Genomic DNA, 143,097 nt, shown 5'->3' with positions numbered 1-143,097 from the left:
ACAATGCATGGTGCTGCTCTGTGTTTACACACGTGAGACGACCCTTGTTATGTGCACCCACGTCATAATATAATATATTCCGTCCGTTTCAATTTATGTGAACTTATTTAAGTGAGCACGAATTTTTTTTTAAAAAAAAAACTTTTGAACTTGTGGTGTAAAATAAGACATATATATTTTGTGTGACTATAAATCATTGCATAAAGATAAATTGTTTCCAAATAAGGAAAAAAGTCATTCTTTTTGGCACGGACTAAAAAGAAAATAGATTCACATAAATTGAAACGGAGGGAGTAATACTTTCTCCGTTTCAATTTATATGAATTTATTTTCTTTTTGGTCAGTTACAAAAAGAATGACTCATTTCTAAATTTGATAATAATTTAAACTAAACTTCTAATTTAACCATTAATGAAAATTTTTTATAACCACACAAATACTCTGAAATCTTTTTTGACTTGTTTAGGACCATAAATTCCAAAAATATTTATTTTTTTGTTAAACTTTGTTTCTATTCAAACAATTTCACGTAAATTGAAACCGAATAATTATAAGTTACCCAAAAGACGAGTAATCTTGCTGGCACGCAACTTCCAGCCCTTGTCATACACTTGTCACATCAACCTCCCCACTCTCCCCCCTCCCCCCCCCCCCCCCCGCGAAAAAATAACTACGAATATATTCCCCCACGTCCCAATCTCCTCGTATAACACTAAGGAATTCCAAGCAAGGGAACCACGTTTCTCAAAATTTTAAGCATTTCCCGTGTCAAAATATCAGAAGTTTTGAATACCCTTTTAGGAAATCAAAATATCTAGATTCCCTTTTAGCTATTCTACCCTAATGATAGACTAGAATATTTTAATACTAGTACTTGTACAAGTATAAAAACCTTCTTAAGTGGTGGGATTTGGGATCTGGTGGAAGGAGTTATGTTTTAAAGATAGAAAAATCAAGCAAGAAACCATCAATTGACTACAGTAGTTGAAAAAACTACTAGAACGAATAAATAATTAAAAAAACAATAGTTAAGTCAGACATTAATGGGTGGAGTTTGAGCTGTGCAAGGGCTGTCAAGACTTTTGGCATCATTCTCTGGCTTAGATTAAGGAATGGAAGAAAACTAATGCTACATTCTAAGCATGCTGATAGAAGCAAACACTAATTAACAAGTAATATTTCTACTCTGTTCCTATCAAAAGCATTTTTTAGTTACAATGGTTGACTTAACTCTCTGCAAATCACAACAAACAAAATCTGCAGGCCCCATTTTATTTTGGTTTTGTACACCAACGTGGCCACAAAATATTGGTCCATTCCATCATTTCTCTCAGCCACTCAAGATAACATATTTGATTACAAAGGGTCCAAAAGAATCTATATCTGAAAACATTATCCTTTTGTCACTATGTGACCTAATACTGCCTTCCAAGTGTTATAATAATAAATTAATAATGACGAATAACGTGTCTAGCTGAGAAGAAAGGGTAAGTGTTGATGTTCCCGTATTAAAATCTTGATGGCTTATAATCTAGACACACCAAAAAAGACTTCCAAATGAGATTAGAAAAGATGAAAAAATTCAAAGCAGACAGCTCGGTGCACTAAGTTCCCGCTATGCGCGGGGTCCGGAAAAGGGCAGAACCACAAAGCTCTATTGTCTATAGAGCTTACCCTGCATTTCTACAAAAGACTGTTTCCACGGCTCTAACCCGTGACTTCCTGGTAATATGACAACAACTTTACTAGTTACACCAAAGCTCCCCTTCGAATGAATCCAAAATAATTAGCATGAAATCAGAATTGCCTCAAAATATTTGCATATTGGATAACTTCTAGAAAGAAGGAACAGGGTAGTAAAAGTTTGAGAAGAATTAGATGAAAGCAACTGCATATTGTCACTAGGATGTTAACAAAACCATGCAGAACCAAGAAAGGGAGAAAAAGAAGGGGAAGATAGATACAATGGATTAGAACAATAACTGAACAAACCAAACCACTAAGGGGAAACATTAGGCAAAAGCTCCACCAGTATTGTTCGACGATCAAATTATCGTCCGTCTGCTGACGTAAATGAATCAGCGAATCCAGATGGCCGAGTGGGTATGCTTGTTTGTGTATTGTCACTGCTGGCTAGGTATGAAGAAGAGCCATCAATGCCACTCATTCCCTCGAGAGCCTGCCACTTCTTAACTGCTTGGGGTAGGGACATGTCATAATCGATTCCATATATTTCATCCTCGTCAACTTCTGCTGGTTTCCAGAGCTCAGCTAGAGATGAAAGTACGTTGACAGCATGACCCATGTCTGGTCTCTGATGGGGTTCCCTAGCGCAGCAGTGACCAGCCAACTCAGCAACAGTGCTGACACTGGCCAGAGTTTCTTCATCAAGATCGACTGTGGGGTCAATGGCCTTTCGGAATGTCTCCTTATTAATATGCATTCTGCGGAACCATGGGACAAGATGCATGCTTTCCTCAGGCTGTGATTCATCCAGAGCTTTTCTTCCAGTAATTAGCTCCATCAGAATTACACCAAAGCTAAACACATCAATCTTCGTAGTTACTCTGCCCGTAACTGCCCAATTAAACAAATTAATCAGTGTTAACTATTTCTTTCATACTAATGATGAAATTCAAGATGATATCGTCGACCCTAACTTGTTAGGGATTAAGGCGTTGTAGGGAGAATAAAATGTAAACAAGAAATCAAATGAAAGAACCCTATGCTCTTGCTCAAAAAGACATTAAGAGAGGTTTAGCCTATTCCACAATGTCTCAATTGGGTTACATGATGTGCCTAAAGGATATGAACTACAGCAACACAACTTTATTATCGAGGAAGAAAGTTTACAATCAGAGAAAGGCGAGTGCTTTTCCCCAATACGAAGAAGTCATCATCCAACACTATTTTGTAAACAGATCACAACAATCAATGGGTATTATGATCTCTTTGTCCAAGAGTGATTGCAAATAGATCAAAACCGACTTATGAAATTCAGAGCGATGTTACCAGGAAATTCCTACATTTTATCAAGGAAATAGATGGTGTCAAGCAAAAAAAAGCAAAAAATAATTTCTCAAAAGCATTTCAATTATAAATTGATTGAGACATATCACTTATTTTTATGTTCTCAGGACTCCACTCCATCATTGGAAGATATATGTTAAAGTGTAAGTTCATCTGCTGCTATCCTATAACAGGAACTTCTCAAATTTCAGTTTTTCTGGTTTTAATTCCACTGTCCTCTAGCCTATTAATTTCATATTATTTGACCTTCTATACACTTGCATACTTTGATTTATGTAAGCAATTCATAGATGCATAATAAAATGAAAGTTAACAAGTTACAAGATGAAGTTTACCTGCATACTCTGGTGCAAGATAGCCAAAAGTTCCGGCTAACCTTGTAACCACTGATGCTTTTCCATCAGGAGCAAGGCGAACAAGTCCAAAATCTGCTACTTTTGCCCTCATATCATCTCCCAAAAGAATGTTTGATGGCTTGAGATCTCTATGAATGAAGCTCTGTTGAGCTAAACCGTGAAGATACTCAACACCTCTGGCAACATCTAATGCAATGGTTAGCCTCCTTGTCCATTCGAGGGGCTTTAACCCTTCCTCCTTCCAGTAGAAAAGATACCTGCTGAGTGTCCCTTGTGGCATATACTCATATACAAGTAGCCTCTCATTTCCATCCAAGCAATATCCTAGCAGTGTAACCAAATGCCTATGGCGAACCTTAGTAAGTACTGCAATCTCGGATTTGAACTCATCCAAACCCTTCTCACTCATAACTCCAGATTCCATCCTCTTAACAGCCATTTTAGTTCCATCATGCAACTCCCCTTTGTAAACTGTTCCAAATCCACCTCTCCCCAATATATTCATTTCGCTGAAGTTGTTAGTTACATCCCTCAAAACTTGAATGGAAATCACCATGTTACCAGCCTCAACAATGTGTAAGTCCCCAGGTGCACTGCTGCTTCCACAACTGTCCCCTCCATTGACACTTGAACCAGCAATTGTGATCTTAACAGCATCGTGGTCAGATCCTGAATGATGAGGATGAATAACCACTGTGTGTGGACTCTGAACTCTACCTGACCGCTTGTGTTTAGTCCTGTAAAGGCAAAAGACAAACAGCCCAGCAAGCACAACGGCAGCACAAACACCACCTATCACTGAGCCCACAACAACCCCAGTTGAAGACTTTTTACCACCATTTCCATGAGTTTGTCCACCTCCGCCCCCATCAGATGAACCAGGAGTGCTCCTCGAAGGTGTTCCAGGTGCAGGTGGAGGCGGATTATCTTTCCCAATATTGACATTGCCTTGAGTTTTCAAAAGAACATTGCTCTTAAATGGTGGGATTTTTCCATAAAGCTGATTATTAGAAACATCCAATTCCCTCAGGTTAGGCAACAACGCGAGCTCATTTGGAATAGTTCCTATAAGATTATTGTTTGCTAGGATCAACTTCTGTAATGATGTGATGGAGGAGTAGTTGGGAGAGATTGTCCCGGTAAGTCCCATCTTCTGAAAATTCAGCACTGTAATGTTGCCACCATCACAAGTTATGCCCATCCAAGGGGAACACGGATCATTCCCCTTCCAATTCTCAGCAAACTCCCCCGGGTACCCCACATCTTTAGCCACAGCCAACAGTGTATTAACCCGCGAGTCACAAGGAACACCCGGCTGTGACAAACAAAAACTATTCGTATCAGCCAACATATCCACTTGCACTGAAGATGGAAATTTTGGTGTAGGCCCTTGCAGAAAGTTGTTTGTCAATATAACCACTTTTAACGAAGGCAGATTAACCAAAGAGTTTGGCACTGGACCAGTGAGGCTATTATCTCTCACACTACAGTTTTGCAACTGACTAAGGCCCGAAAAATCAGGCAAAGGGCCTGAAAACGCATTGCCTTGCAGCCAGAGTTCGGTTAATTGAGTCATGTTTTGTATCACATCGATCGAGCCATTCAACCTACCCTTTAGACCATTTAACCACAATGACTGTATCTGAGAGCCCGAAAAGCTTGAGGGCAGAGGACCCTCCAAACTATTAAACGACAAATGCAAGTTTGTTAAGCTAGCAAATGCATCAAAAAAATCTGGGATTGTACCAGTAATATTAGCAGAAACGGCAGAAAAAGTCTGAATAGACGTTGCACTTTTCAGACTTTTCGGTATTGACCATGGTGAAAACTGATTTTTATCCAAGTAAACACTTTGCAAAGAAGTCAACCCGTCGAAAAAATCGGTAGGAATTGAAGTGAACCCATTGTTGTTTAGAAGAAGGCTCTGTAACGAATCCAACCCGGAAAAACTCGGGAGTGACCCAGTGAGTCCATTGTTTTGAACTTCAAAGACTAGCAATTCAGTAAGGTTATTCAAGTTTGGTGGGAGAGAACCTTTCAAACCTTGATTTCCGATTTGGATCCTAGTCACACGACCGTCCTTTGTACACTGAACTTTCTCCCACTTACACGGGTCCGGGTCGTTCCAACCGAGTGAACTCGGCGGGTTGATTCGCTTCTTCAATTCTTGCATCACTGCAGCATCGTTTGTAGCACTACCCTCCTGAGAGTATACAGATGATACGACGTACAACAACAGCACTAACAAACGCAGAGAACCACCCATTTGTAGTTTCTTCAATTTCATTGTGTTAAGAACAAAGAAATACACACAGTAGAAAAAGTTCAAGGAAAGAATGGCTCAGAAAACTGGAAATTCCCGTTCTTTTTCCTTAAAAGGTTTAGGGTTTTCTTAAAGTTGGGGATATAGGAGAATTTTGGAGAGTGTAAAAAGGAAAATGCGGGCTTTTAGAAAAAGGAAAGAGAGGTAGCAGATTGAACGGCGGAGACGGAGGGGAACAAAGAGAGGAAAAAGGTTTGGTATTTGGAATTTTTGTTTGCTGAGCTGTGAGGACATATTTTTGCATGTTGAACCCTGTACATTCAATCATTTTGCATTTTACCCCGTGCCGTTATTTCCTATTTTTTAATACTCCATATGTTCTATTTTATATAATTATTTTCACTTTTTTAGAATCAAACTATGTAATCTTTGATTAATATTTTATATTTTTTTATTATATTGACATGAGAAGAAATGTAACTTATAGTACTTTTCGTATAATTTTTGAATATTTAAATTTAACTTTAAAATATTGAATTAATTTAATTCAATTTAGGTTTAAAGATTAGTCAAATTGACTTTGGAAAAGCCAAAAGGTTCCATTTCATGTCACATCTTTTCTTTTAGGTTCTAGTTTTACCCTTAATTACATAAAGTTATAGCCGAAAAAATATTATGACATGTTTAATTTAACAAATTAAAAATATTTATCTCTCTCTTTTTTATATTCTGTATCAAGTCAACTATATTCATATATATTGAAATGGATGAAATATGTTTTCTTCTAAAATCAATATGAAATTAATGCTTTTACCTAAATGTCAATGTAATATTGAGATTAACAAGAAAACACCCATTTTATTATAATTTTTAGATTTTTATTTCAATTGGGGTTTGAGGTAAATGTAGTCTATCACCAAAAACAAAAGGTAAAATATGGGTTACAAATTGCATAGTAGGACATATATTAGGGTGCAAAAGAAAAGGGAGTCGAGGATGAGAATGATGGGAGTAAGGCTTTCCATAATAGGAGAAGTTTGTTTTGGATGAAAAGAGAGAGTAAAAGGAACGAATACAACTGGCGCATGCGAGTGGGGTCCACATAATGGGGTTTTAATATGGACATGCTGGATTAAACCTAAGATTACACATTTCAAGGGAATTTTTACGTGTTACTCAGTGTAACAAATTACGTGATTAGTACTTGTATTTATGTTATCTTGATTTCAAAATGATGACATACAACAACAACCATAAGTGAAATTCCACTAGCGGGTCTGGGGAGAATAGTGTGTACGCAAACCTTACCCCTACCCGAGGAAGTAGAGAGGTTGTTTCCGAAAGAAGACGAAAAGAGACAATATCATTATCATCAATAGAAACTATAGGAAAAATAACATCATGAAAATGAGAAAGTAGATGCAAAACAAACGCGATAGACAGTACATATACCTGGCACTATGGTAAACAAAGGAGTAGTAAGACACAACAATGCCACTAACTGACATTGACAAAAACCCTTACCAAACTAGCCTCACAAAGGTACTAAGACTCAAATACCTCATAACCTACAACCCTAATACTCGACCTCCACAACTTCCTATCAAGAGTCATGTCCTCGGAAATCTGAAGCCTCGTCATGTCTTGCCTCGTCACCTCTCCCCAATACTTTGTAATTCGTCCTCTACCTCTTCTCGTGCCCTCCAAAGCCAGCCGCTCACACCTCTTTACCGGAGCATCTGGGCTTCTCCTTTGTACGTGTCTGAACCATCCGAGCCTCACTTCCCGCATCTTGTCATCAATGGGAGCCATGCCCACATTCTCCCGAATATCTGCATTCCTAATCTTATCTATCCTAGTGTGTCCGCACATCCACCTCAACATCCTCATTTCTGCTACTTTCATCTTCTGGATATGTGAGTTTTTAACAGACTAACACTCAACCCCATACATCATGGTCGGTCTAACCATCGCTTTGTAAAACTTACCTTTGAGTATCGATAGCACTCTCTTATTACACAAGACTCCAGATGCTAACCTCCACTTCATCCACTCCACCCCAATACGGTGTGTGACATCCTCGTCAATCTCCCCTCTCCCCTGGATAACCGACCCAAGGTACTTGAAATTGCCACTACTTGGTATGACCTGTGATTCAAGCCTCACTTCCACACCCACTTTCCTCGGCTTAGTGCTGAACTTACACTCCAGGTATTCCGTCTTCGTCCTACTCAGCTTGAAACCCTTAGACTCAAGGGCATGTCTCTAGACCTCCAACCTCTCGTTAACAATGGTTCGCGACTCATCAATCATAAATATGTCATCGGCGAATAACATACACCATGGCATCTCCCCTTGAATATGGTGTGTTAACGCGTCTATCTCCAAGGCAAATAAGAACGGGCTGAGCGCAGAACCTTGGTGTGACCCCATAACAACTAGAAACTGCTCAGAGTCGCCTCCTACCGTCCTAACCCGAGTCTTAGCCCCATCATATATGTCCTTAATTTCCCAAATGTAGGCAGCCAACACACTTTTTGCCTCTAAGCATCTCTAGAGAACTTCTCTAGGAACCTTGTCGTACGCTTTCTCTAAATTAATAAACACCATGTGCAGATTCTTCTTCCTCTCCTTGTGCCGTTTCACCAACTTCCTAATAAGGTGTATAGCTTCCGTAGTAGAACGACCAGGCATGAACCCGAACTGATTGTCGGATATAGACACTGTCCTCCTCACCCTCGCTTCAACCACCCTCTCCCAAACTTTCATGGTATGACTTAGTAATTTGGTACCCCTATAATTGTTACAACTATGGATATCACCTTTGTTCTTATAAAACGGAATCACCGTACTCCACCTCCACTCTTCCGGCATCCTCTTCGTCTTAAAAATAACATTAAACAACCATGTCAGCCACTCCTAGCTTGCTCTGCCCACACACTTCCAAAATTTAATTGGAATTTCGTCTGGCCCGGTCGCTCTGCCCCTACTCATCTTACGCATAACTCCCACGACCTCCTCAACCTCGATGTGCCTGCAGTCCCTAAAGTCACGGTGACTCTCGGAATGCTCTAGTTCACTTAGCACAATATCACAATCCCCTTTTTCATTCAAAAGTTCATGAAAGTAAGTTTGCCATCTCCTCTTAATCTGAGCATCTTCCATCAATACTCTACCATCGCCGTCCTTGATCTTACTTGGTCCAAATTCCGAGCCTTTCTCTCTCTCGTCTTCGTCAGCCAAAATAACTTCTTCTCTCCGCCTTTTTACCCCAGTTCCTCGTACATACGTCCATAGGCTGCATCTTTAGCCTCCGTGATCGCAAGCTTGGCTTCCTTACTAACTACCTTATATCACTCCATGCACGCTCTCTTCTTCTCCTCACTTGTGCTCCCTACTAATTTTAGGTATGCTGCCTTCTTCGCTTCCATTTTACCTTGGACCACTTCATTCCACCACCAGTCTCATTTGTGCCTGCTAGAGACGCCCGTCGAGATCCTTAACACCTCTCTCGCAACCTCCCTTATACAGTCTGTTGTCGTTGAGCACATAATGCTCGCGTCACCACTGTTCCTCCAGGCTCCCATAGCCGACAACCGCCCCTCCAACTCCTGGGCTTTATCCTTAGTCAAGGCACCCCACTTGATTCTTAGTCGTCCTCGGTCGAACCTTTTCCTTTTCTTTAACATAATACCAACATCCATCACCAAGAGCCTATATTGCGTCGTGAGTATCTCACCCGGAATAACCTTACAATCCTTGCACAGTCCTCTGTCACACCTCATGAGGAGGAGATAGTTAATCTGAGTCGTCGCCACAGCGTTTTGGAAAGTAACCAAATGTTCCTCCTTCTTCGGAAAGCTAGAGTTCGCAATCACCAACCCAAAAGCCTCAGCGAAGTCCAACAACGAAGTACCTCCTCCGTTCCTCTCCCCAAAACCGAAGCCTCCATGGACCTCGCTATAGCCGCCTGCGGACGACCCAATATGACCATTGAAATCCCCTCCTATAAATAGCCTCTCAGTAGGCGGGACTTGACGCACAATCTCATCTAACCCCTCCCAGAATCGCCGTTTAACCTCCTCATCCAGACCCGCATGTGGGGCGTAGGCGCTAACGATGTTTAGGGCGCACTCGCCAACCACCAACTTAATAGTCATCAATCTATCATTACTCGTCTAACCTCAACCACCGACTCTCTAAGTTCCCCATCCACTAAGATACCCACTCTATTTTTACCCTTCCGGACTTTAGAGTACCAAAGCTTATACCCGACCGCATCCCTCGCCCTAGACCCTACCCACCTAGTCTACTAGACACACGCTATATTGAACCTCCTCTTCCGGAGGATCTTTGCCAACTCTATAGACTTACCCGTCAATGTACCTACGTTCCATGACCCAATTCTCAATCTATAGGCACCCTTGTTCCCCTTACATCCCTTGCCTGCCTTCCCACCCCCTAACCCCTGCCCCCCCCTATGCTCCCGCTCCCGCTCCCGCTCCCGCTCCCACCCCCCCCGCTCCCCCCGAGGACATGATCTCACTCGGCCATCCCAGACCACAACCACTATACCTACGACAGACTAAAGGAAATCACTAACATACACTAGGCACATACCAGAGTAGAGGAAGATATATTGTAATTACAGGCAGGCTAATATGGTGATTAAACTAATACGAACTAAGATGGCAGCAATTTAACCAACACAACAAAGGGAAACAGGACAACGGGAGGTACCAACTCCCGCAATTAGAACCTGGGAATTGTCTTGGTATACACGGCGGAATTGCGGCCACCTTGCACGTTCACGTCCAACTCTCGTGTCGCCCCTTGCTGTCAATCGCCCGGGCTGTTCTTCACTGTTTGCACACGCACGTCTCGCTCACCGCCAACCGCCAAAAGCCACTGACCCTAACCTGAAATACACACAAAACACCACGAAGCCAAACAAAGGGGGAGGGGCTGTCACCGCTGCCACCGGTGAAGTCCCAGTCGTAGCAAAAAAAGCGAAAAGAAAAGGGAACGAAGAGAAAGATGGAACGAAGAGGAAAAAAGCAGAGAGGGGGGGGGGGGGGGGGGGAATTACCCGCAACTAAGAATTAAAAATGAAGAAGAAAAGCAAGAGGGAAAAGGGCTGATGTTGCTGCCCGGCGAAACAGCAGTCGACGGGAGTGTTGTTGCTCTAGTAAGTATGGGAGTGGGGAAGAGGGAAAGAAGAAAGAGGAGAGAGAGAGGAAGGGGAGGCGTGAGAGATTTTTGGGGGGGTGGGTGGGTTTCGACTCTAACTGCAGCATTTTCGCAGTTTTCCAACACATCCTGTAAGCGCCCTGGGGGCTAAAGAGCAGAACGTAAAAACAATTGCTAAACGAAAAAAAAAATTCTGACTAAAATAGCTATCCCATATATTAAAACCAAAATTGTTATCCCACATTTTAAGGGGAGAATACAACAAAATACAAACCCAAGATGATACTCAGTTCTTCTTATCATCAAATAAAATTAAGCTACAGAAGAACTATTGGTTTAGGATTGGAACCACCTTTTAAGCTGTTTAGAGCCCTGCTGCTTACTATCAGTTTGATTAGAACTGTTGTTTGTGAATTTGGATCTGTATTGCTCAATCAGCATATCCAACTTGTCCACAGCATCCCGTCCCACCGGGTCTTTATTCTTTTTATCCTTTTTCTTGACCTGTAAACTCATATTTTGTTTCTGTTGGTTAGTTTTATCTTCCAACTTCCTCCTTTTTGTTCTCACTGCAACATCTTCTTTATGTCCAACCTTGAGAGTAGCATTATCTGAATGTTCATTTCCAAATCTGCCAAGCTTTTTTCCTTCTTGATTATGTTTTGGCTTTTGTTTTGTGCCTCCTAGCTTTTTACCTTCCCTCTTGTTGTTGTTCTTCTTCTCATCTCTTTCTTCTTTGTTGGTTCCTCTGGCACCTCTATTTTTCAGTTCATCTCCATCTTTACTCCCTGAAACTGATGATGCATTGCCTTCCTCTGCAGTGGCACCTCTGACACGCTTGCTTTTCACTACATCTCTATTCCCAGCAACTGATAATGTGTCCCCACTGGACTTGCGTTTTCTTGACTGTTTATCTCGGGGATTCAGTTCAGTTTTATTGGCTTTCTGCTGCAGATCTTCTCTGTTCTTGTTAAAACCTTGCTGCTGAAGTTTCTGATTACGAAGCTTCATTGTTTGCACATTATCAAGAGCAAACTCCACTATTGGACGATGCTCAGGACCAAAAGTCTCTGGAAATATATAATTACTCAGATAACCCATAAACCTAGAATCCTAAAATTCACCAGAAAGACGTAAGGTTGCAATATCTAGCACACTAAAGGCACATTACCAGGATTGTTGTTGAGAACTCTTAAAGCCACAAGTGCATGTTGATGCTCTGAGAACTCAAGAAAAGCTACTCCGCGAGAATGATTCTTTGCTACTACTTGTCCTTTTTTCACATCCTTCAAAAACTTTATCTGCAACATAGAAAAAGATAATGAGTTGCAAGAACAAATATGGCCAAACTGTAAAGACTAAATTTCAAAACATAGCTCACCTGCCGGATCACAGGCTTTTGCTTAGTAGCACGAGAGGTAACTGCATCAATGCAAAGTGTCTTCAGCTGTTTTTCAGTCATCGACTTGGGAAGATTGTATACAATCAGTCGTGTCCTTGACACATGGAAATTTGGGGATTTCAGCTTGATCATCTTCTTTTCTTGCAGCCTGAGTGAGGAACTACATTAGCATCGCAAGCTAGGAACATATAAAACATTTAAGAACTGCAATAGAACAGCTCCACAACTTTCAAAAGCATTCTGCATTTACTGATTTAAGAAAAGCATAAAATGTTGCACAGGTCATCAAAAGAGTAAAAGGTGAAGTAATTATCTATTCATCCAATTTATTTGCTAATCAATTCAGTTCCAACCTAAAGTGAAAGGAAAGGAATAAATAGTCCAAGGAAAATCACACTGGCATACCAAAATATAAAAAAAGAGGAGAGCGTTTGTTAACCGTTGAATGCAGAAAATCTACTAGAATTAGTGTAAAGGGAGTTGCCACCAACCTGAAATGTGGCCTGTAGAGGCAAACTAAATCCTCAAACTAGCAAAATCACAAGGACTCACCTCTCGTGACTGCGAGACATTACCTATGAAACCAGTTGCACTCTAAACAACAGAATGTTATTCATCAGAAGAAAATTAGCCTCATCACGGGGACATTTCCGTTTGACAAAATGTGTGTGACGCCAACCCACTGTAATTTCACCCTTTTGCATAGTTCAAACTCTTGAAAGATACTCAGCATACACCACAGAGTTTTTCATGATCTAGTGCCTTATTCGTCATTCTGAACTGCAATTCCTAAAACCTTGGCTAATTTTGTCAAGTTTACCCTCTCTATTTTTCAAGTAAAAGAAAAAGTCTAGCTTAGAGTAGGCAATTCAGGAGGAAGATCAAGTCCAACAGAGATGGGCCAAACTTTCCTGCTTCTATCAAGGAAAGTTGGTTAAATAATGGAAAAAGGAACTGTAGCTCTTCCACTGTTCTTACGTGGGACTTCTATCAAACACAATTAGCAGATTTCCATCACAAACTTATATCCAGCTTGTTACCTTTTATTGTCTTAACAGGGAGCTCTAATTTTATAAAATATTAAACATTATTATTATTACACAAGTCACTCCTACCATATATTTCCTTTATGCTCTGGACGTATAGACTTCTCTTAAGGGATCACTCTTGCTCTATGAATCATTGTCCTATATCATGTTAAAGAAGCTTTTATTAAAAAGGAGTCATAAGAATAGGGGCAATTCCGAGTTTCCAAAAAATTATTACTCAGCTGATATGAGGTTAATTGTTAGGATATGCACAACCAAAAGCATGTTAACCTTTCAAGATCCACCATTTTGAATTTAAGAAAAAACTTGGTAAGACTTACCCCTTGCGCTTTGACATATCACTCACTGAAACACCTTCAGCAGCTGGGGTCCCCTCCACAATAAGACCCTCCTGTTAAAGAAAAACAGATTACATCCACATTAATTTTAAAAAATCTCTTGGAAGAAGTTAAATGCCGAGACGGCATTAGCAATAGAAGCCAACCTTTGCCAGGTAAAGGTTGCGGTGATCACTATCCTCCTTTTTGGCCTTCTCCAACTCCTTATCATGAGCAGCTTTCTTGTCCAAAGCCTTCAAAATCTTTAATTGCCGACCCTTCAGAAAGATACCTAAACCATCCACAACATTGGCAGCGGAAACAGCAGCTTCAGCAGCCTCTGCTGTTTTAAATTTGAGAAAACCAGTACCCCTTGGTCGCCTGCAACATGTAGAATAAGTTTACTAGGAGCTGTTAGACAACAAAGTGTGAACACACCGTAGAGCTCATACTTGGTGACTCGGTCAAGAACCGGAGCAAAGTACTCCACTTCACCAAAAGCAGAAAACCGTTGTTTGACTTCTTTATTATCAACGTCAAAAGGAAGGTTGCTAATGAAAACTGTTCCCTGCAGATCATCTGCTCCCTCACTCTGCCCAGCATTAATCTCTTTGTTCTTGTCTAAATTGTCGTGTGGTGTTTTATTTGCCGTAGATGCACATGCACCCAGTGGTTCATCTGGTGGGAGAATAGTTTCAACATCCTTTCCCTGCTTGGGAAGGCCCGAAATATCATTTGTAGAAGTAGTTGGCCCTATTGAAGTTGGAGAAATGAAATTCTGAAGAACTTTTTTCGCAATGTTTGCCTCTTCGTCAAAATTAACTTCAGTCTGGTTATTTTCTTCTTCTAAAAGGTGAGAGTCATCTCCGTCCTCTTCAGCTTGCTGAGATTTTCCATCAATTTCAACGTCTTCATCCGTATCACTACTACTATCATCTTTTGTGTCCTGTCCTGCAGAGAAAATAGTGTAGATTGAATTGTTATGTTCCCACTCATGAAGCAATGCCTTTAAGAGCATAAACAAAGTAACTGATATAGCACTATAACATCAGCACCAAAATGAAAAATAAAGGAAGAACTAGCTGTGGAACAGTTTAGATGGAGGAGTTTGAGGAAAAAAGGGGATAAAAAGCTCTAAAAGCATGATCAGACAACAACGATAAGCTCTTGTGAGAAACCCCCGAAAATACCTAAACTATTGTTAACAGGTCTCTACAAGTAACCACACATCACGCATTAGGTACCTAGACACCGAAGGATACTTGCATTATTTCAACCTCACTTCTAAAAGAACTTAGTTCTCTTCATATATACATAGGAGAAATGTTGGACACTGGGACTTCAAGAAACCAAGCAAAGCAAGACTTGCACACATGGATCGTTTATTAAACAAAATTGAACCCGATTCAAAACATGAAGATCTTGATGAGGCATACGAAACGAAATTAGCATTCCAAACACATTTTGAGTAACAGAGTCAAAGCAACTAAGATATGTTACGAAGTGATCATCCATCTTAGTAGAAGGAGTAGAAGTATCTCAATTATAGAGCAAAGAATGCAACAACCTATTAAGGCACAATTAGCATTTAGTTTCAGCTTATACTAGATAGATCTGAGTCCATTGCAGTTCAATGCAAATTTTCCTTTTCCCCTTATCTTCTGCAAGCCTCTGATCCACATGCCCCTTGAACAGACCTTGATTCTGAGCAAGGAGAATAGATTGAAAAATCTATGGCCTGAGGGATTTTCCAAAAGCCAAAAGGCAGCACATACACATCATTCCCGTTATGTTTCTGTCTCGTGTCTGCTCACTATAATATACTTATCAAATTGGTGATTTTTTAAGCACACTCATTAAAAATAAGAAAATAGATCTGGCCAAAGAATTTTGAAAAACCAACACGAGCCGCTGAATCATTATTCCTGACTTAATCCAAAGGTGTATTAAATCAGAGAAACCTCTTATATGTTTGGTCACAAAAAAAAAAACTCGTATACAAGAAGTATGCCAAAAGGTAGATGCCACGCTAGCCTAAAGACCAAAATTTGCTCGATATGATTGGATTAAGAAAATCATGACATATCTAGCAAAATATAACAAATACTCTCAGACAAAAAGAGAGACACTTACCATCTTGTACAGTTGCTGAAGATTGACCACCAGCTGCATAAACCTTTTTTGATACGGCCCAATCAACTGCAATAGTTCGCTTACTCAATGTTTTCCCATTAAATGTCTTAATAACCTACAAAGAGATATTGAAAACAAAATTAGGAGTTCAACTAGATAAGAATCCAAGGGATAACCAAATGAAAGTTCAAAGTGGTGCAAGCTCCTCAAGTACATCATTGAAAACATAAATTAGAAGCACTAGCATTTTGTGATGCTTATCACTCATATATTCCTTATAAAAGAGAAACTCCAATCATATCTATCGAGATATGCAAACTGCGGCAAAAAGTATGATTCTTCACTTTAACAAGGGAAGTGTTCAGTAAGCCTTAAAGACTGTAGTGGTTATGTTTGACATCTTATACTAATTTGTGTCGTAAAAGATTATCTGATCATAAAAAAGCACCCTATGAATAAAAAGTAAACACGGAGAGACATTTTGTCGTTACTTATTCTTTCCAAGATTAGGTAGGGAGCAGATGAGCATCAGAAAAGGCAATTAGCTATGCTATTACCATGAAACAAAGCCCCGGGCCCCTTATTTAGACCACCACCAGGTGCTTTAAGAAACCCTTTTTAAAAAAAATAATAATAATCACATCAAGAGAATATAGCAAGTTTAAGATAGTAACAAAGAAAATGTTAATCGACTCATTTTTTTCTACAGCTGAATCGAATTAAAAAAAACAGAAGTTGGTATCTAGACCACACCACCAGGTGCTTTAAGAAACCCTTTTTTTTTTAAATAATAATCACATCAAGAGAATATAGCATGTTTAAGATAGTAACAAAGAAAATGTTAATCGACTCATTTTTTTCTACAGCTGAATCGAATTAAAAAAACAGAAGTTGGTATTGAACTGTAAAAGAGAATGACAACAAAATGGATTGCCAAATGTAGATCCATATAGCTATAATTGCCAGGTGGAATCTGAGCAGACAACAAGCAAACAAAAAATCTGTCTCGATGCAATTTGAAAACTTCCAAAGGGGCATAAACATCCTTTTGTGCTTCATTTCTTCGAGGTTGAGGGGAATTTCAGAAAGCGGATAAAAACAAATTCATCAATTCTTTCACCACATGTGCATCTTCACAGTTCACTTCCTCAGACTATAATAGCTTCTTAATTTCACGATAGAAGAAAGGAATCAACTAATTAACACCCTTATTATTAAAGTTACTTGATATGAATATGAAGTTCATACATTCTCTGCATCCTGCTTCGACGTAAATTTGACAAACGCAAATCCTTTTGATAACCTGCAAAATGCTAACTAATGGTTACTAGTGGCAATTAACAATAACAAACTTTAGATTGTAAAGGGAAGTCCCTTACCCTGTCTCAGAATTCTTAGGAATAACCACATCCCACACGAAGCCAACTTTTGAAAACAGATCTTTTATCTCATTCACTTTGGCCTATGTTTTATTGCCAAGCTCAAAGGTCAGAGCTCTGTGAGCACAAATGAATATAAAGGAAAATGGTACACTAAAAGTGGATTAGCTTATAGAACAGACATAATAAAATACAGAACAGAAGAGTAGACCTTAAAAGGAAGATTCCTCACTATAAGTTTCCACCTTTGCGTCTTTGAGCCCTGGTCAGAAATGTATTAGTTAGAAAGTGCAAGTCCATCAGCTGATATAACTCTTCTTACAAAGTTGGGCAGCAAACTGTGTCCAGTAAAAATGGAACAAGACCTCTTCCAAACAAGAATGTTGCGCTAGCAATTTATACAAGTTACAGATATGGGAGAGATAAAAGGTAAAATGAGGTGGTCCCCATAGGCATGACCTATTGGTTGAGGAACAGGAGTGACAACATGGAAACGCCAGGTTCGAATTGCAGTTACACAACTTCTTGTGAGCCCATTTGCTCTAGCCTTGGTGGATAGGATTATCTCGGCAACCTGTGTTTGTGGACCGGACAAGATGTGCAGTGGCGGTATGTGCAAATTAACTCAGATACCACCAATATCAAAAAGAGGCAGGGTCTAATTGGGAGTAATAATATGAGAAACCATGAGGAAGGCCCACCGGGAACTGATTGACATGGTAAGTAAAGATAGTCACTCGTATTTCCTTTTTCTTCATTCTGACTTTCAGATGCTTAGTATTTTCTCCGGTCAACAAACTACAGCAATACTGAAGCAGAAAAGTAAAAAGCTAATACCTAGCTAAAGAACTATAACTATTTAGCAGGAAAGAGATCTAAAACACAGCTGAGAAGGTAGAGAACAAGTTTCTGCACCATCAGCCACAGCCGTTTGAAAGTATTAAGACCATCATGAAGTTTATTGTGCAATCCACAATGAAATTTTCATTTGGAAGCCGCTAGCTCATGGTGGCTAACATCACCAATTTTTCAGGTTAAGGAGCAGCCCCCAGAATTGTAAAACCAACTGAAAAGAGAGGGTGGTAATAAAGAAGCCAGTGAATTGTTGCTAGAAATAATAATAGCTTCGAGACAGAAGCTGTAGGAAATATTTCTTCAAAATCAAAGTGCACATTCCAAAAAACAATTTTTAGTTTATTCTAATAAAGCCAATGATCGAGGACTTCTTCCTAAGCATTACATTCCCTTGGTAAGACAGTCTCTTTTTGCACACTATGAGGAGGATCTATGATTTTAATTCCTGAATGTCTGCTACTAGGGGTGTGTTCACTTCATCCCTCAGGCATTTCTACAATGGACTTGAATATTAATACTGACTGAAGCATTTCATGTACCACCATTATTTTAATCATCGACAATTACCATTATAGTCTTCATTGAAAGAAATCATGATCAAGGTGAAACAATAAGTAAAAACAATTTTGGACATGTCCTACTATTTCAAACTTGCTTAAATCTTCCCCTAAGGAAGCCAGCTCACATGACAAAAGCTAATAAAACAGCAGCAGCCAATTATCTGAACAAAATTACAACAACCTCACCTCTCCACCAAGTTGGCGTGCCCAAAGTGTTGCTCCATTTACTTCTTTTTGGTGTAATGATGCAACACAAACTTGAGCTGATTTGACACTAGTGAAAAGTACAGATGAAGCATCCATCTTACAACCATCCTGTGCTAGCCCTAGAATATCAATAGATTTGTAAAATATATTAGTTGCTAAGTCAAATAACATGTATCTTATAACTTTTATTGGAATTTATGATCCAACTTGTTTCTTCTTAGGAAGTTATAGTAAAAGTAACCACTTCAAATCCAAAATCCTCAACAGCTTATTGCGGATTTAATCCATTGAGAATCACAAATCAAATTAAGCAGTTCTAACTCAAAAAGATGTAGACTTGTAGGTAAGCATATTTGCTAAAGAGACCTTAATCACAAAAACTGCAACTGAGTGCTGAACATAGACATATTGAGAACAAAGCAGTGAGCTATTCTTAACTGCTTCAACCTTAAGCACAAACATTGGTAATCCAAGTTAACAACCTGTTTACATGAACACCGACTTGTATAAGGAAAGAGATTACATGAAAAAATTTGGAGACCATGCATGATCAATTAAACACAGGAATCCAAAAGAGAGGTTGATCAAGCTTTATGTACTCAATACAGCATGAAAATATACGAGGAATTTGAACTCAAAAATTAGAGGAATTCGACCTTATAGAGATACTACGCCAGCTGCAAAGAGTGTAAGACATTTGCACTTGATTCAGCAACTGACCATAGAAGTAAGGATTGTCTATTTAATAGAGATGTAACTATATCATAGCTATTAAGACCTTAACTCGTTCCTCCCCTTTCTTAATGCCCTTCTTAACATAGATAAGAATTTTTTGATGGCTCAGTACTCGTTCTTCCCCTTTCTTAATGCCCTTCTTAACATAGATAAGAATTTTTTGATGGCTTACACACAAAAGAGTTTATACTAGAGTACTCTCCCTTTTTCCATGATTTATAGTACTGACTGTAGATGTTTTCCTTCTTTATGTAAAGGACCAGATACACATATATACAAGCAAGTATACTGTGTTTTAAGAAAAGAGTAATCTTAAAGAAAGTCATTACAGGATTAAATCTGGTTCATGAAAAAGATCTGATAGCCTGCGGCAGCTGAAATAGCACCCAAAACAAATGCAAAGGGAAGCACATGTAAATGGTTTTACCATGACTTTCAATCTCTTCTTTTGGAAGAGGGTAAGTAACAGAACATATGGTGCCACACTTCTGCACAAGCTGGTGAACCTCCTTTGCCATATCCGCATTTACAATACCTCCTATTATAACTGTCCTGGCGACCCTGTTTAACATGAAGGAAGACATAAGAAGTAAATACAAAAGGAGGAGTTACATCAGTCAACTAAGGGAAAGGAAAGACTACACAATCACTATTCAACGTTCAAATGCATAACTTCAAACTGCCAAAGAGTGATGCAGTATGCCTGTTTCTCTTTTGATAAGTAATATTTAGTTGATACGGGAAAAACTCCCCTTCTACAAGTGGTACAAAAGGCAGAGAACCTAGACAAGAATGTGGTTCTCTACAAAAGACACTCAACCATCTATGCAAACGGGAACTCCATGGGTGCATTAAGAAATCAAAAGACTATCACTGAGCTATACAAAATCATTCTTCACCACCTAAAAAGTGTGATATGCCTGAGGTTTTAATTAACAAATTTAAGCGCAATGGAAAAATTGCTCCTGAAAGCCAAAAATCACTTCTAAAAAAACTCTACATGAATCTGAAAGACTGAAACTACAAACTTTAGCTCTCAGAAAACTGTGTGAGGACGCATAAAATTTTATATTTGGTAAACGGGGGAGATTAAAAAGTTCACAGGTGATAATTAGTTTTAAACAAAGGTCAAAATACCTCAGCACCTAAGTAGTGCCTAGGCAGACACCAGCATCATGTCTAACACAAAGACGCAAGACTCAAAAGTTAGGCGAGCAAGACAAGATATTACAGCACTAATCCACCAAGAATGAAAAAGAATCTAGAATAACTCAGCATACTTAAAAGTAAAAATTAAATGAAAACCACGGGAAGTGGAAATGATTAATGAATAACAACGGATGACCTGGTCCAATGTGATAGCATAACAATTATCAATTTATCATCCTTCAGCATTTTACAGAAGATTAATCCACTGGTCCCTAGAGTTTTAGTACTTCATATTTGGTCCTTAAATAACACTAACAATACAACATAAACTCTAGAATACAAGATATCCTTTTTTAAATTAGCCGATACCAAAATTATTATCGACAAAAAGTGACAATTTCCAAAATGATATTTATAACTTAGTTTAAACAGAATATTTTCATAATCAAGAGAAATAGCGAAATTTAACAAATGAAAGTGCAACAGTACCAAATACACAACAAAGTACCTCTGTTTTCCTGAATAATTTCCTTCATCAGCAACACCATCGCAAAGCAATGCAGCCTTTCTTTTTCTAGTGGGTTTTCCTAGGTTTTCTGCCAACATTAAGTTACAGCGTCAGGGGCTGTTCTAAAGTAAAATCTGAAGGCTGAAGTTGATTGAATTTTGTTTTATCTAATAATCTAAGTCACTAATAATTTTAAAATACAAAAATCACTAACTCATATGATACTTATCATTGTACGTAAAAGTAAATCCCGTTCAATGAATAAATATGAAGCTAATGCAAAACCTTATCTTTTAAATGTCTAATGTATTGTTTATTCTATATTATGTGTATCTAACATAAGTATTCACTCAAGATATCTTAAAACATTTATTGAAGTATATCTCTGTAAATGTCAAAAAAATTGTATTAACTGAATATCTAGAATATGGTGGCTCTTAAATTTGAATTTACATTTTATTGAGACGTGTTACATGGCATGCCATGACTCATGAACGGCCATACAACAACAGCCCAGTATAATCTCACTAGTGGGGTCTTGGGAGAGTAGTTTATACGCAAACCTTACCCCTACCCTGGGGTAGAGAGGCTGTTTCCGATAGACCCTCGGCTCCCTCCATCCAAGAACTCCCCACCTTGCTCTTGGGGTGACTCGAACTCACACCCTCTCGGTTGGAAGGGGAGGGTGTTTACCACTAAAACAACCCACTCTTGCCACTCATGAACGGCCATATTCAACTTAATTAAAATCCAAGTTGGTGGCCAAAATTATGTAAAAGCCGTGACATTTAATGTATTAAGTGATCCTTTGGTTCTGTCATCAAACACGTTTAAAATATAATAACTTGAGGCATTCAATTTGAAGTGCTAAATTGGGTTCTCATACAGCACTTAGATACTAAAAGCTACATTTATATTGAAAATAACACTGGTATGCTATAGCAAAGAACCTGTTCCCTGCGAGTTTGAAGCTTGTTTCTTCTCAACTATTTCAGTAGAAGGACAATCCCTGCCATCTTCTTTATGAGCAGTGCTTTCTGAATAATAAATATAATTGATTAAAAAAAGTCAGAAAATCAACAGATTGAGTATTTTCTGTTAGTGCAATTTTCCATATTAAAGGGGTCGTTTGGTTTAGAAACGGGTTATGCAGGGATTAATAATGTAGGGACTGTAGTTAAGAGATTAGTAATGTATGAATTATAATGAAGGGATTATTTATGATTGGATGCTTGGTTTGTTGATTAAAAATACTATATAGTGTATATCTTAAAAAATATTGTTATTCTTTTAACAAAATAAAATATTGGTTACTACATAAGGGTTATTTTTGTCATTTAATAGTTATAATCCATGTGTTGCTAATCCCCGAATTCTTTCTACATTTTGTCCTACGTAAAGTAATACATATATTCTCGTATAACTTATGTGGGTACTAGTAATGTGGAAAAGAAAAATTGGGACCAAGCATTGCTAAAATAATGCTGAATTTTATAGAAAAGAAAAGTGAAGCCAAACATTATATTAATGATGTTAAATTTTATGGGGAGATTTTATTTTCTCCACTACTCCTAACCAAACATCACCTTTTGAAAGAAAAAGCTAAAGAATTTTTAAATCTCCGTTACATTTCCTTTTATTGAGACGTGTTAGAGGACATGCCATGACTCTGAATAGTCAGTTTCAAATTAGTGAAAAGCCAAGTTGGTTTCAGAAAATATTTAAAGCATGTGGCACTTAATGTATTAAGCGCTCTTTTGGTTCTGTCATCAATCACATTTATATGTAGTAACTTAAGTGCTGAATTGGGTTCTCAGACAGCAATTAGTAACTAAAAAGCTACATTAATATTGAAAGTATCTCTAGTGTTATAGCTACGAACCTGTTCCCTGAGAGCTTGAAGCTTGTTCGTGCTTGACTATTTCAGTAGAAGGAACGTCCTTGGCATCTTTTGCATCAGCGGTGCTTTCTGAATAATACAATTGATACAAAAGTAAGATAAGCAACAGGTTGAGTACTTTATGTTAGTGCAATTCCTTATTGAATCTGGCAAAATATGAAACTAAAGAAGCACAAACCTTGATCCCCCTTTGATCGACGTTGTTCACGTGGTGCACGTTGCATAGCTTGTTTAACTCCAATTTTCCTTCCTCCAACCACTGTGCCATTTTTTAGCTCGATGGAACGGTTAGCGTCATCAACAGATGCACTACGACAACACATAAAGGAAGAATAAGTTGCACAATATACGAACCACATACACAAGATTGGAAACACACCACTGAATATTTATTCTCTTAAGTAACTTATCAACTACGAAGCATTGCTTCAATCCATGATTTATTTATAGTGTCAGATCATGTAAAATCTACACCTTGCATTCAAAAGTAATACTTAGCATTTTCCAACATTGGCAGCATGTTAGACTGAAAATAATGTTTGGAAAAGGTTCATTTAGATTAAGGTAAGAAAAACAAGAATTCGTACGAAATTCATTGAATATGTACAACTTGTTAATTTAGAACCCAATAACTTAAAAGGATTACAATTCTGAACCCATAAGGTTCAAATCCTGGCTCCGCCTCTGGACATACCAACATTTAAAAACAAAAGGCAGTAATAAATGCATTAACTTACAATTGCACAAAGCCGAAGCCTCGGTGCTCACTTGAACCTATGCACATAAAAATGGAGACTTGATTAGTTTTTCAACAGACTGAATCCTAATAAAGGAATAAGTGTTCCGTCATTTACCTAATTCTCTTTCACTCATAGCAAAAACTAAAAATACGACGCAATTAAAAAACATAACCATTACTTGCATCTAACTAGTTTTTTTCTTTTTCAACGTATTTGAATTTGTAAATTTTTCAAGTGAAATTACCTTTATTTGTAACCATAAAGCACCGCCTAATTGGTCCAACTTCACTGAACGTCTCTTCCAACTGTAAATAATTAGTAGCTCAGTATGTTTATTTTCCTTTTTTTTGACGAATTGCAGCAGCAAAGAGCTGAATTTTATTTCTATTAGGGAAGAAAGGAGAAATTACCTGGGCATTAGTGAAAGAATAAGGTAAATTGTTAGCGAATATGGTAGCAGGTGAATGTTGGCTATCGCCATTAGACATCGTCTTCTTATTCTTTCCCATTTTTTCCGATTGCGAAGAACTGAACACGAAACGATAGCTTTTGGAGTTGATGTGCTGAGGAGATCTTTAGGGGTTTATGGCTACAGGGTTTTTCAATTTCGGGTTAGGACACAATCTTTTGGTGTGGGCTCAACAAGGAATTGGTCCAGGAAAATTAAAGAAAAATTGTGAGTTGAGTTCGGCCCAGGCCTGTGTCAAGAAAAGTGGGCCGACAATAAAAGAAGAAGAATTAACTCAAATAGCCGTCCACCCAACCACTTAAATTTGCATTGTATAGCCTCTCAAAATAATAGCTGATTTTATTTTTTTGTATATATATACATTATGTATGTTATATACAAAAATTCTACAAATCTTATATACTTTTTCGTCTATCGAATGTAAATAATTTCTGACACGAGCTAAAAGTGATAATACCCCTTAAAAATAGCCTGTGGATGTATAATATATACATAATTTTTGTTTTATGTATGTATAATCATTGTATAATTATGTATATGACTAAAAAAGTAAACAATGAATATGGTCGGCTATTTGTGTATAGACGAGGAAGCAGAAACAATACCAATGAGAATGAAAACAATACTACTAAGAAAGAAAGAAATAGTATTTGTTTACGTTGAAACTTTTTTTATGTATTATACACCTTATTTTACTGGAAATAATCTTCTTCTGGATAATTTTTATGGATTTTAAATCATTCTTTATGATGGATCGCATAAAAGATGTCAAACAATATGATCTTATAGAAAATGTAGGTTTCTCGAATACTCATAATGTCATTTGTCAATGATTTGATTTTCTCAAAGAGTCCAGTTTTAGTGTTTTTCTTCTTTTTTTCAAGCTACGAATACCTAAGGGAGTAGCGGCAATTTGAATTTTCATTGAAATGTTCTTTTAGCACGATTTACAATCGAAATCCTATTTTTTGTATGTGAATGAAAATTTGAGTTAACGAACAAAATATTTTTTTCCCAAAAAGGTAAAAAAAAAATGCAGTATAAATTCAAATATAATTGCAAACATAAAAAGAAAAAAGATAAGGAAATTTTGCAAAGACAAGATAAGCTAGCTGGACCCAACGTATATGTCAAACGCCCACAACCATTGCGGCTGTAAGGGAGGGGCATAAGGTTTATCCACGTCACTGCTTACATAAGTGGCGGATGAAGCTTACTAGGTATTTTATAAGTTCAACAAAACTCAATATTTATACTCCAAAACATAATTATGTAACAAATAATCACATAGTTTTAATCAATAGTATATTTTGAATTCATAATTATAAAAGTCCATTAAATTTAACATTAATAACTTAAAAGTTAAACTTATCAAGTTAATTTTTAGATCAATCCGTCTTTAGCTTACACCACCGAATAGAAAGTAACTAATTCTCCTCAACAAAGTGAATCATATATTTTAAATTGGTGTTAGTTGTTACCTAATATATATTTTGTGAAACTAATTAAATTAAAAATTAAAACTTATACAAATATATATAGACTTTTACAAAAATCCCAATTAAAGCTATACACATTAATATATAGATCGTGGACATAGAGAATTTACTAGCTAGGGTTTTTGTTATTGTTGTTGTTGACATAGGGCACAAAAAATTCGTGTTTGATAGTTACACTAAACAATGAATGCAAGATTACATAATATTTGTATCACTTAACCGTGAATAAGTATTTTACTGACTGAAGAGTTGTCTTAATACAAACATGGATTTGCCTATATGTCTCCCCATTAGGGGTATTTATCGGACGGATCTGACGGATAATTATGCTTAACGGTTCGGCTTATCGGTTATCGGATTATTAATGTAGTAATTCACTAGCCATCCATTAAGATAATGGGCAGATTGATATCAGATTAACGATTATCGGGCGATTTATCGGCTAAACCAAATAGAAATTTTTTGGTATAGTATTGAAATGAATTCTTTTTTATGGGTGGTTTTGTTGACTGACTTCCTGTATGCATCCTAACAGGCCTGATGAGCTGGATAGAACTGAAAATTATGGTGGAAAAGTTATAAATTGGAATGGACATCGAGTCTTAGGAGTTCTTGCTACTTCAAGATCCATAGGAAAGTGTAAATATAAAAAAATTTAACGAGTTAATGGTTTATCCGATAAGAAAATTGAGTAATTCGCCCCTAAACCGTTAATTATAAAATCTCAATCCGTTCACCATCCATTACCCTGATAATCCGATACGAATAAGCTAATAAGTCATCGGTTCGGTTAAAAGTTTTGGCTCATGAAATTGCAACCTGCTCCACCCCCACCCCAAACTCCATTAGTCTTACTTTAATGCAATCGAGGGGTCCCATTATCGTCACCAAGAAGTTTGAGAATCGAAATATAAATGCACCCTAGTAGGTAATCAAAAACGCTCCTTCCATTTGATTGTGGCCACGTGTTTAATCATTTTGGTTAAGTTAGGAATATTAATGTTAAGGTGGCCTATGTTTTAAGATTTACTATTGTATAAATCCCGTTTTAGTTGAAAATCCGACAATCATTTCAATAATTTAACAGAAATATACAAGACAAAGTCATGCATAGTGGTTTTATTCAATATTTTTTCTTGGATTTATGATAAGCTAAAAATGCCGGCTTTTAGGCATATCCTTAAGGTGCATGAATTGATATAATGGTGTTTGGTATCAACACTCAACTAACTTTACTTAATTCATTAAATTACTTGGCAATACACATTTGTTTTTCGTACTTCGTCATAGTGTGGGTGACCGTGAATTAAACTTTGGGTTTAATCTATTGTTTCACAATGTTAGAAAGTTAACTTTGGTATAATGGTGTATGATTTTCATTTTTATGCCTACTTCGTACTTTCCTCATTAAAAATATCAAGTTGCACTTATATTAAACGAGTTGATTACCGTAGTAGCTAAACATTAGAGCCGTAACAAGTAGAATAGGGAATTTTTTACCTTCGTCAAATTTTAAGAGTTGGTCGAATACACGTTATTGCATGATCTTTCCAAAAGTACAACAGTAACGAAAGTACAATTTTTGAATAAAAAGGTAGGGCTAATAAATAGCATAACAACTAGCAATATGCCTTAACGTGTATATCTGATGTGGTTAATCCAGTTAACTAATTTTAGTTAAGCCGCCATACTTAATATTCGAGAATATAGTAAATTTCTTAAAATTAATTTAGTTAAATTAAAGTCACATGGAGAATAGAGTAAATTTTATATTTGATAGTCTTTATCTACTTTATGGGTGGAATAAATACAGAACATTAAATCCGATCCTCAACTTTGCCTAACCAACCGGGTTTTAGGGGAAATGTAACGGGTCAGTATATATAACGAGGCTCAACTATATAACTAGGTGAAATTAAGATGATATCTGTTTACCCGAAAAATGGATAGAGTTGAATATATACGTAGTTTTAAGGATACGTGGTATAACTTGGTACAAATCGAAAAAATAAGTAGAAATATATCGAATATTGACTGCAGGAAGGAATGAATACAAACCCAATTTGAGTAGAGATTGATTGATAAATGAACAAGATGAATCAATATCCAAAACTCCCAAAAGGATAATATTTGCTATGTGTGTGTAAATCTCAATAATCATTGAATGTCATGGTGTATGAATGTCTCAATCCCAAAAAATGATGCCCTTTCACAAATGATAGTCACTCTTAATATAGTGGAGAAATTCTACTTTGGATATAATTAAAAGTACATAGTGGGATCCCATGATAGATTAGTTAATTAACTTTCCCTTGATTTCCGCCGAGATTCTCTTCCCTAGTGCGGCTACAATGACTCTTTGTCTCTTGGCTCGATCTCGATCTCGGTTGGTCTTGGTATTGGTCGGTCTCTGGGTCTCGAGCTCGATATTGACTATAGCTCGATCGGTCTCTCAGACTCGAGCTCGATATTAATCGGTCTCTGGGTCTCGATCTCGATATTGACTCGAGCTCGGTATTGATCGGTCCCTGGATCTTGAGCTCGATAGCCCAACTTCACATCGCAGCTCGATATTGACTGATTATATAAAGTGCAAACTAGGTTTTGACCGTATCCAGATAGTCCCCTCGTTTCTCGGAAAGAAGGTGGCGAGAAACTATATGATTTCCAACCTCTAACTAAACACATACTGACGTTTGCGTCGAGCCCGATTGTGACGTATGTGACAAATGTCACGTTGGTCCAGTTACCAAGGCATTAAATGCGCGTTAGTCGATGGTCGGCCACTGCCAATTTTGAACCGTCACTATAAAATCTATAAATAGCCTCCTTCTTCATCATTTCAAACTTTTACCTTCAAATCTCTTTTCATTCTAATCTTCACAGTTCTTCGTCTTCCCAAAGCTCTCTATTTTCAGGTTTTGGAATTTCTTTGTTTGCTCTTCTAAAACACCAAATAATTCACTCTTCCTTCTTCTTTGTTCATAAAAATTTAAATGGCAAAAATATCTAAATCTGTTCTACAGAAAAAGGATGCTTCCTCATCTCGACCGGCCGACGAGAAAACAGTGGCGGAGCCACGCCTTGAAGAACTTGTTCCCGGGGGGTGCGTTATTGATTCCGATTTTAAGGTCGAGAAACCCTCATTGGTTGTTGGTCGATGCGAGCCGGTATCGAGATATATATGCTCGATACCAAAAGGTCTTCTTGACCTGGTAAAAAAAGACTCCAAATGGGAAAATAAAGAGGTTGTGATACCGGCACCGGAGGAGTCAAACACTACCCACATGGAAGGGTACCTGAGTGTTTACACTTATCCTTTCACGTTGGGTCTCCTTAATTCAGTTATCGTCGATTTTTGCAAGAAGTATCAGGTGACCCTCGGTCAAATTCACCTTTTTTTCTGGAGGATTGTGATACTGCTTCGTTTCATTGTGAGCAAAATCGATGGGCTTCCCTTCACCCTCGACCACCTCGTAAGATTATATAGCCCTCGTCTTTACCGAGGTGGGCTAATAAAGCTTCAACGTCGGGCCACCAAGGCGTTCACCTCGAGCGTAGATGAAGACAAAGATCGGAGTTGGATGAGCTGGTTCGTTCGAGTGAAGACCTCAGACCTAATCCCGGCTGAGAGTATGCCATTTCCCGAGAAATGGAATATGAACCGTAAGTGTGATTCCGTTTTTAGTTTTTGTTTTTCTTACTTCTTCATCTTTGCTTATCAGTATTTTTCTTGACGCAACCGTTGCTTGAATGCTGAGTGCGGTTCTCCATCTCGAGAACTGGGTCAGGAGCCTAGTTTTGATGTCAACATACGCAGAGCGCGCATGCGCGCGATTTGTCAAAGGGACGGTGGGAGGCTCGTACTCATGGTAAACCTTCCTCTTGGCTAACCGATTTGCTTACCGTTCAAGCATTTTTTCAGGCATAAGTATTACTTACTTTTCTTTCTTTGTAGATCTCAAAAAAGATGCGGTTATGAGACCCCTATCAGGTGATGAAGAAGCTTTACCGCCTATCTCAAAACCGGAGAAGGAGATTAAGATAAAAAGGGTCTCGGACTCTGAGGGTCAAAAACCCAAGAAGAGAGCGGCTCGTAAACACAAGGTGAGCACAATCTCTTTTGACTATGGAATCGGTCTTGAGTCTAAGGGATCAATAAGAAGAAAGTGAATCCAGACTGGTGGCCCGTACATGGGCTACCACTGATACCCAAAATACTTCAGTATCGGTGGGAATTGATACCGCTCCGTCCAGGCTCGATGAGGTTGAGGAGGAGGCTTTGACCCAAGTTCCCGAGCCGAGGGGGACCGAGGATGTTTTACCTCGGGGTAAAGAGACCGTCAAAGAGGCGGTGGATGTCGGTGCACAAACCGAGCTTGAGGCTCCCCAAGACGGAGGCGGCACTCAAAAAGACCTACTCGGGACGATAGAGATCGGGGATTCCCCCACTTTCCCTTCTTTTTCCCAATCAATGATACGTGACGCTCAAGCCGTGGAGACTTGTCACAGGGAAGGAGCCCATGGAGGGGAGGATCCTTTCCGTGGTTATTTTATCGGGGTAGAGGATGTCACCGGTCCGAGTGACATGGAGGTTCCGAAGAAGAGCTCGAGTGAGGTGGGAGCGCCTTGCCTTTTTAATGAAGCCCTACAGGCCCTGAATCGGGTAAGTTCATATTTTCTTTGTCAATTTTCATACTTGTGTTTTTTCTTTCCTTGTATAATTCTTTTTTTCTATTCTTGCAGGCTTCTGCGCTTTATCATGGAGCGTTCCTCCGATCCTGAGGGGAGCCGCGCCGGTATGAAGCCGAAATCCAAAGTCTAATCGAGGAGAGAAATGCTTTCAAGTTTCTCAGTGAGCAGAGAGAAGGAGAAGCAAAAGGACTTCGGGCTGAGCTAGAAGCGGCTCGGAAAGAACAAGCCGATTTGTCCGAGTAGGTAAAAAGAATTTTTGAAGTTAATGACACTGCCTCGGTCGTGATGGCTAACAGTTCGGTTCCACAGGTGCAGCAAAATTTTGACATGATCAGGAAACTTCGTGTTGAAGTGGACGCAATGAGGGCGAATGCCGAAGAGTGGAAAAAGAACATGGATCGCCTTGCCTCAGAAAAGGAGGCCGCCCGAGCTCAACTGGTGTCGGCTGAGACCCAACTCCGAAGTTTGAAGGAGAAAACCTTGGTGCAGGCCAAGAAAATTGAGGAGCTCGGTTGGGCTCAACAATTTATGATCAGGAGAGACTGGCCACAAAACTTGCAGCGGCCAAATCGGAAGTCGAGATAGCCACTGCTAATGCTAATGCAATAGTGGTCGTCAACCGGTCTGATGCTGAAACTGCTCAGGTCCGAGCAAAGGAAGTTGTCGAAGTAGCTCAGGCTCGAGCAAACTGGGTTGCCAAGCACGCTAAATGTCAGTCTCAGAGGGAGACTCTAGAGGAGATCCACGTTGGTGGCTTCGATCTTACGGCCGAGATCGAGAAAGCTAAGGAGCTTGAAGTTGAAACTAGAATGTTGGCTTTTCCCGATGATGATGATACTGGGAGTACGAGCGGATCTGAAAGTGAAGGGGGCCTCGAGGGCGAAGATGCTGCTCCTGAAGAGGACTAAGTCCTTTAGTATTTTCTGTGTTTTCTATAAGACCATTTTGGTCTTTTGTAGAGAAATTTAATCGGGCCATGCTGCCTTTGTAAATGATTATTGGCATGTATAAAAACTTTCTTCCTTTCTGCCTTATAGAATTGTGAAGTTGTATTCTAAGGTCGGGGTTCAAATAACTTGATCAAAATCGAACTAGTATAGCCCTTAGGCCTTTTGATCGAGTGAGTGCTTGCTCAAACTCGAAGTAAAGTAACTCTTATTTTTTTAGTTGAGCGAGGACGATCTCTTGAACTCAAATCAGAAAACAGCCCTTTGGATTTATGGTCGAGCGAGTGTTTGCTCGAACTCGAAGTAAAAAATAGTCCTTAAGCTTTATGGTCGGGCGAGTGTTTGCTCGAACTCGAAGCAAAGTAGCCCTTAGGCTTTGTGGTCGGGTGAGGATGGTTTCTCGAACTCGTATTAAGATAGCCCTTAGGCTTTCGAGTGAGAATAATTTCTCGAACCCGAATTAAGGTAGCCCTTAGGCTTTGTAGTCGAGTGAGAATGATTTCTCGAACTCGAATTAAGGTAGCCCTTAGGCTTTATGGTCGAGTGAGTGTTTTCTCGAACTCGAAGTAAAAAAATAGCTATTAGGCTTTATGGTTGAGTGAGTGTTTGCTCGAACTCGAAGCAAAGTAATCCTTAGGCTTTATGGTCGAGTGAGGATGGTTTTTCGAACTCGTATTAAGCTAATCCTTAGGCTTTTGAGTGAGAATGATTTCTCAAACCCGAATTAAGGTAGCCATTAGGCTCTGTAGTCAGGTGAGTGTTTGCTCGAACTCGAAGCAAAGTAGCCCTTAGGCTTTGTGGTCGAGTGAGGATGGTTTCTCAAACTCATATTAATATAGCCCTTAGGCTTTCGAGTGAGAATGATTTCTCGAACCCGAATTAAGGTAGCCCTTAGGCTTTGTAGTCGAGTGAGAATGATTTCTCGAACTCGAATTCAATCTCGTTGATATTTCGGATGACAGTCCCCGATTTATGGGGTAATCATTCGAACTCCGGTCATGGTCGGCCCTTAAGCTTGTTTACATAATAGACCGAGAACACGAAGTAGAAGAATCTTTCTGAGATATGAGATATCGGTAAAGAAGAAAATTCTCTTTATAAGTCATTATACATGTGTTCATGTTTTGTGCCAGTGCTCGAGCAAACTACGTTGGGATGGTTCGTTTTACCATTTGGCCCTTACAAATTTTTTCTATCGAGACCCTGTTGCCATGAAGTAATTCCCTTGCATCGAACTTGATATATTCGAGGGCGATGCCCCCCAGTATTCGAGGGTGTTTGCAATGAGGCCTCGGGTATTGTTGAATTGTTCTAAGTTAGCACGATCAATGGTTGCCTCATTCAAAACCTCCCCGAAAAAACCTATTTGGGACAAAACCGGTCTAAGGAAAAAAGAGTGCGACGCGTGCTTTCAGACCTAAAGGCTTCGAGTTAAAGAATACATCCCTGTTTTTGGTCGAACACATACAAGGGTTAATTTTGAAATGCAAACAAACATGGGATGGTCGTACCTTAGCAGTAGTATCGTTTTAGGTGTGATACGTTCTAATTACTCGGTAGTTGTTTGCCGTTTATCACACCGAGCTTGTAGGATCTTTTTTCGATGATTTTGAGAACCTGATACGGTCCTTCCTAGTTCTGACCCAGTTTTCCTTCATTCGGATTTCTGTTTGTTGAGTATGACTTTTCTTAGCACTAAGTCCCCGATTTTAAAATGTTGAAGATTGGTTCTTCGATTGTAGTACCTTTCGATCCGTTGTTTTGGGCGGCCAATTGGACGAGAGCGGCTTCTCGTCTTTCGTCCAACAATTTTAGGCTCGTATTCATGGTCTCGTTATTCTACTCATTTGTTGCATATCGAAACCTGATGCTAGGTTCTCCGACCTCAATCGGGATCAGAGCTTCGACGCCATAAACCAAAGAGAATGGCGTTACTCTGGTACTGGATTTCGATGTTGTGCGGTATGCCCATAGGACCTCGGATAGTATTTCTCTCCATTTTCCTTTAGCGTCGGTCAATATCTTCTTAAGATTTTGGATGATGGTTTTGTTGGTCGATTCGGCTTGTCCGTTCCCGCTGGGATGATAAGGTGTTGATAGGATCCTTTTGATCTTGTGATCCTCAAGAAATTTAGTTACTTTGCTGCCAATGAATTGTTTTCCATTATCACATACAATCTAAGATGGCATCCCGAATCGAGATTTGATGTGGTCCCAAATGTAGTTTATCACTTCTTTTTCTTTGACTTTCTCGAAAGCCCGTGCTTCAACCCATTTAGAAAAATAATCAATCATAAATAAAATAAATTGAGCTTTACCTGGGGGTGATAGGAGGGGGCCGACGATGTCCATTCCCCATTTCATGAAAGGCCATGGAGATAGGACCGAGTGGAGTAGCTCCCTGGGTTGATGAATCATGGGCACATGTCTTTGGCATTTGTCGCACTTTCAAACAAACTCCCTTATATCCTTTCCCATATCGGTCCAATAATACTCTGCTCTGATTACTTTATGGACCAGCGAATCGGCACCAGAATGGTTTCCACAAGTGCCCTCGTGAATTTCCCGTAGGATGTAATCGGTATCTCCTGGCCCCAAACATATGGCCAATGGTCCATCGAGCGTCCTTCTAAACAGCATTCCGTCTTCGGACAGGATGAACCGTACTGTCTTTATGCGCAAAGCTCTCGATTCCTTTGGATTTGATGGAAGCTTCCCGTTCTTGAAGTACTCTATATATTTGTTTCTCCAATCCCATGTTAGACTTGTAGAGTTTATCTCGGCGTGACCTTCTTCAATCACCAATCTCATGAGTTGTACGACAGTCCCCGAGTTGAGTTCGTCATCTTCGACTGATGAACCTAAGTTTGCAAGAGCGTCGGCTTCGTTGTTCTGTTCTCGGGGTACATGTTACAAAGTCCATTCCTTAAATCGATGTAGAGTCACATGTAGTTTATCCAAGTACCTCTGTATTCGATCTTCTCGGACTTCGAAAGTCCCGTTAACTTGGTTTACCATGAGGTGGGAATCATACTTAGCCTCTACGACTTCCGCTCCCAAGCTCATAGCTAGTTCGAGACTTGCGATGGCCTCATACTCAGCCTCATTTTTAGTCAATTTTGTAGTATTGATAGACTGTCTAACTACATTACATGTGGGTGATTTTAGTACGATGCCTAGTCCAGACCCCTTTGCGTTCGAGGCACCATCCGTAAAGAGGGTCCAGACTCCCGAGGAGGTACCCGATTTTATCAGTTGTTCTTTTTTAATCTCGGGTACGAAGACCGGTGTAAAGTCAGCCACGAAGTCCGCCAAGATTTGAGATTTAATAGTGGTTCAGGGTCGATACTCAATATCGTATCCGCCAATTTCTATGGCCCATTTGGCCAATCGACCCGAAAGCTCGGGTTTGTGCAAAATACTTTGAGAAGGATAAGTTGTAACAACATGTATAGGATGACACTGGAAATATGGTTTTAGTTTCCTAGAGGCGCTTATTAAAGCAAGCGCTAATTTTTCTATGTGTGAATACCTAGTTTCGGCCTCGCCTAAGGTCCGACCGACATAATAAATAGGGAATTGCGTACCTCATTCTTCTCGAACCAGGACTCCACTTACCGCTACCTCCGAGACAGCTAAGTACAAGTAAAGTTATTCGTCCACTTTCGGGGTATGAAGTAGCGGCGAGCTCGATAAATACCGCTTCAGTTCCTCCAAAGCCTGCTGACATTCCGAAGTCCATGCAAAGTTGCTTTTCTTCTTAAGTAGTGAGAAAAATCGACGGCTCCTAATTGAGGATCTCGAAATGAATCGTTCTTGGGCGGCTATCCGTCCCGTTAGCCTCTGCATGACCTTTACATTATTAACTACCGTGACATCCTCGATAGCTTTGATTTTATCGGGGTTGATCTCGATTCCTCGATTGGACACCATGAAATCAAGAAACTTGCCTGAGCCAACCCCGAATGCACATTTTTCGGGGTTGAGCTTCATATTGTACTCCCTCAGTATATCGAAAGTTTCTTGCAAATGCTTTAAATGGTCTTCTGCTCGCAGGGACTTAACTAACATGTCATAAATATAAACTTCCATTGATTTTCCTATTTGTTTTTCGAACATTCGATTTACTAGGCGTTGATAAGTTGCAAAAGCATCTTTAGACCAAATGGCATTACGTTATAACAGTAGGTACTGTACTTAGTGATAAACGAGGTATTTTCTTGATCTTCTGGGTTCATCTGTATCTAGTTGTACCCGTAGTAGGCATCGAGAAAACTGAGAATCTCGTGGCTGGTCGTGGCATCGATCATACGATCGATATTAGGCCAAGGAAAAGAATCCTTAGGGCATGCTTTATTCAGGCCTTTATAATCTATACACATTCTAAGTTTGTTTCCCTTCTTAGGGACTATCACCACATTTGTTATCCATTCGGGGTATTTTACTTCTCGAATGGACCCTATTTTAAGAAGTTTGGTTACCTCGTCCTTGATGAAAGCATGTTTGACCTTGGACTGGCCCCTTTTTTTTTGCTTTACTAGATGGAATTTCGGATCAAAGCTTAGTTTATGAGTAGTTATTTCCGATGGGATCCTTATCATATCAAGATGGGACCAAGCGAAACAGTTCATGTTAGCTATAAGAAATTGAATAACCTTTTTCCTGAGCTCGGGATCTAACCCCGTGCCCCGGTATACCTTTCGTTCGGGCAGATATTCGATTAGCGTGACTTGCTCCAGTTCTTCGACCATTGATTTGGTAGCGTCAGAATCATCGGGGACCACGAAGGATCGAGGGATCCTATACTCATCATCTTCGTCAGTCTTCTGATTTTCTAGTTGGGTCGAGGCTGACGCTTGTGATTGCTATTTGGTATCCCATTTCTCCTTCGAATCTGATCCCTTTGTCGATGATAGTGAAGATATCAAAACTACTTCATCAATGATGAACATTTCCTTTGTTGTCTCAATGATGAACATTTCCTTTGATGTCGGTTGCTCCCCATAGACCGTTTTGATTCCCTCCGATGTTGGGAATTTCAGAACCTGGTGAAGGGTCGAGGGTACTGCCCTCATATTGTGGATCCATGGCCTCCCGAGCAGGGCGTTATATCTCATATCGCCCTCAATCACGTGGAACTTCATTTCTTGGATGGTCCCAGCCACGTTTACCGGCAAAATTATCTAGCCCTTAGTGGTTTCACACGCCATATTGAATCTGTTTAGTACTAGAGTTGCGGTCACGACCTGGTCCTGTAGACCGAGTTGCTCTATGACCATTGATCGAATGATGTTGGCCGAACTACCTGGATCAATTAACACACGCTTAACTTGAGTTTTATTCATAAGTACAGATATTACCAGTGCATTGTTATGGGGTTGATCGATTCCTTATGTGTCTTCGTCACTAAAAGACAAGGTTCCTTTAGGTGTGTAATCCCGAGTCCGATATCGCTTCTCTCTTACAATCCATATCTTAGTGCGTTTAAGCATCGGCCCCTGGGGGACATCGATCCCTCTGATGATCATGTGGATGATGTGTTGTGGCTCTTCTTGTTAGTTTTGTCTATTGAAATCTCTATTTTTGAAATGGTTTTTGGCTCGGTCACTTAAAAATTCTCGAAGGTGCCCTTTATTGAATAACCGGGCTACCTTCTCTCTCAACTACCTGTAGTCTTCAGTTCTATGGCCATGGGTTCCATGATACTTGAACATTTGATTGGGATTTCTCTGGGATGGATCGGACTACAGAGGTCGAGGCCACTTAGTATCTTTGATGCGTCCCATAGCCGACACAATAGCGGATGCATCGATGTTGAAGTTATATTCTGATAACCGTAGTGCTTCCTTAGGTCTGGTATGCTTGTCTAACCCGTTCTTGTTCATCAACCCTCGAGGCCCTTGGCCTCGATCACTTCTTCTTTCACCTTGCACGGGGTTGCGTCTTGGTTCGCTACCTCTACGATCTCCACTATACGGTCGGTATCAGTCCTTGTTCGACCTTGGTTCTCGGTCGATGTTCTTTTTAGTAATGGACCCAGAACCCAACTGGTCTTCTTCGACTCTAATCTTTGATTGATATCGATTGTGTACATCGGCTCACGTAACAACCGAGTATTCAATCAAGTTCTGCTTCAACCGTCGTGAAGCCATCGAGCTTCGTTCGTTCAGTCCTTGAATGAAAGCTTGAACAACCCAATAGTCCGTGACCGATGGTAGATCCATTCGTTCCATTTGGAAACGAGATACGAACTCTCTTAGCATCTCGTTATCTTTTTGCCTTACCTTGAAAAGGTCCGACTTCCTGGTCTCGACCTTTATGGCTCCGACATGTGCTTTTACGAAAGAATCTGCAAGCATAGCAAAAGAATCGATAGAGTTAGGCGGTAAATTATGATACCATATCATTGCTCTTTTTGACAGGGTTTCACCGAATTTTTTTAATAATACAGATTCGATCTCGTCGTCTTCTAGATCGTTCCCTTTAATGGCACATGTGTAAGAGGTGACATATTCATTGGGGTCGGTCGTTCCATTATATTTAGGAATTTCGGGCATGCAAAACTTTTTGGTGATCGGTTTTGGAGCTGTGCTTAGAGGGAAGGGATTTTGTATGAATTTTTTGGAATCCAAGCCCTTCAATATTGGTGGTACCCCGGGGATCTGATCAACCATGGAGTTATAAGTTTTTATTTTTTTTGTCGTTTGCTTCAATCCTCCTTTCTCCTGACTCTATTCGTTTTGTCAGTTCCTCGAGCATCTTAACAATTTCGGGATTAGTCCCTGATTCTTCTTTATTTGACCTTACTACATCTGCCCCTGTTCGGTGGGTGACTTCTCGGGGTGGACTGAGCTCGGGCCTGCTTGGTGCATGGGTTTGGCTCTGCAACTAAGCTATCGCTACCTGTTGAGCTTGCAATATTTCGAAAATCATATGCAAGATGATCCCGTTTTCTTCAACATTTTGGGTATTTTGAGCTGCAGATTGAGTTTCACTATGAATGTTATTTTCGGGGTCGGAACGTTGGTTTGCCTCGATGGCCACATGTGAATTAACGTCTATTGGCTCTTCGACCCGAGTTCCAACGGGGTCGACGAGTGGTCTTTCATCCTTGGGCGTCAGGTTATTATTCTCATCTTGAAGGCCAGCTTCGTTGTCGATAAGTAGGGCCATTAATTGAGAGTTCGTCGTTTTCAACCTGAAATCAAAGACACTTCCAAGAGCAAGTGTAAAATGGTGTACTTTACAGAGATTCATACCAAATAACCACTATTATACTTAGCCCCACGGTGGGCACCAAACTATTTACCCGAAAAATAGATAGAGTTAAATTTATACGTAGTTCTAAAGATACGTGGTATAACTTGGTACAAATCAGAAAAATAAGTAGAAATATATCGAATATTGACTGCAAAAAGGAATAAATACAAACCTAATTTGAGTAGAGAATGATTGATAAACGAACAAGATGAATCAATATCCAAAGCCCAAAAAGGATAATATTTGCTACGTGTGTAAATCTCAATAATCTCTGAATGTCGTGGTGTATGAATGTCTCAATCCCAAAAAATGATGCCCTTTCACAAATGATAGCCACTCTTAATATAGTGGAGGAGTTCTACTTTGAATATAATTAAAAATACATGGTGGGGATCCCATGATAGATTAGTTAATTAACTTTCCCTTGATTTCCGCTGAGATTCTCTTCCTTAGTGCGGCTACAACGACTCTTTGTCTCTTGGCTCGATCTCAATCTCGGTTGGTCTCGGTATTGGTCAGTCTCTGGGTCTTGAGCTCGATATTGATTATAGCTCGATCGGTCTCTGGGATTCGAGCTCGATATTAATCGGTCTCTGGGTCTCGATCTCGATATTGACTCGAGCTCGGTATTGATCGGTCCCTGGATCTTGAGCTCGATAGCCCAACTTCACATTACAGCTCGATATTGACTAATTATACGAAGGACAAACTCGGTTTTGACCGTATACAATATCATCTAATTGAGTAAACACGTTGAATATTTTGGTTTTATATCTTATTTTTTGAAAAAAAGAGGTGAGAGTAAAATTACTAGCACGACTCGTTGATTATAAATAAACTTGAAAAGCAAAAACATAATGTATATACCTTGACGCGGAAAAAAAGATGATCAACGTTGGAAGCTATAGTTATCAACTTATCATGGTAGAAACCACGCGTGCATGCTGTAAACATGAAAAATAAAATTAAAAAATTCCCCTATTTCTTAGAAAAAGAAAACATAAGGTTTAGCTTAGGTATTCGTTGACCAATGAAAGATATATCATTGTTTATGTAATTATGTCCTTATTTACCAAAAAAGAGTACTTACAAAAAAAAAAAAACAAAGGGAGAGAGAGAAGACTATGACTTAAAAGACCTATTTGTCAGTTGAGTTTAGGAACACGTTATTTTAGATTAGTTATTATATAATTACCATGTTAGGAAAAAGGAGCTTATAAGGATATTACTTTACTTCTGCCCTTCGGCAAAAGTAAAGTGTAGAAAGAGCACTTGACTAAAATTTACAAACTGAAACAAATATGAAAAAGGAAAATAAACGCTACTACTTTATTTTTACTTGCGAAAACGATTAGTATACAAGGGACAGCAACACTTTCAACTTTGCATGAAATTCAAACGCCACTTTGACTTATATATTGTGTTAATATTAGAAAATATATTCAAGTAATAATTGAATATTTAATAAGACAAGATAAAAATTTAGAAATAAAATATTATCAACGCTAAAAGTTGTGATGGAGTATTAAGTATCCTCAGTTGTTAATAAAAAATATGGGATTCGAGCATGAGAATGGGGTGACGCTTTCCAATGTGAATTAAAATTAGTTGAGTTTAAAGTGGTACCAAACACCGAGTTGAAAACTAAAAAATTAAAATAAAATATTGTCAAATATTTTGAAAAGAAATAGTACGACCCTAGAAAAGAGAAGGCCGGGGTTTTTGGTCCCCAGAGTGGTTGGGAGGGAAGAGAGAGATTTTTTAAAAGAAAACAAATATCTTTGAAACGTCATGTATGGTGGATATTGCTGCAAAAAAAGTCGTCTATACAAGCTTAAGATGAGAGGAATATACAGAAGCTGAGGAGTAAGAAAACAGAAAACTTAGAAAAAAGAAAGATATTAGAGAGGTTTTAGTTCTACGTACCAACTGGTAGTTAGAGATTGCAGTACTCCTTAACCAAACATTAAAAGAAAAACACCAAAAACTAAATAATCAAGAACGATCTAACAAGTAACAGTAACAACAAGTCAAAAACAACAGAATAAAAACCCCATTAAGGAAGAGATAGAGATTGAAAGTGAAAGATTACGATTTTTCATAGGAAAGTCTCTTTTTGAGTTCTGCATATAGAAAGGAAATGAAAAAAAAAACAATTTTTGGAGCTTTCATGTAGATATAGAGAGAGAAAGCGTGTAGGAAAGGAACAGAAAGAAAAGTAAAGAGAGAGAAATTAAAGGGATGTGTATACGTGTGATATTTTGTATGGTTCTGTGCAGCTCTCACGTGTGAATAGATAAATTGATGGATAGAGAATATATGATAAGTAAGAAGAGTACTACAGGACTGATGATTTGATTTCTTGTACTACTACTTTGTACATTAAGGATTAAAAAAAATTCATTTTTTTGGGGGTCTTTGGAGTTTCTTATTTCGTGGTCATTTTGACTTGTATTATGCCTGAAAACCAGAAAGAGAGAGTGAAAGGAGATGGTATTTGAGTATAGGGATCAGTGTTTTTGCTTTCAAGAAGGAATTGTTTGGTCGATCGAAGCTTTTCTGTTCCCCAGAGAAGACACAAATATTGCAGGTTTTCAGGTAAAAGATTATTCTAGTTACTGTTTTCTCTGTTTTGACTTTGTTCCCAACTCTAAAACAAATGGATTCTTGTCAGTGGCCAATATCTGTTGTATAGAAGAAAAGAATTACATGTTGTAAATAGTAATTTCCAATTTGCTGCTTTCATGTGACTGTTATTGGGAAATGGTTACTGCCGAATTTCATCATATATACTCTAGTGAACAAATTAGCTGTTACATAGTTTTTTTTAATGGATTGTGTGGAGAGCAAAGACCATGTAGTTCATCTTGTTTGGTATGCAATTTTTGTTTTTGTCTGCTCAGGAGTTATAAGCATTGGTAAAGATGGGTGCTTCAATATTTTATTAGTCATTATTATTTTTGATTTTGAATTTGGGTTGATTTTTTAGACTGAGATGAGCTTAAATTGAGCGACATGGACAGTGAAGATTCATATAGCCGACCCCAACTTGCTTGGAATTGAGGCATAATAGTAGTTGTTTGATTCATCACTTCAGTTTTCTTGATGAGATCATGTTAAGTGAGACATACATATATAAATATGTCCAGCAGTTGCAACAGCTTTTGAAGTTTGACATTCGTCGCGTTTTTTATCGTGCTTTAATATTATCTTCCCCGAGTTTGAAATTGGTGAATTGCCTAAAATTCTGATAAGGGCTCAACTGAGGTGTTAATTGTAATTAATTTCATGTTTCTACACAGTTTAGTACCATAGTGTGATCAGTATAGAAGTGCATTCTCTTCCGTTTTCGTGTCATTGATATCTTAAATTTCCCTTTGCAGGAGACTGTACTTGGATAATCAATTAACCTTTATGAATTTGAAACACAAAAGTTATTCATCACAGAACTAAAAAAAGAGAAGAAGAAATAGTGAGAAATCCAAGGATGGCAACTTATTTTCCTAGTCCAAACAGTCAAAGAGAAGCTGAGACATTTCAATATTTTAGGCAATCTTTGCCTGGTTCTTATTCAGAAGCTTCAAATGCTCCAGAGAACATGATGGTGTTCATGAACTATTCTTCTTCTGGGACATATTCAGATATGTTGACCGGTACTTCCCAACAGCAAAACAGCTGCGTCGATATCCCACCAGTTGGAGACTCCGATTCCAACAACACATCACAACAGGAAATATTATCTAATCTTGGAGGATCGCGGATGGGAATTCATGATTTTTCTGCATGGAGAGATAGCAGAAATGAGATGCTATACCTCAGTCTTGGCTCCAATATATCATCTGGAATTGGAATTTCACATGTCCAATCTCAGAATCCTAACCAAGGTTTTACGTCATTCTTGAATCCTGCTTCATCTATTCCAGGTGAAGTTAGTGGTGGCAATGTGTCCTTCGGAGATGGTGATAATTCCCAACCAAAACAACAAAGAAATTCAGATTATTTACCTCCAGATTATGCTGGAAGCAACTCAGATGCTATGAAAGGAGGGTATAATTCTCCATATGGTACGTCGAGTATTGGAAGAAAAGTTCCCAACTCAAAGTATTTGAAAGCAGCTCAGTATTTGCTTGATGAGGTTGTTAATGTCAGAAAGGCTATCAAGGAGCATAATTCTAAGAAAGAGTTCACAAAGGAGTCTAGAGAGTCTGATGGCGACTCGAAAAATAAATCATCAGATCCTCCTGCAAATGGGAGTTCAAATCCTCAAGATTCGAAAAACCACCAAAGTGAACTTTCACAAACCGAGAAGCAAGAAGTGCAGAACAAACTGACCAAGCTTCTGTCGATGCTGGATGAGGTATGATCTTTGGAAAATCGTGTTTTGTACATCAATTTTTGGTGGTTTTCAAGGTTTTTTGTGGCATGTATTTGCTCATTAGTTTAGGATTTCAATACTCTGCATCCCAAATTTTTTATTTCAATTGATAATTGCATAAAAGGAGTCAAAGTAGTGGCTACAGTGTGTTAAGGACTTCTTTGACGGTTCACATTCATCTTTCGATTGGCTAACTTGTCTCCGAGGACCTTTAATTCTGATGAAATGTGCTTCTTTTGATGCATTACTATGTGACCGAGGAAATTATGATGAATAAAGCAGCTTGTTTGACGGAACTTTGACTTCCAGACAGCATTTAGAAAGCTGTTGTTAAATGTATTTGCATGAAATGAAATAGCTTACTTTAAATAATCACTTCATAGGGATAATAATAGAGAGTTAACTGTTATAATAGTATTATTACTGTCTTCTGGATTTCATGGTGTTTCTATTTATCCTATGATTGTTTTTGTGATACTAATATTGTCTCTTTTTTGCCCTTTTATCCTTTTTTGAGCCAAGGGTCTTTCGGAAACAGCCTCTCTACTCCTTCGGGGTAGGGGTAAGGTTTGCGTACACACTACCCTCCCCAGACCCCATTAGTGGGATTTTACTGGGTGGTTGTTGTTGTTGTTGTTGTTGTTGTTGTTGTTGTTGTTGTCTTTCCAATGAATGGCTTCTCTAAGAAGGCAAACTTAAAATATAATGCATGACTAACTGCAGTATGATACAAGATAATATAGTCTTGGGAAGAAATTTGCACTAACTGTTATGATAGTATCATTACTGTCATTATTTGTGTTCAGTTAATGAAGGGCATTTATAGTACATTGGCATCCTTCTTTTTGATTCATCCACTACAGCCAGAGTTTCTAGTAATTAAGTTTATGAATGCTACTGATGGTAATATGAGTTCACAACAAGGATTTGTAGCAGGTATTTTTCCTGAATGTAAATTCTTCCTATATAAAAAAAAGTGGAACTATGGATATGTTTCTAGATTTGTAAATTAGGAGCGAATAACGTTCCTCAAAGACTATGGATTCTAGAACAAAACCATTTTATCTCTTTGCCATCTGTGATTTGAATAAAAAGTGGAAGTTGAGTAATGGTTTGTTGTCACAGATTGATAGAAGGTACAGACAATATTATCATCAGATGCAAATAGTGGTCTCATCATTTGATGTGGTAGCTGGAGATGGAGCAGCTAAGCCATACACAGCTCTTGCTCTCCAGACAATTTCCCGTCACTTCCGTTGCTTGCGTGATGCAATCTGCGATCAGATTCGAGCATCACGAAGAAGTGTTGGAGAGCAAGATGCTTCAGAAAACAGCAAAGCAATTGGAATATCACGCCTGCGTTATGTGGATCAGCATATTAGACAGCAGAGAGCCCTTCAGCAGCTTGGTATGATGCAACAACATGCCTGGAGGCCTCAGAGGGGTTTGCCTGAAAGCTCTGTTTCAATTTTGCGCGCTTGGCTTTTCGAGCATTTTCTTCATCCGTAAGTTGATCAATTCAATCATCCAATTTATCTCCGAAAAAGAACTCTGGTCGTCTAATTTGTAGTTGTTTCTCTTTTTCCAGCTACCCGAAAGATTCTGACAAAATTATGCTAGCAAGGCAAACTGGTTTAACGAGAAGTCAGGTATAAGGTGTTACTATTTGTAAATGCTAAAGATATATTAGTCTTTCTTGTAGCCAACAAATGTATGTTTATGTTTCTTCAAAAGAATTGTTTTAATAGAAGACTCTCTAAGACAGTGCCTCTAGGCTTATTAGTGATCTCAGGATAGTGAAAGTTGGCTTGCTAGAGACTGATTATTCTCAGGATTACATTTTCCTTCAGCATGTGTGTTTTTTTATCTGGAACATTTTACATTAGTCTTACTTTAGTGAGTACATTTATCCTATTTTGAAATTGCAGAACTTAGGCACATGGATTATTGCAAACTTGGGGATTTATTTTAACTGTCTCCGAAACTGGAGTGGAATTATTTTTTTCATGAAAAGAATGTTTATTATCTAGTGATCGTCCGGATGAAAAAAGCAATAGCATGTTGAAACTATGTTCTTGTTACTATGAGTCGCACTAAAATGCTAGGGCTGTCTAAAATCTTTAAATGCTACATTTATCGTACCCAGGCTGTTTGTTTTTCATAGTCATCCTATAATTAAATTTTCCAGTGTCAAGATATTTCAGTATTTGCTGGAGTCAGGAAAGTTGCACTTCAGTCAATTAACCACCAATGTTGGAAGTTTCTACATCACTGATAACATTCAGGGATCATTTAGCCGTCAAGAATTTTTGGTCTTAACTGATTAGGAGTTTGCTGAAAAGGAGTTCTTGAATTTTAAGTCAGCTGAGATTTAACTCCAGTGGCAGAGGGCTCCTTCCTGCATAAGTGCAGCTACTCAAAGTTTTTATATTTGGCAGGAAAACTTTATTGCACTGAACAGAGTCTATAGTTTCCTTGAGAAAAATTCATCTGTTTTTAAACAGTTGGCAGTTTCCAATCGAAAATAAATTGTAGGCATTTGGTTCTTTTTCATTAGTGGACGTTTCATACTGGCGTAGCATTTTGTTAATGAACTGATGTCATGTCTCAGGTATCAAATTGGTTTATAAATGCACGGGTACGTCTTTGGAAGCCTATGGTTGAGGAAATGTACAAAGAAGAAGCTGGTGATACTGAAATGAACTCAAACTCTTCATCAGACTTTGCTTCCAGACTTGCATCGAAAGACTCAAAAGTCGAAGAAACAGAAGAATTGAAACGGAATGAAACCTCAGAATATGAGCAGTACAATAGTGACCAAATCTTGGAGTCAAAATCCAACCATGTTGCTGATGTAGAAATGGAAGGAGCAAATAATGCAGAAACTCAAAGTCAATCTGGAATGGAAAATCAAACTCAAAGAGACGAACCCCGGCCTGCTATGGATAATTGCACCCTTTTTCAGGACACATTTGTTCAAGGTAATGACAGATTCTCAGATTTTGGTAGATTTGGAAGTGGAAATGTACTTCCTAATGGAGTTTCACTTACACTGGGGTTGCAGCAAGGTGAAGGAAGCAGCCTGCCGATGTCTATCGAGTCTCACGGTAGTTATGTACCGTTGAGAGTAGATGAAATCTATAGTACAGCACCTACTACTATGGTCTCTGAGACAGCAGAATTCAACTGTTTGGATTCTGGGAGCAGGCAGCATCCTTTTTGGCTCCTCCCATCTGCTACATGATTTTGTAGCATGATATGTGATGTAGAATTACACTGCAAGTTTTGGGAACATTCAAGAAGCATTCAGCTTCACTCAGCTGGTTAGTTTGAAGCTTAAACTCAAGTTCACTGTGATGTAATAGTCTCATTAATCAATGTTGTAATATAGCAAGCTATTGGATGGGAAGTTCCCCTAGTTATTAATCCTGTAAAGTCTGTAAAGATATAACAGATTTTATTGTTTTTGATAGTTGGAATTTGGTGTATAGTCGATCCCAACTTGCTTGAGATTGACCATAGTTGTTGTATAGTTGGAATATGTTATATACATTTCCTGATCTCTTAGCCTCAGCCTAGTATCTTCTTTTTCCCCCTAAGCAGAACTTTGAGAGCCAGCTTAGGGAAAAGATTTCATGGTGGTAGATCTCCAAGTTCCAGACTTATTCTGCTGCTAACCAAGTTTAATCGACCTCATAATTCAAACCAGTCCTATTTGAGGTGCAAAAAAAATGAGAGGGAATAATAGTAAAGTAAACTCGGTGGAAGTGAGGTCTACGAATTTCCTTTCAGATCTCTATCTCTAACATCTTCTACAGAATAACATTAAAGAGGAGGCACAATGAAGAGATTTACACAACAAGAAGTCTTGGATATGGAAAAATATTTACAATCAGTTTGAACTTTGACATGTTCTGGACAAAGATAATGGCCAGATAGTTAACATGCAGTCTGCAAATAACACAGCAATTCCTGTTAGATCCCTAAGCCTTCATTGGCATAATGGATACACCATTTGTTAGACGACCATGCTGTTTGATACTTCTCGATCACTCTACCTGAAAACGAAGAAAGGTTTCAGAAATACTAGTCAAAATACCAGAACAAGTATCCACTCAAAGAAAGTAATTCTCCCTGACCTTTTGTACAGAGCCACCACATCTTCATTAAGACGCGGTGATTCCAAAAACATATCATCACAGTTTTCAATATTGACAGTCTCCATCTCAAAATCAGGCTGGGCATAATACTCACTCCACTCGAACCACAACTTTGCAATAGACTCCTTTTTAAAACAAGTTTGATGATCTTCCTCCTCAGGTGAACCTGAGGCTATCAATCTGTAAGTGTATACTTTCCTGACCTGACCTGGTCGGAATGCACGCCCTATTGCTTGACGGGTTACTGACGGGTTGAGATGTACATCCAATATGATAATCCGAGATGCCCCAACAAGTGATATTCCTTCACCACATGCCTTAATTGAACCAAAGAAAACACGAGCATCTGCTGAAGTGTTAAACCGTTCCATTGATGACTCCCTGGTTTCCGAGTCTGAATCACCAGTGATCAGAAATATTTCCTTCCCCAGACTGTAACCCTTAGTCCTAATAGTCAACCTCTCCAAGAATTTCAAAGGCAAGAGGTACTGGCTAAACACTAGCAGTTTTTCACCTTTTGATTCACATAGCTGCAGCAGGTTAAGGTAGAATTTGGCTTTCACTCCTTCCCTCACTTCCAAATTCTCTAAGAGCATATCAATTTTCTCTTCATCAACTCTTTCTTTAACAGAATAGTTTCTTGAAAGGGTCTTCAATTGTGGGTGCACATACATTGCACTTCCTTCAGAACTGATTTTGAACTTTCTTCCCAGTTTCTTCAGCTCTGCAACTTCATTTTTCTGCTTAGGATGGAGGTTTAGAAGGACAGTGTAATCCACCAATCCTGGAAGTTCTTCGAGGAAGTCTCCCTTGTAATAGTGAAGCACTTTCTTGGTCATATCCCGCAGACCTAGTATGACAGAACTCTTCCTTGAGAAATTATCATCCTTTAACAATGTATGCTCTACTAACTCATAAAAATCATTATCATTACTTTTCTTCAAGAGGTTCTTTCTGCCTGAGCTGGCTACTTTGCTCAGTATTGTCCTTTTGATGTTTCTGGAATCTTCCAACTTGAGAAATTTTGGCCGCACAAGGTTCAGAATGTTAAAGACCTCTTTAACATGGTTTTGGTAGAGGGTGCCAGAAAGCACCACCTTTAGTCGTGTCTGGACCTTCTCGAGTGAAGTCAAAACATCAGTGTCTTGGTTCCGCGGAGTGTGCCCTTCATCAAGAATGAGAATTGATGGGCACTTCAACAGAATCTCCTGACAAGCAGCTGCAGTCGTACTACCAACATTGTCGCACACGATTGTTGAGAACTGCTTATAGCCTAGAAAAAGAATACTTCTTTCCTGTGACCATTGCTTCAGAACTTCCAATTGTTGAGATCTATTATCTGCTTTTACTGAGTAGAAGTCATAGAGGGAAATTTCATCTACCTGCCACCTCAAGAACTCTTTCTTCCATGTAGCCAAGATTCCTCTAGGTAACACCACCAAAGGCCTAGCTCTATCATTATTGGCCATAAAACTCTGTAGGAAGCTGATTATCATGAAAGTCTTGCCAGATCCAGGGGCGTGAGCCATGATACAGCCTCCTTTATCTTTCAACAAGTTGCTAACAAGAAAATTAAATCCCTCAACTTGGTGAGCTTTCATCAGTTTCTTGTGTCTTGGATGAACACAAATTTCAGTCGTATCAATGTCATCAGATGAAATGATGCCCTCAGGAAGGAGTTCAGCATGCCCTATATCCTTCGCTGACCGACCTTCATAGTGATACGTTCTTATACTCTTGGAGGCCTGTTAAAAATGCAAAAAGCACTTCTGTGAAAATAACTCAAGATACTTAGACTAGAAGGCCATCGAATTAAGTCAGTGACTTGTATTAAACCAGCCCAAAATGCTACCTCAAGACTTGTTAAGACAGGGTCACAACAATGAGCCAATCAAAGCTTTTGGTAACTTAACCACCTCCCAGAACAGTTGTGAAAAAGCTTATGCAATTTCTACTTTTAGTAACAAAATCATCATTCATTTCCTTCTGATGTTGTAGTATCTAAAAAGTTCTAAAAGTTCCATTTTCCAGAGAATGAGAATACCAAAAAAATTGTTAACACTTCGGACTCAGTAAGGAAGGATGACAAGTTACTTTTAGTTCTCACCCAGCATTTGTTTCCAAGTCAAATACACATTCATCTAAGACAGGCAGTAAACTGGGTTAATAGGTCAAATGACAGATGTTGGACAACTTAATCATCAAGGTCCAAAGCAGATCAGATGATTTAGCAAAAAACAGTTAACACAAATAATCATGATGAATGTACTAATTTTTTTCCCAAGCACAAGATCCAAAACAAAAGATGATCAAGGATTGAAAGCCGGACCTTTGAATACTGGAATTCAATGATGGTATCGATGCTTCTCTGAATGACTCCACATATACGACACACATAACCAATATCATCTTTCAAGATGAAGGAATGATCGCACTCGTCTTCCTCTTCAACTGTATGCTCATTGAGTGAAGGTTCAGCAGCAACATCCTATTTTTACATGCAACAGTCAAATAAAATATAGAATATCTAATAGCCATGGAAATTTTTTTACATATACAACAAAGGCAAACTGTTGACTCTAAGAAGAAGTACTCTCTTTGAATTGCAACTGCAAGCGTGTTTTGATGTGATCGTTTGAAATGTATAACAACTCCACATATTGGTTTATAAAAAAAAGAACGTGAGCGTAAAGATGATTTTGTAGATAAATGCCAATACAACAAATGTTTCATAGAGATGCTACCAAAAAGGTACTGCAAGCAATACAGTCTAGTATGATTTTAAATTGATACAGATGTATAATGCTAATACTGGTCCAAGGTATAATGTGATCTCCACTCAAGCTTAGTCATTTCTTTCATATTTTAACTTTTACGACCATATGCATATAATCCTGGATAAATCCGTACTAAACTGAAAGAATTCACTTTATGAAAGTAAATTATGGAAAAGGCAGAAGAAACTAAAGGTAAAAATAATAAGGCTAGATGTCACAGTTATAATTCATAGTAAACACGGAATGGGGCATCCTCGATGCATCTGTTATTTTGTTATTTACGACAAGGTGGGTGTGGACACTATTGAGGACAAAATGCGGGAAGCGCGGCTCAAGTGGTTTGGTCATGTGAAGAGGAGGAGCACAGACGCCCCGGTGAGGAGGTGTGAGAGGTTGACATTGGAGGGCCTACGGAGAGGTAGAGGTAGGCCAAAGAAGAGGTGGGGAGAGGTGATTAGGCAAGACATGACACAACTTCAGCTGACCGAGGACATGACCCTTGATAGGAAAGTATGGAGGTCGAGGATTAGGGTAGTAGAGTAGGTAGTCTAGAGTGTTCATATCAGTAGTATTGGCACACAATCTCGCTTTCTGTTGGTAGTAGGTTTTTATGCCTAACCGTTGTTTTCTTTCATTGTTGATCACCTTATTGTCTTGTTTTTATTATGCTTTTATATGGCTTTTTGGTATTGTCCCTTCTTGTCTATATTTTCATTAATGTGGTGCTTATGCTTTCCTGAGCCGATGGTCTATTGGAAACAGCCTCTCTATCCTCACAAGGTAGGGGTAAGGTCTGCGTACACACTACCCTCCCCAGACCCCACGGTGTGGAATAATACTGGGTATGTTGTTGTTGTTGTTGTTGACAGTGTGTACATCAGGCCATAGTGGAGTCTATCCCCACACTGTACAGTGTACATGGCACAAAGCCAATTTCTTGCTGCTTGCATGCGAGGTCAAGAGACACTCACCTCAACCAACCCAAGCTTATTTTGTTTTTTCTTTTTGATAAGAATCTTTTTTCAGAGAGCCTTGATGCAACGGTAAGAGTTGTTGTTGTGTAACCAAGAGAAGGTTCAAGCGGTGGGAACAACCTCCTGCAAATATGAAAGGTAAGATTGTGTACAATAGGCCCAATGAGGCTAAGCCCTTACCTGGACCCCGTGCATAGGGGGAATTAGTGCACCCCCCCCCCCCTTCAAGTAAGACTTCTATAGATAAAAGCACATGCTGGTATTACACAATGAGATTTACAAAAGGTATTGCATCCCATTCCCCTATAAAAGACGATTCTATATCATATACCTGTTTCAATTTTCTAAAGAAATTTTAGCAATCCTTAATTCCACAACTCCTGAATTGAGGTTGCATCATCTATCATCGCTCCGGGAGGAGGTAATGAAGCTACCTCCATCAGAATCGTCCATTGTTTTTAGCAGAACTCCTCCAGACCCAACCTACCCTTTTATGGGAACTCCCACACTCCACTTACCTTTCTTCTCTAATCAGTGAAAGTAAGATGGCCATTAAACTGTGAGAGGACCCCCTGCCCCTTCCCACAATCCCAAATTTGTTTCACAATTCGAGTACTTTGCAGTAGGACTCCAAGAAGCTAAGATCCGAGAGTCTTAATGCCGCAATTTGACAAAAACTAAATTCAAACAATTCATAGCATAATGTTTTACATGCTTCGCCAAATTGATGCTTCATGGTCGTCTTTGATATGCTTGATTCTGCCATATCTTTCTATTCATGTTTTCACGCAATCTTCTCGATGGATAGTTTCTTATCGAACATAGAAGAGGCAGGAAGCTTTTAGTTTTTACTCTATAAGAAGTTCAGTGTCAAGTTTGCTACAAAGTTGATCGAGGAAAAATTACAAAATAGGCCAGCTTTTAAGACTTTCCTTATGCACTATATCAATTCCCTCGTATGAGTAAAGTTCAACTAACCTATGTCAACAGATCAGCAAACATTGATTTGCCTGACTTTACTACATATATAACATTCATTACAAATGAGTATCCTCATAATTCACCAACTATCAATCATAAATATCAATAATTTCTTATAATTGAATAAGGAACTAATTTCATTTGAGCGTACAAATGCAGCAGGAATTAGTTGAACAAGTACTCTGCCTCCACATCCTCTACAACCTTCTGAGCAAAGTCAATCCCGTTACACCAAATCAATGGCGTCCTTGAAAAATCCCGCAATCTAGTGATTTGTTGTGAAAGTTAAGAAGACTACTACCCTGCTCATTGTCATCTAGACAACATTTCTCATTTATTGAGTGATAGTTTTAGACAGCTATCTTATTTTCCATCATTCCCAACTAATACACAATAATACATATTTCCAGCAGATATTTCATATATCACATCATCATAGTGAGTGTCAGCAGCTCCATTCTCTTTGGCTTGGCAAAATACATAAGTACCCACCTGAACTATACACCAAATCTCTGTTACACACTTTCTGAGGACCAATATCACCTTACACACGCAACCTTTCAAAATTGTGTCTAATACACACTACTTTTTTCTCGACCAACTTTTTGTTTGGAGGTTGCATCCACGTGCCAATCAAAATGTGACACGTGTCATAACTCATATATAAATAAATACTAATATATTTAAAATAAACTTTAATTGATTAAATTAAAAAAACAAAAAAGAAAGAACATATGTCATCCTTCCCAAACCCCCCTTTCCCATCAACTTCCTCCTCAGCCATGGAGCTTAGAAGAGGAGAGCAATAACATCTATACCATGAGAGAAGAGCAAAATCAACGGCAACAAACAAGCCAAGAAGGCCATCGTCATCATGAGTGCAAGTGTGCAAAAACATTTTCAGATCCGAGAATGGAAGAGATGAAAATTGAAATTGCAACTTCTCCTTTCTCCATTTTCAGATCTCATACCACTCCCAAACAAAGTAAATCAAAGTAATTTTTAGTTTCCATTAACTAAAGAACTCCATTGTGAATAAAATCTCCAATCTTCTCTTGTAATTTTACTCATTCTCATGAAATACGAAAAAAATATTCTTTTTTATTCATGTAAAGATTGGATGTTTTGGTGAGTTTTAATGGTAGAGAGAAAAGTAAGAGCAAGTCTGGAAGGGCAAGAGACGAAAAGAGGGTTTAATTTCTGTCAATTCTCATAAAGAGCACCTTGTTTAAATTCCTTATCATGGATTTTGATGAATTCTTTAAAAGGTACATGGGGAAGAGATGAAACAGAGGGGAATTTGGGGAAGACAGATGAGGAAAGGGTGGGTTGTGGGGAGGGGTCCTGGTAGTTTGGGGAAGAAATTGGACATGTATTTTCATTTGATAGAAAGAAAAAATAAGGACAATGTTATTACTTTGACACGTGGCACTAAAATGCGGATTTAGACAAAATATTACAAGTTTTACGCGCTCAGATTTTGTGTTAAGTACGTGCATGCCACGTAGCAAAAGTAGTGTGTATTAGACACAATTTCGAAAGGTTGCGTGTGTAAGGTGATATTGGTCCTCAGAAAGTGTGTAACAGGGATTTGGTGTATAGTTCATGTGGGTACTTATGTATTTTGCCCTTTGGCTTTTAACACCTAAACATACGTCATCTCCCTTGTCCACCAAAGGCAAAAAACAAAACAAAAATATCAAGGTGCAAGGGTACTACAATGAGGAACCATACATGTACATAGTAAATACCTTTGAAGGTTGAAATGACTACAAAGCTTTTCTAATAAAGTGAAATGACTATAAAAGTTGCATGCACAGGTTTAAAATTTAGCTGGGAGAATAACAATACATACATAAACATTTGAAACCTCCAAAAGAAGCTGACAATTTAGAATTGCCTGCACAGAGAATTACCAATTCTCTCCCAAATTGCTAGGCACTATTCCAGAACCCAGTTTAATCTCACAAATATAGTGGCAGAACCTAGTAAAGAGAGTTATTGTGCAGCTGAATACAATATCAAACAAATGTACCTTTGAGCTTTCGAGAGCAAATGACATCTCATTCCATATATCAGTCAAACCTTCATCGGGCTGCTCGGCGCCATCATCAATCTCATCATCATCTTGTACACCAACATAAACACCTTTATCTTTCGTTATTTCAGCTTCCCCACCGAGGCTTAAAGTTTCTATCAAAGTCTGTCTTTCAGCAGAATCCTTCCCCTGCATTATTCAAACAGATTGGCAACGAAGCATAAGAAATCTGACTGAATAAAAATGATGCAAGAGAACTCGGGTCAATCATAAACAACACATATAAAACAAGATGGTCACTGTTGTTCCTTTTTTTGGGGGGGTGGGGGGTGAAGGAGAAAAGAACAGTATCAAACTTAACATGTCAAAGTGTCCTAGAATCCATTCTAAAAAGGAAAATGATCTCAAGTTAAAGCAGATCTTCCACATATTCCGCAGTTCAACCCCTTCATGGTAGGAAAACTGAGCTAAGTTGTTAATTCTAGTATTTTTCTCAAAGACTAACTAATATATCAGAATATATGGTAGTTTAAGTTAGATCTACTTCAGCGAGTTTTCTGGTGAGAAGGGCAGGTAGGATGAAACACTACCATTAGGTTGATACGGAATTTGTTTTGTACTCCAAAAATTGAAGGAAATTAGGGTATTCAGGAGTCTTTAATTCTGAGATGGTTTCGTCTTCAGTGGGTTATGTCAGGCATATGCAAGAAGCAATTTTAGCTGGGCTGGTAGAAGACGGAAGAGAAGGCGCAGGGCATGGAATACCGCTCCTCTAGCACTTACGTGGACTGAATGGGGAGAGAGGAATAGGAGAGATTTTGAGGGAAGATAAACTTTTTACACAACTGACGAATAGCCTTTTTCCCCTTACTTCTCTTTTTGGTTCACCCATGAGGTTCCTATATGTATAGAAGATTTGGTGTCTTTCGCAGAAAACCATGTCTTATGGTAAGGTGATCATCTGGTGTTCTTCAGACTTATATAGCATTACCTTCACGAAATGATCGTCTGGTGTTCATCAGACTTATATAGCACTAAATGCATTTACTATATCAATAAAACATATAGCAGTAAATGCCCTTTCAGCCAGGATAAGCACCTTTATCCTCACATGGCCTCCATAATGTAGGATGAAAACTCTAAAATCCAATGTAAATAGCAACTGAATTTATTGAGATAGGAAAAAATACCATCAACACACAATTCAACAAAGTTTTAACTTTAAGATGCTGCCTCAAACAGTCAAGAGTGTCTGATGAAGTTTCCAACAATCCGATATTAACACCCCTCCCTATTTTCCGGACATATCGAGAAATCCTTTTTGATCAAATGCAAGATGTATGATGATTGATTGGTCTAACAATACATTAGAGAGGATCTCTTTCTCAATCTTCAAATTAGATTGTCTGAAGACTTTGCCAAAGCTTTATGCATACATAGAGGTATTCTCACACTTCCTATCCCTTTGTTTAGCCTAAAGATGCCACATATTCATTATTTATACCAAATCATGAGCTTAACTCGACTGGTTAGAATTGAGATCAAGAACCTCAAATCCATTCCCTGTCCGCTTATGCTCCCACCTTACTCCTGACACATGCTCCCCAACAAAGAAAAGAAAAGAAAAGAAGACTTAAATGAATTGCTCGATCATTCCACAAGTATATTAGGATTTAAATAGTGTTTACAAGTAATTCAAAACAGAAAAAGAAAGTAATTCCTATTCTTAATAACAGGGATTCTACATCTTTCCCACATTTACAAGGAATAGACTCTTGCCACTAACAATTTCCAAAATCTTAAGTCTTAACACTCCTCCTCAAGTTCAAGGGTACATATTGTATGCTCCTAACTCTTACAGTGTCGAGCATACCATGATATTCTAAAAGGTAAATTTTTATAATTTGACAAGGGACTACTTGGAAGCAATAAATTACCCTGCATCTTCCTAAAACAAATAAATAAATTCACTGCGCTGACTGAGTGGTTAGATTCCTCCTGTTGAGGTAGATCATGGCTTCACTTCCATGATAGATAGTACTGATCTATATGATTTGAGATTTGGAGGTCAGAGCTTATATTTCACCATGATCAATTACAGAACATGCTCAAATATTTATTCTAGCAGATCAAGTAAGATTCCTTTTTCACGAAAAACAAGATAATTGAGAAATGCAAATTCAGTGATGCTGCTTCGAATAACATCATCACCACAAATAGCACCAAACAGTGGCATAAAGAATTTCCACGAATTTAACAATCTAGAATGTACTTGCCACAAAATCCTTAACTTGAAAGTCAATAAAAGCATTCTGTAAGGGGATCCCCTGAAATGGAGAAATAGAACTCTTCTGAGTGTGAATCATCCCCTGAGATGGAGAGATGAAGTCTTTTTGAGTGTCTTCATCATCTGAATCAATAATAACAAGAAGCCCAGCTGAAGGTCCAAAACATGTAGAGGGAGCAACGCCTTTAGCTTCCTGCTCATCCTCCAAGTCAATTACATCGGGGGCAGGCTGATTTCCTTTGAACTCCCCTTTCTCAAAGTTCCTTTCCAATTCCAAGACTTTGTTGGGAAGTGAATGATCACTTGCAAAACAAGAGTTCACTAACTTCATTCGCCGCTTAATAAGGTCCTCAATCTCTCTGGTGACACTTCCAAACTTCCCAGAATCTAACGCTTCAAGCAATTCAGGAATAGCAAACGGATCAGAACGGCCAAAAACTCCTGATGACACCTTTCCTTTTTCATGTTCGCATTCTTCCCGCCAACTAGATGCAGTAGTAGGGCTACTCTGGCTTCTACTTTCATCAAATTTCATCTTTTTTGTCCCCTTAGAAAATAAATCTGTTCCAAAAATAAAAGTATTATGCATAAGACACGAGAACAGAGGACATGATGACAACAGAATATATGATACTCATATGATATGCCTGAATAATCAGCATTCAATTGCATTACTCACTACAATTTTTTCACACAAATGGAAGCAAATGATAAAACCACAAAAGGGTTCATCGCCAAGGGGCGTGTCGCTATCCATTGGCAGGAGTGTGCGGGAGGAAGGAAAAGAGCTGCACTCTATCATACAGTATACATAGCGAATGAAGAATTTCTTCACACCTAGTGAATAGTTTCACACCTATCGTAAATGGGGTTTATAACGCATATAAGTAGATATTTATAATACAACAACTAGCACTATTACTACTACTACTACTACTACGCCTTAAAACTTCTTTTTTTCGGAAGAACAGCTCCATGTGTCCATTGAACTTACTGAAGGCAAATATATGTTAATAAAGTCTGTGTAACTTTCAACACTGAAAAAGAGTTCCATGTAACTTCAGCTGGTAACTTCAGCTTGATTCATATAGCCGACCCCAACTAATTCGGGAATAAAAAGTGGTTGATTTGACTGATTGATTTTACTTTTTAGCAAAAAGTGCAAGTCAAACTAGGTCACGTATAATACCACATGGTGTACAGAAAAAAGAAAAAAAAAAAGAGGGGAATTTACCTCGGGGGCTACAGGGCTGTAACCTTTTAGCCGTAGGGTTAACAAAACTGCTCCGCCATCCTTCAGTAGCTAAGTCCATTGTCACTGTAATTAAACCAAGAAAGAGAAAAGATCAACACAATGTCGTTCAAAATTTCAAACTAAAAGATACATGCATGCTGTAATTTTTAAAAAGTATTTTATGTGTAAATAACCCACTCACTTTGAGTAGAACGCAGCGATGAACAAGAATAACTTCGCGAAAATTTGAAGGGAAAAAAGGATTATGGGGATTTTTAAAGAGGGATGGTTAACGAGCTGTGTGTAATTGGAGCAGAAAAAACAAAAGGGGGTTTTGAGGAGAGAATCTGATTCAGAAGGTGAAGCTTCAAGTGAAAGAAGCAATTTTCACAAACCTCAGGATTTTCTTCTTACAAACCTCGGGATTTACTATTAGAGTAAACTTAAGAAGCAATTTATATGGTTTCTAGTGCTTTTACGGGTTGAATACAAGTTATGCTAGGTATTATTTCTTATTTAATTTTTGATACGTTATATTAATTTTATTGCTTTACAACTTGTTTTAATATTTGTTATATATAATTTTATAATATATTGTGTTGTATTGTATCGTTTGATAAATATAATGTTTGGATAGATTGTATCGTTTATCATCATTTTATTATATCACGCACCAGCAATATGAAGAATAAATTTATAATATTATTATTTAAAAAAATGGTACGGCGTAAATTTATTATATAAAAAGGTGGGATAAATGATAAAATTATTTAATTGTAGTGAAGGTGAGAGAAAAAAATAAGGTAACAATGCGACCACGCCAAATTGGTCGTTACATAAAATGGCACATTTTGTCATTATGTAACGACGAATTTAACGATACGATATCATAAAATTTAAGTGATAATCAAAACAAACATCATATTTAAAGCAATAATACGATACAATACAATATGTAACAACCATCCAAACAAGTTGTTATTCGAAGATAACTTATTCTGATATTACTAGTCCACTATGAATTATTCCGATGTTATTTTTAACTCATTTAGGATAAGTTAAGGGCTCGTTTGGCCCAAAAAATCACTTTTTCCTGAATTTTTTTCCTTTTTCGGAATCAGTGTTTAGCCATGAAATTTCAAATCCAATTTGAAGTTGAATTTCAAAATTTTCCGGAATTTGATTATAATTTTTACTCTAAATCACTCACAGAAGTTCAAACACAACTCCAAGTTGTATTTATGTACAAACACAACTCCAATTTCCAAATATCATTCTCAACTGGAAGAAAAAAAATTAACTTTTTTGGATTTTCACAATTCTTGTATCCAAACGTCCACTAAGTATGACTCAACTGCACATATATTTCGTGTAATCCAAAATAATTCACTTACTGCTGTGCAAATTCTATATGAATGTATGATATTATTTTAATCTATCTATATTATTATAAAAGTATGAATACAATATCGGTTTACAAAAATAACTTTATAATTTTAAACATAATAACTCATAATAAAAGGATATAACCGGAATTTTAGATATTAACTTTATAATCTTATTAGTTTTAGGACATAATACTACACATTAAGGATTCCTACATGATTACTTTTAAGAATCCTATTAGTATAATTATTTTCGGGATGTCTAATCCATATAAAATTGAACAAGTAAATATATTTAGACATGTAATCATATTAATTTTAGGATATACTTATTAAAAAATCCTATTACCAATTTAATTTCAAAACATATTATAATGTTCTATTACTAGTCTAATTTGAGAATGTATTATATTATCCAAATCCATTTAGAAAAATAAGAGCCTATATTATTATAAACACATAAATACAATATTAATATATAAAAAATGACCTAAAATATTAAACGGAAGAACTCATAGGGAAAGGACATAACTGCAATAACCTAGTTTTTGGACTACAATATCTTCTATGCTAATTTATAATATATAAAATTTTAAAATTAATAAAAAATTATTTATTAAATTCTTATTTAAAATATGTATGAAGGTTTAATAAAATTATTTGCATAAAAATCCTCCATATTGGCAATACATTACCATTACATAATGTCCAATACGAAGAAAAAATAAAAGTAATATTAAATATAATGCATAAAGAGTTAAAATTGAGAGAAAAAAAATACCACCATGAAAATATATTTTTATATTATATTTGAACTATTTTTCTACTCAAATAATATTTTTTTATCAATTTTTTGTGTAAAATATCCAATTATTAAACAACAACTAAGAAAATATTTAAGAATATAAATTTGTGAGAAAGAGAAAATAAATGGTCTTAAGAGTCAATACCACTAATGATTCTACAAACATAAAAATCTAAAAGTGAAATGTCATATCAATTTTTTACTCTTTGAAAATAAAATTTATGGTGGATAATAATATAATTAAGATTAAATATTCAAAATAAGAGATGAACTAATATTAAGATCTGAATCAACCTATAATAAATTATTTTTTATGTTAAAACCAAATAATTAAATCTTTTAATTAATTATTTAGCAACAGAATCCAATTCAATTATTTTTTAAATTCATCATATGAGTAAAATTCTTTTTCAGGTTAAAAAAAATCTCAGGGTACATAAATATTTTCCATAAAAGGAGCGCTAGAACACAAAGTAAAAATGTTAGTATATTATTAATAATCAAAATGCTATACAAGTGTCTAAGGAAGCACAATCAAAGCTAAATCCTAAACAAGAATAAGTTTTCAAGACTATATTATAAAGAGTCAACTCTGGTATAACGGAATTATTCTTTGTAGATGCCTCCGGCGGAATCGAAATAATATTTCTATGTCATACATTACTTGCAAATATCATATCAAGAGGTATGGCACTATTAGCAATAATAGCAAGTGGTGTACAAACAATGCTTTTATTGTCCACTCATTTTAGATTTGATATACCTCTTCAAATAATTTAAATAACCATCACAAATATATCAAAGCAGAGCAGTGATGCTAAATTTATAAGGAAATCAAAATTGATAATATGGGATGAAGCACTTATGACTAAGTGTCAAACGATCGAAATAATTGCCCGGAGCTCTAGAGATATATTAGATATTAATGAACCGTATGGTGAAAAATTAATAGTTTGGGAGGTGATTTCTGTCAAGTACTACCAGCAGTTCAAAAACCGACAAAAGCAGAGACTGTAAAAGTTAGCTTACCAGAGTTATACTTCTGGCCTCAACGAAAAAGATTCAACTGACAAGAAATATAAAGTAAGAACATATCCAATATTCAGTGTCTTCTTGCTTCGTGTCGGAAACGAAGAAGAGCATCCAATAAAGATGATTTGGTTCTTCCCGAACACTTGGTTATCAATCCAACTGGTAATAGTAGTGCATTTAATAAAAGAAATATTTCTATCATTAGATTAAAACGTAATTTGTACAAATCACATGATAGAATTAAAAAGATATCTTAGCTAGCAAAAAATGAACATGTTGATCAACTAAATAAAAGGTTAATTGCAAAATTTTATAGTAAAAATAAATTGTTTTTTAGTTTTTTACTCAACAGAAAATGATACTAATAATTACTATTAAGAAAAATACTTAAATACTTTAATACCAAATGACCTTCTACCATACATGTTTGTTGTGATGTTTCTTATTTCTTACTTATGTTAGTGTCACCGTATATATAGTAGACTAAGTTAAAATTGATCTTCCATTGTATATAGGTTAATTTTGAAGAAAAATATGTCTGTCATGCTACTGAAAAACTTAGATACGGCGAATAACTTATGTAATAGCACATATATGGTATATAGAAGTTTTGATAATAACGTCATACATGCAAAAATTATGATACTGGTTAATGTGCTTCTAATAAGTATATTCTTATCCCTGAATTCAACTTTCGTCTTCCGAAACTAAGGAATGTCCTTTTAAATTTGTGTAAAAATATTTTTTAGTATGTTTATGTTTTGCAAATATAATAAATAAAGTATAAGGACAAACATTCTAAATATTAGATTATATTTACTGTAATATATTTTCTTGCACGAACAACTGTATGTTGCACTTTCAAGAGAGATATAAAGATCGACAACAAGAGTTACGGTTAAGGCAAAGCAACCAACGCATTAGGAGGAAACCGAAACATACACAAAAAAACAATGTCCACAAAAAAGGGTTCGTTAAGATACCATCACTTTAAATACTTTTAAACTATAATATATAATTATCTAACTAACATGACAAAATTGATCATTTGTGTAAGTTTTAACGATGTCCTTTTATTTTAAATTCATATATTATGCTAATGTAATAATATTTTTCGGCATTTAGATGATTGTTGTAATATTATACATAAAACTTCTCTCTTTAATTAAATTTTATTGTTCCTTCATATAAATACATGTTTAAATCATCACGTGTCATTATTAACGTGCAACACATGTTCATTGATATTAGTAATATATTAAAAGCACGAAAACCCTTAGCGAAATGTTGTTCGCCTTTTTTGCCCTTAAAAATATAATTCATACTGGATAGAATAATCAATTTATTAATTTCTTAATATTTAGTATTTTGAAATAAACTACACTTTATTTATTATAATAGAAAATCTCAATATTTAGGACATTTAAATTAACAAAAAATTTCCTTTTATAATTCAAAATCCTAATATTTAGGACCAAATATAATAACTAATTTTGACGTCAAACTACGTTTTAGGAATTCAAATTTTTAATGTTTTGTTATCTAACCACTAAACATTATATCTGTATTCAAGACATTAAAATTATTCTAAATAATATTTTCTTTAACGAAGTTTAAAAGAGAAATACGACAAATAATTTAAGACGAAGACAATATTTATTAGCAATCAAGACTCAAGAGCCTTTAAATAGATAGAAAGATGATGAATTATTAGTGTTATGAAACATTTAGTTTAACAACAAAAACATAACTCCAACCAAACAAATAATTGGTCAATGTCATAAATCTCATCAATTGGTAAATGTTACAATTACGGATTATTAGTACAAAAGTTGCAGTAATCAATAAAGTCACAAAGTTTATTAAAAAAATTAATTAAGCTTTGGTTAGTGGAATTGTATTTTCTAAAAGTTGAAGGCAGCAAATTTTATTGGTATTTTTTCTTTAAAAAATAGAAAAGAAAAATTTTAATTCACAAAATTAAAACTCTGTATTAAAATTATTCAAAATCGCAAGCCGATCTATATTTTTCTAAATACAAGAGGACTAAAAACAAATAACATTGGATCTTTGATTAATATTAATTACTATGTATATATTGTTTTCGTCAACAACTAAAAAATATACTTGAATATATCTATATCTATATATATATATCGATCTTTTTTAATAAGAAAATTATGTTATGTAAATTGAAATAGAGGAAATAATATTTATATAATTTTTTAAAAATTTAACACTCGCTGATATATATACACGCCCGCGTACCCTAAAGCTAGTAATTCTAAATATATAAATCCTTTGTATAATGAAACTTCTACGCAGATGATCATTAATCTAACTAAACAGATATAAGATAATTTGAAACGAAGCTCCAAATAAGTAAACTAAAATAAAATACAAAATTCATATATAATCGTTAAAATATACAACAATATATTTTCTGGGAACCAAAAACAGACTAGTAATTACTAATTATACATTGGAGCTATCATAGTTGCCAACTAGGAGTAATTTGTTTTATACTCGACAAGTATGAATTTGCTTCCATTTTTTACTTTAGAAATTTGATCCCTTTTTTTTTTCTTCAAATTGCATAGAACAAATAATTTAGTTAAAAGGTTTATCAAACGTAATGCCTTGTAATTAACGTCACGATAAGGTAAATTATGAAGAAAAAGTGCACTATGTGAAAATAATTTTGATATAAAACTTTAAATTATTGAACGAGTGTAATACTTTAGCCGTACCGAATGTATTTGTCACGACCCGAAATTCCCACCTTCGGACCGTGATAGCGCCTAACATTTCACTTGCTACGCAAGCCAACTTTAGAATAATATTAACCAATTTTTAAATAATCTTTAAATTATTAATAATCAAAGAAACAAATGTGAAAGCAAAGTTTGAAATATAGTGAAATAAGCCATAAAAATAACGGTGTCTAAATACCATCCCATAATTGGTATCACAAATGCACGAGTTTCTAGAATAAATACAAATAAAGGTCTGAATAAAATAAAGTGTCTGTAAATAAACACACAACTAAAGTAAAATAGATGGGGACTTCAGAACTGCAAACGCCATGTAGTTATACCTCAAGTCTCATCTGGTAGCTGAAATCCGAGCAAGTCTATGGTACGACGCTGGGACCAACTCCGAAATCTACACAAGAAGTGCAGAGTGTAGTATCAGTACAACCGACCCCATGTACTGATAAGTGATGAACCTAACCTCGACGAAGTAGTGACGAGGCTAAGGCGGGTCACTTACATTTTCTGTACGCAATATTAGTAACAACAACAATAATAGAAATAAATCGGGTAACTCGTTTATAATAATTGAAGTCAGCTCAGCAGTCATAACCAATTATCATTTCCATCAATTCTGTTGCAACATACAACCCGCTCTCACAATATATTCACATTCAATTCTGTTGCAGAGTGCAACCCGCTCTCACAATATATTCACATTCAATTATGTTGTAGCGTGCAACCCGCTCTCACAATATATTCACATTCAATTCTATTGCAGTTGCAACCCGCTCTCACAATATATTCATTTTAATCAAGTTTGTTGCGGCGTGCAACCCGATCCCCCAATATATATATATATGTATGTCGACTTTTAAATAAGTCTGTTGCGGCGTATAACCCGATCCTTCAATATGGACTTTTAATAAGTCTGTTGCGGCGTATAACTCGATCCTCCAATATGGACTTTTAATAAGTCTGTTGCGGCGTGCAATCCGATCCTCCAATATGAACTTTTAATAAGTCTGTTGCGGCATACAACCCGATCCTCCAATATGGACTTTTAATAAGTCTGTTGCAACGTGCAACCCGATCCTCCAATATATTCATTATAATTAATTTTGTTGCGGCGTGCAACTCGCTCCTCCAACATATTCATTTACCAATTCTTATAGAAGAATTTCCCCAATAAATGCAACAATTAACATAAAATTATAAGACAACAAGCATACAATAATTATGATTTAATTACGAAACAAACAAAGGCAAATAGCAAATTATTATAGAAATCAGAGAGAAAATATGCAGTTTAATATTTAATATGCTAAATGTCAAATAACAATTAAGGCCCATAATTTAAATAGCATGTAACAATTAATGCAGGAATTCAAGAATTAATATATGACAAAGAATAGGAGAGAAATAATTATTATAATAATTAATTCATGATTTAAAATAATTTATGATTTTTCAAGTAAGCAAGCAAACAATTAATTTGACGACGTATAGACACTCGTCACCTTGCCTATACGTCGTTCACATGCAATTCACATAACAATTAATTTAAGAGTTCTATTATCTCAAGTCAAGGTTAATCACGACACTTACCTCGCTTTGTAAATTCCAATCAATTATTCAACCACAACTTTTCCTTTTAAATTTGTCTCTGAAAGCTTCAAATCTATTCACAAACAATTCGATATATTCAATACTAATCATAATAATTAATTCCATATGAATTTATTAATTTTCCGGATAAAAATCCAAAATTCATTTAAATATTCGACAGTAGGACCCACGTCTCAAATCCTGAAAAAACTTATGAAATCTGAACACCCGTTCCGCTACGAGTTCAACCATACAAAAATTATCCAATTCTGATGTTAAATGGACCTTCAAATCCAAATTTTCGTTTTTTGGAAAGTTTTACAAAAATTCCAATTTCTTCCATCTAAATCCGAAATAAATGATGAATATAGACATGGATTTGTGAAATATAATCACTTTTGGTTAAAGAACACTTACCCAATTCAAAGTCGTGAAAATCTCCCTTGAAATCGTCAAAATCCGAGACTTGAAACTCAAAAATGAGTAAAAATAGCTACTTCAAAATTTATGGGCTCTGCCAAGTCATTTTCGCATCTGCGGATAAAAGTTCCGCATTTGCGAACTCGCATTTGCGAGACAAAGCTCGCATTTGCGATGCCAGGTTGCCAGGTGAAGTTTCGCATTTGCGGACGCTCCTTTCGCACCTGCGACATCCGCTTCTGCGCAAAATGGTCGCACCTGCGAAGACCCCAGGCCAGGCTCGCATATGCGGACACGCTTCTGCGATCGAAGCCTTTACACGCCTGGGCGCATATGCGATGGAAGGCTCGCATCTGCGGGCAAAAATCCGCAGGTGCGATTACAACAGAAGGAAAATAAATCCAGATTTTGCTTAAGTCCAATTCTTGATCTGATTTCAATCTGTATCACTCTCAGGGTACTCGGAACCCCATACGAATATACCAACAAGTCCAATAATATAATACGGACTTACTCGGGGTTTCGTATCATGTCAAACAACGCTGAAATTACAAGTCACACCCCGATTCAAATTTTGAGTTTTAAACTTTTCAATTCGCAAATCTCGTGCCAAAATATATTAAATGAATCCGGAATGACTTCAAATTCGGCACACAAGTCATAAATAACATAACGGAGCTGTTCAAATTTACAGAATTGGATTCCGTCTCCGATATCAAAAAGTCACCGCGGGGTTAAACTTGAAAATCTTTAGCCTTTAAATTGCTAGTTCCGTTAAATGGTCATAACTTGAGCTAGGAACCTCCAAATTAAATTCTGGGCATACGCCCAAGTCCCAAATCATGATACAGAGCTACAGGAACTGTCAAAATACTGATCCGGGTCCGTTTGCTAAAAATATTGACCAAAGTCAACTCAGTTGAGTTTTAAAGCTCTATTTCACATTTTAATCCATTTTTCACATGAAAACTTTTCGAAAAATTTTGCGGACTATGCACGCAAGTCGAGGAATGATAAATGGTACTTTTCGAGGTCTTAGAACACATAATTACTTATTAAATTTAAAGATGACATTTTGGGTCATCACATTCTCCACCTCTAAAACAAACGTTCGTCCTCGAACGGAGTTAGAAAAAAGTACCTGAGCTGGAGAAAAGGTGTGGATATTTACTCCGCATGTCCGACTTGGACTCCCAGGTAGATGCCTCTACCGGCTGACCTCTCCATTGCACCAGAACTGAAGGATAACTCTTAGACCTCAACTGTCGGACCTGCCAGGCTAGAATAGCCACCGGCTCCTCCTTGTAAGTCAAATCTTTGTCCAATTGGACTGAGCTGAAATCTAACATATGGGACGGATCACCATGATATTTTCGGAGCATAGACACATGGAACGCCGGATGAACCGCTGATAAACTAGGTGGTAATGTAAGCCCGTAGGCTACTTCACCCACTCTTTCAAGAATTTCAAAGAGTCCGATATACCTAGGGCTCAAGTTGTCCTTCTTTCCGAACCTCATTACACCTTTCATAGGTGAAATCGGAGCAATATTTTTTCTCCAACCATGAATACAATATCACGGACTTTACGTCCGGCATAACTCTTTTGCCTAGACCGAGCTGTGCGAAGTTGATCCTGAATAATCTTGACCTTATCCAAGGCATCCTGTACCAGATCGGTACCCAACAACCGAGCCTCTCCCGGTTCAAACCAACTAACTGGCTATCGGCATCGTCTTCCGTATAATGTCTCATATGGAGCCATCTGAATGCTCGACTGGTAGCTATTATTATAAGCAAACTACGCAAGTGGCAAGAAATGATCCCAAGAACCTCCAAAGTCTATAACACAAGCGCGGATCATATCTTTCAATATCTGAATAGTGCGCTCTGACAGTCCGTTTGTCCATGGATGAAATGTTGTACTCAACTCCTCCCGCGTGCCTAACTCATGTTGTACACCCCTCCAGAAATGTGAGGTAAACTGCGTACCTCGATCTGAAATAATAGACACGGGCACACCGTGAAGGCGGACAATCTCACGAATGTAAATTTTAGCTAACCTCTCTGAAGAATAGGTAACTGCCACTGGAATAAAATGTGCTGACTTGGTCAACCTATCCACAATGACCCAAACTGCGTCAAATTTTCTCTGGGTCCGTGGGAGCCCAACAACAAAATCCATAATGATACGCTCCCACTTCCACTCAGGAATTTCTAACTTCTGAAACAAACCACCGGGTCTTTGATGCTCGTACTTAACTTGCTGACAATTCAGACACCGAGCTACATATGCAATTATATCCTTTTCCATTCTCCTCCACCAATAATGTTGTCGCAAATCTTGATATATTTTGGCGGTACCTGGATGAATAGAATACCGGAAACTGTGTGCTTCTTCAAGAATTAATTCACGAAGCCCATCTACATTAGGCACACAAATACGACCCTGCATTCGCAGAACCCCATCTTCCCCCATAGCAATATGTTTTGCATCACCGTGCCGAACCGTGTCCTTAAGGACAAGTAAATGAGGATCATCATACTGCCTCTCTCTGATGCGCTCATATAAAGAAGACCAAGTGACTGTGCAAGTTAGAACTCGACTGGGTTCTGAAATATCTAACCTCACGAACTGATTAGCCAAAGTCTGAACATCTGCAGCTAATGGTCTCTCACCAACCGGAATATACGCAATACTGCCCATACTCGCAGCCTTTCTACTCAAAGTATCGGCCACCACATTGGCCTTTCCGGGGTGATACAAAATAGTGATATCATAGTCTTTCAACAACTCCAACAATATTCTTTGCCTCAAATTAAGATCTTTTTGTTTGAACAGGTACTGAAGGCTATGATGATCAGTAAATACCTCACACGAGACACCGTAGAGGTAATGCCTCCAAATCTTCAGCGCATGAACAATGGATGTCAGTTCTAAGTCATGAACAAGATAATTCTTTTCATGATCTTTCAACTGTCGCGATGCATATGCAATCACCCTGCCATCTTACATTAATACTGCACCCAACCCAATGTGAGATGCATCACAATACACCGTATAAGATCCTGAACCTGTGGGTAATACCAACACTAGCGTTGTAGTCAAAGCGGTCTTGAGCTTCTGAAAGCTCAACTCACTCTCGTCGGACCATCTAAATGGGGCACCCTTCTGGGTTAATCTGGTCTTAATAGCTGTTCATAATCAATTACAAAATCGTCAATTAACTCCATGTTAACAAAAATCTCGTTTCAAACCTTCACAATACTAATAACGAGATGTGAGGCATGAAGACCTCATAATTATTTACCCAATTAATGAGTCACATTTAATGCCACATGGGCGGGCACCTACCTCGTAGGTTACAACTCAATATTACAACACGAATTTGGCAAGTATGTACAGAGAATTTCATACAAATATTTTTAAATAATCTTAGCAGGCATGACTCCCTATTAGTACTATAGTACAAATTTAATTTCACAAGGGAGAATTTAAACATAAGAATTTTTATCACAAGTATCTCGTCCTTATATAACTTCCATCACAGCTCATAGCCCGGTTTAAACATATCAATTTATTTTAAAATACGAGGACCTCGGCCTCAGTTCCGAATCACAAGTAATATGTATATTTTGCCAATCGAAACTTTCCATTTTCTCCTTTTAAATAACTTTCGTTAAACAAAATCACAACACATAATGAACCCCACACCGGTAGGGCATATAATTCATAATTTATAATTAATTATCCGAAAATACATCAAAACATACCGAAATAAGTACCAGAAAGGCACCTTTAGCCTCGCAGATCTTATTAGAGTCCATCATGGAATGATAGGTGTAGTTATCTCCATAAAACCTTCCAACAGAAGTAAACACATAAGTAGATTATAGAATTATGAAGCTCACTCATAAGTGGAGCACAATAGGAGGACTCGTCTTGATACTCAGAACCGAATCAAGTTAAGGAAATTATTCCTTTATTTTAAATCGAGGTCGTACCTATAACGACACCATCTGATGTAACAACCTCCACCTTACCATAAAACAAATATAACAACGACTGGGTCTCCACCTCTAGGACGCTTTCTACCCACCTGTCCTCCACCCTTAACTGATCGTGTGGGTGGTGTAGTAACTGCAATGGGGCACGTAGTCTGAGTGCTTTGATGAAATATGCCTCTCATAAGTTTGGGATAATTTTCTCATGATGTGCCTAGTATCACCGCATTCATAACAACCCCTTTGTGGGTTTGGCTGCTCATATTGAGTTTGTGCCAGATAACTGGAATAACCATTGTAGGAAACTCATGTCAGTGGTGCATTAAAAGAACTTATTGGAGCACCTCGATTGATCCGATGTGCGAACTGGGCTGGCCGACTACCTAAGCCCCTGCCATAATGATTTATACTCGCAGAGTAGAATCCACTGAATCCCCCAAAACCGCGAGACATCTTGGCCTCCTTAGTTTCCTTTTTCCTCACCCCGAACAGGTTCTAATATCTTGGAAATTTCTACTACTAGTGGAAATGAAGTATCAGCCTGCAGCTCACGAGTCATACAAAATTTTACAATCATAATTGAGTCCTTTAATGAGTCTGTGGACTCACTCTCTGGCTATAGAAAGTAAAGTAGGAATATGACGGGCTAACTTATGGAACCCGATGGCATATTATGACACCGTCATGGTGACTTGACGCAAACATTCAAACCCTATGCGCCATGCATTGCGGAGATTCCGGGAAACAAACTCTTTCAAATGCGTTATGGGAACTGAGCCAAGTGGGCGGTGTTACATTGGCTGGTCTGCCCTATTCATAGGCTTGCCACGGACACCTGTGGAGAATTATCTCTCCCAAGGCCAATTTTTTCTTTTGTTATGCTGACCCAACACTGTTGAGCTGACCCATTTCTTAACATACTCTTCGAATCTTCCTTGGGGTAAACTTTACCCCTATTTATATCTAATGATCACAAAAGTAGAGCTACATACAGACAATTCTTAGTCTAGAATCTCGTCAACCACTGTACTTCCTCCGAAGCACCCCAAAATCCGCAACCATGATGTCCACGCTGAGTAGACCTTCTGTAAATTTAATGTTGTTTCTCTAACTCCTTTGGTACTGAAGTATAAGATTATTACGGAGGCGGACATACCGCAAGTCCCAACCTTATCCTCTACAAAATCTCAGGCCTTAAACACATGTAAATTTTGGGAGAACCTCTCAGTACCACATATATACATTTCAGGCCAAAACTGATATAACACATAAATCACAATCCATTCATTGATAGTGGACCCCCCCACTCGGCGCAAAATCATAGTTCTCCACGTCCGATGGTCCATAATATTAACCTTCACAACTCGTATAAATCAACCAGCTGCCAAGGTACGTTGCACCCCCCATATTATTCACTGGGTGATCTCTTTATACGTCCGTATCTTTAATCGAAATCATGCGTTGAGGCAATGTTTGAGCATCTCTGGCTTCCTCGTAATCCATATGCGGCATCACGAACCGTCGACGCACAACTGATACCGAGTGCGCAATATCACGCACGAGTGGATATAAAGGAATATGAGATATATGTTTCAAGATAAATCAATGTCGCATGATAAGGAATGAAAGAAGTGAAATTGTTCCTAAACTCCATAGCCTATGAGAGATAAGTACAGACGTCTCCGTATCGATCCTTTAGACTCTACTAATCTTGCTCATGACTCGTGAGACTTATGTAACCTAGTGCTCTGATACCAACTGTCACGACCCGAAATTCTCACCTTCGGACCTTGATGGCGCCTAACATTTCACTTGATAGGCAAGCCAACGTTAGAATGATATTAACCAATTTTTAAACAATCTTTAAATTATTAATAATCAAATAAACAAATACGGAAGCAAAGTTTAAAATATAGTGAAATAACCCATAAAAACAACGGTGTTTAAATACCATCCCAGAATTGGTGTCACAAGTGCACGAGCTTCTAGAATAAATACAAATAAAGGTTTGAATAAAATAAAGCTGTCTGTAAATAAACACACAACTAAAGTAAAATAGACGGGAATTTCAGAACTGCAGACGTCATGCAGTTATACCTCAAGTCTCCTCTAGTAGCTGAAATCCGAGCAAGTCTATGGTACATCGCTAGGACCAACTCCGAAATCTGCACAAAAAGTGCAGAGTGTAATATCGGTACAACCGACCCCATGTACTGGTAAGTGCTGAGCCTAACCTCGACGAAGTAGTGACGAGGTTAAGGCGGGTCACTTACATTTCCTGTACGCAGTATTAGTAACAACAACAATAATAGAAATAAATCGGGTAACTCTTTTATAATAATTGAAGCCAACTCAGCAGTCATAACCAATTATCATTTCCATCAATTCTTTTGCAGCGTGTAACCCGCTCTCACAATATATTCACATTCAATTATGTTACAGCGTGCAACCCACTCTCACAATATATTCACATTCAATTCTATTGCAATGTGCAACCCGCTCTCACAATATATTCATTTTAATCAAGTTTGTTGCGGCGTGCAACCCGATCCCCCAATATATATATATGTATGTCGACTTTTAAATAAGTCTGTTGCGGCGTGCAACTCGGTCCTCCAATATGGACTTTTAATAAGTCTGTTGCGACGTGCAACCCGATCCTCCAATATGGACTTTTAATAAGTCTGTTGCGGCGTGCAACCCGATCCTCCGATATGGACTTTTAATAAGTCTGTTGCGGCATGCAACCCGATCCTCCAATATATTCATTATAATTAATTCTGCTGCGTTGTGCAACCCGCTCCTCCAACATATTCATTTACCAATTCTTATAGAAGAATTTTCCCAATAAATGCAATAATCAATATAAAATTATAAGACAACAAGCATACAATAATTATGATTTAATTACGAAACAAACAAAGGCATATAGCAAATTATTTTAGAAATCAGAGAGAAAATATGCAGTTTAATATTTAATATGCTAAATGTCAAATAACAATTAAGGCCCATAATTCAAATAACATGTAACAATTAATGCAGGAATTCAAGAATTAATATTTGACAAAGAATAGGAGAGAAATAATTATTATTATAATTACTTAATAATTTAAAACAATTTATGATTTTTCAAGTAAGCAGGCAAACAATTAATTTGACGACGTATAGACACTCGTCACCTCGCCTATACGTCGTTCACATGCAATTCACATAACAATTAATTTAAGAGTTCTATTATCTCAAGTCAAGGTTAACCACGATACTTACCTCGCTTTGTAAATTTCAATCTATTATTCAACCATAACTTTTCCTTTTAAATTTATCTCCAAAAGCTTCAAATCTATTCACAAATATTTTGATATATTCAATACTAATCATAGTAATTAATTTCATATGAATTTACTAATTTTCTGGATAAAAATCTAAAATTCATTTAAATATTCGACAGTGGGACCCGCGTCTCAAATCCCGAAAAAACTCACGAAATCCGAACACCTATTCTGCTTCGAGTTCAACCATACAAAAATTATCCAATTCTGATGTCAAATGGACCTTCAAATCCAAATTTTTATTTTTTTTGGAAAGTTTTACAAAAATTCCAATTTCTTCCATCTAAATACAAAATAAATGATGAATATAGACATGGATTTTTGAAATATAATCACTTTTGGTTAAAAAACATTTACCCAATTAAAAGTCATAAAAATCCCTCTTGAAATCGCCCAAATCCGAGACTTGAAACTCAAAAATGAGTAAAAATGGCGACTTCCAAAATTATGGGCTCTGCCTAGTTATTTTCGCATATGCGGATGAAAGTTTTGCATTTGCGGACTCGCATTTGTGAGACAAAGCTCGCATTTGCGATGCCAGGCTGGCAGGTAAAGTTCCGCATCTGCGGACGCTCCTTTCGCACCTGCGACATCCGCTTATGCGCAAAATGGCCGCACCTGTGAAGACCCCAGGCCAGGCCAGGCCCGCATCTGCGTGATTTGGTGCGCATCTGCGGACACGCTTCTGTGATCGAAGCCTTGACACGCCTGGGCGCATTTGCGATGGAAGGCTCGTACTTGCGAGCTCGCACATGCGGCAAAAATCCGCAGGTGCGATTACAAAAAAATTCAGATTTTGCTTAAGTTCAATTCTTGATCCGATTTCAATCCGTATCACTCTCGGGGTACTCGGGACCCGTACGAATATACTAACAAGTCTAATAATATAATACGGATTTACTCGGGGTCTCGTATCACGTCTAACAACGCTTAAATTATAATTCACACCCCGATTCAAGCTTTGAGTTTTAAACTTTTCAATTTGCAAATCTCGTGCCAGAACATATTAAATGAATCCGAAATGACTTTAAATTCGGCACACAAGTCATAAATGACATAACAGAGTTGTTCAAATTTCCAGAATCGGAATCTGGGTCCGATATAAAAAAAGTCACCCCCGTGGTGAAACTTGGAAATCTTTAGCCTTTAAATTGCTAGTTCCGTTAAATGGTCATAACTTGAGTTAGGAACTTTCAAATTAAATTTCGGGCATACGCCCAAGTCCCAAATCACGATACGGAGCTACCGGAACTGTCAAAATAATGATCCGGATCCGTTTGCTAAAAATGTTGACCAAAGTCAACTCAGTTGAGTTTTAAAGCTCTATTTCACATTTTAATCCATTTTTCACATATAAACTTTCTGAAAAATTTTACAGATTGCGAACGCAAGTCGAGGAATGATAAATGGTACTTTTCAATGTCTTAGAACACATAATTACTTATTAAATTTAAAGATAATATTTTGGGTCATCACAGTATTACACATGCAACTCATGATTCTTTTTTTGTCGTATTGCTCATTTTGGTCTCCTTGTTATAAAGTAAAATACAAAATTCTAACTTATTGATATCTAAGTTAAGTTTTTGTAATGCTACTTATCTCACCTCATGAAATGTAACTCTCTCACAAACACGCATGAAAAATAAACTGGTTAATAACCAACAACAAGAAAATTCTAACAATAAAATAATGCTATTAAATTTTGTTTAAAGAGAATGCCAAAAGTAATTTAACATAAAAATAAAAAATTAGGATTTTTATAATCAATTTTGACTTTTTCCTTCTATTCTAGCGTTTCTTGTGTTTTCTTAAATTTAAGGGACCAATTATTTATTGCGAGTATAAATAAGTTGGGTTGACAGTTATGATTATTTATTAATATTCTTTTATACAAAGTCCATCAAATACAACATGCATGACAAACCTTGTCTAAAGCATCGTGCTTAGGTGCACGTTTGAGCAATATTTGAGTTAGAAATTTTAAAAAGTATATAACGTTAAGTACAAAAAGATACTTTTACCGACCCTTTTATAACTTCCTTTTCAAATATTTTTTTCTAATTTAACTCAAAATTTGTTGAAGCACAATTAAATTATGGTCTTATAGGAGTTGTGAGCCAAAAAAGGATTGCAAGAATGCAAGTGTTGATTACAAAATATGTGATCTTATGCACGATTAAAGATGAATTAAAGTTGTTATCCCCATGATTTCGTACGTAAAAGTACGCCATACGTAAATTGATGAAATCTCGAAAATAAGATATTACATCTTGCATTTCGTACGTTAAAGTTTTGTCGTAAGGTAATCGACGTAAGTTCGGAAATGAGATTATTTTGAGATTATAAGTATTATGCTATTTCAAACAAGTGATGAGTACATTCGTGAAGGTGATAGGGCAAGCAAATCGAAGAAAATGAATTTCGTCGGAATTTGACAATTTGGGATAAAATACAGCCCGAGCTAAAATACCCGATATTTATGGACTAGTACCATACAAGGTACCACATGATCATGATAGTAAGGTGTATAAAGTGTATTAAAAGTGAGTAGTATTTTAAGTAAATTGATATAATTCTTAATTAAGTGGGTAATTGATTAATTATTGAATTTGTGGATAAATATTTAAGTAAAACTTCTTGGATAATTATAAGGGGCAACTATACACGCGGGGTATGTAAGTGTGGCAACAAATTGCCAACAATCTTTATGCCTAAGGAGTTGGTGGCACTACTACATCCATATCTCATTTTGGGTGTAAAGATCTAATTAAGAAAGCATTTCTTAGTTCACAAAGTAAAAAGGCATAATTTCAATCTTTGAAATTACAAAGATACGGATGAAAGCTTCAGTAAAAGTCATAACAAGATTATGATCAAATTCATTTTTTTGGCAAGGAATATACAGAAAGGAAAAACAAGGAATATAGGTAAGGAAATTTTTGAACTTCATATGAGACCTCATGCTACTATAGTGACGACAGTCTTAGATTTGCAAAGAAATTCATACAAAATTGCAATGCGTAATAACAACGGGATTTTGCAACTCTAGGGGAGTACGGTGCAATCCTTCTCAAGAATACCATATGAATTTTTTCCTACTCCAGGTATGTTAAGGCTATCCCTTCTTTCTTTTGGCGTGATCTATACGATACAAATGAAACGAGCAAATGCACAATTTTCATAAATGACTCTATTCATAGAAATACTAGAGATGCTTATGTTCTCGATTCCCCATATGTCATATTATTCTATCATCTGTTCATGGGTCTCAGAAAAATACGTATTTGATAAAGTTTATCCGAAAGGCACATTGATTTTTATGATATTCCGAGAAATCTTATTAACGTATTTCTTATGCATTTCATGAATTTATACATGTACATTGACATATGACCAGATGGCGTTATATACGCGTATATATATATATATATATATATATATATATATATATGTAATATGAAAAAAAGGTTACGGCGTTATATACGCACCACCACCTGATCAGTTGGTATACGTTGATGATTTGCCCACAGTGGCCGAGATGATATGATGGGATGCCCTCAAAGGATTGATGATGTTATGAACGCATATACCCATGCATGATATGACATTTATACGCATATGCATGACATTATAATATTAAATGATTCACAAAGATATTCTCATATGTATATGGCGAGTCCTTTACTCCATGCCTCTCTCATGTCTATTGTCTATTATTTATTGATTTTCATTCCTTACATACTCGGTACATTATTTATACTGACGCCCCTTTTGCCAGGGGACGCTGCGTTTCATGCCCGCGGGTCCTGTTAGACAGGATGAGAGTCCTCCAAGTAGGCTATCAGCTCAGCAGAAGGTGTTGGTGCGCTCCATTTGCTCCGGAGTTGCTATTTGGTTAGTATGATTAGAACATATGTTGATTGGCATGGCGGGACTCTGTCCCGACCTTTTATTGCCCTTTTCATTTCACAAATCAAATAGAACGAGAGATCAAACTTGTTTCATAAACGGAAACACATTTCATACAACTTGGATTTACCGGAGATTGAAAAAAGAATCCATACTTCCATAATATAAGACACATCGAAAGCCTTGAATTAACCTAAATATTCACTTCATATCATTTATCAACAAAAGATATGACATAATTTAAATTAAAACTATACCAATTGAACACATTATACCAGGATAATCTAATAAGTGATACTCGCACACCTCTAGTCTCAGAGTTATTGATGGAAAAAAATGGAGAAAGATTTTTTAGCTCCTTAATGTATGATTTTATTGTAAAGCTTAAATAAAACTTAAGTCGTAAGTTTTAAATCGTCTACGAAGAAACCTGCTAACAACGTACACAAGTTAAAATTATACTAATTACACATATATTTTATTATTTATGAAGATTAGCCATAATAAGACATGTACAAGTAGTTCAAATACATAATTTAAACCTTTTTTCTGAAAATGAAACTAGAACCAAATTCATACCATTAGCTGAGAAAAAAACAAAAACAAAAATAAAGTACATAGGTTATGCCGGGTGCTATAGGGTTGAGTCTAGCGAGCAGCACGAACCAGAGGTTACTCTACTCCGAAATTAACATCATTTTTTCTCTTTTGGCGCCCTTTCCTCGAACCCCTCCGCTAAAAAGTCTGTCTGTCAAGATTCCTCCCCACTGTTCTCGCTTCCGATTCCCCACAAATACGAACCCCATTCCCCTCTTCTCCCTTTTCAATTTCAAAAGTTTTATGTAGTCAACTCATTACACTGTTTTCACAAATCACTTGTATTTCTCTCTATTTTCAATGGCTTCTGAGGAACAGCTGTCTGCAATTAAAGTAAGCATAAAATTTGAGTTATCGTTGATGTTTTGGTTATTATTTTTTTCTATTCACTTTGTGGGTCCTGTAAGTTAAGTGCAATATTATGTGTTTTTTGTGTGTTTTAGGGTGCTAAAGTGCTAATGGTCGGTGCTGGTGGTATTGGTTGTGAACTGCTTAAAACCCTTGCTCTTTCTGGGTTTGAAGACATTCATATTGTAAGTAAGATTTAGTCTATCTTGGGTTTGCCTTTTTGTATTTACTGTTATTAAGTAGTTTATGATTAGCTTTTGGGTCTAAAAATATTAGGGCTTTTTTGCTAGGGTTTGGTGAATACGTTTTGTTGCCTTGTAATTATTAGGATTTTAACACTAGATGATTCTTTCCTTTCCTCTTCTTAAGCGTTGGTGGGCAGAGTTACATGGTACCTTGTGCTAGTGGGAGGTAGTAGGTCACAAGTGAAATAGCCAAACTGGCCTGGACACCACCTTCATTAAAAAATATTAAGATTTTGCCAGTTATTCAATGGTGAATTGTGCATAAAAAGTTGATACGAGGAGAAAGTGTTGTGCTCTCTCTACATGGGTGAACTTAGTTTACAACTTTGGTTTCCGACCTTATATATATTTATGAAAAATCCGTTAGAATTGGTATTTATTAAGAGAACCAGAGCCACTCCTCAAGAGACAGCTTCAAGAGAGAAGTTGCAGCATTTGGCATTTTGCTCCTCGAGCTAGTTAGAACTTCGAATCCACTGGGATCCTCCCCGTGGTTCTCTATAGCATATTTTATTGGTTATAGTTGTCATGGTTTGAGAGGATGAAGAGATATGCTTTTGAAAGCTTAGTGTCGTCAAAGGCGCGCTTAAAGCACGCTTAAGCTCTGAAGCAAGGCTCAATACATGTTGAACGTTTCGGCCTCGCTTAGCGGACGCTTTAGTGTCGTCATCAAGGCTCTAAGGCATACTTTTCCTTGCCCATGAGCATAATCCTGAAAAGGCGACACTAAACAATTGATGTTTCACTTTATCGTTTTTCAATTTCTTTGTTCATATATTTGTTATTCATACTTATAGATATTAGCATGAATATCGGAAACACCCTCCACTTCCAACCAAAAGGTTGTGAGTTCGAGTCACCTCAAGAGCAAGGTAGGGAGTTCTTGGAGGGAGAGAGCCGGAGGTCTATCGGAAACAACCTCTCTACCCCAGGGTAGGGGTAAGGTCTGCGTACACACTACCCTCCCCAGACCCCATTAGTGGGATTATACTGGGTGGTTGTTGTTGTTGTTGTTGTTGCTTATAGATATTAGCCTTGAACTACATGTACATTTTTGTTTTTTTCCCTCCAATTGCGCTTATTCATTAAAGCCCACACTTTATTTGCGTGTTACACGTAAAGCCCCAATGGACCTTAGAGCTTTTTGCCTTTGATGACACACTTTCCGGTTTGGCTTTTGTCCAGATAAGCAATTCCGTCGCCCCTGTAAATAGGGGCGTGCTTTGTTTTTTAGGGGTGAACTCCATCGATCATCTTTATTTGTTCCATTTGCTCTCAGCCTATTCGTATGTACATTTGGAGTCTGCAAAAGGGTGAGGGGGCTTCTGAACTCTGGGTGTGTGGGTGTGGGTGGGCTGCGTCATGTTGTTTGGACTCACTTTTCACTATCTTATTGCTTTGTGAATATATATATATATTAAAACACTGTTTTCCCATTTATTTGTGTGATTCCTTTGTCTGCCCTGTGCTTCCATTTAGTTTCTAACCTGGTTTCATGTTTCATTTTGTCTATTTCCAGATTGACATGGATACAATCGAAGTCAGTAACTTAAATAGACAATTCTTGTTTCGACAGAAACATGTTGGACAATCTAAGGCTAAAGTAAGGAAATCACATCAATTTCTTTTTTCTGGATTCCATTTTCAGACAGATTTTGGTTTCTAAGTAATGTACTCAAAATTTTCTCCAGGTTGCTAGAGAGGCTGTCCTAAAATTTAGGCCTCATATTAGAATTACACCATACCATGCAAATGTCAAAGATCCAGACTTCAATGTGGATTTTTTCAAGCAATTCAATGTTGTGCTTAATGGCCTTGACAATCTAGATGCTAGGCGACATGTGAACCGCCTTTGTTTGGCATCTGGTGTCCCATTAGTTGAAAGTGGGACTACAGGCTTCCTCGGCCAGGTAAAATCTACTCTTTTTTTCCGGTTTCTATTTGATGGGGATCAGGGCAACTAAATTTCATTTTAACTTCTGTCTCTGTCTTATATTTGCTAGTCTGTACATTTTAGATTTCTTAGCAACATTCAACTTGGATGCAACCAGTCTAAAATATTATAATGGAAGTTACGTAATTAAAAAAAAACATAAAGGGAATAGTCTATTATATTGTCTTGCATGTGGTATTCTCGAGGCGAAAAGTGTTGTGGTTGTTTAGCTACCAATTGAAAACAGCTACTCGCTATTTTATACTTCTATTTCCCTCTTCAAGTGAAAGAAGCTATTATAATTCTACTATTTTACTTGATTAAAAAAAAAATTCCAAAATTTTGATGTCAAATGTACCATGTGAGAGTTATGAAGCAGATTGCTAAATTTGAAGGGAAAAAAAATTCAGTTCATAGTAAGATATTAAGAAAAGGTTCTTAACTATTTTACTGAAATTTATGGAGTATACATGTTGATCATCGTTACAGGTGTTATATCCAGTAACTTTTTATTCTGTTCTTCCAAGACTTGCTTGGAAAATGGAAATAATTGTTAGTTGGGTGGAGTTGGCCAAATTGGATCAGATTATATCTTTTTCAAAAGAATTCCTGCAATTCATTATCATCATCTTTATTGCATGTGGTCAATTTCTTATTTACCTCATTCTTTTGAAGGATGGAGCAATAATGATGTTTTTTCTGCTTTTCTCTGGAGTTGTTTGATTCAGACTTTCTAGCCAAAAGGTCAATCTGTTTTTTACACCCTCTAAGTCATAGAGGAACTACATAATCCTGTAGCTTTCTATGTGTTGTTGAAGGTCTGAGGTTCCTATGTGGCTGCTCTTGTTTTTGGTTCTGATCCCAAAGTGTATTACCATGTGGTCTGCTCTGTCTATTTATCAACTGACTGAATTTCCTAATCAATGGTGCTTTCATGGAGTCTCAACTCCAATTCATGCCTTGAAGGCTAGATGTTTATTGAACCTTTTTGCTTGGTGTCACCATTGTAATGTAATATTGCTCCTTTTGTTTTTGGATTTTGTAAGCTCCTTGAGTTTTAGATAGGAGTTGAAGAGCAACGTACAGGAACTATTTGTTTTTATAACACAATTGCATCTTCTGGATGCTTGTCGAATGAAAATCGACTTTTACCTGATAAAAAGAAAAGACTGAATTTACTTTGACTCTTACTAGTTCTGAAATTCTACTGGTCTACTCATTTGTTGTTGGCAGGTCACCGTGCATGTGAAGGGTAAAACAGAATGTTATGAATGTCAGCCTAAACCAGCTCCAAAAACTTACCCTGTCTGTACAATCACAAGCACTCCATCAAAGGTACTGATGAGTGCTTAATCCTTTTCTTAATATAAATTTGAGCTGAGCCATGTAAATCTGTATATCTGTATTTAGTTCAATGTCATTCCGGTACTGATACATGATGAAAGAGCTATTGTGTCAGCATATTTCACATATTACAGTGAGATTATTGTTAGGTGCTTCTGTTTCTTGCCACTAATGTGGCACTTGGTCACTATCAGCTACTTTTCTGAGATATTAGAGGCTTATATGGGTAATTCATCACAATAATACTTGCAATGACTTGCCTTAAACATTTTACTTTGACATTGTTTTCTGATTCCAGTTTGTTCACTGCATCGTATGGGCAAAAGACCTACTATTTACAAAGCTTTTTGGAGACAAGAATCAAGAAAATGACCTTAATGTTCGTTCTACTGATGCTTCAAGCTCGTCAGAACATGCGGAAGATGTTTTCGAGCGTAGAGTTGATGAAGATATTGAGCAGTATGGGAGGAAAATATATGATCATGTTTTTGGTTACAACATCGAAGTAGCATTACGTAATGAAGAGACGTGGAAGAACCGTAACAGGCCTAGGCCTCTATACACCAAAGATGTATTGCCACCACAACCAGTTGAACAGAATGGAAACAATGATAGAGCTTCAAAAACTTGTGACCCCTCTTTAGTGTCTGCAATGGCATATCTGGGCCTTAAAAATCCGCAGGATTTGTGGAGCCTAAGGGAAAATTCTGAAGTATTTCTCGAGGCATTAAAGCTCTTTTTCTTGAAAAGAGAGAAGGTTTTGATACCATCCCTACCTTCTGATTCTGCTCTCTTGTACATAGTTTAGATTTCTATTTCATTTAATCTATGCTCTAATTATTTGTCTTTACCACTGTCGCAGGAAATTGGCCAGTTGGGTTTTGATAAGGATGACCAGTTGGCTGTAGAGTTTGTGACTTCTGCTGCAAATATTCGTGCCGCTTCTTTTGGGATTCCATTACATAGCCTTTTTGAAGCTAAAGGTATTGCTGGCAATATTGTGCATGCCGTTGCAACAACAAATGCCATCATTGCAGGGTTGATTGTGCTTGAAGCAATGAAGGTGTTGCAAAATGATGTAAAAAGCTACAGGTAGGGCTAATTCCACTATTTACTGCGCTTTTCTTCACTTTGAAGCAGATAATTATTATTTTGGAGATCAACTAGAATGACCAAGATATCAGATACTCCTGCCAGCTGTGACTGATCTCTACAGGCTTCTTTTAAGCGATTTCCACATGCTTCCAGTCTCCTCTTTCCCACTTCCCACTGCAATTTTTTTTTGAAAATGAATTTTGGTCAAAATTGTTGAAGTGCAGATTTCATCATCTGATAAGGATCAAGTGAAAAACAACTGTAATCAACTAACGATTAATCATTTGGGGCAGCAACAAATTCAGTGGTTATTATAAGTAGTAATTACGATTATTGAAGAGAGTGACCATCTCATCTAAAAGTTTAAACTGCTAAAAGGGAATATTTTATTATCTAATTTAGGTCTGCAGCGTGTCTGCTCATGCGAGGGCCCGATGTTTCTGCTCGACTTTGGAAATATTTTTGTTGATGGGTGGAGAGACTTGAACTTAGGACTTCTGCCTGTTCTTACCACGTGAAAGTGTGTGGCCTAATTTAAAAGTTTTAAGCTGTTAAAAGAGGATCATTGTAAAAGTATCTTTGAAGGTCTGAAACCATAATTTTTACTACGTCAAAAATCATTGCTAAATTTAATTCTAATCAACAAATTTATTATTCTTATCGGAATTCTATGTTTTGGTCTCTTTGATGCAGAATTGATAGAAAAGTAAACAAATAAGGTAACTGATCTACGGAATAGTTGTGGAGTTTTCTTTCTAAATTTAAAATGATTAAAGGGGTTTTCGAGAACACTATGCATAAAGTACTAGAAATTATCAATTTAAGTGCATGAATGCAATTTGTTGGGTGAAATGTTATTGATTATCACCAGTGCCAGTGTAGGGATGATTGTGGATGAGAGAATCTCTAGTTTTAGAAAACCCCTAATTTGAATTATTGAAGACAAATTATATAGTATTGGAATGTGTTAGCCAAATAGTGCAAAGTGGATATAGAGGATTCATATAGTGGAACCCTACTAATTAGGGATTGAGGATTAGTTAAGTGATTGCATACTGATTATTCACTATAGAAAATAAAGAGTATTTTAGCAGCTTTTAGCAAATAGTAGAAAATCAAAATAAGGCATCCTACCTCTTAAAGCATCGTGCAATGCATGTCATCCTGTTGTTCCGTGTAAAAAGTAAAAAGTAAAAAGAATAAGAAAGTTGCCAGGGCCTTGTAAAATCCAAGATGGAAAACAATCAAAAGACTTGAGGAAAAAATTTCAGGACGCTTTAATCTACCCTTTCTTTTATTTTTTGTTATTAGCTAACAATATAAGGACAAACTCCTATTTGACCAAATCTATCAAGAACTCGGTGACGAGAACTTATGCTGTGTAGAAGTATGACGAAAGGAACAATGACCATGTCTTTTTGTTAGGTACTGTTTATAATATCATGTGCACTCCCTTGCAGGATGACTTATTGCCTTGAGCATTCCTCAAGAAAGATGCTTCTCATGCCAGTGGAGCCCTTTGAGCCAAACAAGTCTTGTTATGTTTGTTCTGAGGTATGATCTACTGTAAAGTATAGTAGATTGTCTTTCCGCCTGTCCTACTTTACGAAATTTTGTTTCAGCTACTAATTTCTCATTTGATACATATTAATGAGCAGACACCTTTAACACTTGAGATCAATACTCATCGTTCGAAGTTGAGGGATTTTGTTGAGAAGGTTGTTAAGGCAAAACTTGGCATGAGCCTCCCATTGATCATGCATGGGGTGGCACTTCTTTATGAGGTGGGTGATGATCTTGAGGAAGATGAGGTTGCCAATTATGCAGCAAACCTTGACAAGGTATGATATTGTCATGTCTGTGTATGTATATGAAGAAGCTCTATAGTTATCGGCTGATAAGTTACTTGTCTCGGTGATTATAACACCCGTAGGTGCTGTCTGAGCTTCCCTCTCCGGTTACTGGTGGCACAATTCTCACAGTTGAGGATCTTCAGCAAGAGCTGAAATGTAACATCAATATTAAGCACAGGTCCTCCTTGTTCTCACTATCGTCGGAGTTACCTTTACATGGAATTTTACTTTTACGTAATGTTATTAGGTATTAGCAATAGAGAGTTAGCTGATGATATTTCAGAAGTTAAGCTGTTGGTGGAACTTGACATGATAGTTCATTCAAGTTTAATGATTCTTCATTCTCTTTCCTTTTGATTCATTCATATCTTACATCGCAACCTTAATTGCATGCTCCCGTGAATCCGTTTTAGTGCTTATTCATTGTACCGCTTGACTTGTAATTTTCTAATTCTGCCTGATTAAGATTATGGTTTGGATTGATGCATAGAAAGAAAGAAATAAGAAGAGCAAGTTGGTGTTAAATGAATCATGCTTATTAAACCTGGCCTGGACTAGCCTTTGGAATATGATACAGTTAATAGGCGAACTCGATGCAGAGTCTTTATTCAATCTTTTGTTTAATTGTTGAAGAGCTGCTCTTGGCTTGTGGGGGACTGATTACTTTTTGGTCCAAGTGCGTAGCAAGAGAACTTTCAAAATCTCAGAGTGTTCTCCTGAAAATTTTCTAATCTTATAGCTGTAATGTGTGTTTGTCTAATACTTTTGTTCTCTCGCTATAGCTCGGAGTCAAGGTAACAACTCCCTTCTCACAAATTAACCACCTCACTTCCTTTTTGAGTTGTTTCAGTATGTACCTAAAACTGTCTTTGCACTTTTATGCTCTGGGGCCCACTTTTGTATTAACAAAGGTTCTTCGAAGAATATGATTGGCCCAAATTTTCAAATAGGACGTTGATACTGTAAGTCTCTTTTTGTAGACTTCCTTGTAAATGGGCATCACCAATATTTTGTTAACGAATCCTCTTATCTAATTGAATAAAATTAAGGCAGTATGTTTAATTGTCCAATTAAACTAAGAATTAAAATGGGAAAGAAGTTAGATGTTCTATTGAGATACTCTCAAATGACCTCTTCAGGATCCCCAGGGTCAGGTTGACCATTCTGTAATGGACCTTGGACACTTAAAATTCATTTTCTTAAAATGAAATACGTGCACGTGCCACTAACCACTGGATTATGATCGACTCCTCCACTATGAGCTTCACATATTAGAAAGGAAGCTGGAATCTCCATCTTGTCTTGATTAAGTTTTGATTGATATGTTTGTAGCTGATTTAAAGAGTTGTTTGTGTTCTTGGTTTTCCCTGTCTAGAGATTTCCCGTTATTGCCATGAAGAATATAACTCTTCCTGACATAAGGAAATGAAAATCCAGGCAATCAGAATCTATCGGCAATGACTTCTTCAATTAGATATTTTCATGCTGCATAATGGGGTAGTCTCTGCTGGGCTTGGTTCGAGACATTATATGTACACATAGACTAGATGTTTCTTCACCAACTTGTGCTATGGCTATTGTTCCAAGTTGTGTGGTTGTCTGTTGCTTTGATGTAATTGTTATATTTTCTTCTTTGATGTTTTCCCCCTTTCTTTTGCTTTTGAAGCTCACCCAATCCATAGTATGGGACTTGAAGCATTAAATTTTTTTGTGTGCCTGGTGGTTTGATCCATTTCCTTTTTTGTATTCCTTTTGGAGGACTTGTCTTAGTGTATTTGGGAGTACATTGCTAATTTGAGGGCATTCTGTATATAAGTACTTGCTTATGCTGTTGATTTTGTCCATTTACCTCAATCCTGAAGATTATTTACTTTTTCTTTTCTTCTTGCTCCGCAGCCTCAAACTAATTTGAACTGTTATATGATTTTATATTTGCAGAGAAGAGTTTGATGAGGAGAAAGAACCTGATGAAATGGTTCTTTCAGGATGGACACCAGCTCTTGCAACAGAAAAGAAAACCAAAACATCTGACAATGGCCCCAGCTCATCCAATGCATCTCAGACAGTTCAGCTGGAGCCGGAGGATGATGATGAGTTAGAAATTATTCTCAAAGACCCTGAAATTCTTTCTGCTGGGAATAAAAGAAAGTTGTCTGACATTTCAGTTACTGCCGATTCAGAGGTATCCCGTGTCACTGGTGAAATGCAAACTAAAAGCCATGCAGAAGCGGATGATACTCACACTGATACTGCCATGCTTGATGGAAATTCAGACATCAGCAAGAAAAAGAGGGTGCAACAATAATTTCCATGATCTTAATTCTAGCTGTGCTTCTAACTTTGTACGATATAGGGAAACAGTGATTCTTTTTGCCACATCCTAACTTATGAGTTGTTGATCTTTAGGTGCAAACTTCATGAAGTTTTGATACTGGCATGATACCCCCAGTTACTCCATTTCTAATGTTGTCATTTGGAGCAGTCTTGATTCTGACTTAACAGATATGACCGTCTAAGAATGTAATTCTCACTATTTTACCAGGCACTTTCAAATCGGGTCATTTACTAGTGTGTCTCCTGTGCTTAGTTATTATCACGACTGTAATTCCTTTTTTCTTTTTGGTTCATGTATCCATCGGCTAGTACATACCATTTTAAAATCGTTGTAAAAGGGTAGGATAGGAAACCCCATTTAATGGCCTCAAGGCAGGTACAAATCATCAAAAGCTTGACATGGATTAATTGCAAATTTTGTTCATATTGTATGCACTCTGCAACATACCTTAAGCACAGAAGGTACTGGTTTGACCTTGAATAGCAAACTGAAAATGGTATGAGAATTTTTCAAGCTACGGAAAAAATTGCATTTGAAATGATGATCTAGCAAAATGTGACTCAAATTGCTCAAGAACCAGTCAGCGTATATAGTTACATTCAATGAGCATTAACCCCATCTAGACTGAAAAAAAACACAACAGTAAGGGTGTGAGAGAAACTATGAAGTAAATAATACTATACAATAGTACATTATTATTCAGTTCACAAACTTTTTTCCATCTACACATCCAGCATTTCATGTTCGGAATGCAAAACAATCAAAAACATGTCCGCCAGCTATTGTGACTCATTCAGAGAAGTCGCAGTAAAAGAGCTGGCTCCAACTATATATACATATATATATTTCAGCTGAGATACACCAATTGAGATTTTTCTATTATAATCTCTGTCAAAGTGATTGTGGCATTCATCGCCCGTTAAGTTCAGCAAATTGAGCAAACATTGCAGTTCCTGAATGATCGTCAACTGTTTGAAGTTCAGCAGGATTTCTTGTCTGCTCGGGTGAAGAAATTGGTCGGTTATCAGGAGTGGAAGGTGCAGAGGCCGGGGCAGGAGTAGGGGCAACTATAGCAGGAGAGGCCGGAGCAGCAGATGTTTTATTTTCTTCCTCAGTTTTTCCTTGTAATGAGGCTTCTTGCAGCTGCAAAGCATATTCCAAGTTCCACAGCACATCACCCATACTTGGCCTATCAGCACCACATTCTGCCAAACACTTCTCTGCTGCTTCAGCAAATTTCTTCATTGACTCTGGATTAATTTGTCCCACAAGATTGGGATCAACTATCTTGTCCAACAATCCTTTTCTCTTCCATTGCAATGCCCATTCTGCCAAGTTCACTTGCTCTCTTGGAAGTGCTGGATTAATTGCAGGACGAGCGCATAAGGCTTCTAGAAGTACTACCCCGAACGAGTACACATCTGACTTGTCCGTTAGCTGCTGCTTGCGGAAGTACTCAGGATCAAGGTACCCGAAACTTCCCTTCACAGCTGTGCTAACGTGACTCTCCGTGGAAAGGCAGTCCTTTGATAAGCCAAAATCAGCCATCTTTGCGACTAAGTTCTCATCGAGAAGAATGTTGGTGGTTTTGACATCTCTGTGAATTATCGCTGTAGATGCACCCGTGTGGAGGTAATGAAGCCCACGAGCGGAGCCAATGCAAATTTCTAGCCTTTGCTTCCAGGACAAAGGTGGTAAGTTCTTTCCATATAAATGATCTCTGAATGGACCATTTTGCATGAACTCATAAACCAATATCATCTCCGTGTTTTCATCACAATAACCAATCAACGACACCAGATGGCGATGTCTGAGCTTGGACAACATCTGAATCTCGGTCTGAAACTCATTGATGCCTTGTTCGGATTGTGGATTGCCTCTCTTAACAGCAACTTTGGTACCATCGTCAATTTCTCCATAATACACATTTCCAAAGCCACCAACGCCAATTATGGCATTCGAATCCCAATTATTGGTGGCGTCTGACAATTCAGCAAAAGAGAAATACCGGCCTAATCCCATTGTTGAAGAGAAAAATTGGCTCTTGCGCGACAATGAAGCCTTGCTTGCCATAAAACTTGTATCTCCAGCGTGGAGCGGAAGCAACCAAGAGGAGAAACTATTCCTCTTTTGCCAATCTTGAGGTCTTTTTTGCCACTTGAAAACAATAGCACCTAATCCTACAAAGGCTCCAAACATCATTGCAAAACCAACATAAGCCACTGTTTTGCTTGGCCCACTACTCTTCTTACCATTAACACCATATTCTCCATCAAAACTACCCAAAGAATTATTCATCCTAAAAACCTCAAGACCATTCAAGATCGCGTTCCTGAATCCTTGGACATCATTCACTGGAGAAACCTTTACACTGAGCGGATTGGATGATGAAGAGGAATCTACCACAAAATCTTTGTAAAAAGCTGTAGACAAATGATTATTAGTCAAAGATGACAAGTCTAGCCCGGAAATTGCCATCTTATCATTAATGTACACATTGAAATACAGCTCATTGAGCGCTTTGCTAATGATATCGCAGAAATGAAGGCGAATGAGGTATGAATACGCGGTATCAATATCCATCGTCCATGATATGTTGAAATTGGGAATAGTAGTTTCTGAATCTGCCATTTTTACTGCAGTACTGTAAACTGTAGGAGGAGCAATCAAAGGCGAACCTCCCGGTGTAGGATATTGAATAGCAGATGGTTGGACAGAAACAACCTGTCCTGTGGCATTATTACGGAACGGTGAATCAGGTAACCAATTTCTCCCTAAAGTATCATTTGTAGCATCAAGAAATGAACCTCCCATATTAAGCCTATAGGTTGTTTCGAAATTACTATTGGAGAGATCAAATTTTTGCGAAACGGGGAAAAGTAGAGGGACAGAGTAGTCAAGTACTTGGCTTGGAACAGTAACAAACTCAATTGCATTGATAAATGCAATGGACCCTTCAGAAGGCTGAAATTTAATAGCGTAACGTTCTGTAGTGACATTTACAAGAAACTCTTTCATAATTGCTTCGTTTTTTTCCATTTGGAAGTCGCGTAGAAGGACTAATTTATCTGTTGAAACAGAGAATTTAGCAGTTTGGAGATTAAATTCGTTATTTTGTAAAGGGAAAAAGTGAAGACGGATCCAATGCAATCCTGGATTTGTCACGTGAAATGTGTACGTAGCTTCACTATTGAAAATCTTCGCGTTGAGGTATATAGGTGAAGGTACATTATTATTGTTGTCTGGTGCAGAAGCCTGAATGTCACGTCCGCTATAGGCTAAATATTTAGCTGTATTTTGATCTGGTTGAAACGCGCGATTTCCTGAAAGAGTAGTAGGGGAAGTGGATCCACAATCAACAAGGTAATTATCTGATGGGGTAAATGCTGGAAAAGATTTTGCAGATGCAGTATCTGATTGTGCTGAAACGGGCATTATACTCGAGGGGCTAAGAATAATGAGGCAAATAAACGCCACGAGGATATTGGCCATGATTGACGACGATAAGAATGAGATAAAATGTGGTGATCCTCTAGGCATTTTTTTCATCTCCAGCCCCTCTTGTGAGGATTTGGGGATGAAATTTGAGAAAATTTGTCTAATATTATGAATGGAGGGATATGAAAGGGGGAAAAGGGAAAGAGGAAATGGTGGAAATGAAGAATGAGAGATTTGAATTCAGTCTATTTTTGCCAATATTATCGCCATTGTTGTGGGGTGTGGGAGATTGGTTTTGATTTCGAATTTCTGTTGGCGTTGACGCCCTTAGTTTCTTTAGCTTTACAATGTTTTAGTGGTTGATATGGTTAATCTACCGGTATTTTCTCCCTGCTCTTCGTTAGTGTATAAAGAAGTTACAACTCTCTGTTCCCAAATTCTTATGACCATTTTCAATATCATTGGCTTAAGTTCTCTTTGTTCTTTTATTATTACGAAATAAAGAGAAGAAAAAAAAACGGACAAGTTTGCATATCAATGGAACAACAGTTAATATATTTTAAGCAATTAGCAGAACATATTTACAAGGTAATCATCTATATTAACGAAAAACAAAATACGAAAGAGGTCGTCATTTGTTAATCGCAATTTGCAATCAATGACATAAAAAATGATAGTAATTTAAACTAAGGGTCTTTGGCCAAGCTGCTTTTATAAAAATGTGTGCTTTGTGAGAGTAGTAGATTATGTGTAGTAAAATTATTTGAGAAATATTCTTGTTAGTAATTTTTGATCGAGTAATATTTTCAAAAAATGCTTTTTGTGTTATAAAATAAAGATTGTAAAGTAAAGACAAGTATAGAGAGAAACTGTTATATTATTCAAACTTCAAACTTATGTATATAATGAACTGAAAACTCCTCTATTTATAGAAAAAATGAAGCAGTTGCGATGAAGCAGCTGCAAGGCTTTTCTTTAGCTGCTTGTAAGCTGTCTGCATGAGCTGCTTGCAATCTGTCTGTTTAATAAGAAACTGGTGCAAATCATTTCATTGAGTTGCTTGCAACCTGCCTGCATCAGCTGCTTGTAGATAAACTTCAACACAGTACTAAATGGATAATCTTCTTCAGGAAGATTATTTATAGCGGAGTAATAAATGGACATCCACAATATAATTATTTTCATAACACTCCCCCTTGGATGTTCATTAAAAGGTATTGTGTCTCGTTAAAACCTTACTAGGAAAAAACCCTGTGGGAAAAAATCCTAGTGAAGGAAAAAGAGTACACATATTAAGTAATACGCATTGCTAGCTACCTCGTTAAAAACCTTATAAGAAAAACCCTGTGGGAAAAATCTTAGTAAGGAAAAAAGAGTACATCGCGTATTTTACTCCCCTTGATGAAAACCTTGTTTCAAATATTTGAGTCTCCGCATTCCAATCTTGTATACCATCTTCTCAAAAGTTGAAGTTGATAAAGATTTAGTGAATAAATCTGCCGGATTATCACTTGAACGGATTTATTGCACATCAATGTCACCATTTTTCTGAATATCGTGTGTGTAGAATAATTTTGATGAAATGTGTTTCGTTCTATCTCCTTTTATAAATCCTCCCTTCAATTGGGCTATGCATGCAGCATTGTCTTCGTATAAAATTGTGGGTCTTTTCTCACATTCCAAACCATATTTTTCTCGAATAAAATGAATTATTGAACTCAACCATACGCATTCCCTACTTGCTTCATGAATAGCTATTATTTCAGTATGATTTGAAGACGTAGCAACAATAGTTTGCTTTGTGAAGCACCATGATATGATAGTACCTCCACATGTAAACACATACTCGGTTTGAGATCTAGCTTTATAGGGATCAGATAAATAACCTGCATCTGCATAACCAACAAGATCTGTACTACCTTTGTTAGAATAAAATAAACCCATTTCAAGAGTTCCCTTTAAATATCGCAATATATGCTTAATCCCGTTCCAATGTCTCTGTGTAAGAGAAGAACTATATCTTGCAAGTAAATTAACAGAAAATGCTATGCCATGCCTTGTAGCATTAGCAAGATATATTAGTGCACCAATTGGACTGAGATAGGGTACTTCGGGACCAAGGAGTACCTCATCCTCTTCTGGAGGTCGGAACAAATCTTTATTCACCTCAAGTGACCGAACAACCATTGGTGTACTCAATGGGTGCGCTTTGTCCATGTAAAAGCATTTTAATACCCTTTCTGTATAGGCAAATTGATGGATAAAGATCCCATCTACTAAATATTTAATTTGCACACCAAGACAAAGTTTTGTCTTTCCAAGATCTTTCATCTCAAATTCTTTCTTAAGATATTCAATTGCCTTTTGAAGCTCTTCTAGAGTTCCAACAAGATTTATGTCATCAACATAAACAACAAGTATAACAAATTTTGAAGCTATTTTCTTTATAAAAATACATGGACAAATAACATCATTTATGTAACCCTCTTTCAGCAAATATTTACTGAGGCGATTATACCACATACGCCCAGATTGTTTTAAACCGTACAAAGATCTTTGTAATATGATTGAGTACATTTTCCGAGATTTTGAATATGCTTCATGCATTTTAAATCCTTCAGGAATTTTCATGTAAATTTCATTATAAAGTGACCCGTACAGATAAGTTATAACCACATCCATTAGATGTATTTTAAGACTTTCACGTAAGGCTAAACTGATGAGATATCGAAATGTTATGGCATCCATAACTGGTGAATATGTTTCTTCATAATCGATTCCAGGTCGTTGTGAGAATCCTTGTGCAACAAGGCGGGCCTTGTATCTTTCAACTTCATTTTTATCATTCCTTTTTCGTACAAAAACCTATTTATGACCAACTGATTTTATACCGGTAGGTGTTTGGACTACTGGTCCAAAGACCTCTCTTTTAGTAAGTGACTTCAATTCCGATTGAATTGACTCTTGCCATTTTGGCCAATCAGATCTTTGTTGACATTCTTCGACAGATCGGGGTTCAAGATTCTCACTATCTTGCATAATGTTAAGTTTAACATTATATACAAAAATATTATCCACCACTATTTCAGATCGATTTAAATTAATCCCATAACCAGTAGAACTTATTAAAAGTTCCTCACTCACTTGAGTCTCGGGTTCATTGATTTCTTCAGGAATCTCAGAACTAATCATATCTTGGGTCTCTTTAGGAGATCCCTTCATAATATCATTTTGATCATTTGTCAATTTTTTTTTCTAGGATTTCGATCCTTAGAACCCAAAGGCCTACCACGCTTCAGGCATGCTTTAGGTTCACTAGCTCTCATGCTAGTAGATGGTCCTGCTGGGACATCAATTCGGATAGGAACATTCTCTGTAGGGATATGTGACTTAGTTATCCTTTTCAAATCAGTAAATACGTCTGGCATTTGATTTGCTATATTTTGTAAATGGATAATCTTCTGGACCTCCTGATTACATATAGGGATACGTGGATCAAAGTGAGATAATGATGAAACTTTTCACACAATTTCTCTTTTGGGTTCAATCCTTAGAACCCAAAGGTCTACCACGCTTCAGGCGTGCTTTAGGTTCACTAGCTCTCATGCTAGTAGATGGTCCTGCTGGAACATCAATTCGGATAGGCACATTCTCTGCAGGGATATGCGACTTAGCTATCCTTTTCAAATCAGTAAATGCGTCTGGCATTTGATTTGCTATATTCTGTAAATGGATGATCTTCTGGACCTCCTGATTACATATATGGGTACGTGGGTCAAAGTGAGATAATGATGAAACTTTTCACACAATTTCTCTTTTGATTTCCTTTTTCTCTCCCCCTAATTGTGGGAAATTTATTTCATCAAATCGACAATCTGCAAATCGAGCAGTAAATAAATCTCCCGTCAATGGTTCAAGATAGCGAATAATAGAGGGTGATTCAAACCCAATATATATTCCTAACCTTCTTTGGGGGCCCATCTTATTTCGTTGTGGTGGTGCTACTGGCACATATACAACACATTCAAAAATTCGTAAATGGGCAATATTTGGTTCATGACCAAAAACTAATTGTGACGGAGAATATTTATTAAAATGTGTCAGTCTGAGACGGATAAGTGATGCTGCGTGCAAGATAGCATGGCCCCAAACAGTAATGGGCAATTTTGTTTTCATAAGTAGTGGTCTTGCTATCAATTGCAGTCGTTTAATAAATGACTCTGCAAGGCCATTTTGAGTATGAACATAAGCTACAGGATGTTCAACTTTTATCCCAACTGATAGACAGTAATTATCAAAAGCTTGAGATGAGAATTCTCCAGCATTATCAAGGCGAATAGCCTTTATATGATAATCTGGGAATTATGCCCTTAATCGAATTATTTGGGCTAATAACTTTGCAAACGCCAGGTTGCGAGATGATAGTAGGCACACATTAGACCATCTTAAAGATGCTTCTATTAGGACCATAAAATATTTAAACAACCCACTTGGTGGGTGAATAGGTCCACATATATCCTCATGCATACGTTCTAAAAAGGCAGGAGATTCAATGCCAACCTTCATTGGTGATGGTCTAGTGATCATTTTACCTTGATAACAAGCATCATAAGAAAATTCATTATTTGTAATAATCTTCAGGTTCTTTAATGGATGCCCACTCGAATTTTCAGTAATTCGTCTCATCATTATTGATCCAGGATGGCCCAAACGGCTATGCCAAAGCATAAAAGTATTTGAATCAGTAAACTTCCGGTTTACGATAGAGTGTGCTTCAACTGTGCTAATCTTTGAATAGTATAAGCTAGAAGATAAAGTTGGTAACTTTTCTACAATGCATTTCTGGCCAGAAATATTCTTTGTAATACAAAGATATTCCACGTTCATTTCATCTATTGTCTCAACATGATATTCATTTCGGCGGATATCTATAAAGCTCAACAAGTTTCTTCGGGACTTGGAGGAGAACAATGCATTATCGATAATAAGTTTTGTTCCCTTAGGCACAAATTCAGTAGCTCTTCCGGAGCCTTCAATCAAATTTTTAAGGATTCAAATTCTTCTTTCGAATGAATGAGAGTCCCGTTAATTAACCTAATGACAGGTTCTATGAACATATGCAAAAATATAGTGAATGCATGATTTTTCGAAGAACGTCTCTCGACTATTCTTCTAAATTGGATTAATCGATAACTCTCTAAGCTCTTTCGATTACGGATGAGAGGCGTAAAATCAACCCAAATAAGATAATGCAATGCGAATTGCAGCAACACTTCTCTTTCGATTAAAGTAAAATCACAATTGGCCTTGCAATTCAATTAATAACTTATTCAATGAATTCAGACAATTAACAGAAATTAAAAACCCAAAACAATAGTCAAATTATAATATCCGTCAATAACCCTAAGAAACATTACTCCATAGTGGAAAAGTTATTCATCGCAAGAGTATTAGAAGAACAAGAAGTCATTACAATTCACAAAATCAAACCAACTTCCATATTGAATGAATTGGATGAAGTAATTAGAGTCTCTGTTGTTTCCTTGCCTTCTTCTCTCCAAAAGTTGCTCCAAAATCTCTGATCCCTTATTTTGAGACAAGCTAGGCTTCATATAGGTCAAAAAGAGTCGCCTCCGAATTTACCAAAATAGGCTTGGGTAAAGTTCCCGGAATGAACGTGCGCGGCCGCACATCTGGAGCTGTGACCGCGCAAATCTGGCAGAGTACTGTGTCACTTGCGCGGTCGTATGCACGCTGGGGGCCTCTCATGCACGGTCGCGCATCTGAATTTCGCTCCTACTCAACTCTTTTTTCTCCCATTAAGTGCACTACTCGTCCGTTGACCCCAAACACGATCCCGACTTAATTTATTGGGCTTTTACTCAGACTTTAAATCTTCAAATAGCTCGAATTAGCTCCACAACATCTACATAACTCGGAATCGCTCCTACGAGGCATAAAACACACACTCATTGCAAAACAATATCATTTAAAACTCAAACACTAATACAGTGCAGTGAATTATAGTGCAATAAGTGACCAAAATACGCAATTATAGCCTTCCATCAACCACCGACCCCAGATCCTTGAATCTCCGAATCCTGAACCCCAACCTTGACCCCCGATCCCTGAACTCCCCTCCCTCTGTCCCCATCCCATTTCGGCCTTCATAATATTTGCCTAAATTATAGTATATAAATACAGTTGAAATAATATTTTCGCTTACTAATCAAATTTCAAAAAATAAGTATAAAAGTTTTTTATTTTGCGAAAATTATTTTCCTTCTTACAAAAGACACCTTTAGGTCTAAATTATATACCTCCCGTGATAAGGACCTCTCACAAGAGGGTGAGCATATAATACTTAAATGCTGGCTCCTTTACCGTTGGAATAATACCAATAATTCAAGAAAGTTGTAGTAAGCCTTCTGACTTCCAAGTATAGACAACATTATAGTGCCCACTGCCCAGTAAGAACACTTTGTAAGTTCTATCTAACTTAATAATTATGACGTGACAACCCATTCTGCATGATATATTTTTAACTTTTAGGAGAAAATAGAAAGAAACAACAACAAAAAAATAACAAGGGTATAGGTATTTTATATTATCACAAAAAAATATCTGGCGGGGTCACCTCGGCAAAATTAACCTATAGTACTGTGTTTGTCCTATAGCAAAACTTTATAACTCCTCCATATTAATAGCACAATTTGCTTCAAAGCCAAATTCAGGAGTTAGACTCTGATTAGGTTTTTTATAATGATTTCGACATTTAAGCTTATTTAAGCAGAGACGAAGTCAAGATTTTAATTTTATGAGTTTTAAAATTTAAAACGATAACTTTAAATAGTAATAATTAAATTTAAATTTTGTATATATTTAATAATTTCTTAATATAAATACACTTTTTCAGTAAAAACTATTGAATTTTATCGAAAGGTAGGTGCATTTCTAGATTTACCCATAATTTTCGGCTTTTCTTTTTTGAGCGGTTAACCTAACATTATAAGTTGGTAGGACAATTGGACAAAGTGTATTTGTAGTGCCGCCCAACTAGAAGTTAGAAAAATTAATTGATTGTGCATTGCCATAAAGATTATTTACATTATCAATTTAACTTGACCATTTATAATAAATTAAGTTATTATTTTATTTTTTTAAATTGTCGTATGTGATAATATAAAATACTTATAACTTTAATTGTGTGAAGTTGCTCATATTACCAATTTCAAACCCGAACAAAAAGAGGGTTACAATAGATTCCTAACCCAACATAAAACTAACTACTAATTTAAGAAATTTATTAGGCAGCGCACATAACTTACAAACTGTTATAAAATAAAGACAGTAAAGTAAAGACAAGTATAGAGAGAAACTGATATATTATTCAAACTTCAAACTTATGTACATAATGAACTGAATTCTCTTCTATTTATAGAAGAAAGGAAGTTGTTGTGTAAGCTGCTACTGCAAGCTGCTGTGTAAGTTACTTGTAAGCTGCTGCGTAAACTGCTACTCTAAGTTGTTGTGCCAGATATAGATAATCATTTACCATGGGTAATATTTATCCATAACGGAGTACCGAAAGGATAAACTTCTTCAGGAGGCTTATTTCCAATAGAGTACTAAATAGATAAACATATTTACGGCGGAGTCTCATATGGATAAGCTTCTTCAGGAAGCTTATTTACAAAGGAGTACTAAATGAATATCCATAATATAATATATTTATAACACTCCCTCTTGGATATTCATTAAAAGATAATGTGTCTCATTAAAACCTTACTAGGAAAAAACCCTGAGGGAAAACATCTTAGTGAAGGAAAAAGAGTATATATATTTAGTAATACGTATTGCTAGTTGCCTCATTAAAAACCTTATAAGGAAAACCCTGTGGGAAAAAACCTTAGTAAGGAAAAAAGAGTACATCGCGTATTTTACTCCCCCTGATGAAAATCTTGTTTCAAATATTTAAGTCTCCACATTTCAATCTTGTATACTATCTTCTCAAAAGTTGAAGTTGGTAAAGATTTAGTGAATAAATCTGTCTGATTGTCACTTGAACGGATTTGTTGCATATCAATGTCACCATTTTTCTAAAGATCGTGTGTGTAGAATAATTTTGGTGAAATGTGCTTCGTTCTATCTCCTTTTATAAATCCTCCCTTCAATCGGGCTATGCATGCAGCATTGTCTTCGTATAAAATTGTGGATCTTTTCTCACATTCCAAACCATATTTTTCTCGAATAAAATGAATTATTGAACTCAACCATACGCATTCCCTACTTGCTTCATGAGTAACTATTATTTCATCATAATTTGAAGAAGTAGCAACAATAGATTGCTTTGTGGTGCGTTATGATATGATAGTACCTCCACATGTAAAAACGTACCCGATTTGAGATCTAGCTTTATGGGGATCAGATACAGATCTAGCTTTATGGGGATCAGAATACTTTTTGAATCTCATCTCTCGATATTGCTGCTGCAGGAGCATATTCGAGGCATGAAAAGTGGTGAAAGTTTTCTCCAACATATCATGATCAGTAATATTATCACCACATAATTTCAATTGGGAAATAATTCTGAACATAGAAGAATTATACTCACTGATAGATTTAAAATCTTGTAGCCTTAGATGAGTCCAATCATAACGTGCCTGTGGAAGAACGACCATCTTCAGGTGGTCATATCTATCTTTCAAATTATTCCACAGTATGACTGGATCTTTAACAGTAAGATATTCCATTTTCAGGCCCTCATCAAGGTGATGGCGTAGGAATATCATTGCTTTGGCACGGTCTTGGTTTGATGCCTGGTTTTTATCTTTGATGGTGTCTGCCAGACCCATCGCATCAAGATGAATTTCGGCATCAAGCACCCATGACATGTAGATTTTTCCCGATATATCCAGGGCTACAAACTCAAGTTTAGAAAGATTTGACATTATTTAGAAAAAGAAAGTTCGTACCTCTGATACTTTCAAAGTATTTTCTCGAGATGAGAGAGTCTCGTGCTGATAACGTGTTATAAAATAAAGACTGTAAAGTAAAGACAAGTATAGAGAGAAACTGATATATTATTCAAACTTCAAACTTATGTACATAATGAACTGGAAACTCCTCTATTTATAGAAGAAAGGAAGCAGCTGCGAGGCTTTTCAGGAAGCAGTTGCAAGGCTTTTCTTTAGCTGCTTGTAAGTTGTCTGCATGAGCTGCTTGCAACCTGCCTGTTTAATAAGAAGCTCCTGCAAATCATTTCATTGAGCTGCTTGCAACCTGCCTGCATCAGCTGCTAGACATCCACAATATAATTATTTTCATAACACTTTTAAGTTTTTAACTCCATCTTTTTTTTTGTAGTAATGACCCTAGATAGCCACTCTAAAGGGCTGCTATTTAAGATTTAGCTAGTGCATTCTGAAATTTAGTTTTTCAGTTCAAATTTCGGGGACAAAATTTTTCTGAAATTAAAATTTCAGGACAAAATAAGTATTGACTAATATCTAAATAGTATGCACTTGCCTCTTTTTTTATTTTAAGGGATAAAATGGAGTGATCATAGTTCAACTTTGGTGTTATGAACTCCAATCTTAACGGTCTCTAGGAACGTCATAACAAACTATTTTATTAATTGTGAAACATAATTTACTGCTATCGAAATAATTGTGTTTGAAGTCTAATTTATTTTTTGAAAAATAACTAACCTAAATAGCTGCACATCCAACTGCTTAAACTAAAAATAGCCGTAAATATATAATATATGTATAATCGTGTATAATCAATGCATATTCTACGTATATCAGATAGAAAAGGTGGACAGTGAATTAGGCCGGCTATTTGTGCAAAGATCCCGGTTAAACTGAAGCAGTTAATGTATTTTATTGAGAATACTTGGTGGGTTCTTTTAAGGGAAAACTACATAGTATATCCGCTCTAAAAAATAATAGCCATCAAAAGTATATTTTTGTATATTAAAGTATTATAGCCAAATGTATAATTTGTCCTTCTTTTAACTTTAGTTATTGGGCTCAGATACCTAATTGGGCTTGAATAAAGATGACTTCCCTGAGCACAAGAAGTTGGCCCTGTACGTCTTCCCCTACTATACGTCGGAATAATAATTAATAGCAACGGTGTGCTCAAAGTATTGTACTTTCCGAACAAGGGATCTATACATTTCTTGGTTCTCAAGTTGAGAGTTGTTCACCACCGATATCAGAAAGCAGTTTCCACAGATCTTTGAGCAAATTCCGTTATGTCTACCGAAGAAGAAGCCGCCCGACGCCGTACGGCACTCGCCGACTATCGGAAGAAGCTCCTTCAGCACAAGGAGCTTGATGCTCGTGTTCGGACAGGTCACATTCTCAATCTTAAACCCTAGTGATCTAATAATTGATATTGATTTCGGTTTGCTCTAGTGTTTTTGTATGTTCAATATCATCAATTTATACAATTATTTACTCCTAAATGAGGTAGATTAGGTGATAATTCTTCAGTTCGATGCTTGGAACTTTTGTTCTTCTGTGAGATTAGATACTGTATGTTCTATGCAGAAAGTCGATGCAGCAATTGTTGATATGTTAAGAGTTTAAATTCTTATATGTTTGAACCCGCCTGATACTTGTGTGAGATTTATTGTATTGCCATGGTTATGACAATGTGCATTAAAATGTGATTGCTTCATGTTGAAATTAAGCATTACATGAAAAGAACAATAATAATAGAGAACGCGTCGAGTTTCATTGAATGGTATAAGAATCTATAAGGTTCTATGTTGCACTTCCAACAATTCAAATGCGTATATCAGCCAATAATTGTGCTTTTCACTTGCTTCAGGTGAGTAGACAGATGATAAGCATAGGAGCGGGTGAGTTTGTATTTTAATTTTAGGAAGAACTTTTAAAGATTAAAGTGTTGAACAGCAAATAAGAAGCCAATGCAAGTGAACAAATCCGTTAAACTATGTGTAAAAGTCACTTCCTTTATACAGATTCTGACTTCTAAAATTCTAAATTGTTACTCATTATTCCTTACCTCATATGATGTATCATAGTATCTTGGCTTAAGTCCTTTTTTGCATATGTGCGCACGTGCGCGCACACACACACACACACACATGTATGTATATATACTATATGATTTTGGGAACTTAATACATATGTGTGAATTTTCAAGGTTCGGGGTAAAACATGGTGGCCTATATAATTTAATGTAACCTAATGTAGAAGGTTTCATAAAGATTCGATCTTGCAAATGATAGTTGCTACATATCTTTTCTTCGTTATCAACAATTCTTGCTCGATGGACAATGGATTCCTGTTCTGATAATCAACATTTTTTTATGCGCAAAACCATTGACTAGATTGTGCCAATCCTTCTGGTCTTTCCATTTTTTAGATCTGTTCTTCACTAAATGCCTCTCAAGTCTCAACACCACAAGTACAAGTGCTGCTGGGTCGGGGTTGTCATACCTTCATCAGCCAACAAACTATAGCCTGATGATTTATTTATGCATGCTTTGAAATATTATAATCTTATGAATAAATCTATCCCTTTATTCATAAAGGATGGTGTAGCTATCTCGTTTCTTGGTTGACATATTCATTACAGATCTCAAATCAAACTCTGATAAACCAATGCTTCTCATTTGGAAATTGGAGCTTATGTATGTGGTCTCTCACCATATTCTCTGTTACTGTGTCCTTAGTTTCTTGGAGTTTGCGACCTTGCCTGTGATACATCAGAGATTGAGAGGGAAAATATTAGAGCATAAATTAGAGCATATTATTTTTTATAAGTGATCATGAGGCTAGTGATACATTTTATCTGTACTTTATTATTTGTTCCATCTGTTAACTTGTTTTTCTATGAGCTGATAAGCAACTTAAATTCGTGGTCTACAAAGCCTCATAGTATTCATATTGTTTTTATCTTCTCTTATTCTATTGCTTCTCCTGATTATAAAGTTGCTCTGCTCAGTGAGAGAAAACTTGCGGGCTACCAAAAAAGAATATGCTAAAACCGAAGATGATTTAAAGTCTCTTCAGAGTGTTGGACAGATCATAGGAGAAGTGCTCAGACCTCTAGATAATGAGCGTTGTAAGTACCCTTTATCTTGACTAATATTCATTTAGTTTTTTACTCCTCGGAATGTGCTATTGACCACAAAGTTGTGGTTTCTTTCCTTTTCTTTTGACCAGTGTTATCAAAGGCGCAAAAAAGCTCTAAGGTCCGTTGGGGCTTTAAGCGCAAAGCGCAAATAATGTGTGGGCTTTAATGAAAAAAGGCGCAACCGGAGAAAAAGTAAAAATATGTATATGTAGTCTAAGACTAATAATTATAAGCATGAATAGCAAATATATGGACAAAGAAATTGGAAAATAAATTACGATAAAGTGAAATATCAATTGTTTAATGTCGCCTTTTCAGGATTACACTCATTGGTAAGGAAAAGTATGCGTTAAAGCCTTGGTGCGATAAGCGTGATTTATGCGCCCCTTTGACAACACTGCTTTTGACATGAAAGAAGTTGTTAAGGAAGTGGAAGAAATTCATGGGACTAACCAGTTTTTTCCATTACCGTATCAGTGATAGTTAAAGCTAGCAGCGGCCCAAGGTATGTGGTCGGCTGTCGCAGTAAAGTGGACAAGGAAAAACTGACTTCAGGCACCAGAGTGGTTCTCGATATGACGACGCTTACAATTATGCGAGCACTCCCCCGTGAAGTCAGTAGTTATTGTTTGCTTGCAAGCGCCAAATGTTTTGGTTTATGTTTAAAATATAATATTCGTCCGTTCCCAATTTCCTTATGTTGAGAAATTAATGACAGGTTGATCCTGTAGTACACAACATGCTTCATGAAGATCCTGGTAACATAAGTTACTCCGCGGTAGGTGGACTGTCAGATCAGATCAGGGAGCTGAGAGAATCCATAGAGTTACCTCTAATGAACCCCGAGCTTTTCCTTCGGGTTGGGATTAAGCCTCCAAAGGTGAATCTTTCAACTTAATCTTGTGTTTTACAGATTCTTTTAAGTTTGTCAGCATGGCAAAGATCACTTTTGCTTTTAATATTGCTTCTGAAGCAACCAACGTTTCTGTCTCAGGGTGTTCTTCTCTATGGGCCGCCTGGAACGGGCAAGACATTGTTAGCAAGAGCAATCGCTAGCAATATAGACGCCAATTTCTTAAAGGTTAGAGTACTAGAGTTTTAGATATATCCTCCTGTCTAATAGCATCTCACAGTGTGGGCTTTTATAATTGGTGATTGCTGCAGGTTGTATCAAGTGCCATTATTGATAAGTACATAGGTGAGAGTGCAAGATTAATCCGGGAAATGTTTAATTATGCTCGTGATCACCAAGTAAGGACTTCAATTGCATGTGACTGTTGATTCCTGGAGGTGCCATAAAATTTCTGAGTATCGTTGTCTTTTTTTGTAGCCTTGCATCATTTTCATGGATGAGATTGATGCAATTGGTGGACGTCGTTTTAGCGAGGGAACAAGTGCAGACCGTGAAATTCAAAGAACGCTCATGGAGTTGCTTAATCAGTTGGATGGATTCGACCAGCTCGGCAAGGTATAGATTTATCTTAAATGTATGTTTCTAATGTTTTGGGATTTGTTCCATAGTCCACGATCTATGATGTGCATCCTTCATACTCAGTCTCTTTGAATTCTTCAAGTTTGATTAAATATGCTGATTAAGGAAGGAAAGGTAAGTTGTTTTATGGTATCCTAATGTTAGAATCTGTGCATAAAATGATGCACCCTTTAAATAACCTATCTGTAGGTTTTCCACCTGAAGGGGAGTAAAAGTGACATCCAAGTTCAGATTCTACTTTTGATTAGTACATATCTTTTTACTTTTTAGTTTTAGGCGCGGAATTCAAATTATTTGAACATACTCCTAGGAAAGAGCAGAATGCATAAGACGGGGTTGGGATATTGTCTGTTTGCTTGTGTTGTTTTAATCTTAATTATTTTTTTCAGGTAAAAATGATTATGGCAACAAATAGACCCGATGTTTTGGACCCAGCTCTTCTTCGCCCTGGTCGGTTAGATAGAAAGATAGAGATACCATTGCCTAATGAACAATCAAGAATGGAAGTCCTCAAGATCCATGCTGCTGGGATAGCCAAACATGGTGAAATTGATTATGAGGCTGTTGTCAAGCTTGCTGAGGTGGGTTAATGATGCTAACATGAAAAACTATTATATCACTTTTGTCGCGTCAATTTCTGACACCATTTTTTATCCTCAGGGTTTTAATGGGGCTGATCTGCGGAATGTTTGCACTGAAGCCGGTATGTCTGCAATTCGTGCAGAGCGTGATTATGTCATCCATGAGGATTTCATGAAGGTATTGGTCTTCTTTTCCAAGATTTCTGTTAGCAAAGTGGTAATTTTTAATTTCACTGCCTGGCTTTTCTTTGAGTTTCACCCTATAGAGTTCTTCACGCTACCAAAGTGTTGGTGCTTGTTAAAAGAGTAATGTACTGACTCATAGTTAATCTACACGCGTCTTATCATGTGAAGCACTCTGGTTTTAGATTTTTACAACTACTCGAGATGCGTTGTTGCTTCTACTTTGTTACTTTTTCTTTTTTGTGTTCCTAAATTCTTTCTTCCTATTCTATCTTCATTTTCCTGTAGGCGGTAAGGAAACTGAATGAAGCAAAGAAACTTGAATCAAGTGCTCACTACAGTGCTGATTTTGGTAAGGAATAAGCGCGGGTGCAAGGGCCTCGGACCAAATGACACAACTGGACGCGATCTTCGCTTTACTGTGCTTGTGCCATTTGAGATTTGTTTATTCTGTATTTTAGATTATGTAAAGCAGCCACCCCTTTCCCTAAAAGCAGCTGCCTCTACTGAGTTTTATTTCACATCCGTTGAAGGATGGCAGAATAGAAGATACATGGTGGATGTTTATTTGCTGTATTTGCGTTTCTATGTACTGAATTATGATTGGCCTTAGATCCTTAAAGAAAAACAGACGTTTAACTTTGATCCTCAGGTGGTATATAGGCTGTGGTACTCAATACAGCAGAGGGATCCAATCGAATTTTTGACATCAAATAACGTGACTGAGAACAGGAAAAGCCAAGTAGTCAATTAGTCAGATGAACCAATTAACAGTGTGAGGTTACAACAGTGGACTACCATAATTCAGTTTAACAATTTAAATTAACCTAGAGTCTAGGTCGAAAATATTTAATAGCATTCATGTACGCCCAAGGGAGTTAAGCCTATGCAATGAGATCCCTTTGTTTCTTAATCTCCTCCATGAACAACTTCAACTACATAAATTGAAATATTGCTGCGCCTACTGCCACTGCAATGCATCCACAGCTTGCTGGTGAACTTGTCTATCACCTGCTGCCACTACATTGAAACCTGCCAATTGAACACCGAATTTAATTCACATATCGACTTGGGACATATTTTCAGACATACATGGTTAGGTTGTGTATATGAAATGATATTTTTTAATGAGAACAGTGATAAGAATTACTTGTGGCTGGTGAACCAGCAGAAGCTTCCCAAGTAAGTTGTTGTCCTTTCCAGTCGGTTATAATTCCTCCGGCACCTTCTATTACTGGTATAAGTGAGAGGATGTCGTATGGCTGGAATTTTTTGTTTTTAACTCAGCATAGAGATTGTGAAAACTAAAAAAGCAATTTAATGTCACTGACTGAGGGAAGTAAAACAGCGAAATTTTCGCCCCTGCACCAATATTATCAGGCAGGGTATATACCGAAGTTTCAATCAGTTGGTAATATTGGACATAACCAAAGAGACGCTAGCTGTCCTCTATAAGGAGGGAAAAAGCTCAATATGCACATTTGGGGAAGTAAAAATCATATCTTTATTATTCTAGGTTGCAAGGAGTGAGTAGCTGACCTTAAGACCAGACTCTATTACAAGATCCACAAATCCAGAAGCCAATAGGGCATAAGCATAGCAATCACATCCATACAGTGGAACTTTCACCTGTAACAAATGTAGAGGGAAGAGATAAGAATTCATTTTTTTTTATAAGGTAAATTGTATTAATCAAAAGGGAGAAAAAACTCCCGTATACAAGAAGTATACCAAGAAGTAGAGAATTTATATCAAAACATGATTCTCTGCAAAAGACGCCCAATCTTCTACACAAGTAGGAGCTATATAAGTGCACCAAAAAGCGATAAAAAATAAAAGACTATTCTTAAGATGTGAAAAGAGATAAAGAATTCATAGTGGAGGAAAGAGAGTGAAACTTATTCATTCTCTCTTCTTCTTCTTCAGTTTCTTCCCTACTCAGATCTTCTCATTGCACTCATTCCCTAGTTTTTGCTATCTTTATTGCACATTAGCTAGAACTCTATCCAATGATTTTTTGGCCATAGAATTACATACCTTGCTTCTAACACGAGCAAAGGCAAGCTCGGCGTCGCCTTCGAACAAATGTGGGCTAGTAGTGTACCTGAACTTGAAGAAAGAATGAAAATGAGAAGTAGATGTAGCACACTTTTGATAACCCTGAGAAATTGAACATATACACAGAATACAAGTACTTGAAGGTGAATAACAATGTTCTATCTTTTATAGAGAAAACTGAAAAGGTTCCAAGGAGCAACGTACAGGTAGGCCTTTGAAAGACTTGAACAACTGCGAGTGGAGATTTCTTGCCCATTCAAGCTAGTGCGCCGCCCACTTAAACCAGTCCACCTCTCTTTCAGTACAGGCTGGTCAATAATGCCAAGAATCTGGAAAAGCATGAATGAAGAAATCACATAGACAAACTTTTGAAAACACAGTTTATCTGCATATGTGTCTAACAGTCTACGGGAGCATAATATAAGGAGATTAAAGATAGTATCCTAGGCTGGAACTTTCATTACAACATGAGAAAGTTAAATGAGGTGGTTCCAGAGTCGAACACAATATTACTAACACAAGTGATCCCATATGGCACTAAGGAAAGAAAGCATAGATATAATATTATGTTCACAGCTATTAAGAAATCAAAAAGGCAAAAGCACCTATGTTATATTGCTAATTTCTTAAACAGACATCAATATTCCAACTCAGGCATCAGACCTTTCGCCCTTCAAGAAGAGGGAAAACATATACAGGTATAGAACCAAATGAGTAATGCATACAGGAACCATGCATGAACCAAGTGATCTAGGACTTCACTGTTGTGAGGGAAATGAAATAAAGAGGCGATTAAGCATGTTCTCAATATGGATATTCAATTGTATTTGGTACAGAAAATCTCTTGTAGACATTTAGGCAGAGTCTACATGAGAACCTCAAATTTCCCCTTTTGCTGTTATTTTTGGTTTATAAGTGCATGAGTATCTATCTCCGTTTCCTTTTTTATAAGTTATACCCGATGTCTTCTGCCAAGAGCAAATTTTCTTAGCTACAGTTAGAAAATCAAAAGTATGCCAACAGACGCTGTTTTAGTGTAAAATAACCCTTGGATTTCCAACTAGCAAACACTGTCGACACGAATGAAGTTTTGGAGAAAAATTGATAGTTGACAGTAGTAATAAGCAAGCTTTCATTGATCTAATAGCAAACAAGGCTTATTAATGATAAAAATAAAATCAACTGGCTAGCGATTCATACCGGTTTACCTTTGTACAACAGAGCAATAAGAGTGCCAAACAAGGGTTTCCCTGGTAAGCAAAAAGTATACTGATTCATGAATATTTGAACTACAAGTTAAACAGAGTTGATATGGGAAAGACAAGCAGGTACCTGTAATGAAACTCTTCGTCCCATCTATTGGATCTAAAACCCAAACATACTCTGCAATTTCCTCCTTACACCTCCATCCCTTCTCCTCTCCATAACTATCACCAAGCAGTTTAAACACAGATTTTCAGCAAGCGTACACAGATTGTGTAATACATGAAACAGAGACAAAAGGTCTCCAATATAGATATCAGGAAAAGCATCATTTTAACTCTTGACCAATGATTTAAGGAGTCAACGGCATTGAAAGACAGCCTTCCATTTTTATTCCAACACACTGGCGATGACACAATACAGAATATCAAGAACAAAAACTATAAGAATTGCATTGACTTGTGCCCATCGAATTAAAAGTGTGAATGGTATTCAGCTACCACGAGGACGATCCTACACAAGCAGATAGACTGGGCTACCAGTTAAAATTTGTGGAAAATTCACTTGTATTCTATTACTGTCTTATCAAAGTTCAAAGCACGGGAGCTTTTCAGCAAATAAGATCCATTTTAACTTTACTGCCTGCGCTTTTTTCTAGACGATTTATCTTTCGGCTCTCGATAGAATGAGATATGGCATGTCAGAAAAAATAAGTTTTCCAGCAAGTACATAATCACAACGAGATAGTGGTCTTTCCCTATGGCGAGTGTGAGGTTATGTTGACAAATATCATATGCTAACCGTCATACTAAGATAAGCCATTCTGAGCTAAAAGCAACAGTAATGCCAAGCTGAAAATGGTCGGTCCATCCGTAGGCCATTCAATTTAAAATTTTAACATGCACACATATTGGAATAGGGAATACTCCTCTCGAATGCTGTCAAAAAAATCACATTCCGTGAATCCAGGGGCGGATCTATGTATGGAATTGGGGGTGGCATGCCACCCGGTCGTTCAGATAAAGTTTTATATACATACTAGTATTTTCCACAAAAACGCCTACATAAGGAACAAGTGGCACCCCAAGTCACAAAATGACTGAAGGTGCCATGGTTGAAGTTCTGAAATTCCATGCACAACACCCGGGATCCACTCTCCAGATGCTCTCATTGTTCCCTTTTAGCCTTTATTTTCTTTATGTTCTTTTTGTTAATTTCTCTTATTTGTTTCATCTTAAATATTCACTTTTCTTATACAGATCCAATTTTATTATTTATGTTCCTTTTGTTAATTTCTCTTATTTTTTTCATCTTAAATATTCAGTTTTCTTGTAGAATTCCAATTTTATTATTTATTTATATTATATATTTACTTCCTTTGTCTTTTCCTGGATGTTCGTATTTTATTTGGATGGATATAATCTAATCATTTTCTTTTTATCCATATAATGTTATTTTATTAATTACAATTTTTTTTATAGTGATGCATCAAAGACATAGTATAATATTAATCAGCTACATGTAGATGGAAGGGGTGTATCACATATTCGTTTATGCATAAAACAAATTTTAAATTGGATTGAATAAATTCAAAATGGATCGAACCGAACCAAAGTAATCCAAAACGGATCGAATCGACTAAATGTACACCCTAATTCAATCTTCTTCACTAGTGGTCGTTTTACATTAAAATAGTGGCACCCGTAGCCATCAAATCCTGGATCCGCCTCTGCGTGAATCGAATGGGGAAGCCTACTCATCGATCAATTAGAAGTGAAAAATGGAGAGACTAAGTTCTATGCACGGACGTCATAGAAAATATCTACACGATTAGGTCACTATTAATAATTACATGTAATATTTTTGATAGACATAAATTATTAATCAGATAAAAATAGTAAATGACATGATAAAAATCACTGGTAAGAATTTTTACATTGTTAGTTAGTGTATACAAAGATAGCGATATTAAAGCGAGCAATAAGAAAACTAGTGAGAGCAAAAACTAACTCACATTGCATGGGAAGGGAAATTCTCTTGAATTATCTTCACCATAGATTCCTCCGCCGCTTGATCAGCAATCGTCACCGGACCTTTAACCATAAATTTCCACAAACATTTGAAAAAAAATCTCCGGATAGTTAACATTCGCAAGCAATTTATCCGCGTAAATTAAAATCAACAAAACACTCACTCGAATCTTCTTTATCGAGAATATCGAAGCTTTTCCGGAAATATTTGCGGATGACTTCACCAGCAGCATCAGCTAATTTGTTACCTACAGCAGCAAATTTGTCGAGCTCAGAGTTCTCAATGCCTAAATCCGCAATATCTCCGTGATTAGCGAGAATACAATTCGAAGTCATCGTAGGCGACGATAATTTGACTCCGCTTGAGATTGCGAACGAATTGGTATCGGAATGTAGAAAAGCAAGCGAATCGGAGACGATTCTCCGGCTATTAACGGCGGAGATTGATGAGGAAAGAGGTAGAGAGGTGCGGGGATTTAGAGAAAGGAAGTGAGATTGAGAGAGCATTTGGAGTTGCATTGAGGAGTTTTAATAGGCGGGAAAAGGAAGTGCTTCACGAGAGAAAGATCGGTGGGAGTTGGGAGTGAGCACAGATGGCGTAAAGCGGCGTATTGGTAAAAGGGGAAGTATGGAAGCTGATGTGTTTTCCACCGTCCGATGTGGAGTCATTTATCTCCGCAATTACAAGCACACAAGATACAGTGCGGCCCAACTGTTTAACATGAAATCAAAAAGATACTGTATCCCTTTCTTTAATATCCATTCTACTTGAAAGTTTAGAGCTGATTCCATAATATACCAATTTCTTAACTAAATTCTTCAAGTTTGTCGCATAAGTATAAATTCTTTCATTGATGGTAATAACTCGTCAGTGTTAATCTCGTTTACCCTTAAAATCGGATAACAATTAAATTTATAAGTGATTTTAAGGATATGTGATTTCACTTGGCACAAACTGAGAAATATGAAAATTGAAATTAGAAATTAACTGTAAAATAAAGCAAACCGACATATCATACAACTTTGGCCCTTGAGCTAGGTTGCTCTCGCACCAACTAAGTGTATTATTGAAGAGTAAGAACTGAACTACTGAATAAGAGAGTTTAAGAGAGAAAACGTAATATATTGCTTTGTTATGCGTGAATCTGTCCTTACAAAATGATTGGAACCCCCTTTATATAGTAGAGGAGTTCTACATATGGTACAATTCTAAATACAGAAGGAAATCCCCTGATTGGCTAATCAATCGGCCTTGACTCGATACATGTCGAGATCTCCGCCACAATCCTCGCCCGGTCACGGATTCCTCGACTTTCTGTTATTTGACTTATCAGGCTTCCTTCAATCTCGCTAGATCTCTATCCTTCTCGGTTTCGATCTTAGCTGGTCTCGATCTCGATCGATCCCTGAATCACGAGCTAGGCAATATTTATTCATATAACGATCCAATATAACTTGGGATTGAACCTCGGTCTGCCACCCCGATCTCGATTAACCATACAAAATCGGGCAAGCCTGATTTTGACCGTATACAGATAGTCCCCTCATTTTTTTAGAGAGTAATGACAAGAAATGATTTGAGCCTTCGATCATGACGTAATCGAGATGAGGAAGCAACCTCTTTCTGCGGAATAATTTTAGATGCTTTGGCCATTTAGTTTTTGTGGGCAAAGAAGAATGGAGACTGAAGTATTTGGTGTTTTAGGAAGAACAAGCAAAAAAACTCAAAGATCTGAAGATATGAAGCTTTGAAGAAGGCAAAGAACTATGGAGATTGGAATGAAAAAGATTTGAAAGTAAAGTTTGAAATAATGAAGAAGAGGGCTATTTATCGGTTTCACAACAACAGTTCAAAACTGGTAGTGGAGCCACGCCCTGAAGAACTTATTACCGAGGGGTGTTTCATAGATTCTGACTTTAAGGTTGAGAAACCCTCATCGGTTCCCAGTCAATGCGAGCCGATATCGAGATATATATGCTTGATACCCAAAAGCCTCCTCGAGCAGGTGAAGAAAGATTGCAACTGGGAAAATAAAGAGGTTGTGATACCGGCACCAGAAGAAGCGATCACCACCCACGTGGAAGGGTTCGTGAGTGTTTACACTTATCCTTTCATGCTGGGTCCCCTCGATCCGATCATCGTAGACTTCTGCAAGAAATACCAGGTGACCCTCGGCCAAATTCACTCCTCTTTCTGGAGGATCGTGATACTGCTCCTTTTCTTCGTGAGCAAAATCGACGGGCTTCCCTTCACCCTTGACCACCTCATAAGATTATTTAGCCCTCGACTCTATCGAGGTGGGCTGATAAAACTTCAACGCCGGGCCACCAAGGCTCTTATCTCGAGTATAGATGAAGACAAAGATCGGGGCTGGATGGGCCGGTTCGTTCGGGTGAAGACCACAGACCTAATCCCGACTGAAAGCATGCCATTTTCTGAGAAATGAAATATGAAACGTAAGTATGATTCCGTCTTAAATTTATGTTCGTTGTTTTTACTTCTTCATTATTTCTTATCAGTGTTATTCTCGATGCAGTCGTTGCTTGAATATCGGGTGCGGTTCACCACCTCAAGAACTGGGTTAGGAGCCTGGTTTCGACGTCAACACACGCCGAGCGCGCATGGCGCGATTTGTCAAAGGGTCGGTGGGAGTCTCGTACTCATGGTAAGCCTTTTTCCTGACTTACCGATTTGTCTATCGTTCAAACATCTTTTCAAACATGATTTTACTTACTTTCTCCTTTTGTAGGTCTCGTAAAGGACGCGACTATGAGACCCCCGTTCCGTGATGAAGAAGTTTCATCACCTATCTCGAAACCGGCGAAAGAGAATAAGAGGAAAAGGGCCTCGAACTTCGAGGATCAAAAACCCAAGAAGAGAACAACCCGTAAACCCAAGGGGAACACAATCCCACTGACTATGGAGTCAGTCCAAAGGCTAAGGGAAGAAGAAGAAGAAGAAGAAGAAGAAGAAGAAGAAGAAGAAGAAGAAGAAGAAGATTAAGAAGATGATTCTGGGCTGGTGGCCTGTGCGCGAGCTAGCACCGAGATTCGGAGAACTCCGGAACTGGTGGGAGTTGATACTACTCCGTATAGGCTCGATGAGGTCGAGGAGGAGGGTTCGGCCCAAGTCTCCGAGCCGAGAGGAACTAAAGATGCTTTATCTCGAGGCAAAGAGATCGTTGAATATGTGGTGGATGCTGGTGCAGAAACCGGGCTCGAGGCTTCCCAAGACGGAGGCGGCGCCCCAAAATACCCACTCGGGGCAATAGAGATCGAGTATTCCCCCTCGTTTCCTTTATTTCCCGAGTCGATGATACACGACGCTCAGGCCGTGGAGACTTGTTACGGGGAAGGAGCCCACAGAGAGGAAGATCCTTTCTGTGGTTATTTTGTTGGGGTAGACTGTGTCACTAGTCTGAGTGACTTGGAGGTTCCGAAGAAGAGTTCGGGCGAGGCTTCCTCGAGTTTTAAACTGACCAATCAGTTTCTGGCCCCTAGTACCGATCCCTCGTGCAAGCGAACAATCGTTATCACGCTCCCGGAGGATGCCCGGGTTCTTGCTGCCCCCGCAGGGGTGGCTAGCTACCTCCGACATTTGGTCACGGAAGAAGATCAAGCCCATATGGACGAGGTGGGAGCGCCTTGTATTTTCAACAAAGCCCAACATGCCCTGAACGGGTAAGTTCATATTTTCTTTGTCAATTTTCATACTTGTACTTTTCTCCCCTTATATAATTCCTTCTTTCTATTTTTGTAGGCTTCTGTGCTTCATCACAAGGCTTTATTTCGATCCCGAAGGGAGCTAAGCCGGTATGAAGCCGAAAACCGAGGGCTTATTGAGGAGAGAGATGCCTTCAAGCTTCTCAGTGAGCAGAGAGAAGGGGAAGCAAAAGGACTTTGGGTTGAGCTAGAAGTAGCTCAGAAAGAACAAGCTGATATGTCTGAGCAGGTCAAAAGAATCTTTGAAGTTAATGACACTGACTCGGGCGTGGTGGCTAACAGTTCGGTCCCACAGGTCCAGCGAAAACTCGATGTGATCGGACAACTTCGTGAGGAAGTGGACGCAGTGAAAGCGGAGGCCGAGGCATGGAAGAAGAACATGGACCGCCTTGCCTCAGAAAAGGAAGCTGCCCGAGCTCAACTGGCCTCGGTTGAGACCCAACTCCGAAGCTTGAAAGAGAAGGCCTTGGTGCAAGTCAAGAAAATTGAGGAGTTCCAATCTCGGTTCGATTCAACAACTTCCGATCGAGAGAGGTTGGCCACAGAACTTGCAACAGCCAAATCGGAGGTCGAAACGGCCAAGGCTAATGCTGATGCAATGGTGCCTGTCTACCTATCCGACACTGAAGCTGCTCAGGTTCGAGCAAAGGAGGTTGCCGAAGCTGCTCAGGCTCGAGAAAACTGGGTTGCCGAGCATGCTAAATGCCAGTCTCGAAGGGAGACTCTCGAGGAGATCCATGCTCATGGCTTCGATCTTACAACCGAGATCGAGAATGCTAAGGAGCTCGAAGCTTAAGCCAGAGTGTTAGCCTTTCCTGATGATGATGATTCTGGGAGTATGAGCGGATCTAAAAGCGGAGAACGCCTCGAGAGCGAAGAAGCTGCTCTCGGAGAAGACTAAGTCCTTTAGGATTAGTATTTTTTGTGTTTCTTTTAAGATCGTTTCTTTTGTAGAGAAATTTGATCGGGCCATGGTTCCATTGTAAATGATTTTTGACATATATATATATATATATATATATATATATATAAACTTTCTTTCTTTCTGCCTTATAAAATTATGAAGTTGTATTCTAAGGTCCGAGGTTTATACAATTTGATTGAAACCGAACTAGTATAGCCTTTAGGTTTTATGATCGAGTGAGTGCTTGCTCGAACTCGAAGTAAGGTAACCTTTAGGTTTTTTATTTGAGCGGGGATGGTCTCTCGAACTCAAAGCAAAAAAAGCCCTTAGGCTTTTGTATTAGACCGATGAGCCTTTGTAAAAAGATTGTTTATGACTTTCTCCCCTTTTCGGCTTGAAAAAGTTTTTTATCATTTGTATTTGCAAAACTTGTAATGCCTTAGCATGCAATAAGGAACTGTTCGAGAGTTCGAACAATTTTGTACTCATTAGAGTTTTCGAGGCTTGATATTACCGAAACCTTTTTACCGGGGGTAGCCCTTTTAACCAGTTTATGAGGAAATTAGAAGGCCTGTTTGTTACGGAATTCGGACATCTCCGAACCATGTTAATTCGGCCGTAGCCTTTTTAGTTTGGGATTTTTCCCTTGGGCTTATTTTCCTGTTTTACTTCGAGCTTGCCCGAAGTGTCAGTCCCCGAGTGGGGTGGCTGTGGCCTATAAAAATCGAGGATTGCCTAAAAGGTCTTATGATCTCAGAGTTTTAATAATTCGATCTCGTTTATTTTTCGGACGACAGTTCCCGAGCATGGGGTAATTATCCGAACTCTGGTTATTGTCGGCCCTGTGAACAACTTCCTGTGATGGCTCGGGTTCGACCCTACTCGGTGCGTGGTTCTGATTTTGAAGTTGTGCTATTGCAGCTTGTTGAGCTTGCAGTATTTCGAATATTATTCGAAGGCTGATTCCGCCTTCTTCACCGCCTTGTAAGTTCTGACCGGCTGATCGAACATCTCTACGGACACTATTTTCGGGGTCGATACCTAATTTTGCATTCAGGGCAACATGGGAACTGACGTCGGTAGGGTCTGCAACTGGTACTCCCTCGAGGTCAACTGGAGGCACTTCGTTTCCTGGGGCGGCTATGTTGCCGTTTTTGCCATGAAAACCAAGGCCATTGTCGATGTGTGTGGGTACTGCTCGAGAGTTTGACATGCTGATCCTGGAATAAAAAATGCTTACTGATAAGTAGGGATTTTGACCGCTTATTTACTCTCTTTTACTTGCGTTTTAGCTCAAAAATGCTTAAAGGTATTCTCGGGAACTAATAAAATGTGCTTTCGTGCAGGAATATTGGGAGACGATCCAAAGAAGTCAAACTCAACTCATAAAGGAGTAAAAAATGGACAAGGACCAAAACAAGGCAAAAAGTCCTATAGAGCGGACGGCACAATACTGTGTGCATCCGCAGAACAATGAAACATCATTGTGAGATGTCCTTCAGAGTATGCGGACGACACAATTATTGTGCGGCCGCAGAAGAGGAGATTCAGAGAGTTAGTTTTTGGGAAAGCTGAAGATATGCGGACCGCACCATAATTGTGTGGCTGCAGGATGACAAGTGCGGACGCACTCATAATTGTGCGGTCCGCAGAAGAGAAGAATCAGAGAGCCATGTTCCAGTCCAAGTTCAAGTGTGCGGCCGCACTCAGAATTGTGCGGTCCGCACAATCAAATGAAGTGCGACCGCATCCCACTTTTATGCGACCGCAGAAGGACCAGTTGACCAGTCAAACTCAGAGTGCGGACCGCACACAAAATTGTGCGGCCGCACAACCTCCACATGGGCATTTTTGTCAGATATTTTCAGCTTATTATAAATAGAACTTTTTGTCATTTTTAGAGTAAGTTTTGTTTTGGGAGAGCACCTGAGCCGTTTTTCTTTACTGTTTTGAGTAATATTGTACTAGATTAGCTTCTAAACATTACATTTTTCCCCTAATCAATTATTATGCATTTTATCTTAATTTTTTCTTATATTTCTTTATTTTTTATGAGTAGCTAAATTTCTATCTAGGGTTGTGGTCCAACCCTAGTGTGGGTACTTAATGAGTGTTTGATTTAGGACTTTGTGATTGGGTTAGTGATATTTAGCCTAGTTCTTGCTTGAATTCAAGAATTAATGGTTGCAAACATTGATTCATGCCTAATTGACTTAGTCTCTACTTGATAAAGAGATACTAAGTCTAGGAAAACTTGGCTAACAAGAAATTGGGGTGAACTTAAGAAATTGATAGCCCCAATTTAAAGGGTTGAATCTAGAGATAGTAAGACCCGACTTGAGCATTTATCACTTGTTGTGTGCAATGCCCATTTGGACTTGTGAAAGCTGAATTAGGCAAAATCACTCAAACTACCGAGAGGTATAGAATGGGTAATTGCATGTGATTGCTATATTATAACCCCGACCAATCAAACTTGTCCTAGAGTTTACAATCCATTAGGTAACCACCTAGGTGGAAGTCACGACCCTAGATCTTTTATCATTTGGAAAATAACCAAAACAAAAAATATTTTCTTCTAGTTTTATAATTGCAATCAATAGTTTAAAGTAGAATTAGAAACAACAAACAAGAATGTGGAAGTATAATCTAAGGCATATCGTACAATTACACTAAATATATACCTAATCCCAATTCTAACTCCCTGAGAATTCGACCCCGAATTGTGTTGGGTTTTATTATTGCTTCGACTGCCTCACTACCTATATTTGTGGTGTGAGTTTGGGCGACATCAATTTTTTGGCACCGTTGCCGGGGAGTTAAACAGATTTAGCTTTATATCTAGGTTTTTGTGTGATTTGCCTTCTTTTCTTTTCGAGTCACTAATTTTGTTTTTGAATTGCTATAGGTACGAGAATAGTTCTCAACAACGAGCCCATTGGTAATTTGCCATTGGGGAGGAAGTGGACGATGATCAAGGAGATGAGGTTCTTCCCGAACCTTAAGCAAATAGGCAAGGCCGACCGCCTCATGATAATGTTCCCGTCCCTCCCCCACCTCCACCAAGAGAGGCAGCGCACCGGGTGTTGTCGAACGAGGATTATGCAAGTGCTATAGTCCCGCCCCACATTAGGGCGTGCAACTTCCAAATCACCAACGTGATGCTTACACTACTTGAGCAACGAGCATTCTTCACTAGGGCTCCAAATCAAAATGCTTACAAGCATCTCAAGGGGTTCGTCGATACTTGTTGGGGGAGCAAGAAAACCAATGTTTTTGAGGACGCACTGAGGTTGAGGCTATTTCCCTTTTCTTTATGGAGAAAAGCATTGGACTGGCTAGGGAGATTGCCCAATCATTCCATCCATACATGGGATGAGTTGGCCAAAATATTCATTGCCAAATTCTTCTCTCCGGGGCATATGGCTACACTACGGGATGAAATTCTAGCGTTCAAACAAGAGCCCAATGAGCCATTGCACGAGATTTGGGAAAGATATCGTACCATGGTTAAAGAGTGCTCGAATAATGATATGACCGAGGCCATGATCCAAAAAACCTTCTACAGGGGGATCAACACAACAAATCAATGTGTGGTAAATTAACTTGCCGGCGGGAACTTAATGAACACACCTTATGCCAAAGCTTGTGAAATTTTAGATGAGATGGCGGATACCTCATCGGCATGGCAAAGTAGGGCCAATGTTCCGCAAGGTGACCCCAATGTCATCCACCTACACAAGGAACTACATGATCATGGGCAAGCTATCGCAGAGTTAACAACCACAATGAACCAATTGGCCAAAGCTCAGCTGCAACAAGTTCAAGAGCCGAAACAAGTGAATGCGATGGAAGATGTAAATATGATGATGAATAAGAGACGACAAAAAGGTCAACAAGGGCAAAGCCGTCCGTAACAATTCATGCAAGATGTTAGTGGGTATGACCAAGGTGATTCGTATAATGAGCAAGAAGAAGAAGTGCAATACGTCAACAATTACCAAGGGCAAAGGAACAACTCTCAAGGACCAAATCAACAATGGCGATCTCAAGGAAATCAAGGAAATTGGAACAATCAAAACCACCAAGTCAATTGGAGTGGTGGTACCAACAATCAAGGTAATTGGAACAATAACAATAATCAAGGCAATTGGAACAATCAAGGCAACCAAGGCAATTAAGGTGACAACAATCAAGGATATTGGGGAGGCAACAACCAAGGGAATTGGGGGTCAGGCTCTCAAAGGCCCCCGATGTATCAATAACCAAACAACCCGCCTCCTTATCCATCTCAAGTTTCTAGTTCCTCCAACAATGAAATGGGACGGATTGAAAATATGTTCAAACAAATGATGGAGAAACATGCTAACTTCGATACTCAATTAGTCTCTGACAACACTTCAATCCGCAATTTGGAAGTTCAATTGGGGCAAATCTCGCAAGATTTAAACACTCGTCCTAAGAGAGCACTACCTAGTGATACGGTGGTGAACCCGAAGGGTGGGAACAACACGGAACATGCCATGGCCATAACAACAAGGAGTGGAAGAGGTGAAGGTACAACCACCTCAAATCAAAAAAGAATTGTGGATGGTGATGTAGTGGTTCAAGAAGATGAGATTCCAAGCAATGTGGTTCAAGCTAATGAAGAAGTGAAAATTGACATTGATGAGAGTGCGGAGGAGACCCAAGAAGAAGCGAACTCGTCTAGGGAACACGTGATTGACATACCAGAACCGGTAGTGCCAAAGGCCAAGGCACCAATGCCAAGGCCTCCTCCTCCATGCCCTCAAAGTCTTTCCAAGAAAAATAGTGAGAACTAATTCAAGAAGTTTATTGACATGATGAAGAGCTTATCCATTAATGTGCCATTGGTTGAGGCGTTAGAACAAATGCCCGGTTATGCAAAGTTCATGAAAGATTTGGTGACAAAGAAAAGATCAATGAATTGTGAGACTATCAAGATGACACATCAAGTGAGTGCTATTGTGCACTCAATGGCTCCGAAATTGGAAGATCCCGGTGCTTTCACAATCCCTTGCATTATTGGAAGCGTCGACTTTGCGAAAACTCTATGTGATCTAGGGGCGAGTATCAACTTGATGCCCTGCTCAATGTTCAAAACTTTGGGAATTTGGCAACCAAGACCCACATCTATGAGGTCAAAAATGGCAGATTGTACTATGAAGAGACCATTGCGTATTATTGATGATATGTTGGTTCCTATTGATAAGTTCATCCTCCCGGCAGACTTTATGATTCTTGACTGCGAAGTGGACTATGAGGTGCCTATTATCTTGGGTAGACCTTTCCTTTCTATGGGGAAGGCTCTTGTTGATGTGGAAGCCGGTGAGCTTACCTTTCGGGTGGGCGATGAAAAGGTAGTTTTTCATGTGTGAAAATCTATGAGGCAACCGAATAACAATGAAGTTTGTTCGTTTATGGACTTAGTCACCGAGGTGATTGTTGATGATGCTAGTGCCATGATGAATGCTGATGATACTTTGGAGGCCGTATTGCTTAATCATGATGATGAGGAGAAGGATGACTATGTGGAATGTGTAAATGCATTACAAGGAATGGGGTCATATACTTATGAACCCCAAAATTTGTCCTTAGATCTTGAGAACAGGAAGACTCCTCCAACAAAGCCCTCGATCGAGGAGCCTTCCACTTTGAAGTTAAAGCCATTGCCTTCACATCTCAGATATGAGTTTCTTGGCCCATGTTCTACTTTACCTGTTATTCTTTCCTCTTGCTTGACTAACGTGCAAGTAGATTCTACTTTGACGGTGCTTCAAAAGAGGAAGAAAGCTATAGGATGGACACTGACGGATATTTGGGGTATAAGCCCCGCCTTTTGCATGCACAATATTATTTTGGAGGAGGATGCCAAACCCTCCATTGAACATCAAAGAAGGTTAAATAAAGCAATGCAAGAGGTGGTAAAGAAGGAGATCATAAAGTGGTCTGATGCCGGGGTAGTTTACCCCGTTTCCGACAGCTCGTGGACCTCTCTGGTGCAATGTGTCCCAGAGAAAGGGGGAATGACTGTGGTCACCAATGACAAGATCGAATTGATTCTTACAAGAACGGTGATCGGGTGGAGAATGTGCATGGACTATCAGAAGCTCAACAAAATCACTCGGAAAGATCATTTTACGCTTCCATTTCTTGATCAAATGCTTGACATATTAGCCGGATGAGCTTTTTATTGTTTCCTTGATGGATATTCCAGCTACAATCAAATTCTCATTGCTCCTGAGGACCAAGAAAAGACTACTTTCACTTGTCCCTATGGTACTTTCGCATTCTCGCGGATGCCATTTGGGTTATGCAATGCACCGACAACTTTTCAACGGTGTATGATGGCCATCTTCACCGACATGGTGAAGGATATTCTTGAGGTCTTTATGGATGATTTCTCTATGGTGGGGAATTCCTTCAATGATTGCTTGAACAACTTGGATAAGGTCTTGGCAACATATGAGGAGACAAACTTGGTTTTGAATTGGGAGAAATGTCACTTCATGGTCGAAGAAGGCATAGTCATCGGCCACAAAATTTCAAAGCATGGTATTAAAGTCGACAAGGCTAAAATTGAGGTGATCTCCAAACTCCCCCTACATCCGTGAAGGGAGTGAGGAGCTTCTTGGGTCATGCGGGGTTCTATCACCGATTCATCAAGGACTTTTCTAAGGTGGTGAACCCCTTGTGTAAACTTTTGGAGAAGGATGCCAAGTTCCACTTCAACGAGGATTGTATGAAGGCATTCAAATTGCTCAAGTTCAAGTTGACTACTACTCCTATTATCACTGCACCGGATTGGAGCTTGTCTTTTGAGCTTATGTGTGACACTAGTGATGTGGCATTCAGAGCAGTTTTGGGGTAACGTATCAACAAAATCTTCCATCCGGTCTATTATGCTAGTAAGACCATGAATGATGCCCAAGTCAACTACACAGTAACCGAAAAAGCGCTCCTTACTATTGTTTTTGCTATGGAAAAGTTCCGCTAGTATTTGATGGGTACAAAAGTGATTGTTCACACCGACCATGCGGCGTTCCGATATTTGATGAGCAAGAAAGATTCTAAAGCAAGACTAATGCGGTGGGTGCTTCTATTGTAAGAGTTTGATCTAGAGATTCAAGACCGCAAGGGTCACAAGAATCAAGTGGCGGACCACTTGTCCCGATTGGAGAAGGAGGGGAGGCCACATGACGGCCTTGAGATCAATGATTCATTTCCCAATGAGCAACTCCTAGCCGTTTCAATGACCGGAATGCCATGGTTCGCCGACTTAGCAAACTATCTTGTGAGTGGCATTGTACCGAATGAGTTCTCTTTAAACCAAAGGAAGAAGCTCAAACGGGATTGTCTTGACTATTATTGGGATGAGCCATATCTTTTATGAATATGTACCGATGGTGTGATCCAACGATGTGTGCCGGAGGAAGAATAAATGGGTATTCTTGAGGCTTGCCACTCTTCACCATATGGTGGTCACAATGGTGGAGCAAGAACGACGGCAAAAGTTTTGAGTTGTGGATTCTATTGGCCTACTCTCTACAAGGATGCTAATGAGCTTGTCAAGCGGTGTGATGAACGCCAAAAGGCTGGTGGGATCTCTGATACGTTCAAATTACACCTAAATAAATGGCGTAAGGTGGTCGATGTCAAATATAATAACCCAACTAGGTTGGGGTCGAACCCCATAGGGAATATGTGTGAAACGATTACTTGAATAGTGTGAAGCTTGACTTAGGTCGTAATTCTATAAATGTTAGCTTGAAAATGGTGTTGTAATTATATGTAGTAAAGAAGACGATTGTATTGTGAGAATGCATTTAATTCGGTTAAGGAAACCAAGGTTGTGCCCACATCGATGGAATGTAATGCTATCGGTGTTAATATGATATGTTTCTAATGGAAAGTCCTTTGATATGCAAATGGTTCCTAAGTGACTACCCAATATTTCCCAATAGTTGAGCAATATCTTCTCTTTAAGATTTTCCCAAATATAAAAGAGTTGCAATTAAAAATAACCAATTTATGCCAAATAGAACTCACTTATTCCTAAGCGATTCTATTAAACAAGGTTTAAACCCTTGAGTTTTTGATATTCAATTCTACCAAACCCTAACCCACTTTTCCAAGTAACGATAGAGTGAAATGGAATTAATTAATGTTTGCAACCACTAACAACACATGAAGCATAAGAACTGAATAAATATTAACCAACCATTATATATATATTCAATGGTAAACACCCATTAACGTTACACCCATCTAGGGTCCACAACCTTAGTAGTTAAAACTAGCTACTCATACTAGAATCTAAGAACAAAGTAATAAATAAAGTCATAAAACTTATAAAGATACAAGATTCCAAAGTCTCCAAAATAATGGTGCATTCAATGCTCTAAAAGTAGCCTCTTTTTTCTGACTCTCTGCCCCACAAAAACTTTAATAAATCTATTTATAGTGGACTAAAAGTCGGGGTCAAGATTTGACAAAAATGCCCTAGCAGAGCCCTTATACGACCGCATATTGGTCGTATACCATGTATGCGGTCCGCATAGTTTACATTTACATCGCAAAATAAAAAAAATATTCAAGCCCAGATTTCCACCGCATTTCCATTATGCGGTCCGCATATCAGTTATGCGACCGCATTTTCCATCGCAGAAGTGCTACACAGATTCTTCAGTTGCAATTATGCGATCATATAAGTGTTATGCCACCGCATAATGGACCGCACATTCTTCTCTTCAGTTGACCAAACATCTGCTTCAGTTTGCGGTGAGTAAGCGATCACATATTGCTTTTGTGATCGCATACTTGCAGCATTCCTGCCCTTTTTTGGTTTTTGACTTCTTTTCCATGTTTTTGTGTCTTCAAGTCTCATACACTATAAAACATCAAAACTTCATAAGAATTAACTAAAAATGCATCCAAAGACGAGCTAAGGTCGATGTAATTGGTATAAAAAATGCCCGAATTCTACGGCACATCAACACCCCCAACCTAAACTCTTGCTTGTCCTCAAGTAACTAAAACAAAATTATCCCACCCTATACTACTTCTATTTCCGACATGTCGCAAAACAGTAGCGGTTGTAGATGGTTTTGACTGTCAGGTAACAAGCATATAACTTCTTTTATTTACCCTTCATGGAAGATAATTATTATTTAACAGTTTGACTAATCAACTTGTGAACTTCGAGCCTCAACTAAAATGACAAAATACTACTCACAGCTAAGTGTGAACTTGTATTCTACTTCAGAAACCTAACTTCTGCTAAATCTTGCAATTCATGCACGCTCTTAACAAAGAAAATCCCCAACTCACACATATGTACAGGGGATGCAATCAAAACACTCTTGCACTCGGAATGAAAGCTACATGCTACAAGTCTCAGTCTATATGCTTGCCCTTATTTTAACTTGTTGCTATCCCAGGAATGATTGGATGTAGATCACCAAGGACTTTTCATGGGTTGTACTGTAGGTTTCGGGACGGGTTGGATGAATATTTGGGAAAGTAGTGGTTATACCCTCCTTGAACTCCACACACTTTGCTTCTTTACTACATAGCACTTATTTACCTCGAGTTACCGACATAGAACCACCTCAAAGTGTTTCTTCAGTTTCTACAAGACTCCACTCTTTTTATTTATTATTATTATTATTATTATTATTATTATTATTATTATTATTATTATTATTATTATTATTATTATTATTATTATTATTATTATTATTATTATTATTATAAGCCTTTTCTTTTCGGAGCTTGAGTTTTCTTCATATATGTAACTTTGAGCTTGAGTTTACACACAGTATTCAACCCTGTCACTTTCCACTTTGTACCAACACCCCCAACTTAAGCTTTTAGTCTCATTCTTACTCGTTCAAGGAGGGATGTGTTCGACGGAAGGAATTATTTCACAAAGGGGTAAATGTTTGTAATGTGGTAGCCAAATAAAAGGTTAAAGGCTCAAAAAAGGGGTAACTAGGGTAATTTATGTACTAGGGAGGTCAACTTGGTCAAAATTAGCTAGCAGTCACAAAGATAGCCTCAGATCATTTCAGCACCCATTCATTAACCGGGAATTTGCACTAAAAAACCAACCGGGCAAGTTATAGACATCACAAGCTAAGAATTTACATTATTTATACAAATCCTCACTCACTCACGATGCATGAAATGTTCAACTCAACATAGTTTCAGCCCTTAAGTGAATGCAAGGCAACTCAAAGCTTTCATCACATGATATGTAAGATTCTGAGTAAGCATAAAGTCAAAAAGCGAGCCTCAAGTTCACAATGACTAACCATGTATATATATAGATCTATACAAAAGAAGGAAGGGTACACTTTATTTTTATATATTCATTACATGCTTGAAAATAGACAATCAACACCAAACAAGTCAAAACATTCCATGCTATTGTCGTGGTTCTACTATTACACCCTTGGAAAAGAACCCGACGAAGAAAAACCAAGAGGAATTCATTTCTAGCTACCAATCTATATTATTAAAGAAAAGAATTGTTTTCACAAAATATGACTACCCCACCCCAACTCAAAAGCATACATTGTCCCCAATGCATAGAAAATGTAAAAGCAAAGTTTAGGGAGGGCTGGAGTATCCTGGGCAGCTGTGGGGTCAATTTCTGGCACTGTGGCAGCAACAGGCGGAACCTCGGACTATGTGGTGATCACTGAGGTAGGAACATGAAGCTCTACCTGCTGTGAGGTTGCGTCTGGGATCTGGGAGCTGTTAGCCTCTCCCATTGATGACTGTGTGGTTGCTGGATGTGCCTTGGTGACCATGTCAGCAAGAGAATGTGCAATTGCTGTCTGCACTTATGCTTCCTCGTCATCCTGTGTATATGTAGAATCAGCCACTTTCTTAAACTTGTTGTCCCTCTGACCCTCAGTCACCTCTATTAATGCATCCTCATCGGTTTCCTCATCTTCAGTCGCTCCCTGATCAGACTCTCCGGATTCCTCCTCTGAAGGAGTGTCAATGTGTACACTCGAAGCTGGAGCTTTTGAAGTTTCAGCACCCTGTGCCCTCGGGGTTGGTATAATGTTTGTGAAGTCCAAATCCAAGCCCAGAATGGAGGTACCTGTACCCTGATCGCCGCCCTCCGGGAGAAGGAAGGTCAAGTCGAACTCCAAGTTCTGCATCTTGTGCAGCTGTGATTTCAGCTCATCGACATCTTTCCTGAGCTGAGGCATATCTCCAACTTCGCCTCGCTCGACCCTCTCAAGTCACACTTCAAAGTGCGTTAGGCGATCTTCATAATATTTATGTTGTTGTTGAAGAACTCTCACTGAGACGTGGATAAGGGCCAATGCTTGCCTGATAAGATTCGAGAGTTCCTTTGTCAGCCGGTCTACCTTAGCATTGGCGTACTGGGCTAGTCAACCCAGCTTTGAGAGAGCTAGTAATGCGGCATGTGGCTATTTAGTGGTTGTCCGAGGATTGGATGTGGAGATGGTTGGGGCAGGAGTGCCAGGCAGTGAGAGGGCAGCAGGTGCAGGTGCTGTTGTATCTGATGGATGAGGGAGTGAAGTCTCAGGTTGGATGTCCATCTCCACACCTACTGCATCACTTACCCGAGTGATGTCAATGGCTTATATAGCTTTCTCAATACGATCATGCTTTGGGATAGGGGGAACTCCTACAGCCTTACATAAAGCTGTGATCAAACATGGGAAATGAAGTGATGTTTGTTTTTGGTTTGCTCTGATCCCCAGCTCCCTTAATATAATATGTCCCACATCAATCTTTATGCCCGACATGATGCATGAAATGATGAGTGCCTTTTTAATATTTATGACAGTCTCATTCCTAGTCGGCATCAGACGGGAGCAGACAAAAGTGAGCCAATATCGGCCCTCCTGGGTGAAATCCCGCTTGTAAATCTTGTGGCGTGGGTCAATCCAGGAGGGGGTCCCCTTTGCTATGACAAAAGTAATCCAGGCACGCTCGTTGTCACTGTTGGCGAGTTTTGCATCATACGCAGCCATGCCTGGCGACCAGTCCTCAAAGTATAGGTCTTTAATGGTACCTGCATCACAGAGCACTTGAACCCTTCGAACTTGGACGAATTGCAGGATTACCCTATTCTTCTTTTTCTCAGCATATCGTGAGGCAGCATAAGAAGAGTAGAACTCCCTCACAAGTGTCTCATTATACTCATCTGGGATTTCAGTGAAGAACTCCCATTGTCTCTTCTTAATGTTCTCGATTATGTGAGGGTAGTGCTCCTTCAGACCTTTTAGACTCAACTGCTTCTCCTCAAGAATTTTTCTCTTTTTTATCCCTTCTTTGTATAGGTTCCATGAGCCTGTGACCCTAAATATTAGATCTTCCCCACTCTTCCATCGTGCTTCAGCTTGTAGGTCAACGGATGGCAGGAGGTCAATCTGTGCCTCCTCCTCTTCAGACTGGGAGGAGTGCTCAGAAGTGCTGCGGGTTGTTTTAGGCCGTGTACATTTAGATTGTTGTGCCTGTTGACTCAGAGCAGCAACCTGTTTCTTTTTGCAAACCGGTGGTGATCGTGTTGCAAGAGACTTCTTTGGTGCCATTCTTGTCAATGAAACAGTGGGTGAGGGGTGGATATAGCATAGGAATCATGTTAATATAAAATGAAAGAGGTAGACAACTTATGCGATGGGTTATGCGATCGTATAACAACTTTGCGGACCGCAAACCCATCGCAGAATTACACGCCCATGAGGTAACAAATTATGCGATCGCAAAAATCACCGCAAAGTTTGTTATGCGACCGCGAAATGGTTGTATTTCTGTGCACAACAAAAGCAATTTTACTGACCATGTTTGCGGCAACTTTGCGGTCCGCAAAACGAATTTGCGACCGCATACTCCATCGCAAAATTACATTATACCAGGCCACCTATGGTTTCAGTTTGCGACGACTCTGCGAACCTCAAACCAATTATGCGGACCGCAAAGATCGTCTTCCTAAATCAAAAATGGTCAAACCCCTCACTTACAAGACTCTTATCACTCGAATGCAAAAATTTATTCATCCAGATCCCCACTGATCAGCTTTGAGAGGAAGGGGAAAGAAAGGGAAGCAATTCAATAGCACCATAAGGAGACACATTCGAGTTACGTCCTCCGACTCCAATTCAATAGCACCATAAGGAGACACATTCCCTACTTTAAATGAAGCAGACCATTTGGATTTGAGTTTGCCCAGAAATAACTTGAGTCTTAAGTTGAAAAGTAAGATCAAGTCACCGGATTTGAACTCCCGCTTTAAGATCTTCTTGTCATGAAAAAACTTCATTCTCTCCTTATACATGGCTTCACTCTCATAGGCATGGAGGCGGAATTCTTCCATCTCATTGAGTTGTGTCATTCTCAGGTTAGCAGCTTCGGCCCAGTCAAGATTCAACTTTTTCAGAGCCCACATGGCTTTGTGTTCAAGCTCCACAGGAAAATGACATGCCTTACCAAAAACCAATCGGTACGGTGAGGTGCCAATGGGAGTCTTAAATGCTGTGCGATATGCCCATAACGCATCATCTAGCTTCCTTGACCAGTCGGTCCTGTTTGCATTGACAGTTTTTTCTAGGATGTTTTTAATCTTCCTGTTGGAAACTTCAACCTGGCCACTCGATTGAGGATGATAGGGTGTGGCCACCTTGTGCTTTACGCCATACTTTTCGAGCATCCCGGTAAAAACCTTGTTGCAAAAATGAGAACCACCATCACTAAGGATGGCCTTGGGAGTACCAAACTGCGTGAATATGTTCTTCTTCAAGAATGTTGTTACACTCCTTGCCTCATTGTTGGGCAAGGCGGTTGCTTCGACCCACTTGAAGACGTAGTCCACAACCACCAAGATATATGTCATGCCATAAGAGCTCACGAAGGGACCCATGAAATCGATCCCCCATACATCAAAGATCTTGACCTCCATTACAAAATTCATGGGCATTTCATGCATTTTAGAAATTGACCCTTGTCTTTGACATTGATCACAAGCCTTGACCATTTGATTTGCGTCATGGTAGATCAATGGCCAATAGTATCCATATTCAAGAACTTTTGCCACCGTCCGGTTTCCTCCATGATGGCCCCCAACCGGGAAGTCATGGCATGCCTTGAGAATTGGCATTACCTCATCTCCCGGAACAGAAAGGGCTCCTCCCAATAGTATTGCCTACACTCCCGAAAGAACTTTTTCTTTTGATAAGCTTCCAATCCATCGGGAACAAGGTCACTAACCAAGAAGTTAGCAATATCGGTATACCAAGGAGCGAATGTGCCAGACAATGCCAACATGTGCTCATCTGGAAAGGCATCATTGATTTCAAGGTTCTCTTTTGGCCTCTCTTTTGGCCTCCCTATTTCTTCAAGCCTAGATAGGTGATCTGCAACTTGATTTTCTGTCCCTTTTCGATCCTTGACTTCAAAGTCAAACTCTTGTAACAAAAGGACCCACCGAATCAATCTAGGTTTGGCATCCTTCTTCTCCATAAGATAGCGAAGAGCAGCATGATCGGTGTAAATTATCACTTTGGACTGTAACAAATAGGCTCGAAATTTTTCAAAAGCATAGACAATGGCAAGAAGTTCTTGCTCAGTTACAGTATAATTCATTTGAGCACCATTGAGTGTCTTGCTTGCATAGTAGACAGGGTGAAGGATTTTGTTATGCTGTTGACCAAGCACCGCCCTAATAGAGACACCACTGGCGTCACACATGAGTTCAAATGGAAGGGACCAATCGGGTGTGACAATAATTGGTGTCGTGGTGAGCTTTTCTTTCAGTTCTTCAAAAGCTTTGAGACATTTCTCATCAAATACAAACTTTGCATCTTTTTCAAGGAGCTTGCACATGGGATTTGCAATTTTTGAGAAGTCCTTGATAAAACACCTATAGAAGTCGGCATGCCCCAAAAAACTCCGGACACCTTTTACTGAAATGGGTGGAGGAAGCTTGGAAATGATTTCAATCTTTGCTCGGTCAACATCTATGCCTTGTTTGGAAATTTTGTGGCCCAAAACAATGCCCTTGTCCACCATGAAATGGCATTTCTCCCAGTTTGGCACAAGGTTTATTTCTTCGCATCTTTTGAGCACTTGTTTTAGGTTGTCAAGACAATGCTCAAAGGAATCACCCACTACAGAGAAGTCATCCATAAACACCTCTAGGAAGTCTTCCACCATGTCCGAGAAGATTAACATCATGCAGCGTTGAAAGGTAGTCGGGGCATTGCATAGTCCAAATGGCATACGGCTAAAGGCAAAAGTACCATATGGGCATGTGAATTTTGTCTTCTCTTGATCTTCCAGGGCGGTATTTATTTGGTTGTAACCAGAATATCCATCCAAGAAGCAATAGAATGACCTTCCCGCTAGCCGATCGAGCATTTGATCAATATAGGGCATAGGAAAATGGTCTTTGCACGTGGCACTGTTGAGCTTCCGGTAATCCATGACTCTTCATTCGGTCACAGTTTTCGTTGGGATGAGCTCATTTCTCTCATTTTGGATCACGGTCATGCCTCCTTTCTTCGGCACGCATTGCATCGGGCTCACCCAAGAACTATCGGCAATGAGGTAGACTACCCCGGCATCTAACCACTTGATGATTTCCTTCTTCACCACCTCTTGCATGGAAGGGTTTAACCTTCTTTGATGCTCCACACTAGGTTTACTTTCTTTTTCCAATTGTATCCTGTGCTCACAAATTCCGGCGGGAATCCCTCGAATGTCCGCTATTGTCTACCCAATGGCTTGTCGGTATTCCCTTAGGACATTCAACAAATGATCTACCTGCACATCATTCAACAAAGAAGAAACGATTACTGGTAAAGTACCATTAGAGCCAAGAAATTTATACCTTAAGTGCGGTGGAAGTGGCTTGAGTTCAAGTTGTGGCGGCTCAATAATTGAAGGCTTTGCGGAGGGTGTGACTCTATTATCTAAGTCAAGATAAAGTTTCTTTGGTGCATAAGTGTAGGAACCACGTCCTTCTAATGCATTCACCGATTCCATGTACCCCTCTATATCTTCACCATCAAAATTCACCAATATAGTCGTCAAAGCCTCACCAAGGCATTCTTCTTCCATCCTCATCTCAATTGCATCTTCTACCTTATCAACAACATCAATGGCTGAGATGCTTTCATATGCATGTGGCAACTTCATACCCTTACTTGCTTGGAAGGTGACCTCTTCATTATTAACTCGGAACTTGATCTCATTTCGTTCTGAATCCATAAGTGCTCTTCCAGTAGCAAGGAATGATCTCCCCAAGATGATAGGGATTTCTTTATCGTCATCACAGTCAAGGATCACAAAATCAGCAGGAAGGAAGAACTTTCCCACTTTCACAAGGACATCATCAACAATCCCCAACGGTCTTTTGATTGAATGATCGGCCATTTGCAACCTCATGCTTGTAGGCCTCGGCATATCTAACCTCGCTTGCTTGTAAATAGCAACATGCATCAAATTAATTCTAGCCTCATTATCACAAAGAGCCCTTGCAAAATCTCGCAACCCAATAGTGCACGGAATGGTGAAGGCTCCCGGGTCTTCTTTCTTTTGAATGGTAGTTGTTGCAATGATGGAACTAACCCGGTGAGTCATATTCACCACTTCGTTCTTGATGGTTTTCTTCTTAGTTATCAAGTCCTTCAAGTATTTAGCAAAACCCGGCATCTCTTGAAATGCCTCCACAAAAGGGATGTTCACTGATACTTGCTTGAGAATTTCATAGAATTTCTCGAGTTTGCTATCATCAACCCTCCTAGAAAGTCTTTGAGGGAAATGAGGGGGGGTCTAGGAATTGGTGCTAGATCTTTTGGTGCCTCTTTTACTTTTTCCTTTACCTCTTCACGGTTCGCTTCTTGGACTTTCACTTCTTTTGGGAGCTTTTCAACTTCAACAACAACTGGTATCTCACTTTGTGCCTCAACCTCTTGTTCAAGATTGTCCACTTCAACCATTTGTTCATTCTCTCCTTGAAGTATTTTTCCGCTTCGAGTTGTGATTTCCATAGAATGAGAAGTCGGGCCACTCCTATTATCTTTTGGGTTTGCAATTGTGTCACTTGGGAGTGTTTTTTTCTTTGGATTTTGCTCTTTTGATAGATCTCTCATTTGTATTTTTAGCTTTTGTATGGATGCGGTGTGTGATCCCACAAGTTCGGCCATGTTCTTCATTGAAGTGTCATTTCTTTCTTGATTTTGCAATACTCTTTCAAGCATGTTCTCCAATTTTGACTCACTTGAAGAACCTTCCCTCCAATGCGAAGAGTTAGAGTATTGCCCCTTTGGTGGAACATAGGGGTTTGAACTCCGGTTTGCATAGTTGTTGTTGTTGTTGCTCCAATTACCTTGACTTGAACCACCTTGATCATTTCGCCACTGTTGATGGCCTTGTCCCTGCGGGTTAGGCCTCCATTGATTTTGTTGTCCGGAATCTTGGTAAGATTGTCTGTGGTAACCACCTTCAGAATTATGTACATAGTTTGCTTCCTCACAATCTTCATTTGACAAGGGTTGCACATCTTCCATAGCATTTACCTTTTTTGTTTGGTTTTTAGTGAACATATTGGTTAACACATTAATGTTGGTGGCAAGTCCGGCAATTTCTTGATCTCTCTCTTGGTTCTCCTTAATCATGTTGGTCAAAGAGGGAGTACCGTATGCAATTCCACCCGTAGTATCTTCTGAGTGCCAAGCTTGATTGTGTTCTGCCATCTTGTCGAGAATTTGTGTGATCCTTGTGAATGTTTTGTCCATAAAAGATCCATCAGCTGCATTTTTGGCTATGGATTGGTTCAACAGATCCAAACCCATGTAAACCTTCTCTAACAAGATCGTGTCCGGAAAACCATGATTCGGCGACCTCACTAGGTATAGCTTGAATCGATCCCATGCCTCATATAGGTGTTCCCCCGGTATTTGCTTGAAGAAGAAAATTTTATCTCTAAGCTCGGATTTCTTGCTTTGTGGGAACCATTTGGCTAGGAAAGCACAGACTAGTTCATGCCAAGAGTAAATAGAATGAGGTGGTAGATTTTGGATCCATTTCCTTGCCTCTCCAGCTAGTGAGTGCTTGAATACCCTCAACCTTAGGGCATCATCTGACACGTTATTTTGTTTGTGCATCGCACATACACCCAAGAAGTTTCTAAGATATTGTGTCGGATCATCATCGGTAGAATTCCTGAAAAACCCCTCTGCTTTAAGCATTAGGATCAAACCATGTTCCACCTTGAAGGTAGCAGTATCAACTCGCGGAGGGACAATGGAATTTGTATCCTCGATGTACTCATCTATATCCATAAATGGATTTTCTTCTTTGTCATACCCGACCATATTTATCTAGCACACCAAGCAAAGCAAGCAAAGTGTAATGGAATAGAAAAAAGACGTAAAGTAAAGCACATACTAAATAGTAATTTCAAAACCGTATTCCCCGGCAACGGCGCCAAAATTTGAAATGCTCAAATTATACCTAAATAAATGGTGTAAGGCGGTCGATGTCAAATATAATAACCCAACTAGGTTGGGGTCGAATCCCACAAGGAATAGGTGTGAAACGATTACTTGAATAGTGTGAAGCTTTACTTAGGTCGTAATTCTATAAATGTTAGCTTGAAAATGGTGTTGTAATTATGTATAGTAAAGAAGATGATTGTATTGTGAGAATGTATTTAATTCGGTTAAGGAAACCAAGGTTGTGTCCCCATCGATGGAATGTAATTCTATCGGTGTTAATATGATATATTTCTAATGGAAAGTCCTTTGATATACAAATGGTTCCTAAGTGATGCCCAATATTTCCCAACAGTTAAGCAGTATTTTCTCTTTAAGATTTTCCCAAATATAAAAGAGTTGCAATTAAAAATAACCAATTTATGCCAAATAGAACCCACTTATTCCTAAGCGATTCTATTAAACAAGGTTTAAACCTTTGAGTTTTTGATATTCAATTCTACCAAACCCTAACCCACTTTTCCAAGTAACGATAGAGTGAAATGGAATTAATTAATGTTTGCAACCACTAACAACACATGAAGCATAAGAACTGAGTAAATATCAACCAACCATTATATATATATATATTCAATGGTAAACACCCATTAACGTTATACCCATCTAGGGTCCACAACCTTAGTAGTTAAAACTAGCTACTCATACTAGAATCTAAGAACAAAGCGATAAATAAAGTCATAAAACTTACAAAGATACAAGATTCCAAAGTCTCCAAAACAATGGTGCATTCAATGCTCTAAAAGTAGCCTTTTTTCTCACTCTCTCTGCCCCACAAAAATCCTAATAAATCTATTTGTAGTGGACTAAAAGTCGGGGTCAAGATTTGACAAAAATGCCCTAGCAGAGCCCTTATGCGACCGCATAATGGTCTCATACCATGTATGCGGTCCGCATAGTTTACATTTACATCGCAAAATAAAAAAAAATATTCAAGCCCAAATTTCCACCGCATTTCCATTATGTAGTCCGCATATCAGTTATGCGACCGCATTTTCCATCGCAGAAGTGCTACACAGATTCTTCAGTTGCAATTATGCGGTTATTATGCGATCATATAAGTGTTATGCCACTGCATAATGGACCGCGCATTCTTCTCTTCAGTTGACCAAAAATATGCTTCAGTTTGCGGTGAGTATGCGATCGCATATTACTTCTGCGATCACATACTTGCAGCATTCCTGTCCTTTTTTTGCTTTTTGACTTCATTTTCATGTTTTTGTGTCTTCAAGTCTCATACACTACAAAACATCAAAACTTCATAAGAATTAACTAAAAATGCATCCAAAGACGAGCTAAGGTCTATGTAATTGGTATAAAAAATGCCCGAATTCTACGACACATCAATCTCAAAGAAGAATGAAATGCCTCTCACCACCATTTTGGAGATAGATATCTTCGATGTGTGGGGTATTGATTTTATGGGTCCGTTTGTTAGCTCTTATGGGAACACCTACATTCTAGTTGTGGTGGATTATGTATCTAAATGGGTTGAGGCCATTGCTTTGCCCAACAATGAAGCAAGGAGTGTGGTGGCCATTGCTTTGCCCAAGAGCCATTATTAGTGATGGGGGTTCGCATTTTTGCAACAAGGCTTTTGATACCTTACTCACATAGTATGGTGTCACTCACAAAGTATCAACCCCCTACCATCCTCAAGCAAGCGGACAAGTTGAAGTCTCCAACCGGGAGATAAAGAGTATTTTGTCAAAGACAGGTCAATGCCAACCGAACGGATTGGTCAAGAAAACTTGATGATGCTCTTTGGGCTTATAGAACGGCCTACAAAATACCGATAGGGATGTCTCCATACCTGGTAGTATTCGGAAAGGCATGCCATCTTCCAGTAGAACTTGAGCATAAGGCCATGTGGGTTTTGAAGAAGTTGAACCTTGAATGGGATGTCACGGCAAATCTAAGGATGTCACAATTGAATGAGCTTGATGAATTTCGGTATCATGCCTACAAAAGATCATCTATTTAGAAGGAGAAGATGAAGTACCTCCATGACAAGTACATCCACAACAAGGAATTTAAAGAGGGTGATCTTGTGCTATTGTTCAATTCCCGGTTACGGATGTTTCCGGGCAAGTTGAAGTCAAAATGGAATGGCCCCTTTGAAGTGGTGAATGTAACCCCCTTTGGTGCTCTAGATTTGAAAAATAAGAATGATGAGGTGTTTAGAGTCAATGGGCACCGGGTTAAACATTATCTTGGCAAGGTTGATGATGGCCATATTGTGGCGGTTCTTCATTTCAAATGATTGGTAATCTGCGTCGTGCCGCGGCGTTAAATCAGGCGCTTCTTGGGAGGCAAACCATGTACCTTTTTCTTTTCTTTTTCTTATTTTTCTTCTTTGTTAGATAGCTTTGTTTTGTTTTGTGCTAACTAGTTTTGAAGTATATGCAGGAATAGGTGTGCATTGCAGGGACTATGCAAGAAAAATTAGCTAAGTGTCACAAAAGTGCTGACCGCACCAAAATTATGCGGACCGCACAATCACTCTGCGGCCGCACAATTCTGTGTGCGGTCGCACAACTGGAAGATCAAAAATGCATGGTCTCTAAAGTTTGGCCTGTCAAATTTCCTTAACAATTTGCGGCCGCACACAAAATTGTGTTGTCCGCACAAATTCTGCGGTCGCACTCACTCTTGTGCGGACCGCAAAAATTCTTTCAAGGTACAGGTAACGAGTGCGGACAGCACTCAAAATTGTGCGGCCACACTCAAGTAAGTTCTGGGCCCGACAGGTCAACCTATAAATAGGTGTTTCTCTCTTCTCTTACGTAATATACGTAACGTGGCGTAGTTATATTATGTATATATGATTGGGTATATCACATTGGGAGAATAAGACTGAAAATGTATGGTAATATCAAGGAACTAAACTAAAGCTTTAAGTCAAAGGAATCCCTTAAACAAAGGTTCATGGTTAAAAAAATGGCTCGGGTAGCACCCCGCGCGTTCGGAAGGTTTAAGTTAACTTGCACCTGTGGGATAAGACTAAGAGTGTATAATATGCTAAGAATAATGTGTTATAAGGTATTATAATATCACACTGGTCACATGTTAAGTTTTGGAGTCAAGCAAGTTGCGAAATAAAAGTCGGCAAAAGTTATCGTAAATTTCTCTAATAAATTTTCTAAACTTTGGGTCAAATGTATCAGATCATTTCTCCCAATATATAAAGATTTATTGGACCCACAACCTACCAAATCGAAGGTCTACGAGTCTAGTTTGTAACCAAAGAAATCTCACATCAAACCGACATTGGAGTAAAAAGTTATGATAGTTTTACCGCAGACTGTCCGGGCTGAAATCGGATCGCGAACCGGGTCGGGTCAAACAAGTGGTATAAGTCGGAAAATTCGAATTTTAAGACCCCAAAATATTTCATCTTCATTCCAAAACAGTGAGAAAGCTTAAGAGAGGGTTTCATGGAATTCTTGAGTGATTAAGGTGCGTTTTTAACGATTTCTATCGTTAAAGTTTGCCCCCGTGCCTAGAAGCGCAATCTCTACGCTTTGCAATCGTTTTCCCCTTCTATTATCTGTGTTTGGAGCTATTTTTGGAAGATAGAAAATTGTTGTTCTTGCTGGTTCTTCAGGATTTATACTTGGTTTGCCAAGGTAATCATCTTGGGACTCTTTTATGATCGTTTTTACAAAGTTCTACGGGCGTTTCGTCAAGTAAGGGTCATATGGCAAATCTGCCAATTTAAATTCATTTATGAACTGTTTATGGGTGCATATAAGCTGAATATATATAGTGGTTTCGAAGCTTAGGACGTAAGGAACAACTTTCGTGAAGGAACTACAGGCATTCGGACGTTCGTTGGAGAGGTATGTTAAGGCTAAGCTTCGTCCTTCCTTTTAGCACGAATTTTGGGAAATTCCTAAGACGCCAAATGTGATATTTTACTATTCTGTTGCTAGAAAGACCTTCTGTGAAAGGCATTGGTATCGTAGCTGAAGTATTTTCATGATGCTATTAGGTTGATATTCCACTCGTTCGATTAAAAAGGGTATTCGACATCTATATATGTCATTTTGTCGGCTTTCTTAAATATATGTCCATACATATGAATTCTTATTCGTCTTTGGGTTGTGTGACTTAAAAATAAAGGTATTTAGTATTTGCGATCAATCCTTCTTCCTTGTTAAAGTGTATTTTAAAATCTCTAAAGTGACACGTCGATTTCAAAATTTTCAAATATAATTTTTATGTTTAAACTACTAAAATATTTGATTTTTTTTGAAATACTTTCTTTTACTAATTATCAAGAAATCAGGTATAAGGACTAAGTGAAGCACCTTAAGCTTTTTATGAACATATTCAGAGTTAAGTTATCTTTCTAAAAGTCGAGTTAAGTTTTCAAACTTATTAAAAAAGATATGAGGTTCCACGAGACATTTGTATGCGATACGAAGGTGATTATGAGATTATGAGAATAAGAGTACCAATGAGCCAAGGTTGGCTAAGTTCTTGTTATGGCCTATTATGTGCATTCAAAGTTCATATCATACATGACATATTATGCATGGACTTCGAGCTATAATCGGAGGTAAGGGGCCTATTTGCCCGAAAGACTATATATATTGTACAGATGGCCACAGGTTGGCAATATGATACCGGTTAGCTACCGGGAGAGACCGTCATTGCTAGCATTTGGTTGGGTATGTCATGCATTTACATCAATATATATGTATTCACGACATACGATTACACGAGCATACCATGCATATTTTATTACTATGAGGTCGGATGTCGGCCATGGAGGCTATCAGAGTTTCAGTGTCAGGTGGTATCTTTATTACTTTTTTACATCAGCTATGTATGATTCTACTTTCTGCCTTACATACCAGTACATTTTTATTCGTACTGATGTCCTGTTGCCTAGGGACACTGCATTTTTGTTTCGTGCGTGCAGGTCCAGGTAGGGACTCTGATCGACCCCTCGCTAGGATTTCGGGGTTCAGCTGTGAGTTGCTAAGCTCCACCTCTTCCTGGAGCTTTCATAGGATGGTTACTTTTGTTATACAGTTTGGGTATAGTTGGGGCCTTATCCCGACAGTACTTATGACACTCTTAGTGGCTATTGTGGACACAATATTCTGGGTTTCTTTTTTTTGCTGCTTTCAGTCTCCAGCCCATAGGCTTGGCATGTATATATAGGTATGTAGGCATGTATGTCTTCAGTCGCGGCCCCGTCGGCCAGCTAGTATTTTATTATTTTGGCTTGTCTACCTATGTTTATATGGCTTATTGTTATTCATGTCATAACCTTACGGTCCAGGCTTAGTATTTCAGATGTTGTGCTGCCTGATCTGTTGGGCCCCCAGTCTAGTTAGCTAGTATGTTTAGTGGCTAACTCGATCGAATACAGTATCGAGTGCCAGTCGTGCCTCCCCTAGTTTGGGGCGTGACAAACTCGGTATCAGAGCAAGTCGTATCCCAGGGAGTCCACAAGTCGTGTCTAGTAGAGTCTTACTTATGGGTGTGTTGTGCACCACACTTATAATCAGGAGGCTGTGAGGCATTTAGGAATGGTTACATTTCTTTCAATTAATAGATCGTGCTATAGAGCGAAGTTATAAGAACATATGAAATCTAAATCGTGCTTTGTGTTTCCTATCTAACAGGCTACCTACGCTTAGGAGATGGCACAACGAGAGATAGGTATGGATCCGAGAGAAGGTACCAGTCGTTCCCCACCGGGTCAGAGGGATAGATTTCCCTTAGAGGCTCACAGTGAGTCTCCAGTACCCCTAGTTTCAGCTTTCCCAGCACTTGTTGGAGCCCAGGGAGATGCAGTACCCCCAGCCTCACCAGTTCCATTGGTACCTGAGGCAGCTAGAGACACAGGACCTCCAGCACCTATTATTCCCCCATCAGAGACTGGGGAGCAGGAGATGAGGGAGGCTATTCAGTTGCTGACTAGGATGGTTTCTATTCATGAGCGACAGCTAGAGTCAGGAGCAGATGCCCGGAGAGATCGAATAGGAAGCTCGATGGTACGAGAGTTTCTTCACTTGGCCCCTCCATTATTTACAGGATCCAGTTCCACTGAGGATCCCCAGGAATTTATAGACCATATGTATAGAGTATTGAGGGTGATGCATGCCTCCGTCACCGAGGCTGTGGAGTTGGCTTCTTTTCGACTACGTGATGTAGCCGTCCTATGGTATGAGGCATGGGAGAGATCTAGAGGACCTGATGCTCCGCCAGCAGAGTGGGAGGACTTCTCTGAGGCTTTTTAGCCCATTATTTGCCACGGGAGGTTCGGGAGGCCCGTCTTGACCAGTTTCTTAGCCTAAAGCAGGGGGATATGAGTGTGAAGGATTATAGCCATAAGTTTAATTCTTTGGCAAGGTATGCACCAGATATAGTACGTACCATGAGGGCTAGAGTTCATCATTATATGGATGGTTTGGGGGATCATCTGATTAGAGACTGTAGGGTTGCATCCCTATCGGATGATGTAGATATTTCCCGCATACAGGCTTTCGCTCAGACTACAGAGGACCTTTCCCGTCGGATTCGTGATACTCGCAGGGATAGGGAGCAGAGTAAGAGGGCTTGTACTATGGGGTCTTATAGGGAGCCACGAGTTGATTTTAGGCCCCCACTCCATCGATATCCACCTCTGTCAGCAGGTAGTTTCCCACCACAGATGCAGGGCCAGCGGTTTGATCGTCATATTCAGTCAGGACCGGGGCAGAGCTCAGGCCAGCCTGAGGGTTGTCGACAGGAGCGTTCTGCACAGATGAGACAGCTTACTCCTCCATGTACTCAGTGCGGTAAGTTGCACACCGGGCAATGTAGACAGAGTTCGAGTGCATGTTTTCATTATGGGCAGACAGGATATTATATTAGCCGGTGCCCGGGGTTAGGCAGAGGTACACCAGCTCAGCCTTCAGGATTCACATCAGCCTCTTCGCCCTCAGTCCGTGCTCCCCGACCAGGTCCACAGTCTACTCAAGGCCATGGTAGGGGGAGAGGTGGAGGAGATACCTCGGGTTCTAGTGGTGGCCAGAACCGCTTTTATGCACTCACATGCCGACAAGATTCAGAGGCATCCCCAGATGTTGTCACAGGTATATTGACAATACGTTCTCATGCCATTTATGCATTGATGTATCCCGGCTCTACATTTTCATATATTACTCCATTTATTGCTGGTAAGCTTGACATGAGATCTGAGTTGTTGCCACAACCAGTTGAGGTGTCTACGCCAGTTGGCGACTCTATTGTAGCTAATCATGTCTATCGAGATTGTACAGTGTTAATTAATGACCGTCCAACCTCTGTTGATTTAGTTGAATTGGTTATGCTAGACTTCGATGTTATTATGGGTATGGATTGGTTGGCAGCTTGTTATGCTAATATTGATTGTCGTGCAAAGTTGGTCCGATTTTATTTTCCTGGTGAGCCTGTCCTTGAATGGAAAGGTAATGCAGCCACGCCCAAGGGTAAGTTTATTTCATACCTTAGGGCTCGGAAGTTTATTGCTAAAGGTTGTATATACCATCTGGTTCATGTTAGGGATATAGATAAGGAGCCAGCGACTCTTCAGTCGGTTCCTATTGTGAATGAATTCCCGACGGTATTCCCTGACGAGCTTCCAGGAATTCCCCCGAAAGGGAAATCGATTTTGCTATAGATTTGCTTCCTGATGCGCAGCCTATATCCATTCCTCCCTACAGAATGGCTCCTGCAGAGCTAAGGGAATTGAAGGAACAACTGAAGGACTTGCTCGATAAAGGCTTTATTAGGCCAAGTACATCCCCATGAGGTGCTCCGGTGCTCTTTGTTCGAAAGAAAGATGGGTCCTTGCGGATGTGCATTGACTACAGGCAACTAAATAAAGTCACTATCAAGAATAAGTATCCTCTTCCATGGATTGATGACTTGTTCGACCAGTTACAAGGTGCCAAATGCTTTTCGAAGATTGACTTGCGATCCGGTTATCATCAGTTATGAGTCAGGGATATTGATATCCCAAAAATAGCATTTAGGACGAGGTATGGCCATTTTGAATTCCTTGTCATGTCTTTCGGGCTTACAAATGCCCCAACAGCCTTTATGGATCTTATGAACCGGGTATTCAAACCATTCTTGGATAAATTTGTGATTGTGTTTATTGACGACATCCTGATATATTCGCGATCGGAAGTCGAGCATGCGGACCACTTGCGAGCTGTATTGCAGACTCTCCAGGACTACAAGTTATATGCTAAATTCTCTAAATGTAAATTTTGGCTAACTTCTGTAGCTTTTCTTGGTCATGTTATTACCGGCGATGGTATCAAGGTTGATGGCCAAAAGATTGAAGCTGTGATGACTTGGCCGAGGCCCTTGAATCCGACAGAGGTTCGTAGCTTTTTAGGCTTGGCAGGGTATTACCGAAGGTTTGTGGAGGGATTTTCCTCTATCTCTGCACCATTGACGAAACTGACACATAAGGGAGCTAAGTTTCAGTGGACTGAGGCATGTGAACAAAGTTTTCAGGAACTAAAGAAAAGGCTTACTACGGCACCTGTCTTGACTCTTCCGGATGGCACCGAGGGTTATGTTGTATATTGTGATGCCTCGAGAATTGGCCTAGGTTGTGTTCTTATGCAGCATGGTAAGGTTATCGCGTACGCCTCCAGACAGTTGCGAAAACATGAACAGAACTATCCTACGCACGATCTTGAGTTAGCCGCAGTTGTATTTGCCCTAAAGATTTGGCGGCATTATCTATATGGGGTTCATAGTGATGTTTTCACCGACCACCAGAGCCTTCAGTATTTATTTAAACAGATGGAGCTGAACCTACGACAAAGAAGATGGCTAGAATTACTAAAGGACTATGATGTTGATAGTTTATATCATCCCGGCAAAGCTAATATTGTTGCTGATGCCCTTAGCCGGAAGTCCATGGGCAGTCTAAGCCATGTTGAAGCTGATAAGGTCAAGATGACCAAATATCTATGCCAGCTAGCTAGTTTGCAGGTGCGTTTGGTAGATGCAAAGAGTGGACGCATTCTCGTTCAGAATACGGCAAAATCTTCTTTTGTTACTGAAGTGAAAGAGCGACAACACAAGGATCCTGAGCTTATAAAACTGAGGGAAAGTATTCCACATCAGCGACAACCTTTATTTGAGCTAACTAGAGATGGAGTCCTTAGATACCAGGGCCGCTTATGTGTACCGCCAGTAGGAGAGCTCCGTGCCAAGATTCTTTCGGAGGCCCATTATTCTAGATATGAAGTTCATCCCGGAGCGACAAAGATGTATCGGGACCTTTGACAGATCTATTGGTGGAATGGAATGAAAAAAGATATCGCGGAGATGGTAGCCCAATGTCCCAACTGCCAGCAAGTTAAAGCTGAACATCAGAGGCCCGGAGGCCTAACTCAGTGTATTGAGCTTCCATTATGGAAATGGGACATGATAAATATGGACTTCATCACTGGTTTGCCTCGCACTCCATGGAGGTATGATTCTATTTGGGTAATTATTGATAGGCTTACAAAATCTGCTCATTTCCTACCAGTCAGGACGACATATTCAGCCGAGGATTATGCCAAGCTTTACATTCGAGAGATTGTTCGCCTTCACGGAGTGCCATTATCTATTATATCTGATCGAGGGGCTCAATTTACAACATATTTTTGGAAATCTTTTCAGAAGGGTCTAGGCACGCAGGTAAATCTTAGCACCGCTTTTCATCCGCAAACTGATGGACAGGCAGAGCGTACTATTCAGACAGTTGAGGATATGTTACGTGCCTGCGTGCTAGATTTTAAAGGAAGTTGGGATGATCATCTACCTCTTATTGAGTTCGCTTATAATAACAGCTTCCAAGCTAGTATTCAGATGGCTCCTTATGAAGCACTATACGGGCAGAAGTGTAGGTCGCCGATCGGTTGGTTCGAGGTCGGGGAAGCAGAGTTGCTAGGTCCTAACTTAGTCCAGCAAGAAATGGAAAAGGTAAAACTTATTAGAGACCGGCTGCGTACAGCACAAAGTCGGCAAAAGTCTTATGCAGATGTTCGACGACGAGACTTAGAGTTTGATGTAGAAGATTGGGTTTTCCTAAAAGTATCGCCTATGAAGGGCGTCATGCGATTTGGAAAGAAGGGGAAGCTCAGCCCCAGGTATGTTGGACCGTATAAGATTATTCGGAGGATTGGTAGGGTGGCGTACGAGCTTGATTTGCCTTTAGAATTGGAAGCAGTCCATCCTGTGTTTCATGTATCTATGTTGCGGAAGTGCATTGGAGATCCTTCACGTATTACGCCCATTGAGGATATTCACATTGCTGAAGACTTATCTTATGCAGAGGTACC

At 38.4% G+C, this 143,097-nt stretch overlaps 14 protein-coding genes across 17 annotated transcripts; 6 read left to right on the top strand and 8 right to left on the bottom strand.

The window, feature by feature from the left end:
- Nucleotides 1-1,803: 1,803 nt before the first annotated feature.
- LOC104111279 (receptor protein kinase TMK1-like) lies at nt 1,804-5,827 on the bottom strand. Its single transcript, XM_009620949.3, has 2 exons — nt 3,366-5,827; nt 1,804-2,577 (listed from the first exon to the last, which is right to left on the bottom strand). Exons 1-2 carry the CDS (start codon nt 5,671-5,673, stop codon nt 2,051-2,053), a joined length of 2,835 nt encoding a protein of 944 aa, XP_009619244.1. The 5' UTR covers nt 5,674-5,827; the 3' UTR covers nt 1,804-2,050.
- A 3,286-nt stretch (nt 5,828-9,113) lies between these two features.
- LOC138906979 (uncharacterized) lies at nt 9,114-9,809 on the bottom strand. Its single transcript, XM_070196748.1, has one exon. It carries the CDS (start codon nt 9,807-9,809, stop codon nt 9,114-9,116), a length of 696 nt encoding a protein of 231 aa, XP_070052849.1.
- Nucleotides 9,810-11,030: 1,221 nt separating this feature from the next.
- Nucleotides 11,031-24,350, bottom strand: LOC104111277 (uncharacterized). 2 transcript variants are annotated; one of them, XM_009620947.4, is made up of 19 exons: nt 24,184-24,350; nt 24,018-24,078; nt 23,771-23,807; nt 23,212-23,342; nt 23,016-23,102; nt 22,084-22,170; nt 21,134-21,221; nt 19,904-20,037; nt 18,721-18,860; nt 17,331-17,381; nt 17,120-17,202; nt 16,989-17,043; nt 15,741-15,855; nt 14,060-14,558; nt 13,775-13,988; nt 13,611-13,681; nt 12,221-12,389; nt 12,011-12,140; nt 11,031-11,909 (listed from the first exon to the last, which is right to left on the bottom strand). In XM_009620947.4, exons 1-19 carry the CDS (start codon nt 24,280-24,282, stop codon nt 11,176-11,178), a joined length of 2,985 nt encoding a protein of 994 aa, XP_009619242.1. In that variant the 5' UTR covers nt 24,283-24,350; the 3' UTR covers nt 11,031-11,175. The 2 variants fall into 2 exon arrangements, with proteins under 2 accessions (XP_009619242.1, XP_009619243.1); XM_009620948.4 differs by lacking the exon at nt 22,084-22,170.
- A 16,136-nt stretch (nt 24,351-40,486) lies between these two features.
- On the top strand, nt 40,487-46,591 carry LOC104111276 (BEL1-like homeodomain protein 7). Of its 2 annotated transcripts, XM_009620946.4 has the most exons (6): nt 40,487-41,241; nt 42,027-43,000; nt 44,144-44,523; nt 44,607-44,667; nt 45,630-45,999; nt 46,083-46,168. In XM_009620946.4, the coding sequence occupies exons 2-6, from the start codon at nt 42,131-42,133 to the stop codon at nt 46,088-46,090; spliced, it is 1,689 nt and encodes a 562-aa protein (XP_009619241.1). In that variant the 5' UTR covers nt 40,487-41,241; nt 42,027-42,130; the 3' UTR covers nt 46,091-46,168. The 2 variants fall into 2 exon arrangements, with proteins under 2 accessions (XP_009619241.1, XP_009619240.1); XM_009620945.4 differs by having other exon boundaries at nt 40,494-41,241; nt 45,630-46,591.
- A 195-nt stretch (nt 46,592-46,786) lies between these two features.
- On the bottom strand, nt 46,787-57,901 carry LOC104111275 (protein CHROMATIN REMODELING 35). Of its 2 annotated transcripts, none has more exons than XM_009620943.4 (7): nt 57,672-57,901; nt 57,470-57,553; nt 56,225-56,796; nt 53,946-54,137; nt 49,508-49,666; nt 47,158-48,923; nt 46,787-47,076 (listed from the first exon to the last, which is right to left on the bottom strand). In XM_009620943.4, coding segments are annotated over exons 1-7 (2,778 nt in total). In that variant the 5' UTR covers nt 57,673-57,901; the 3' UTR covers nt 46,787-47,072. The 2 variants fall into 2 exon arrangements, with proteins under 2 accessions (XP_009619238.1, XP_009619239.1); XM_009620944.4 differs by having other exon boundaries at nt 56,240-56,796.
- Nucleotides 57,902-77,343: 19,442 nt separating this feature from the next.
- LOC104101221 (SUMO-activating enzyme subunit 2) lies at nt 77,344-86,704 on the top strand. Its single transcript, XM_009608666.4, has 11 exons — nt 77,344-77,648; nt 77,759-77,848; nt 79,428-79,511; nt 79,600-79,818; nt 81,075-81,176; nt 81,484-81,942; nt 82,048-82,277; nt 83,741-83,834; nt 83,939-84,121; nt 84,214-84,311; nt 86,072-86,704. The coding sequence occupies exons 1-11, from the start codon at nt 77,616-77,618 to the stop codon at nt 86,436-86,438; spliced, it is 1,959 nt and encodes a 652-aa protein (XP_009606961.1). The 5' UTR covers nt 77,344-77,615; the 3' UTR covers nt 86,439-86,704.
- A 417-nt stretch (nt 86,705-87,121) lies between these two features.
- On the bottom strand, nt 87,122-90,210 carry LOC104101222 (probable receptor-like protein kinase At4g39110). The gene has a single exon (XM_009608667.4). The coding sequence runs from the start codon at nt 90,015-90,017 to the stop codon at nt 87,378-87,380; it is 2,640 nt and encodes an 879-aa protein (XP_009606962.1). The 5' UTR covers nt 90,018-90,210; the 3' UTR covers nt 87,122-87,377.
- A 9,783-nt stretch (nt 90,211-99,993) lies between these two features.
- LOC104101223 (26S proteasome regulatory subunit S10B homolog B) lies at nt 99,994-104,924 on the top strand. The gene is made up of 10 exons (XM_009608668.4): nt 99,994-100,267; nt 101,892-102,011; nt 102,501-102,637; nt 102,742-102,903; nt 103,018-103,104; nt 103,188-103,274; nt 103,354-103,491; nt 103,905-104,096; nt 104,176-104,274; nt 104,568-104,924. The coding sequence occupies exons 1-10, from the start codon at nt 100,168-100,170 to the stop codon at nt 104,640-104,642; spliced, it is 1,197 nt and encodes a 398-aa protein (XP_009606963.1). The 5' UTR covers nt 99,994-100,167; the 3' UTR covers nt 104,643-104,924.
- Nucleotides 104,925-105,002: 78 nt separating this feature from the next.
- LOC104101224 (bifunctional phosphatase IMPL2, chloroplastic) lies at nt 105,003-110,224 on the bottom strand. Its single transcript, XM_009608669.4, has 9 exons — nt 109,735-110,224; nt 109,555-109,633; nt 107,670-107,764; nt 107,538-107,587; nt 106,542-106,666; nt 106,317-106,383; nt 105,819-105,908; nt 105,430-105,541; nt 105,003-105,311 (listed from the first exon to the last, which is right to left on the bottom strand). The coding sequence occupies exons 1-9, from the start codon at nt 110,087-110,089 to the stop codon at nt 105,241-105,243; spliced, it is 1,044 nt and encodes a 347-aa protein (XP_009606964.1). The 5' UTR covers nt 110,090-110,224; the 3' UTR covers nt 105,003-105,240.
- Nucleotides 110,225-112,725: 2,501 nt separating this feature from the next.
- On the top strand, nt 112,726-118,550 carry LOC138906978 (uncharacterized). The gene is made up of 3 exons (XM_070196741.1): nt 112,726-112,773; nt 113,331-113,978; nt 118,089-118,550. Exons 1-3 carry the CDS (start codon nt 112,726-112,728, stop codon nt 118,548-118,550), a joined length of 1,158 nt encoding a protein of 385 aa, XP_070052842.1.
- Nucleotides 118,551-129,977: 11,427 nt separating this feature from the next.
- Nucleotides 129,978-130,919, bottom strand: LOC138906977 (uncharacterized). Its single transcript, XM_070196737.1, has one exon. The coding sequence runs from the start codon at nt 130,917-130,919 to the stop codon at nt 129,978-129,980; it is 942 nt and encodes a 313-aa protein (XP_070052838.1).
- A 29-nt stretch (nt 130,920-130,948) lies between these two features.
- On the bottom strand, nt 130,949-132,583 carry LOC117272957 (uncharacterized). The gene has a single exon (XM_033657404.1). It carries the CDS (start codon nt 132,581-132,583, stop codon nt 130,949-130,951), a length of 1,635 nt encoding a protein of 544 aa, XP_033513295.1.
- Nucleotides 132,584-139,088: 6,505 nt separating this feature from the next.
- LOC138906976 (uncharacterized) lies at nt 139,089-140,423 on the top strand. The gene has a single exon (XM_070196735.1). It carries the CDS (start codon nt 139,089-139,091, stop codon nt 140,421-140,423), a length of 1,335 nt encoding a protein of 444 aa, XP_070052836.1.
- Nucleotides 140,424-141,565: 1,142 nt separating this feature from the next.
- Nucleotides 141,566-142,054, top strand: LOC138906974 (uncharacterized). Its single transcript, XM_070196731.1, has one exon. It carries the CDS (start codon nt 141,566-141,568, stop codon nt 142,052-142,054), a length of 489 nt encoding a protein of 162 aa, XP_070052832.1.
- The last annotated feature ends 1,043 nt before the right edge of the window (nt 142,055-143,097 follow it).

The sequence above is a fragment of the Nicotiana tomentosiformis genome, chromosome 1 (assembly GCF_000390325.3).
Source record: "Nicotiana tomentosiformis chromosome 1, ASM39032v3, whole genome shotgun sequence".
NCBI classification, from domain to species: domain Eukaryota; kingdom Viridiplantae; phylum Streptophyta; class Magnoliopsida; order Solanales; family Solanaceae; genus Nicotiana; species Nicotiana tomentosiformis.
This window is presented reverse-complemented; position numbering and strand designations above follow the sequence as displayed.

Excerpts from the sequence above, each read along its gene's own strand:
- LOC104111279 (XM_009620949.3), bottom strand. The coding sequence starts at position 5,673 with ATGAAATTGAAGAAACTACAAATGGGTGGTTCTCTGCGTTTGTTAGTG. Across the intron at positions 2,578-3,365 it reads TCTTGCACCAGAGTATGCAG|TTACGGGCAGAGTAACTACG; the intron begins GTAAACTTCATC and ends TTAATTGGGCAG.
- LOC138906979 (XM_070196748.1), bottom strand. The coding sequence starts at position 9,809 with ATGACTATTAAGTTGGTGGTTGGCGAGTGCGCCCTAAACATCGTTAGC.
- LOC104111277 (XM_009620947.4), bottom strand. The coding sequence starts at position 24,282 with ATGGGAAAGAATAAGAAGACGATGTCTAATGGCGATAGCCAACATTCA. Across the intron at positions 24,079-24,183 it reads ATTCTTTCACTAATGCCCAG|TTGGAAGAGACGTTCAGTGA; the intron begins GTAATTTCTCCT and ends AATTATTTACAG. Across the intron at positions 13,682-13,774 it reads GCAACCTTTACCTGGCAAAG|GAGGGTCTTATTGTGGAGGG; the intron begins GTTGGCTTCTAT and ends TTTCTTTAACAG.
- LOC104111276 (XM_009620945.4), top strand. The coding sequence starts at position 42,131 with ATGGCAACTTATTTTCCTAGTCCAAACAGTCAAAGAGAAGCTGAGACA. Across the intron at positions 44,524-44,606 it reads TTCGAGCATTTTCTTCATCC|CTACCCGAAAGATTCTGACA; the intron begins GTAAGTTGATCA and ends CTCTTTTTCCAG. Across the intron at positions 44,668-45,629 it reads CTGGTTTAACGAGAAGTCAG|GTATCAAATTGGTTTATAAA; the intron begins GTATAAGGTGTT and ends GTCATGTCTCAG.
- LOC104111275 (XM_009620943.4), bottom strand. Across the intron at positions 54,138-56,224 it reads TTCAAGTTAAGGATTTTGTG|GGGAAGGATTCTGCTGAAAG; the intron begins GCAAGTACATTC and ends TGAATAATGCAG. Across the intron at positions 49,667-53,945 it reads TTGCTCTCGAAAGCTCAAAG|GATGTTGCTGCTGAACCTTC; the intron begins GTACATTTGTTT and ends ATGTAAAAATAG.
- LOC104101221 (XM_009608666.4), top strand. The coding sequence starts at position 77,616 with ATGGCTTCTGAGGAACAGCTGTCTGCAATTAAA. Across the intron at positions 77,649-77,758 it reads AACAGCTGTCTGCAATTAAA|GGTGCTAAAGTGCTAATGGT; the intron begins GTAAGCATAAAA and ends TGTGTGTTTTAG. Across the intron at positions 81,943-82,047 it reads TTTTCTTGAAAAGAGAGAAG|GAAATTGGCCAGTTGGGTTT; the intron begins GTTTTGATACCA and ends CCACTGTCGCAG.
- LOC104101222 (XM_009608667.4), bottom strand. The coding sequence starts at position 90,017 with ATGAAAAAAATGCCTAGAGGATCACCACATTTTATCTCATTCTTATCG.
- LOC104101223 (XM_009608668.4), top strand. The coding sequence starts at position 100,168 with ATGTCTACCGAAGAAGAAGCCGCCCGACGCCGTACGGCACTCGCCGAC. Across the intron at positions 103,105-103,187 it reads TAGACGCCAATTTCTTAAAG|GTTGTATCAAGTGCCATTAT; the intron begins GTTAGAGTACTA and ends TGATTGCTGCAG. Across the intron at positions 104,275-104,567 it reads TCCATGAGGATTTCATGAAG|GCGGTAAGGAAACTGAATGA; the intron begins GTATTGGTCTTC and ends ATTTTCCTGTAG.
- LOC104101224 (XM_009608669.4), bottom strand. The coding sequence starts at position 110,089 with ATGCAACTCCAAATGCTCTCTCAATCTCACTTCCTTTCTCTAAATCCC. Across the intron at positions 105,909-106,316 it reads TTGCTCGTGTTAGAAGCAAG|GTGAAAGTTCCACTGTATGG; the intron begins GTATGTAATTCT and ends CATTTGTTACAG. Across the intron at positions 105,542-105,818 it reads TAATAGAGTCTGGTCTTAAG|CCATACGACATCCTCTCACT; the intron begins GTCAGCTACTCA and ends AAAAAATTCCAG.
- LOC138906978 (XM_070196741.1), top strand. The coding sequence starts at position 112,726 with ATGCTTTATCTCGAGGCAAAGAGATCGTTGAATATGTGGTGGATGCTG. Across the intron at positions 112,774-113,330 it reads TGAATATGTGGTGGATGCTG|GCTTCTGTGCTTCATCACAA; the intron begins GTGCAGAAACCG and ends CTATTTTTGTAG. Across the intron at positions 113,979-118,088 it reads CTCAGGCTCGAGAAAACTGG|GTCAACAAGGGCAAAGCCGT; the intron begins GTTGCCGAGCAT and ends GACGACAAAAAG.
- LOC138906977 (XM_070196737.1), bottom strand. The coding sequence starts at position 130,919 with ATGCCGGGTTTTGCTAAATACTTGAAGGACTTGATAACTAAGAAGAAA.
- LOC117272957 (XM_033657404.1), bottom strand. The coding sequence starts at position 132,583 with ATGGTCGGGTATGACAAAGAAGAAAATCCATTTATGGATATAGATGAG.
- LOC138906976 (XM_070196735.1), top strand. The coding sequence starts at position 139,089 with ATGAGTGTGAAGGATTATAGCCATAAGTTTAATTCTTTGGCAAGGTAT.
- LOC138906974 (XM_070196731.1), top strand. The coding sequence starts at position 141,566 with ATGGAGCTGAACCTACGACAAAGAAGATGGCTAGAATTACTAAAGGAC.